This window comes from Moschus berezovskii, chromosome 25, assembly GCF_049115385.1.
Source record: "Moschus berezovskii isolate FMDL1 chromosome 25, NW_MosBer_1.0, whole genome shotgun sequence".
Taxonomy (NCBI): Eukaryota; Metazoa; Chordata; class Mammalia; order Artiodactyla; family Moschidae; genus Moschus; species Moschus berezovskii.
Genome location: NC_142484.1, coordinates 2,656,928 through 2,796,497, shown reverse-complemented (window position 1 = coordinate 2,796,497; position 139,570 = coordinate 2,656,928). Strand labels below are relative to the sequence as shown.

Sequence of the window (139,570 nt, the reverse complement as noted above, 5' to 3'; positions counted from 1 at the left end):
CAAATGACCACAGCAGTCTGGGGAGCACACGGACAGCCAAATGTGCCTGTAGCGTGAGTTACTGATGGAGCCGGACCAGCACCAATTGGACGTGGTCCCCCAGGAAGTACTGCTCACAAAGCCTTATTTTGCTGGAATTCTAAAGACAGAGGGAGAGGACTTTGAGAGAGAACACACATTCCAGAAAGTAGATCCACTTAAAGTCAAGGAAGAAAAAAAACAAAATCACTGTATTCAGACCCCAGAACATGGCAGAAAAATGGGCGGAGGACAAAGGCACATCATCTCCAAGGCCCAGGCTTTACCCAAGAGGAATTTTGCATCCCAGCCTGGAAAGAACTTTCACAAGAAGTCAGATGTTAAATCAACTTTCTGAGGTTGATCAGTGTGACTTCATGAATTTTCTGAAGGATAATTTGACGGGTTTTGAAAGGCTCAACGGGATTCCTCAGAAGCTCAGTGGTAAAGAATCCATCTGCCAGTGCAGGAGACACAAGAGACCTGAGTTTGATCCCTGGGTCAGGAAGGTCCCCTGGAGAAAGGAATGGCAATCCACTCCAGTATGCTTGCCTGGAAAATCCCATGCACAGAGGAGCCTGGTGCGCTACAGTCCATGGGGTTGCAAAGAGTCGGACATGACTGACCTCCTGAGCACAAGCAAAACGCTCAAACGTGTGCATTTGGTTTCATACACACATACACACCTACTCCTGGTGACTTGTTCTCGGTTTTTACACAAAAAGGAGGCTGGGAAGAGAACCCTTTGGGGGTGCTGCCTTGGGGACCTTGCTCCTGCTGGTGGTGAGGCATGCTTACCACCACGAGACTGTCGGGACCGTGCTCCCAGGGACACTGATCCACTGGGAGCCCCCCACCCATCCGAGGCCCACGCTGTCCGTCTTGCCAGTTGGGGTCACTTTCTGGTCCTCAGCATCCTCTGGCTCCTCACCCAGGGCTCTTTGAAGGACCACTTTGAGGGCCTCCGTCGGCCGCTCCCTCTGAAGGCCCTCGATGAAGAAGTAAATGGCAGGGTTGGCCGTGCTGTTGACACAGGACAAGAGGACGCAGATGTCACTGAAGATGTGGATTTTCTTAGTTACAGAGAACCGGATGATACTGAGGGGCAGGCCGAAGAGCAAGCCCAGGAACGAGAGCAGGAGGGCCAGGTAGAACTTTCTGGGCCGATGCTTCTGGGAGCTGGCCTGGACTCGGTGGAGCAACAGCAGACTGGATATGCCCAGGACGGCGAACTGGAGGAAGACTGACGCGGCGGTGGCATCCTTGAATTCATCACAGAACTTTTCCTTTTCGGTGAATAACTGGCCGCAGGCATAACCTCTCAGCGTATTTAACAGAAAGGTCAGAACCCAAAGGGGCGCGCGCACGATGGCCGACAGGTGCCTGGGGCAATGGGCACCGATACCAGATAGGGAAGAGCGCTGGAAGCTAAAATTGTACAGATTTGTTTGTAAGGTTTTTTTTTCCTGAACCCAATAATGTCCTGATACAAAATGAAAGTTTAATTTTCTTTCTGTTTAAGCCAGGACATTTCTTAGGTGATTAGTTTACTCTTAGTAAAACATGATAAAGGATTTTCTTTCCCTTTAATGTCATCTGCCCCGAGAAGAAAGATTCTGTGTGTTAGGAAAATGTTGTAAATACCTTTGCTAGAAATGGGATGGCTCTGAAAACGTATTCTTCAGGAGAAACTGCAGTGTACACAATCTCAGACCTCAGTCTTATACTTGACTTTGAGGTTTTGTCACTTCAGTTCAGTTCAGTCTCTCAGTCATGACCGACTCTCCGCGACCCCATGAATCACAGCGCGCCAGGCCTCCCTGTCCATCACCAACTCCCGGAGTTCACTCAAACTCATGTCCATCGAGTCGGTGATGCCATCCAGCCATCTCATTCTCTGTCGTCCCCTTCTCCTCCCTCCCCTAATCCTTCCCAGCATCAGAGTCTTTTCCAGTGAGTCAACTCTTCGCGTGAGGTGGCCAAAGGATTGGAGTTTCAGCTTTAGCATCAGCCTACCAGGCTCCTCCATCCATGGGGTTTTCCAGGCAAGAGTACTGAGTGGGTTGCCATTGCCTTTTCCAGCTGCAGGTATAAGGGTTCCCCAAAGACTCCAGTCACTCCCATCCCTGACGTTCAGAACCGTCCGCCAAGTGGGAAGCTGTCAGTGTCTCAAGTCGATGCCTCGGTTTTCGTTGTAGATCCTCCAACCCAAGGCTCTAAATTCTTGGAACTGGCAAATCCCTCAGCACTGTCAAGCTGGTGTCACGCTTCCGCTTTATTCCTCAGCCCCTCGGGATTCCCCCAAAGTGGCAGGAAGCACAACCGCATACTTAAGAGGGTGCTTGTGGTTTGTTTGTTTTTTTCAACCAAGAATGTTTGATTGCTCTACCACCAGTTTTTCAACCTACCTGGTCCAGCAGATGGTCATTTCCCAAAGTGAAAGTCTGCCCCAGCGTTTGGGGGAGGCTGGAGCAATCTCAGCATGAAGAGCTGATGGATTTTCTCCTCACATTGGTGACAGTCTCTGCCTCAGGAGCGAGAGGGTGGAGGAGCCCACGGGCGGAAAGCACACACTCCCCAAGGGCACTCCCTCCTCCTAGATGGGATCTCCAGGCCACCCTGGAAGCCATCGAATGTGTGAGCTCCGGCTGGGGATGGACCTCGAAGCTAAGTCCTCCACACTGAATTTCACACCACTGAGTCCAGGGGGAAGTAGGACCCTCCAGGCCCATCAGAGACTTGCTGAACTCCTGGACACAGCCTCAGGAGCAAGTCCCCACCACCTGGCCCAGAAAAGTTACACTTGAGTCGAAGGTGTGTAACCTGGGTCCCTCCAGAAAGTCAATAGGGAAACAAGAATGTGGGTGGAAGTGGTTTCTTTAAGAAATGATTCTAAGGAGCAAAGATGAGTCTGGGAGAGTGAAACAGATGGAAAAAGCATAGCTTTGACTATCCGGACCTTTGTCAGCAAAGTAACGTCTCTGCTTTTTAATATACTGTCCAGGTTGGTTTAACTTTTCTTCCAAGGAGCAATTGTCTTCCAATGTCATAGTTGCAGGCACCATCTGCGGTGATTTTAGAGCCAAGAAAATAATATCTGTCACTGCTTCCGCCTTTTCCCCTTCTATTCGCCATGAAGTGGTGGGGCCGGATGCCACACCTTAGTTCTTTTAATATTGAGTTCTAAGCTGGCTTTTTCACTCTCCTCTTTTACCCTCAAGAGACTCTTCAGTTCCCCTTCCTTTTCTGCCATTAAAGTGGTATCATCTGCATGACTGTATTAAAAAAAACAAACAAAAAAAAGGCTACAGTCGATGCCCCCAAACTCTCCAGAGAGCCTCTGCGCCAAACGCCGGCAGGCAGAGCTTCTGCTGTCCTGAGTCCTCTCTAGTGCTTGAGCTTGGTTTTTCCCTCATTTAAACGTGAAATGACGCCCCCTTGCGACTGTGAATTGCCACATTGCTGGTGAGGCCGTGCCTTTTCATAGTGATGAGTTGTTTGGTTTCCTTTCTTGTGAATACCTGGTACTTCTTGGCCTGTTTTCCTTTGAATTGTCTTTTTCCGTATTGACATGCAGGATTCCTTATCGCCCCCTGTTAGTTATCTCTGTCGTAAATCTCTTCTCCCACTCTGCAGTTTGACTTCATGTGTTGCATTGGTGGTTTTTTATGAATGCAAGTGTGGGGATTTTTTAATCTATCAATCTTTCTCTTCCTGGGCTTCCCTGGTGGCTCAGATGGTAAAGAGTACAGCTGTAGAGTGGGAGATCTGGATTCGATCCCTGGGTTGGGAAGATCCCCTGGAGAAGGGAACGGCTACCCTCTCCAGTATTCTGGCCTGGAGAATCCCATGGACGGTATAGTCCCTGGGGTCGCAGAGAGTCGGACGCAGCCGAGCGACTTTCACTTCACTCGCTCAATCTTTTCCTACGTTCTGCGATTTTTAGTGATTTGCCCAGTTGCTCTCTCCTCTTTATTCTGAGGCGGAAAGGGTCGTCTCCGGTATGTTTTTTTCTAAAAATGTTAAAGTTTTGCTTCTCACCTTTGGGGCTCCAGTGCAGCTAGAGAATGTTTGGAGTAAGAGACAGATCAAGGCTGCTCTTTCCAAACAGATAAGCATGAGTCCCAGCATCTTCACTGAATACTCCGCCTTTGCCCCCTCACCATCCACGCCGCCTCTGTGACATATCATTTCTTTAGTGAGGGGTCTGCCTCTCAGCTGCCCTGGTCCGCTGGTCTTTTGTCTGTTCCTGCTGCAGCCACATTTTTATTAATACAGCCTTAGGGCAAGTCTTGAAGGATCCATGGATTCTAAATCCACCAATGCAACCACTAAGAAGAAGAACCTATCTGCTGGCAGTCAGATATGAACAAGAAAGTGAGTATAACGCTGCCACTGATGGTCAAATATCCCCCACCTGTAACTCCCACTGCCCACAGGGACAGCTGCTGCTGGAGGGGCCATGGACAGGGGTTAGGAGAGAAACCCACCCTCCAGTTCCAGCTTCCTGATGCTGTGTAAGAAACACCCCAAAGCAATGGCAAAGAACAACGGAACCATCTTGTTAAGCTCACGAATCTGTTAAGGAAAACAGCCTACAGAGAGGATAGGCTGTCTCTATAATTCACCAAACTCAAGGGAAAACCCTGGCTCAAAGCTCAGCATTCAAAAACTAAGATCATGGCATCCAGTCCCATCACTTCAGGGCAAATAGACAGGGAAAAATGGAAAGAGTGATAGATTTTAATTTCTTGGGCTCCAAAATTACTGCAGATGGTGACTGCAGCTGTGAAATTAAAAGACGCTTGCTCCTTGGAAGAAAAGCTATGACAAACCTAGACAGTGTATTAAAAAACAGAAACATCACTTTCCCAACAAAGGTCTGTATAGTCAAAGCTATGGTTTTTCCAGTAGTCACGTACAGATGTGAGATTTGGACCATAAAGAAGGCAGAGTGCCCGAAAAGTTGATGCTTTCGAAATGTAGTGCTGGAAAAAACTCTTGAGAGTCCCTTGGACAGCATGGAGATCAAACCAGTCAATCCTGAAGGTGATCAACCCTGAATATTCATCAGAAGGACTGATGCTGAAGCTCCAATACTTTGGCCACCTGATGTGAAGAGTCAACTCATTGGAAAAGACCTTAATGCTGGGAGAGATTGAGGGCAGGAGGAGAAGCGGTTGACAGAGGATGAGATGGTTGGATGGCATCGCTGACTCAATGGACATGAGTTTGAGCAAACTCAGGGAGATGGTGCAGGACAGGGGAGCCTGGCGCGCTGCAATCCATGGGGCCATGGAAAGCAGGACAAGATTTAGCGGCTGAACAACAACAGGTGCTTTCCTGCTGAAGCCGCCATGCCTTGGGGAAGCTTGAGCTACAAAACGAGTGAGGAGGCCCCAGGGGTGGGTTGGGATCCTCTGGAAGCCTCTTCACTTCAAGTCTGGTGCTTGGACTGGGCTCTCTGAAAGGCTTGGCTCAGCCGGAACAGTTGCCCACGTGCCTGCGCCTGGCCTCTCCAAGTGACCTGACCGCCTGACTCGGGCATCCCCCTAGCACAGAGGCCACAGGGATATTGGATTTCTTTTTTAATTAATCAATCTGACCACACAAGGTCTTAGTTGCAGCATGTGGGGTCTAGTTCCCTGGCCAAGGATCAAACCCAGGCTCTCTGTATCGGGAGCCTGAAGTCTTAGCCACTGGAACATCAGGGAAGTCCCTGAACTTCTTACAGGGGCTCGTGGCTCTAAGCCACATGTTGCAGCAAAGAAAGAAGGCCTTTGCCTTCACCTGGCCTTTCATGACCAGCTTTGGGAGCCCCATAGCATCACTTCTGTAGGACTCCATTGCTCAGAGTCACCTAGACTCAAGGGAAGGAGGAACAGACCCTGCTTCTCAGTAGGAGAGGTGTCGAAACATGTGCAGCCTGTTGTAAAGCCGCCACACATCCGCGTGAGGTCTTTGTCTCGGTCAGGGCTTCCCTGATGGCTCAGTTGGTAAAGAATCTGCCTGCGATGCAGGAGACCCTGATTCAATTCCTGGGTTGGGAAGGTCCACTGGAGAAGGGAAAAAGCTACCCACTCCAGTATTCTGGCCTGGAGAACTTCAGGGACTGTACAGTCCATGGGACCTCAAAGAGTCAGACAGGACTGAGTTTCACACAATAACAGAGGAGGTGCTTTTCCATGCAGAAGGAAGAAGCGTAACCATAGAAGCACCCACAGACGCCTTCAGCTGGAGCAGGCCTCACTTTGTGGACTCAAGACAGTGCCCTCAGTTCCCTATGATATGAAAGAGAAAAAGACGACCATTGCCTATTGTCTCTAACCCTTAATCCCCTAAGAAAACGGAGAAGAGGAATCAGACTTTCAAACAAAAAGAACTTCTTTTGCTATAAGTCAGATCTAATCACAACAAGATCCTCCGTCTCTTGAAGGAGTGACCACAAAAAGGGGAAGTCAAAAGCCTCCTGTTTCTTTCCCATGACATCATCTCCTGCAGCCCGGTGACATCCACACAGTGTCACAGGCGGAAGAGAGAACTGGAACGCGTGAGTGGGAGAGGCAGGAACAAGCAGGAAGGAATCTCGTCCTCGACTGTTTCAAAAGTAACATCCAAGCTCCCCTGGGCAGTGAACGGAGTCCGCCCAGGATCCAGAGACCGGACCCCACCCAGGATCCAGAGACCGGATGACGCTGCGGCCCCCACGCCTGGGGAGGGGCTGTTTATTGTGACAAGGGAGTCAGGGCTGGCGACTGCAGATGGACACGGAACTGAGAAGCCACAGCTGGTCCATGCCTGTCAGGGGGAAGGCTCTGAGGATCAGGACGATGATGCAGGACCAAACTGGGAGACTCAGCAGAGAAGGATCATATCGATCCTTGAGCAAGGAGGTGAGGGCACAGCTCATACACCTCCCTTCTAACACGTCACACCTGTGAGAATGGCCATCATTTAAAAGTCCATGAATAATAAATGCTGGAGAGGGTGTGGAGAAAAGGGAACCCTCTTACACTGTTGGTGGGAATGTAAATCGGTGCAGCTGCTATGGAAAACTGCATTGTTTATTCCCTAAGTTGTACCCAACTCTTACCCGACCGCACTGACTGTAACCTGCTAGGCTCCTCTGTCCGTGGGATTTTCCAGGCAAGAATACTGGAGTGGGTTGCCATTTCCTTCTCCAGTGGAAAACCGCATGGAGATTCCTTAAAAAACTAAAAATAGGGCTGTCATATGATCCAGCAATCCCACTCCTGGGCATATATACAGACAAAACTATACATGCACCCCGAGTCCACAGGTTGAAGGCATGGTGTCCCTGAATCAGTTAACTGGCGGAAGGGAAGCTGGAAGAGACACCTGTCCCTGACTACCCTGCTCTGGCGGAGCCACCTGCTGAGCCACCTGGGAAGCCCCACAAAGGAAGAGAACATGGAATGGATGCTGGACAGACCCAAGTTCAAACCCACCCTGTCTCTTGAGTTTGGCAGCTGCAGCATGGTGACCTCTTTGTCCAGCTAGAAGACACAGGCTCCAGCTGAGTGAGAGCCACTGCCCCGCTCCCGCCCTGGCCCCAGAGATCAAGCCCTGAGCCTTTGGAGTGGAAGCACTGACTCCAAGACCCTAGACTAACAGAGAACTAACCCCAGGGAGTATCAGATAGTGAGAACTCACACAAAGGAAACCACCTGAATACAAGACCCGCCATCACCCAGCCACCAGTAGCGCCCTGGGCAGGACGCCTCATCCAAACAACAAACAAAGCAAAAACACAAACGCAGTCATCAGCAGACAGGATTACCACCTCACTCAGCCTTGCCCATTGAGGAAAAACAAACAAAAAGAAAAACCTCAGCACAAATCTCACCCTATAGGAAGCTCACACAAACCACTGGACCAACCTTAGAGGGCAGAAACCAAAAGGAAGAAAGAATTCAACACTGAAGCCTGGGGGAAAGAAGACTTCAAACACAGTAAGTTAAAAGAAAATAATGAAAAGGCAGTGAAATACTACACAGATGAAGGAACAAACTAGAAACACAGACGTCCAAATAAACAAAGAGGGAATAGGCAAACTACCTGAAAGAGAATTCAGAATAATTATAGCAAAGATGATCAAAAACCTTGAAAACAAAATGGAGAAAATGCAAGAATCAATTAACAAAGACCTAGAAGAATTAAAGAATAAACAAACGGAATGGATAGAGAAGCTGTGGCACACACACACAGTGGAATGTTCAGTTCAGTTCAGTTGCTCAGTCGTGTCCGACTCTCCGCGACCCCATGAGTCACAGCACGCCAGGCCTCCCTGTCCATCACCAACTCCCGGAGTTCACTCAGACTCATGTCCATCGAGTCGGTGATGCCATCCAGCCATCTCATTCTCTGTCGTCCCCGTCTCCTCCTGCCCCCAATCCCTCCCAGCATCAGAGTCTCTTCCAGTGAGTCAACTCGTCGCATGAGGTGGCCAAAGTATTGGAGTTTCAGCTTTAGCATCAGTCCTTCCAACGAACACCCAGGATTGATCTCCTGTAGAATGGACTGGTTGGATCTCCTTGCAGTCCAAGGGACTCTCAAGAGTCTTCTCCAACACCACAGTTCAAAAGCATCAATTCTTCAGTGATCAGCTTTCTTCACAGTCCAACTCTCACATCCATACATGACCACGGGAAAAACCATAGCCTTGACTAGACGGACCTTGGTTGGCAAAGTAATGTCTCTGCTTTTTAATATGCTATCAAGGCTGGTCATAACTTTCCTTCCCCTCACCTTATATACTCTGATAATTTGTTCATTAAGTTGATGCCCTATTGTATTTTTGCCTTTATAATTTATTTTTCTAACTTAACATTATGTATTATATTATAAATATTTTACATCATAAATGTTATGTTTATGTCATAATATAGATATTTCCATGATATAGTAAAAGACTAGTTTGAGTATTTAAATGTTCTGTAAAATACCATTTTGATGACTTCCTAATATTCCATCATATGGATAGGCCATAATTTATTGATCTGTTCCTTAGTTTCTTTACTTCTATTACTCGGCCACGAAAAGTAGCGCATCTGAGTCGGTTCTGAGGAAGCGGCTGAGCCGAGACCCTGTCACTCAGAGTGAAGGGAGTCAGAAAGGGAAGAAACACCTACTCTGACACACACGGAGTCTAGAGAGACGGTGCTGAGGGATTTACTTACGGAGCGGCAGTGGACAAACACACATAGAGGACAGGTTTACGGACACGGGGAGCGGGGAGAGGGTGGGATGCATGGAGGCAGCAACAGGGAAGCTTACGTGACCGTACGTAAAATGGACAGCCAACGGGAATGTGCTGTGTGGCTCAGCAAACTCGCACGGGGCTCTGCATCAGCCTAGAGCAGTGGGGTGGGGAGGGAGACGGGAGGGAGGTTCAAAGGGAGGGGGTGTATGTGTACCTATGGCTGATTCATGGTGAGGCTTGACAGAAAACAGCAGAAGTCTGTAAAGCCATTATCCTTCAATAAAAAGATAAATTAATTTTAAAAAACATACATGCACCCCAATGTTCAAGGCAGCTCTATTTACAGTACCAAGACATGGAAACAGCCTAAGCGTCCATCAATATATGCGTGGATAAAGAAGATGTGATACATTTATGCAATGGACTGTTACTCAGCCAGAAAAAAGAACAAAACAATGCCATTGGCAGCAACATGGATAGACCTAGAGATGACGACGCTAAGCGAAGTCAGTCAGGAAGAGAAAGACAAGTGCCATAGGAGCTCACCTGTATGTGGAGTCTAAACTGCGACACAGATGGATTTATCCACGAAACAGAAGCAGATTCACAGACGCAGAGAACAGACTTGTGGTTGCAAAGAGGGAAGTGTGGTTGGGGAGGGATGCGTTAGGATGTTGGGATCAGCAGATGCAAACCATTACATGTAGGGCGGAGAAGCAGCAAAGTCCTACCGTATAGCACAGGGAACTGCACTCAATATCCTGGGATAACCCAAAATGGAAGAGAAGATGAAGAATATATGAATAACTGAGTCACTCAGCTGTAGGCAGAAATTAACACAACATTGTAAATCAACTATGCTTCCATAAAATTAAACACACACACACAGCCTCTCTTTCTTGGATTCCGGTGTGACTGCCAACTTCTCACCATCTAGGGAAGCCTGACCTGGTCAAAGTTCTCGGCAACCGTGAGAGGCTTGCGTTTCTATTCTAGTATGACTGTGACCAATCAGAATTTGTTATCCAGGTCGAGCCACTATTATAATTGGTAAGTTGATACCAGATGCATTTAGCACATGGAACAGAACACAGGTGATCATACTCGTTTGATTTTTGCAAGGCATAACTTCATCACTTCCGCTCAGTGCTTTCAAATTGTGATGCTGGAGAAGACTCTTGGGAGTCCCTTGGATAGCAAGGAGATCAAACCAATCAATCCTAAAAGAAATCAACCCTGAATATTCATTGAAAGGACTGGTGCTGAAACTGAAGCTCCAATATTTTGGTCACTTAATGCAAAGAGCCAACTCACTGGAGAAAACCCTGATTCTGAGAAAGATGGAGGTGCTTTGGAGAAGGGCTCTGTAAATGCTCATTTCTTCCACTGTTACTCTGAGAAGTAACAGAGCAAAACACACTTGTGAAATTCAGATAAATTTTTCCTGGCTTAACTGCCAGCCAATGACCAAATCAGTGGTTTTCAATCAAGGGGCATTAGGACAGCCATTTGCTTTTAAAAAACTTACTCCCAATTATTGATGTATTTTCTCCCAACTAATTATTTTAAAATTTTTCAACTATTTATGCTGAAAATTTTCAAACCCACTGAAACATTAAAAAGTACAAGAGAACGCCTCCTGCACGCGTCTCTAGCTTGACTCGGGGTTCAGCTCTTCCCCTCTCTCTCCTCTGAGAGTGGGTTGCAAACATCCTGTCACTTCACGCGTTTGTAAATAATTCTCCGCGTGTCTCCTAAGAGCTGGGGTGCCCTTCTGTCACCCGCAGTCTGAGCGTCTCATGCAAGCTCTGATCCAGGCACCCTGCTCTCGTCCACGTGACACCCCTGGCCTGGCCCCGAGACGCCCCCTTCACAGTGTCCGCTGTTGTCTGTAGTAACACCCTCATCCTCTTTTTATCTCGTAACAGGGACACTTTTGAGAAGCCAGGCCCGTCACTGGGGAGGAATTTTTAAAATCTCACCGTGAGTTTTTGGTGACACCTAACTCGACCCTGAAGAATCACCTTCCTGCTCAAGTCAGGTTTGCGCGACCCGCTGGCTTGCTGGGTTGCGGAGGACAGTTTTTCATGGTTTTATCGTGTGCCTCTCTTTTCTCACCAATGTTAAAAATATCCGGATTGCCTAAAAAGCTTGAGATGGGCCAGACCCACGGTTCCTCAAAATTAAACTGCATCCTATGGAAGCGGCTGCCCCAAACCCTTGACCTAACAACCCAGACAAGCCAGGCTTTCCTAGAAGGTTTTCAGGTGGACAATATCATTCACTCCAACTCCAACCGGGAAATGGAAGGCCGAAGACCGAACGGACACTTTTCACGCTACTTGAACCAGCACGTCTTCAGAGTGCACTCATCAGGCGGCAGCTGGCAGCCTGGGTGCTCTGGGGCATGTGGGTCACGTGGCCACCTTCAGCGGCTTCCAGTCTGGGTGGAGGAGCATCTCAGATATGTGATCCTTTCTCTTGGCTGAACACTGTTAAAGGAGCGACTGACAAACGTCCGGACGACAGCTCTCCTGTGGTTATTTCCTCTCCCTGGCAGACCTCCATCCTGTGTTTGTGCAGACTGACACTCAACTCAGGCTTGAAGGAGCCTGGAATCCCATGTGCAAGTTCACATGTGTGTGCATGTGTGTGCAGCCCCCGCCTCCCGCACCTGGGCGGCTCACACGCTGAATCAGGGGCAGAGATGGGAGCACGGCAGAGCAGATACTTGCAGTTACAACGCAGGGGCACGCGGGTGCCACACTGCTGGTCTGACGCAGGGCTGGGCCTGGGGTGGTTCATGGAGAAGAGGTACTTTCCGTAGAGCCCTGGACCCTCCAGCCTCAACCTTGTGGCCTCGGACTTGGCCCCTCCGCACCTGCTGCTCGATCCAGGTCACCTTTTGCGCTAAGGGTTCTGCAGGGCCTGGGCCCCCTTGGGACAGCCCAGGGTCAGGCTAGTGGCAGTCCAGACACGACAAGAGCCCACACACCTCCAGCCTGGGTGGGCGCTGTTTCCTCTCCCCACCCCGCCTGGGCCCACAGTTCATCCGTCCTTGATGTGGAGTTCAAGGCCCATCGTTCTGGCCGAGTCCACACTGTCCCCTGCCCTGGGGCACAGACCATTGGGTCCTGGGGGGAGACTGACACTGACCTTTAATTCCAGAGGACTCTGGGGCTGTCCTCCCGGCTGGAGCCCTGAGCCAAGCAGGCAGCCAAGCCTCCAGGCTCCCCCAGAGTTAAGGACACCTTAATTTGTCACCTCCCTGCCCTGCCTGCACCCCTTTGACCTCAGACACGGCCTGACCTCAGCCCAGGTCCTGAGTCAAGCTGGGAGAGGACACAACTCAGGGTCTAAGGAGGCCACAGGGCCAGTGCCCACCTGAGCGCCCATCTCCAGGGCCCTAGGATCCCTGGGACTGTTTTGGCCAGGAACAGGCTTGAGCAACCAGACGTTCCCGGGAAGGGTGGAGACACTGCCCCCTCCTCGGGGACCGGAGGGGAGACTGCTCAGGGTGTGAGGAAGCGTGTCAGCCAGGGGTCAGGGGAGACGCCTGCGGTTCCCCACCATCTCTGGATGAAAGGTTTGAAATATTGTTCTTTTTGTCGGGTGAGACCAGGCTCACTCCTCAGCTATTTAATTATCTCAGACATTGGACAAACACCACGAAAGCATCCAACCAAACCCATGAAACCTGCTCTCTCTTCATGAACTTGCTCCTGGCAGGGGCGGATGCGGGGAGGGAGGCTGGGAGGGGCTGGGGGTGGACTACCTGAGGCTCTGGTTCACGGGCCCACAGGACTCGGCATCACACCGGAATCCCGTCCACACCCCCTGCAGGCCCGAGCCCTGCCTCCCAGGGGCCTCGTGCTGGGGTATGGAGCTCGGGGACAGGGTGAAGAGCCTTTGGCTCCAGCTGGGGCTTTGACCCCTACCCTGGGTGGACCCCCCAGACCAGCGGATCCAGCTTGGACCGTAGTCAGGACTCACCTTCCCAGAAAAGCAGGGTTGGGGCAAGTGGACTGGTCTCCACTGCCCGCTTATTACACCCGCCCAGAGCTGTCATTTCACCCTCTTCAAACAGGAGGCATCGGAGAACTGGCCGTGTGAGCAGAGAGGGAGACAGCAGGGCCCGCAGGGCGGCCAGCTCTGCTGAGCTTGGAGCCCTCGGGGGCCACGCCTTCCCCAGCATCCCGGCCGTTTGCACCTCCCTGGGCCCTTCCTGTCCTGGAAGGGGGCGGAGCAGAGGGCTCTGAGTCCAGCCGTGGGTGGCAGCAAGTCGCCAGCACAGGAGCGGGGTCCCTGCTCAGCAGGCCCCACCGTCCCACTCCGCTCACAGCTTCCAGGCCCCCATGAGACCAGAGAGCCCGCTGCCATCAGGGAGGGAGGGGAACCCAGCCTGAGCCCCAGCGCCCAGCCGGTCTCTGGGTGGAAGCAAGCCGCAGCCCACACCAGGAGGACACTCGGGCTCCAGGTGCCGGTGAGAGTGCGGCCGGGCCAGGTGACTGCAGGGGGCGAGATGCCGGCCTCCATGAGGAAACGTGCTCCTGGCCCGAGCCCACGTTCTGGGAAGGTGGGTTCTCCGTGCTCTCACCCTGCCCAGCCCTGCTCCCCAGGCGGGCCCTGAAGGACTGAGGGGTGCCCTCAGGAGTCAGAGGTGTGCGTTTCCATGCACCTCCACGTCCTCTGTGAATCTCCCCCTCCCCAAAGGACGGGAGCAGAAGGTGGAGGTGCATCAGACCTGCAGGGGGATCACTGGCCTCCCGCCCCGAGTGCTGGGTGCTCCTTGGGGCTGGGTTACTGGGGTGAGGTACAGGACTATGGCTCAGATCCAGTGGATCCGTGGGGCTCCCAGAGGTGGGACCCCATCATGGGCAGACACGCTGAATGCTGGGGTCCCCACCAGCATGCAGAGCTGCCCCAGGGACTCAGGACCCACTGCCGGGGAGGGTGAGGGGTAGGTGAGGACAGGGCACGGGCTGAGCGAGGTTTCCTAGGCCCTGGAAGGTTTCCCTGCCGAGACCCTGTGACCCAAAGTCATGATCTCGGGGTCGTGACGACGTGGAGAGACCCCCAAGGATGAAGAGCGGCTTTGCGAGGATAACAAACGCGGCCCCAGGCCTCACACGGCTGTCCCTCCGAGGCCACGCCACTCGGACACGCGGGGGGCACCCTGCGCTCATTCTGATGACACACAGGGCTTGTCCTGAGGGTCAGAAACACCAAGAAGCGGGGAGCCCTGGGCACCCGCCGGTGCCCACCTGGCCCAGCCGCCCCTCCCCACAAAGGGACCCCGGAGTCTGGGCCTCGTGCTGAAATCCTCTCTGCCCTGGGCCCTGGAGGGGGCAGCAGGCTCAGAGCGAGCAGTCGGGGCAGAAATGGGAGTGGTCTCGCCCTCCGCGGGGGTCTCAGCCCTCCTCCCCGTCACCACCCAGCCCTTGGCTCTCACCCCCTCAGGGGTGGGGAGAAGGGGCCCGGAACCACCAGAGCTCAGGCATCGCAGGGCTTCCTGAGTCCTTGGGCCCTCCTGCCCTGCCTGATGACGGAGCTGGGAACCCAGACGGACAGCGTCCCGACGGCCCAGGAGGAGGCGCTTTCAACCGCACAGTCTGTCCCTCAGCCAGACCCTGGGCCAGACACCAGCAGGGGCCAAAATGGTCCCCCGACGCTCAGCTGCAACCTCCACAGGGTCCCCTCGGCGCCTGCCTCTGGGCGTGGCCTATGCCAGTCCTGTCTGCCTCGGAGCCGCGCTGGCCACGGTCCCTAATGTGCTGTCTGAGCAGCTGACTTCCCGCCCTCCGTCCAGACCAGCCCGGCCACACCGGGATCCTTCTGTGTGTCCTGGGTGAATTCTCCCCCTGGCCACCTGACCACCTGCCTGTGCAGCCTCACCTGGGCCTCTGCCGGCCGCCGCGCCTGCCGCTCAGGAGCACCTCCCAGGCTCCTCAGGGAGCACGACATCAGTGCTATGCTGGGGGGTGCCCTGCCCCAGCCCTGCAGGGGGTGAAGCTAACGGCACCATCCACCCCGGGGCATCCCCCCCACCCCCGGTCCTGCCCGCTTCCCCGCGTCTCCTTCCGCACCTTCTTCTCTGCCAGAAACTGCGGGCACATCGTCCCCCAGCTGCACAGCTGCGGCCCATCTACCTCTGCCCACGCCCCTCACGCGGGTCCCCCCGCAGGTGCTGGGGCTCAAGGCCAAGCTGGGTGCAGGAGAGAGACCTCCCGCACGGGGGCCCCCTCGTGGTGACAGCCGAGGCCCTGGGGGTGGGCACGGGAGACGGCCAGGGTGGTCCTGACCACAGTCACCACACATGTGATTGGGGGGCTGCCCGCCTTGGGGGGTGCCGGGACCAGAGTCCGGGTCAGTGAGACCCAGGGTGGTGGCCTTTGCCGGTGACCAGGTCTCGTGTCCCCGGAGATGTCACGTCTCCCTTTACACATAAGGATCACTGGGAGGCTCCTGGAGACGTGGGTTCCAGCCCCGACTACACTGGGGGTGGGGTTTCTGGGGCGGGGGGTAGCAATATGCATTTGGAGGAAACTGTCCAGATGGTTCTCATGTCCAGGACACACAGGATGCCCCACGGGCTCTGTTCCAGGTGAGGAGAGCCAGGGAAGGCACGGGACCATGGCCAGCCACCAGGCAGACACACAGCCCAGTCCACCCCAAGCCCACCTTCCCTGCTCCCTTCCAGCCTCCACATACCTGCAGCCAGCAGAGAGCATGTCTACCGTGAAAGCTACGATGACCCTGGAATTGAAGCCCCACTTAGGCGTGGAGGAGCATCACTTTGCTGTCCCGCAGAAATTAACAAACATGTCAATCAACTCTACTTCAATAATTTTTTTTTTAAAAGTATCTAAGGAGCATTTTCTCCATATTCTAGACAGCATATTCAAAAGCAGAGACATTACTGTGCCAACAAAGGTCCGTCTAGTCAAAGCTTTAGTTTTTCCAGTAGCCATGTATGGATGTGAGAGTTGAACCATAAAGAAAGCTGAGCACCAAAGAACTGATGCTTTTGAACTGTTGTGTTGGAGAAGATTCTTGAGTGTCCCTTGGACAGCAAGGAGATCCATCCAGTCCATCCTAAAGGAGATCAGTCCTGAATATTCATTGGAAGGACTGATGCTGAAGCTGAAACTCCAATACTTTGGCATCTGATGCCAAGAACTGACTCATTGGAAAAGACCCTGATGCTGGGAAAGATTGAGGGCAGGAAGAGAAGGGGATGTCAGAGGATGAGACGGTTGGATGGCATCACCGACTCAATGGACATGAGTTTGAGCAATCTCTGTGAGTTGGTGATGGACAGGGAGGCCTGGTGTGCTGTAGTCCATGGGGTCGCAAAGAGTCGGACACGACTGAGCAATTGAACTGAACTGGACTGAACTGAAGGAGCATTTTCTTCTAATTCTACACATGCATATAACTCTGACCCCGAGCCCCCAAGCCTCAGGGATGGAAGGACATTGATCTCCACCATGATTGACCCTATCCCTTCCTAGTCGGGGTACGGGTCCAGACTCTTGTCCAGAACCATGGTGTCCTGATCTCACAGGCGCCCTTCCCCTGGTCATCACCCCACGAGGGCTGTGCCGGAGCCCGTATCCTGGCCGGCAGGGTGCCTTCAACCCAGCCTCCCAAATGTCCCAGGCAGTTTGGGTCCAGGGGTCCTGCGAGGTGGGAGCCCCCAAGGCTGGCACCACTGCTCCAGGAGCACAGTGTAACCCCAACTTGGGGCTTTCCCACCTCTCGGGGCCGACGGGCATGGCACGGCATGGCCTTCAGGGTGGCAGAGCTCCTCGCCCCACCTCCAGAACGTGAGTGTCAACCTCAATCACTCCACTTGGGGAAACAAGACGCAGAAGAGGAAGTGGCCTCAAGTACCACTTTCAGCCTCCAGATACAAACCTCCCCCAGAGGCAGGGGAGAACCCAGGGGAAAAAGCAGGAACTGGTCAGCCATCCCCTCCCGTGGACGGCACCCCAGGAAATCCGCTTTCAGCAGTGTCACTGATGTGTTTGGCTGCATCAAGTCTGTTGCGACACTGGCGATCTTCACCGCTTCACGTGGGATCTGTCGTCGCAGCCCGCGGACTCTAGTTGCCGTGCGTGAGCTCAGTGGCTGGGGCCTGCGGGCCGAGCTACCCCACGGCACACGGGGTTTAGTTCCCAGACCAGGGGTAGAACCAGCGTCCCTGCATCTCAGGGCAGATTCCTAACCACCGGACCACCAGAGAAGTCGCCTTGGGGATCCTTTCAATAAGGCGGGAAAGTCCTCCCACCTTACGGACGGGATACCACACTGAGGCTGAGTCGCTGCTGGACCCCCACCAGAGAGGCAGGGCCAAAAGTGATGTCAAGAGGCCCCAGGCCCTCCACCCCCAGCACCCCCTGCCGTGTCTGGGGCAGATGCAGCTCAGCGGCTTTCTGGGGTCTCCCTCCCTCCTGGAGTGCCCAGGGTTTGGGGGGTTCTCAGTTCCTCCTTTTTGGGCTCCATGAAGCAGGGGCACCTTCCCCAAGGAACCCCAGAGGTGCAGCATTCTCTGGAGTCTCTCTGGACCCCTGGTCATGGGTGTGGAAGCAGGTTACAGAGCAGACGTGTGGCCCAATGGCCTGGGTGGCTGGCGAGGCATTCTCTCTGCCAGGATCTCACTGCTTAGCTCCCGTCTTATAATCCGGAGGACCTCAGGACTCTGGACCCAGACTTCTGGAGCCTGGAACCTGGAACCTGCAGGCTCCCCCAGGCAAGGACACCTTAATATCTCATTGTCCCACCCTGCCCACACCACTCTGACCTCAGGAAAAGCCTGACCCCAGCCTGTGTCCTGAGTCAGGCTGGGAGGGGAGATAGCCCCAGGTCCCGGGAGGTCGGGGTCCCAGGGCCAAAGCCAGTGACCACCAAGCTCCCACCCCCAGGTCCCCAGAACTGTTCTGGCCAGGACAGAGTTTCCAGGAACAGGTACGTCACTGCTTGAGCAGGCCGAGAGATGTTCCCGGGAAGGGTGTGGACACTGCCCCCTCCTCAGGGACCCGAGGGGAGGCTGCTCAGGGCACGAGGCAGCCTGTGAGCCAGGAACCGAAGGAGGTAACCCGGCACCCGCCCCCTCTCCCCAGCCTGGATGAGGATTTTAAATCATCATTTGTTTTCATCGTGTGGGGCCACACTCATAGCTCAGCTATTTAATTATCTCAGCAGTTGGAGAACAACAACAAAAATACTCAAACTAAAATATGAAATCCAATCGAGTTTTATCTTTTTTTATGAATTGCACAATTCTTCCAGAACTCCTGGACCCTTTGATGTCTGGAAAACACTCCCCCCGACCCCCGCTGCCCTGGCTGGGGTGTGGGGTCGGGGGCTCAGCTGGATGACAAGGCTTCTGCCGAGTGATCCTGGGCTTAGTGATTTTGTGAACGGGTGCTTTGAGAGAAAAGGCCGCATTCTTTAAAAAACCTTCTGGCCGTCACCAGAGTCACAATAAAGATAAGGAAAGCCAATGAATGCCAAGTCTGTACTATGTTGGTCTCGGGGTCGAACATGGAACATGCGTGACATCATGTGAACGTCCAGAAGGGATGCCCCTTTGGAGGCAGAGAGCGGAGTGCCGGCCGAGGGGGTCTGTTTCCCAGGGAGGGGGCTGAGCTCCCAATCCGGAATTTCTGCCCTCTTTCCCAGGGCAGGAGGAGTTAAGCAGCCCCCTAGAAGCCCCTTGGTCATATGACCTAAGAGGTAAAGAATCCGCCTGCAATTCAGGAGACTGGGGTTCGATCCCTGGGTTGGGAAAATCCCTGGAGGAGGGCATGGCGACCCACTCCAGTATCCTTGCCTGGAGAATCCCATGGACAGAGGAGCCTGGCGGGCTACAGGCCACGGGTTCGGAAAGAGTCGGACACGCCTGAAGTGACTAAGCACACACGCACGGAGCCCCTTGACATGCAAGATCCCAGGTAGGAACGAGTCAGGTGCAGGGGGCAGAAGGCCTGCTAGCTCCATCTGGCAGTTCTCAGCTCCCACCTGCACCCACCCCGTCTGCTGTTCTCTGGGTTTCCCACACTGACTCCTGACCCCATAGGGGCTGCGCCTCCCTCGGTGAACGGCTTCCTAGACAGCGAACCGTTGCCCACAGCTTCGCGAGCGAAACCGACCAGCCACAGCCCACACGCCCCACACAACGTCGGCTGCGGAGGGGGCGGGTCCAGACAGCCAGGGACAGAGCCTGTGCCCCAGAGCCCCCAGGGGTGAGTCAGACCAGCCAGCCCTGAGCCCACTCACCCTGGCTCACCCCTTCCTTCCCACGGAAACCACAGTAAAGCCTCCTGCCCACACGGTCCCCTCCCTCTGCCGCCTGGCCCGACCACGCTTCTGCACGTGGGGGTCCCTGGTGGCCCCCCTCCCCTGGAGGACTGAGAATCACACTGTACCCTCTTGCTGTTGGTTTTCAATCTCTAAGTCATCTCTGACTCTGAGACCCCATGAACGGCAGCAAGCCAGGCGCCCCTGCCTTCACTGTCTGCTGGAGCTTGCTCAAACCCATGTCCATTGAGTCGGTGATGCCATCCAACCACCTCATCCTCTGTCGTCCCCTTCTCCTCCTGCCTTCAGTCTTTCCCGGCGTCAGGCAGCCTGGACACAGGCCGCCAGCTGTGGACAGGCTCAGGAGGCACAAGTCCACAGAAGCACACTGGTGTCTGGGCGACGGCACCGGCCGCTGGCCTCCAGGGGTCCAGGAACAGCCCGCAGCTCTGGGAACTGCTGTGTGCTTCAGGGAGAGCAGGGGAGGGGGCTGGCTCGCACCCCTCCCCACCCACTGAGGTCTGCTGCTCCCGGCTCCGAGCCTCGGTCTCCCCATCTGCAAGCAGGGCTGGCGGCATCTCAGAGGCGCTTGCACCATGAACAAGCTGCTCCGTGGAGAACAAACAGCGTGTGACCCGCATCGCAGGAGTGACCGGGGCCAAGGGCCCCAGACGAGGCAGCTCATGATGACAGACGTGTCTTCTCTCACTGTCCACAGGGCAGAATCTGAAATCGAGGTGGCCCAGGGCTTCAGGGCAAGGCCTTCTTGCCTCTTCCAGCCTCCGGGGGCTCCAGGTGTCCCTGGGCTTGTGGCTGCAGCCCTCCAGCCTCTGCCTCCGTGGGCACATGGCCTTTTTCCATGAGTCTTTACTCTCCTGTCTCCTATAAGGACACTTACTGCGTTCTGGGTCCACCTGGGTGATCCGGAATGACCTCATCTCAAAGCCCTCCCTTCGTCCCAGTGAGGTTCCAGGGACCGAGAGGTCGTATCTCCGGGGGCCCTGTTTGGCCCAGGACACGCCCCGCACAGGGGTTCGCTGCCATTGTCGTCAACACGCCGGGAGCGGACGTGCCTCCCGAGGCTGCGCTGAGAGCTTGGTGCACACCAGGCCCCGCTGGCCGCCGCAGCAGAGACCACGGGGGTGGCGGCGGGACGGGGCCAGTGCTGCGGAGAAGAGGCAGGGGGCGGGAGGACGGGGCGGGCTGCGGTGAGGCCTCGGGTACCAAGGCCGGGTCGGCTCGCGGGAGAAGGCGACCTGAAGAAAGGGGGGCGCAGCTGAAGCGGCCTGAGACCCGGGGGTGCACTGGGCAGGGGGGCCGGGCCCTGCCTCCTGGGTCTCCGGGCCTGGAGGCCACGCAGCGATTCACGCCTTACAGCCCCGTGCAGAAACACGAGGGCTGGGAATCAGGACCCTGCCAGGAGTCACAGGCCGGAGCACTCACTCCACAGGCCTTGCCTCTGCTGCAGAAACGAGTTCAGAGCCAAACCCATGAACTGGGAGACCGGGATCCACACTGTATAAACCAGGTGACTTACGAGGACCTATCGTCCAGCGCAGGGAGCCCTACTCACTGCCCTGTGGCCACCTGAATGGGAGGGGAGCACAAATAAAAGAGGGCACGGGACTCCCCTGGGGGTCCAGGGGCTCAGAACCCACCTGCCAGCGCAGCGGGTACGGGTTTGATCCCCGGTCGGGGAAGAGCCCGCACGCCGCAGAGCAGCTAAGCCCGTGCACCTCAGCTCCTGAAGCCTCAAGTCCTGAAATTCGTGCAGAGGAGGCTCCACAACCAGAGCGCAGCCCCTCTCGCTGAGACTGGGAGGACGCTCTCACAGGAGCAAAACCCAGAGCAGCCACAAATAAATAAACAAATACAGCTATCTTTTAAAACGAGAGGGGATGTGCGTGGAAACACATGCTGGCTCGCTTTGCTGTGCAACAGAAGCCAACACAGCACTGTGAAGCGGCAAAGAGAACGAGTTGGTCCCTCAGTCGGGTTTGACTCTGCGACCCCGTGGACGTAGCCCGCCAGGCTCCTCTGTCCATGGGGTTCTCCAGCCAGCAATGCTAGAGTGTGTAGCCGTTCCCTTCTCCAGGGGGTCATCCCCATCCAGGGATCGAACCTGGGTCTCCCGCGCTGCAGGCAGATCCTTCGCTGTCTGAGCCACCAGAAAGCAACTATACCCCATTAAAAAATTATTTTTAAAAAAAGAAAGAAAAATGTTAGGACCAACAGCATCTCTACACGTGACTTCTGACTTGCTCTCCAAGTCCCCAGGGCCGCAGAGCAGCCCACGGAAAAGGCGAGTCTTCGGCAGGACCAGCTCAGGACATGAAGCTTGGACAAGTGTTTTAACCCCTAAGGGTCAGTGAGCAGCTGGGACCCCCGGATGTGAGGCTGGCCAGTGGACAGTTGGGACGGGTCCTTGGGAAAGGGGCCAACATCTGCAGGCCCAGACCAGAGCAGCACTGCCCAGGGACCACCGTGGGGTCCAGCCCTAGGCCAGGCACGAGCTGTCAGGAAATGGTCAGGCCATGGAGAGGGACGCTGAGGCCTGGAAGGGTTAGGTCCTTCTGCCCAGGCCACACGGCCAGCCTCCTGCTTCACTGCCCCGCTCCCACAAACCAGGGGACCAAGGAGCCAGCTTGGCCTGAGGAGCAACCCCCAGATGTGAGGTCCAGCCCCCACTGGACGGGTGGACCCAGGAGGCCGCTTCCCACCGTCTACACGCCTCATATGCTGAGGAGGAAGGGCAGGGCTGGCCCACACGAGGACATCACTGTCTGAGCTCATCCTGTGGATGGGAGGGAGGGCCCCTCCCTCTTCCAAGAAACTGGCCGGGAACCTGGGTCCAGCCAGTTGGGCCCCGGGGACACGGGAGGATTTAGGGCCCAGGAGGAGCCCCGGGCGGCGGTGAGCAGCTGAGAGGCTCCTGGTCAGCAGGTGAGAAGCCTTGGGGGCCCCTGCACCCAGCCCACATGCTCCCTCCCGCCGGCTCTGGACACCCTGAGGACTTTCAGGCTCCCGTGGGCCTGGGCACTGGGGTGAGGATGGGGAAGCAGATGGTGGGAGCGTCATTTACAAGCCAGGACCCTGCGCCCTCGTCTGTGGGTACCGCGCGGGTGTGCCCATTCTGAGAGCCGGCAGGACACCCGTCCAGGTAGCCCCCGCCACTCCTCCTCACCTCCTGCTGGGGTCAGAGCCCCCTCCCAGTGCTGGCCCTCACCCTCCACCTGACTCAGCCCCTGGGGTCCCTCGGGGAGACCGAGGTCCCGAGGGGGACTCAGTACAGTTCCCCCCATGACCCCAGAGCCCAGCTCAGCTCTCTGGGTCCCCCAACAGCACCTGCCTGTGCCCTTCTCAGGGAGCTCCTGTGGGGGGTAAAAGCTAGAGCCCCTGACCCACCCTGCTAAGCCCTGGTCCCGGGCACAAGGACAGCCACACAGACGGGGCAGGCGAGGACCCTGGGCTGGGAGGCTGGGAGGACCCCGGGCTGGGAGGCTGGGAGGGCCCGAGGGGTGCTGCGGAAGTTTCCAGCATCCTAAAGGAGGCAGACCTGGGTAACGGGGTGTGGGGGGAGGTGAGAATGGTCCAGGCAGAGGCACAGCCCAGCCGGGGCGCCTGGGGAGACCCCGTGGCTGGGAGGCGGGCTGCCCGCACCCGCCGCGCCCCCGCCGCGCCCCTGGGCGTCCCCGGGCCTCTCTCTGCGGGCATGTGTCTGTCTCTGTCTGTCCCCTCATGGCTCCCCGACTCCTCGCCCTGGGGCCCTGACAGCTGCTGTGAGGCTGAGAACAAAGGCCGGTGTGGACTCTGCGGGCAGGGGGCACAGCAGGGGGAAGGGCACCTCTGAGATCCCGCCATCGGGGTCTGCCTCCCCTGTTCCGGGTCGGAGTCTCTCCCCTGGGGCCAGAATAGGACTCGCCCCCTCCTGCCCCTAAGGGGCCTGCAGCAGACACTTGCGCTGGTTTTTCCCAAGGACCAGGCGCGTCACCACGTCCCCAAGCCTGCCGAGGCTTCGGAGCTGCACACGGCTGACCTGCCTGCAGCGGAAGGAGCCGGCTGAACTCCTGCCTGGTCTGGAAAGCAGTGGAGGCTGGGGGTGTCCTCTGCCTTCTCTCATCCTCCCAGCCTCCCATCACCCCCACAGTACAGCTCCCCACCCCCTGCCGCCCACCCTCCATGGCCAGCGCAGGACTGAGTGTGCTCATGGCTACCGCTGGTCTCCACCCGGCTGACCCTCTGGGGCTGGGGTCCAGCAGGAGCGTAGTCCAGCCTCTCCCCACGTGGAGTCCTTGGGTCGTGTCCACACGCGCGCCCCCTTTGCCTCGAGTCCTGTCCAGCCGATGCCAACCTGCAACGATGTTGGTACACGGCCTTCTCAACCACTCTTTGTGCATTTGGTCTAAACTTCCAGCCGGGACCAGGACCACCCACCTGGTCAGCATCCTCGTCTCCCCGGGTTGGGCATGTCTTATGGAATCCTCCTTTTCCCAAGAGGCCGTGGGGCCTGCAGGGCTGGGCGCTGGCCTGGAAGGGGCTATCTGGTGGCCTCGGGATGCGCCTGCATGCTGACAACTCAACGTCTGTCGCTTCCCTCCAGGGTCCTGCCCGCCGGCCGCCCAGCCAGCCAGCATGTTCGGGATCTGGGGGACCTTCAGCAGCGTGGTTTTCTACCTCACACTGGCCGTGGGCCTCGGGGGGCTGCTGGGGAACACGCTGGTTCTCTGGCACCTCGGCTTCCACATCAAGAAGGGCCCCTTCGCCACCTACGTGCTACACCTGACCGCCGCGGACCTCCTGTTCCTGGGCTGCCAGCTGGCCTTCTCGGCCGTGCAGGCGGCCTTGGGCTCTGAGCACAGCCTCTACTTTGCGGTCACCTTCGTGGCCTTCTCCGTGGGCCTCTGGCTTCTAGCAGCCTTCAGCGCCGAGCGCTGCCTCTCCGACCTCTTCCCCACCTGCTACCAGGGCTGCCGCCCCAGACACACGTCAGGTGTCGTCTGCGGCCTCAGCTGGGCCCTAGTCCCGCCCGCCGTGCTGCTGACCGCCAACACCTGCGGCCTACTACACAAGAGCACGCGCCCGCTGGCCTGCCTGCGCTACCACGCGGCCAGCGTCGCCGGGCTGCTGGCCCTGGCCTGCACGGCCTTCATAGCCGGCCTGCTCCTCTTCGTCTGGGTGGCGTGCTGCTCCCAGCGCCAGCGCCCGCGGTTCTACGGTGCCGTGCTGGGCTCTGGGCTCCTGCTGCTCGTCTGCGGCCTCCCCTACCTCCTCTGCTGGGCCCTGCGCCCGTACCTCCCGAGCTTCCTGCTGTCCACCTTCTTCCCGCTGGCCACTCTTCTGGCCTGCATCCACTGCAGTGCCAGGCCCCTCATCTACTTCATGGTGGGCCGGCAGCCGGGCCGGCGGGAGCCTCTGCGGGCGGTCCTCCGGCGCTCCCTGGAGGAGGGTGCCCAGCTCAGGGCCGGTGGGGTCTCCCTGCCCATGGGCCGCGTGTAGGGGCCGCCCTGGCCGCCCCCAACCCCATCCCTTGACAGACCCTCCAGGACTCCACGTCATTCCCCGGCTCACTCACTCTGGGGACCCAAGGGCTGGGGGCCAGGTGAGAGCCATGGTCTTGACTCCCTGCCCCTGGCCTGCAGGGGACAGGGCTGCCCGAGGACCAGGCCAGAGCCATACATAGCAAGGAGGCGGGGAGCTCCCAGGACTGGGGCAAGGACGGGCACCCCAGCTCCCGCTTCCTTCCCACCCTGCCACCAGCTGAGGCAGGAGTGAAGGGGACATGCCCCTCCAATGCCTACCTGGGGATCTGGGCGGGTGGAAGCCGGGGCACTGGCTGGGTGGGGCGCTGCCCTCACTGAGGCCCAACCCCCCAGGGGACCCCTCCCAGGACCTGCCCTGCAGTCCCCCCCACTGGCCACCAGATGGCGGCGCTTCCCCACCAAGTGTGTGCAAAGCGTGTGGGCAAAGCGGGGTCACGGCAGAGCCAGGTGCCCCCTCGGCCCTCCCCTGACCCTCCCAGCCCCAGGGGTCCTGAACACCTGCTGCCTGGAGGGTGCCCTTGCCCCCCACCCCCATCTTCAGCTTCCCCTCCTCCAAGGAATCCTCTGCTCACCCATCACTGCCCGTCCATCCCTGCCCACCTGGCGCAGACCCTGCCCCTGCCCATGCCAGCACCCCACCCCCAGGGCTTCCCTGGTGAAGAAGGGGCGGAAGGGAGGGAGACTGATGGTGGACGGACTGGTGGATGAGTGGACGGACGGATGGACGGATGGTGATGCAGAAGATGGATGGGAGGAAGGAGGAAAACAGCTGACGCCGCTCCTTGCAGCTTCCGAAGTAGAGATCCTTTTACGAATCTCTGATGATATTTTAAAATGATACTTCAGGGTCATTGTCAGGACTTCCAGGTCCTACGGAAAATATTGAAAAGCTAAGTCACCAAAACTTTTGGACTCAGAGGGAGGCACGTGAGGCCTAGAACCCTCCGGCCGTGTTCATTTTTCTGATGGAAACCCACAGAAATTTCAATTTTTACCAAAGATGAAGACATTCTATACCTGCTATGTGAAACCTGTTACAACAGTGCCTCTTACAACACCAGGAGGATTGTTTTTTAAAAGCTGTCCTTTTTCCACTAGAAAAGGTATGTGCTGCTCATCCTTGGGACTTTGGAGAACACTATGGAAAGGGAAGAAGACTTACCTGGACCCCTCCCCGGCCCAGAGACACTCTGTAGGTTGTCCATCCCTCCTGGGGTGGACAGGACTGTGGCCATCCCAGGTCCCCCCACCTGGTCTCTCCAGACTGTGCCCTGAGGACTGGATGATTCCAGCCAAAGGAGGCCAGGGCTCTGACAGCCTAGCAGGCTCAGGAAGGAGGGTCAGCGACCTCAGCCTTGGCTTTGAGGGTACGACAGGGAGGGGCCATCCATTCTTGGGACCACTTCATGCTGGACCCAAGGATGGATGTGGCCTCCTTCCTAGAGTCCCTGGAAATGGGATGAGGGTGGGGCAGTCTCAGAGGTACGCCAGCATCAGCCTCCACTCTCCCAACCCCAGAAAATAGCTGCGGGGCCCCCTGAGGGTCCATCAATCTGCCTGCCACCGGCAGAGACAGACGGGCAATTGGGCAGCTGGCAGTGTCTGGGGTGCGTGATGAGCAGCCCAGTCTGGACAGATGGGCAGGGCCAAACCTCTGTCCCGGAACCTGCTGCTGGGCAAATGGACACCAGCCTGGACCCTATAGAGCCAGCGTGTCCCCAGTCCTGGAGAAGTGACGGCCACCTTGAGGGCCCGGGCTTTCGCAGGACTGGGCTCCCGTCCCTCTGGCGTCTCTCCAGCCGGGTGACCTCCGGCGAGTCACCTGACTGCAGGGAGCCTCGTCTGCAGAAGGAGAAGCAGAGTAGCATCTCCGACCTGGACTCCTTGGAAGGAGGCAGGAGGCCAGGCGGGCAGAGGGTGGACCGTGAACTTCCTGACCTTCAAGGTCAGCCGCATCACCTCTCCCATCTCCAACTCCGTCTCTGGGCAGAGCTGCGCGTGTCCTCAGCCCTCCCTGACTTTAGCACACAAACCACGCTGATGGCTGGCACCCCGCCCAGCCCCCGGGGCCTGTCTTCGTGTCTGTCTGTCCTGTGACACTGGGAGCTTCCTGGAAGCGGGCGCCCTGCCCTCAGCTCCTCTGGTGCCCGCCCGCCCCGGCTGAGCACCCGGAGGGACTCCCTCGTCTGGAGCAGCCTCCCACCCAGCTCGTTCTGCGTTTCCTGGCCTCACATTTGAGCCTCAGTGTCTGCCTGTCTCACCGGAAGGTGAGCTCCTGGGGGTCGGGGTGGGGGCCGTCTCCCTGGGCTGAGAACCCGACAGCTGGGAGGAGCGGCCGACAGGCATTCGTGGGGTGGGCGGACTGGTGGATGCGTGAGCGGACGATGGCGCAGACGTGGAACCCAGTGAACCAAGGACATGGCTGAAATGGCGTGCCACTCGGCGGGATCAGCCCAGGCTGGTTCCGGGAACTTCTGGGTCAGCCGAGGCCTGACCCCTGACCTGATGCCTGAGCAGGAGACGGGAGATGCGAGGGGCCCAGGTGCTCAGAGCTGCCCAGCCCGTCACCAGCTCGCCACCACCCGCTGCGCTTTCAGCCCGCAAACACCAGCGCAGGCAACTCAGGGCCGGGGGCGGGGCGGGAGCTCAGGGGAGGATCACGCCAAGGTGTGGCCGCTTCCGCAAGAGCTCGGTGTCCGGAGAAGTGATGGACACGTCCACGCAATCCAAGGACGGCAAGCGAAGAGGCTTAGAGAGGCCCTGGGTGTCCCAGTTTGACCTTGACAACCATCAGCATGCCCACCCATTTCTAGTTGCGCGTGTCCCGGTGTGGATGACAAGCCATCTGGCCCCCGTAGCGTTCCAGATGCAAGGAAGAGGGTCACACGTCCCCCCCACTCATAAAGCAGAGGGGGCTTCCAGGAGGGGGTGCCAGCACTGACCACGGGACTGCTTGTGTCAGGGAGGGACTGTCATCTGTGGGGGACAGTCTGAAAGGCCCCCAACACAAGCAGAGAAGAAGAGAAAGAAAGAAGGGGGCCCCAGAGGAGGCTGAAGGAGCCGGGCTCTGGGGTGGGACACGAGACGGCAGTCCGCCCAGGGACAGTGGGCAAGAGCGTCCACATGACCTTCCTCCCGGGCCGGTCTTTCTGTGGCTCCGCTCAGAGTCGGTGTGGATGCTGTGGGACAGATCATGTCTCAGCTGGGTTCTGTTTTCTGTTTTCCACGTGGATAACCAGCCATTCTGACAACATTCGTCGCAAAAGCTTCCCTTCTCCCATGGATTACGTGGGCGCCTTTACCGTGAATCAGTGGGTCGTACATGGAGGGCTTATTTCTGGACTCTGTTCTGTGTTGGTCTGTTTTTCCTTATACCAGCATCACACTGTCTTAATTAACAGCATTAAAAACAAGTCACAAAATCAGGTGGTCTACAATTCTATACTTCTTCTTCAAGATTTACATTTTCCCATATGGTTTAGAATAAACTTGACAATGTCTTCAAAAATGTACTGAAAATGTGACTGGCATGGCATTGAATCTATTCAATTATTCTATAAAAATTCATGGAGGGGCTTCCCTGGTGGTCTGGTGGTTAAGACTCCGTGCTTCCACTGCGGGGGTTGAAGTTTCCATCCCTGGTTGGGGGAGTTGCTTCTGCTGTGCAAAGCCACAGCCAAAAAAACAGCATGGGTAACTGACATCTTGACACTATGGGGTTTTTCGATTAACAAGCATGTTTAGCTGCTAAGTTGTGTCCAACTCTTTGTGACCCCGTGGCTTGTAGCTCCCCGCCCCAGGCTCCTCTGTCCATGGGATTCTCCAGGCAAGAATACTGGAGAGGGTTACCATCTCCTTCTCCAGGGGATCTTCCTGACCCAGGGATCGAACCTGTGTCTCTTAAGTGTTCTGATTGGCAGGCAGTTTCTTTACCACTATCGCCGCCCGTCGACTGAGCAAAGCATCCTCCCGTCACTTCAGTCACGTCTGACGCTCTGCGACCCCATGGACCGCAGCCCACCAGGCTCCTCTGCCCATGAGATTCTCCAGGCAAGAATACTGGAGTGGGTTACCCTGCCCTCCTCCAGGGGATCTTCCCCACCCAGGGATTGAACCCACATTTCTTACGTCTCCTAAACAGGCAGGCAGGTGCTTTACCATTAGTCCCACCTGGGAAGCCCGCCTTAAGGTCTACTCTATGTGAAGTAAGTCACAAGCTGCGCTGGCTAGCTTGTCATTATTGTCTGAACGGCATATCTTTTCATTCTCTCCTTGCAGTCTTTCTGCATCAGAGTCTCTTGTAGGCAGCACGCTATTGGGTGGTGTTTTCAATCCAGGGTGAAGCTCTGCTTTTTATTCAGTGTCTAGTCCTCCTGCATGCACGGTAATTACTGATGCGATGAGGGCAAGTCTTCCGTCTTAGGGTTTGTTTTCTGTTTCTTACATATTCACTGTCCTAGTGAGCTTCATTCCTTGCCTTCTTTCTGATTAATCAAATAATTTTTAGTTCTCCATTTTATCCTCTCTATTGGCTTTTTAGCTACAGCTCTTTGTTTTAGATTCTGGCAGGTTTCTCCAGAGATGATAATATGCCCTTTTAACTTATCACAGCGAATAGTAAACCACTTGACATACAACCTAAGGACCCTCCAACGGATGAGGCCCTTTTTCCTCCTCCAGCTCTTTGGATTATTTTTAGACATTTAATTTCTACAAATGTTATAAACCCCAACATATATCTTTACTACTTTTGCTTTGTAGAAATTAAGAAGAAAATATCCTTTTATGATTACCTGCACACGGATCATTTCTAGCTCTCTTCATTTTTACTTTCAAATCTGAATCACTTCTCTTCAGCCTGGAAAACTTCCTGTTTTCAGAAGAATGAACAGGGGCAGGACCCAGGCCTGTGACTTAGGCTGAGTCAGCAGGTCTGAGAACAGACTAAACAAAGCTGTCAAGTCTGTTTCTTCCTCCCCTGGGACGCCTGCAGGGGAGCACACGCCCCTCCCAGAAAATGGGCCTCCCGGGGCTGGCACAGGGCGGGTCCTCGCAGCAGGGAGGAGGCGTCTGCAGCCTTCGGCTCTGAGCCCCCTCCCGGCCTGCAGGAGCTGAGCTTTTGCAGAGTGAATGGACGCTTCCTGGACCTGCTGGAAAACTGCTCTGTGGTCCAAGGAAGCCCTTGACCTGTCTGTCCTCTCTCTCTGCCCTTATGGGGGCCCTGGCATCCCACTTGCTGGCTAATCTTTGCCAGCCAGAGCTTCCGGGGGCCCATCGGTCTGCATTGGGTCACCCCAGGCGTCAAAGCGGGGACTTTGAGGAGAGACCACACTCTGTGTGGAGCCCCTGACAAAGGTGCTTCACGGCCTGGAGACAGCCTGGCATCCCTAATGGGCATCAGGGACCCTGCTTGCCCTCAGAGCTCATCAGAAATCACCCAGGGCAGGCCCTCGGCGGTCACGCTGGGCCAGAGGTCAGCCGCTGGGGGCCTGGGAGCCTGCGGTCAGGTATCTTTGTGGGCATTCACAGTGGTTAAATCTTAATCAGTTAACAGCACTTACAGTTGGGAAATTTCCCTTCAAATTTCATATTTTGGGCCTCTCCTGAGTGTCAGAGGCTGGCAGCCCTCTGCATGCAAAGGAAGGGTGGGGCAGCCTCCTTGTGGGGATTTCTCACTGCCCCCCGAGGGCCCCTCCTCTGCTGTCACCCTGAGCCCTGGCCACTCCACCACACCCACTGTTGTTTCCTAGGTCAAAAAGGAAGGTGAGCGGGTCTTCTTTGCTCCCTTTTTTGGTGAAAAGTAGGGGAAAAAATCCCATGGACGGTGGAGCCTGGTAGGCTGCAGTCCATGGAGTCGCTAGGAGTCGGAGACGACTAAGCGACTTCACTTTCACTTTTCACTGTCACGCACTGGAGAAGGAAATGGCAACCCACTCCAGTGTTCTTGCCTGGAGAATCCCAGGCACACACGCCCTCCAGATAGGCTGCAGGTGGAGGGGAGGTGGCTGCAGAGACGCTGATGAAGGACATTCTGCGGCTTCCAGCGGGGAGTCAGGCACAGCCTCGCCAGAGGGACAGGGAGCAGGGAGCAGACAGACAGAGAGGTCCCTGTGCCTCTCGCATTGAGGAGCAGTGAGCAAGGCCAGTCTGGGGCTTCCTCCTCGTTAGCATCTCAGGAGGAGACCTCTCAGCACCTGTGCTGGGAGAAGGCCAACCCCTCCCAGAGCAGCCTTTCTGGATCGAATTGGAGGACGGGATTCACTCGAGGCTCAAAAACATTGCCTCCACCTTCTCGATGGGGCCTGAAATTGCACCATGAACACTTTGGGGGTGAAGGGACATATACATTGACTGGTCTAATTAGAGAGGGAAATAGCAGAGTGGAGATGGCTCCCACAGCCAGGCTGGGACCAGGGTTGGCCAGAAAACATGGAATGGAGTGAGCAGGTTTTCAGGGTTAAATATGGCCCCTGACACCATGCTAGGAGGAAGTGGGGGAACCAGTAGGCCTCCAGGGTCAGAGGTGCCCCCTCATGCCAGGTGCCTGGCACAGCACTTCTTCCTATTGTCTTAAAATATCATCAGCTCCATCACCACCATCCTCATCCTCCTCCTCCTCAAGACATCCCCAACTCCCTGCCAGAGACAAAGGAAAGCAGGGGGAAGAGAGCCACCCACGCCTCCTCCTCCGTGCCCCGCAGCTCAGCTCACAGAGCCCACACCCAGCTCCGCGCCCCTCGGCTCCGTCCCTCCCTCGTGCACACCCTCAGCCCCCTTCATCAGACAGGTCCCAGGTTCCCCAGACTTGGCCTCAGCAGTCTCTAAATTATATCCTGACTCCAGCCTTCTCTGCAGGTATTCACACCTGTCTGCAGACTCAGGTGAGCATGGGGCTCAGGAGCTCTGTTCCTAACTTGGTGCTGTGCTGGCTGTGTTGGGCACAGGCCTGCTCCGTGAATGGCAGAGATGGAGGAGGGACTGCGAGAGAAGAGAAGGAGGTAGGGGAGGAAGCAGGGAGGGAGCGAGGGAGGGGCTGGCATCTGAAGAACAGATCAAATTCTCACCCGATCCCAGGGGAAGCCTTGGGCCACCTGCAAAATTCCAATGGTCAGCGGGGCTGCTGATCCAGACATGGCGGCTCTGCTCTGGTCCAACCCAGGAGCCGGGGGCCAAACCCGGCCCTCAGACCCGCCTGGGCTGCACCTCCTCCCTGGGAGTCAGTGGTGATGATCCCAAGCCCCTCTTGTGACTGCGACGCCTGAAAACGGGCAGGACAGGCAAGCATCTCTGGGGTGGAGACCCTGCTACCTGGTATCTGCTACCAAATGTTGTGGTCTGGGGGGGGCCTGGCTCCCACCCGTCCTGTGATGCCAGGGGTCCTGCAGACCAGTCTGGAGCCTCCCCACCCCGCCCCCAACCACAGAAGCTTCTGCTGGGGGTCCCAGTGCAGGCCAAGGCCTGGGGGCTGAGGGCCTTCACCAGAGCCTGTCCTGGGTCTTGAGAGGCCACCTGGCAGCCGGAGGCATACAGAGACTAAGGGACCTGCCGGGCGGGTGGCGGGTGTGTCGGCAAAGCCCAGGTCATGAACCAGCAGGGCGGCCTCCCTCCTCTTCTGAGCGGTAAGTTGGGCAAAGGGTCCAAGGGTCATGCATACAAGACCCTGTAGGGCAGAGTTGGAGGGACATTCTGGCTGCCCAGGCCTCCCTTCTGTGCCTACTCCCTTCACTCTCTGACCCCTGCAGCCGTAGCCCGCTTGGGGCCATCAGCAGAGCTTAGTGTGTGAAGGAGAGGCTGGCACCCTAGTGGCAGAGACCAGACAAGGGCTAAAGATGGCCTTGCTGACACATCCCAGTGTCTGTCCCACTGCCCTCCTCCCCGGCCTCCCAGGAGACACCTGTCCTCCCCCCCAGACCCCAGGGGTCACCTGCATCCCACTGCCCTCCCCCCCAGACCCCAGGGGTCACCTGCATCCCACTGCCCTCCCCCCCAGACCCCAGGGGTCACCTGCATCCCACTGCCCTCCCCCCCAGACCCCAGGGGTCACCTGCATCCCACTGCCCTCTTCCCCAGACCCCAGGGGTCACCTGCATCCCACTGCCCTCTTCCCCAGACCCCAGGGGTCACCTGCATCCCACTGCCCTCCTCCCCAGACCTCAGGGGTCACCTGCATCCCACTGTCCTCCTCCCCAGACCTCAGGGGTCACCTGCATCCCACTGCCCTCCTCCCCAGCCCCGACACAGAGTCACCTGTGTGTAGGGAACCTGCAGCTCTCCCAACCCAGCTTCCAAACACAGGCTCGTCAGCACTTGATCCTGCAATGCTGTAGGCAGGGGGCGGGGTGAGCAGGACCTGCAGGGCAGGGTGGGCAAAGCAGGGTGGGCAGGGCTGGGCTGGGAGGGAGCTGGATACTCAGGGGAGTGGAGAATGACGCTGGAACCTCGGGAGCTGGGGCTGAATTCACACTCACACTCGCTGTGTGACCCCAGGCTGTGGTTCAGCCTCGCTGTGCCCAGAGGTCATGGAGGCGATCTTTTGGTGTTGAGTGATGACCCATCTGCCTCCCACCGTCTTCCCTAAGCATACCTGCCAACTGGGAGGCGTGGATGCCTCGGGGTGTTAGGTAACACCCCAGCCTGCTCCTCAGACCGCAGCGGCGCGGCTGGACCCAGATCCGCCTGGCGCTCGAGGCGGCTGCCGCAGCCGGTCCTACTGGTGGCGGCTGGGGGCTGGAGGGGACCGCTGCAGGCTCTGGAGAGGGGCACGCGGGGCGGCCAGTCCTCTCTGCACCCCCGGGGGGCGCCCGTCCTTCAGTGCCCACCGGCCCTCACTGGGCAGCCCGCAGCACCTATCCACGGCCCCACCGGACACCGCTTGGAGACTCCCCTGGAGACTCCGCCAGCTCCGGACCTGCAGGGTCCCTGCCAAGAAGAGCCTGTGCTGAGGGTGGCCAGGGTCCGTGGGGTCAGCTGAACCCTCTGCTGGGCCAGCGCACCACCCCACCCCACTGCCCACCCCACCTCCCCCCAAGGGGGCAGCGGAGCTCAGTGAAAACTCCAGGGGGCCAGCCTGGAGGAAGGAGCCAGCCCGCCGTGCCCGCATGCCCTGCTGCACGGTGAGTGAGAGCCGCCCGCCTTGGAAGGCGGGGCCCCCCCGCTGCTCTGGGGGCTGAAGGAAAGGTCTGGGGCGCTCAGGGAGGGGCCGGGGAGCGGCAGGTGGCAGAGCCCGCTGGTTTTCTGCTGACTTCCCCCAAGTCCCCGGTGGGGGCGGGGCGGGGGGCTGACACACCAGCCGGGTGGGGGCTGGCTCTGCTCGCCCCTCCCCAGCCACGCCCCTCAGTGGGAGCCGGGCGGGTGGGTCGCCGGGCACCCCGGGCAGTACTGCATTGCACCCACGCCTGGGCCTCCATGTCCCTTACCCCACCCCGCCCCTGGGGGCGGCTCCAGCCAGCGCCTCCTGGAGGAGCAGCCAGACAGGGTGGGCGCTTTGGAACTTGCGAGCCCTGCAGGGTCACTTCTGAAGACCGCTGTGTCCCGTCAGAGCCTCAGACTTCTGGCTTCTTTGGCCACCGCGGTTTCTTTCTTAAAAACCAGACTTCAGAGGGGGGGTATCTGAATTTCTGGGGTAACGTCACCCTGGCAGGGAGGAGAATAAAACTGAGAGGTACTCGGTGTGTTGACCGAGGACACGGGCGCAACCTGGGGTGCAGACGCGGTTCCTGCGACAGAAGTGGGGTTGGCAGGGCCCGGCTCCCCGTCCCCAGCCTGTGTGTGCACCCGGCACCTGGGGGCTCCACGCCTTCACCCCAGGGGCTCCGAGGTCAGGGGGGCCTGGCCACCGCTGCATTGTCTCCTCTAGCGTTTACGTAAGGTAAGGAGGCTGCGGCCCGGGGCCTGTGGTCCAGACCCTGGGTGAGGAAGGCTCTGCTGGTGCGCGGGGCAGGAGCAGCCGGCTCAGGACCTTGGGAGAGCCCCGGGGCTGGATGCAGGGTCGCCCTAGAGTGGGCTCGCTGACCAAGCCGGCCAGCGAGGAGGACTCGGGGAGGCAGAGCTGATGGTCCCGGAGCCTGGGTTCAAGTCCCTGCTTCTCCCCAGCTGCGTGTCCCCGGGCAAGGGCTTGCCTTCTGCCTGGGAAGGTTTGCCCATCTGGGAGGTTAATAATCGCGCCCGCCTCGCCACCACTTGCGTGAGAATGAAACGCGCTCCCGGGTGTGGGGTGGCTGGCACAGCCCATAGGTGTGTTGTTGGTGTGTTGTTGTTGTTGTTGTTGGTTGCCACTAAAAATGTAACTGAACGTTCATTAATTTTGATGTTGCATTTTCCTATTCATCTTTGGAGAGCCAACAAATTTATTTTAGTCTCAGGTAAGTAGGTACTCTTGAAAGGCTGTGCCCACAGGTCTGGCAGCAAGAAGTTCCATGGCTCGGGTCGTGGGCGGGAGGGGTGCGGGGAGGGCAGCGAGCTCCATAAACAGAGGGCAGCGGGGCTGGAGGCTGTCCCTGCAGGTGGGGACCACCAGGCCCTGTAGCAGCCAGCCCCGGGGCTGAGCCTCCCACCCCCCAGGTACCCCCACCCCAGGTCAGTAGGGGAGGCACTCAGACCTGCCGCAGACCAGCCCCCCTGCAGGTCTGCTCCGCGGGTGCCCTGCAGGGAGCCCTGGGCTGGTGCCCTCCCAGGAGATGCTGTCTGCCGGTCCTGGAGGCTGGATGTGGCCTCTGTCCCTCGGGGGGCCTTGGCAGCCAGTTCATCAATGTCCCACTGCCTCTGGCTGACTCTCAGACTGACTCCTCCAGGTGGCAGAAGGGGTGAAGATAGGAATACTAATTGGGCCAAAGGAAACATCCAAACATTCGCTCCTCAAGCTCTCCTCCTGCAGCCAAGGAAGGCAGGGAGGGAGACTGAGCCCACAGCCCCTGGGCCCCGCTCCTGGGCAGGGCTGCAGGGGAGCAGGCTCCCCTGGGGTCCCCACATGCTGGGCCTCTCCCTGCGAGGAGGGCCCCCAGGGCCACAAGAGACGTCCCTCCTGAGGTCTGATTGAAGCCATTGGCTGGTGATTTTGGGTGAAAGACCCTCTTTTCCTAAAAGGAAACCCGAGGTGATGGGTTGGGAAAGGGGCGCCTGGGAGCTGGCAGGAGCCAGGAGAGGGTGGTGACTGCAGCTGGACTGGTGTGTCCGGGGCGGAGCAGGGCTGTTAGGGGTTGGGGCCGTGAGGGGGCTGGGCAGCCCCAAGCAAGCCTCTTGGCTGGGCTCCTGCCGTCCTTCTCAAGGAGCCCCCACAGGGCCGCCCAGGCCCACGCGGGTCCCTGGGCCAGACATGCCCCAGAGCCAGCTGGCCAGAGGGGCCCGCTCGGTGCCCCAGGGGCCAGGGTGACCCAGGTGTGTACTGGAGCCCTCCGGGTCTTCATCTCCAGACAGCAGTGTCACACCGCAGCTGGCTGAGTCAGAAGCCAGTGTCCTCTGGCTGGCAGTCCTTGGCCGGCCCACAGTTTATCCTTGTCACATACTGTCCGTTCTCCAGAGCCATGTCCACCCCAGGAACCGATGGCCCCCGTCCAGCCCCTCAGGCCTCCCTGAACCCACGTCCTCTCAGCAACTTCTGCAGGCCTAGGGGGGCTCTGAGGGCTGACTCAGCAGGAGGGCAGCTCCCTTGGCAGAGGAGGAGCCCCCACCTCAGTAACAGAGCCGTCTGAGACCCACCCTGTCCTTACCCGGCTCGGGCCAAGCATTAGTAGACAGGGTACCCCAGACCCCAAGAGAGGCCCAAACCCTTTCTCTGACCAGCAGCTCATCGGTCCAGCCTGAATATGCTTCCCAGACATTTCCAGACATCGTTCTGTGTGAAACCTCCCTGGGGGTTCCTGGAGATACAGAAAGAGCCAGACACCCCACCCCACCCCCACCCCCACCACGGGCCTGGAAGAGACAGACTCAGAGCTGATCATCAACCGAGCGATGAAGTGCCCCAGCTCCAGGGTGCAGCCAGGTGGGCAGGGAAGGTGGTAGGAGCTGACTGCAGGGCTCCGTGGTCCTCAGCACCCACCTGCTAAGTGCGGCTGTCCCGGGGGCCTCCTGTTCTCACTCTTATCCCCACGCCCGCCTGTGAGTAACTGCTGTCCTGAGTAAGGACTGTCCTGTTGCGGGGAAACTGAAGAATGGAGGTTGTCTTGGTCAGCTAATGCTGTGTAACAAACTGCTACGGGCTCAGCAGCTCCAAGTGCCTCTCCCCACCCCCCACCCCCACCGCTATTATTCCCGTGGCCAGCAGTCCAGGCTTCACTGGGGTGTCTGCTCAGAGCCTCACAGACAGAAATCAGGGCAGCTGCCGGCCAGTTCCTTCTTTATCCCCTGGGAGAGAGCTCACGCCCACGATCACGCAGGCCCTTGGCCAAACTCTATTTCTAGCAGCCGTAGGACTGAGGTCCCCGTTTCCTCACTGGTTGTCAGTGGGGCCACTGAGTTCCCTGCTACATGGCCTCTTCCATCTTTGGGCCAGGGAGAGCCTCCCTCCTGTCCCAACCTCCTCAGTCTCTGACCTCCAGATCCAGTAGCCAGACCCACTCCACTCATCTGCTGTTTGATGAACCAAAGTCGACTGAGCAGCCGCCTCAGTGACGTCTGCAAAGACCCCCACTGCCAGGCTGAGTGGAGTCATCACAGGCGCCGCCTCGCTGGTATTCACAGGCGGCCCCCAAGCTCAAGGGCGGGATATCGTAGGGGGGGGCATTGAGCCAGCCTGCAATTCCACCTGCAATTCCTGCCCACCCGCAGGTTCAGCGATGTTCAAGGTCAAACAGCTCGAAAGTGGCAGAGCCGTGGTCAACCCCAGGGGTCTGGCTCCAGGGACGCAGCCCTTCAGAGAGGGGAGGGCTCGTCTCAGGGGAGTGGGAACCTGAGCCAGGGCTGTGGGCGCAGGCCTGACGGAGCCCAGGGGGCCGACAGGAGAGGGGGCCCGAGGGGCCGGCCCTGGGGGCGGGGGGCCTCACCCCTGTGGCAGGAGGGGCACGCAGCGCTTCCCTCCCCCGTCTCAGACCCACCGTGAGGCTGCACAGATGAGGGGCCGGCTGGGCAGCCCCGGGGGCTGGGCCGGGTCCCTGGAGGTCAGGGGGTCAGGAAGACCTCAGCGGCAGTTGCCGAGGTCTGGGGGTGAGCAGGGCGGGGGCTGCAGAGTGAGGGTCTCCGGGTGGGCGTGTGCTCCCACGAGCTGCCTGTCCGTCCGCGGGATTACTGTCTCTCAGCCCGGAGGGCACCTGGACGGTGGGACCCTCTGCTTTGCTCACCGTGGGCTCCCGAAGCTTCACTGGGGCAGGCTGGTGATGACGCGGTCAAAGACACAGCCTGCTGGATGGACCGACTGCCAGGCCCCTGCCCAGCAGCCACCCGCAGAGCAGGCTGGGCTCCTAGGGACCCGTTCACGGCAATGAAAGCCAGCACACGGGCCACTCCCCTGCGGGTCCCACGGCCCCCACGCCCTGAGGCAGCAGAGGCTGCAGCCACAGGATGCAGCGCCTCCTTCCTGGGACCTGGGGAGCCGCCCCCGTCACTGGCAAGGCGCCCGGCCGCCCGCTGCGACCACGGCTGTCCTTGCCAGGTGTGTGAAGGAGAAGGCGGGCCGGGCAGCCTCCTGGCACAGATGGAGCCTGTCAGCTGCCTTAAATTACAGCTCACCCCACCTGGCCGGCGAGACCTGCCGCCTCCTCCTCTTCCTGCAGAGACTCTCCCTCATTCCCCTCCGCCCGGCAGGGGTTCCCTGCCCCGGCCTGAGCGTACAGGACCCAAGGGGTGGGACACCCCCTGCTCCTCCTGAGCACAGGCGGATGAGCGGACACCAACCAGGCGGGGGCCAGCACATCGACACAGACGCCGTGAGTGGGCCAGGCTGCCGTAAGGGCTCCCCGCCACGTGCTGCGCTGACCGTGGGGTTGACCCGCCTTTGCGGCCACATTGCGAGGCGGTGGTCAGAGGCCTGGAGAACAGCACGGGCACCACGCCAGCCCAGAGGGGCTCCCTATCCAGATGGAAACCCAGCAAAACCGCAAAGAGCTGGAGGGGTTGGAAGGCTGGCCACACAGGAGGTTGCCAGGAGGTCTCCCTAGAGGAGGAAGCGGGGGGCGGCCCACAACAGTCCCCTTTGCTCCAAGATGGAGAAAGGCCGCTTCTGTTCAGCCAGTCACAGGCCACGCAGTCAGAAGGCAGAGTCACTCCTGTGGTCCGGGCTGGGGGACACCACCTCTCCCCCTGAGGCCTCCGTCAGAGCCCAGGGGACCCTCGCGCGTCCCGCTTTCGTGGTGGACGTGTGTTCATCTCCTGGGGCTGCTGGTGGCCAAGCCCCACACGGGGACTTCAGTGATAGGCCTCTAGCCTCTCACGCTGGGGGCCGGAAGCTCAGGATGGAGGCATCTGGGGGTTGTTTCCTTTGTGGGCTAGGACGGAGAATGTGGTCCAGGCCCCTCCCCCAGCTCCCCGTGGCTTGCTGGGGGTTCTGCTGCGGGGTCGCCAGTTTGCAGAGGCACCACCTGGTCTCTACCTGGTGTCCCAGGCTCCTGTGTCCTGCAGCTGAGCCAAGCCCGTAGGTGCTAGTAGCTGCCTGGTCTTTCAGTGGGGCTCCCTTCTGCCAGACCCAGACCCACACACCCATGGGGAGCCTTCCGGCCAGTGGTTACAAAACCCGAAGACTGGGGCATTTGGAGAGGACTCTGGGCGAGGTCCAGGCTCGGGTCTCCATGGCCCTGGGGAGCCTGGCTGGACCAGCTTGGCTTGTTCTTGCCCCTCGGGAATGAGCCCCAAGGTCCTCCGGCTTCCCCATCTCTCCCTAGAGAATCTTCCTTTCCTCCCAGCATGGGTCACTCTGGGGCGAGGGTTTTGCTGCACCTCCCCCTTTTGGGGGCCGGCACACAGAGAGGTGGGCTCCCCAGGTGAAGAACCCGTCTGCCGGTGAGGGAGATCTAAGAACCCTGGGTTCAGTCCCTGGGTTGAGAAGATCCCCTGGAGGAGGGCATGGCAGCCCGTTCCAGTATTTTTGCCTGGAGAATCCCCATAGACACAGGAGCCTGGCGGGCTATGGTCCATGGGGTCGCAAAGAGTTGAACATGACTGAAGCGACTCAGCGCGCATGAGGAAGGGACAGATGGATGGACAGGAGATCCGGTAGGGGGAAGCTGAGACCCCAGAAGCGCCAGCTGGAGCGGAGGCTGCCACGCCCACGGTGTGACTGCCCGAGGACGGGGGTGGGGCAACGGGTCGAGTGAGCGAGTTAATGAGGATCGCACTGTAGGACCAGCGCGGATACCTCTCCCCCATCTGACCACGGAGGTTACGGAGCAATAATGGAGCCCCTCCTGCACGCCAGGCATAGGAGCCTGTCTGCCACCAGCATTCCCTCTATCTACCCTCCTGAAGCATCTGATAAGAAGCTGTGATTAAAACCTCTGCAGAAGGGAGAGGCTGAGGCTCAGGAAGGCTGAACGACCCACTGCATTGTCTACCAGACTGGTTCCAGAGAGAGCTTCTGTGACTCAGGCCTGCCTTTCTCCACCCCCGCTCTCAACAGCTACTTTTTGTGAGAAACGAAGATGATCAAACATTCCTTTTGGATCAAAACAATTCAGTTTTTGTTCCCCAGTAAGAATGCAAAACTTCTTAATGAAAGACTTCAGATAAGCCACCAGCAATCGCTCACACCCTAGTACGAATTAGGAGTGCGTGTGTGGGGGTGGAGGGTTCGCTGTGAGGCTCAGTTCTCAGCAGAATAGGATTCAGAGGAGAGGATATCCAGAGGCCATGAAGCCTAAACAGGGAACCCCATCCTGGATTTCAGGGGGTTTTCTAGGTAAGGGGTATACCCTGCAAGACAGCCCCTGAAAGAAGTAAAAGTCCAGGTTGCTGGCCCTGCACAAAGAGGAAAGTCTACCCTCAACCCACCCCACCACAGGACCAGGGGCACCTGGCTGCACTAGGCCCCTGGCTCCACCCTCAGCGTTCCCTATGCTTCTGTCCCCTCAGGGCCTCAAAGACCCACCCGCCCCCCAGGGAAACCCTCTCCCAGCCAGGGCCCGGCACTGGGTCCCCTCCCTGCCGCCACCTCACAGATACTTGACCTGGGGTGGGGGAGGCAGGGCGAACAGACTCCTGCTGGTCAGGAAGGACCTCACCGAGGGCCCCTGCAGGTCACCTCGGCCGGAAAGAACCAGAAAGTGCGGGAAAGAGCACAGGGGCCACGGGAAAGAGCGGAGCTGGCCGCAGGCCTGGGGGCTCCCTCTCCGTCGCCAGGTCTGGGCCCTGCGACGGCCCCTTGTCCATGCAGCCCTGGGACAGTGCGTCCCCAGACGTTCCACGGCCGTGATTTCGGGGACGACAGACCCTCGATGGCTCCCCTGACCCCTCCCAGAATTCCTCCCCCGCTCAGGCCTGAAGCTGAAGTCCCCGGGGCCTCCAGGGTGGGGACGTTACCACTCAAGGGCTTTGCTCCGAGCAACCTATTTATTTACCCAACAGACAGGCAGGCCCTGGGAAGTATGATGGGGGCGGGGACCACGAGCTCTCACCCTCTGGGCTGACTTCTGTGAAAGGATAGACCTCTTCCTTCCATTTCCAGACCTGACTCATCAGGGGGTCGGGGAGACCTTGTCACCCCATAACCTGAGTGTCTGGCGCTGGGATCCCTGGGCCTGCGACCCCAGCTAAGCAAGGGAGCCCACGTGAGGAAGGGGGGCTGCCCACCACGTCTGGGGCATCGGGACGGTAGGGTAAGGGAGTTAGAGAAGGGAGGTTCAGAAAAAGAATGAGACCAGCGCTTTACAGGAACAGATTACCTTTAATGAGGCGAGAAGGGACAGCAGTCAGATTAGCGAACTACTGCACTAACCCAAGGAGAGAGGAAGTATATATAGGCGTGCATGTGGAAATCTACTGTCTGAAGGGGGTCTGTTCTCCAAGGTCGTTCGGAGTAGTTGTCTCTTCAACGGCTGGGGCAAGGCATTCTGGAGATCGGCCAGAGGCTGGACCGTCTGGGAGCCTGGGCGTAATCAACCTTAAGGTCCATTTTTTTTTCCTTCGGGTGAGAGAGTTCTTTGTTTTGCATAGAATGGCGGGGAGGACCTGGAGGGGAGTTTTAACTCCAGGCTATTTTGAGCCATGTAATAACTTTCCTTCAGGGACTGCCCCAAGGGACCCAATTCTTCCTTGAAGTTCTCCACCCCACTGCACAGTGGCTTCACTTGGGATGCTTGTAAAACTCCCCAGGCCTGGACCGGACTTGCCCCACCACCAACTTAACGGGAATCCCTGGGGGTGGGAGGGAGGCCTTCTCCCTCGGCCCCTTGGAGTCTGGGGTGGGCCGGTCTGGGCCCTGCTTCCGGAATGGCTGAGGCTGTTAGGGGAGGCGCTCCATGGAGGGAGGTGGGAGCTCCCAGAGCACAGGAGACAGAAGACCTGGCTTGAGAACAGGCCGAAGACGAGGAGGAGGGGCAGAAGCAGCCATGGGGGTCAGGGGCGCTGCAAGGAGCAGCCGGGTCTGTTCCCATGCCTGCCACCACCCCACCACATCCGGCCTCCTCGCACCCCCTTGCTTAAGGTCCAAAGACCCCACCAGCTGCCAGGCTACAGACTGAGGAGGGGAGACGCCCGGGGAGGCAGGTGCCGGGGGCGGGCGGCCCAGTCAGGCGCGCAGAGGTCCCCCTCCCACGTTATCCTCTGCCCACCCCCACCCACGGAGAGCAGACTGATATTCACACAGCAGGTGTGGACGCACGGAACAAACCCCACCCAGAGAAGGAGGGTAAAAACCCTGGGACTCTGGGGTCCCCTCCACTCTCCCCGAGTCTGCTGGACCCTGATGGACAAACCCAGACAGATAGGCAGCTGCCTCCCTGGGGTTCACAGCCACATGGGCTCAGCTCCAAGGAGGCTAAGGGGAAGTTGGCTGAGCCGGGGGATGTCCAGGAGGAGGCGAGCCTGGAGCTAAAGGGGGATGAAGGGGGATGAAGGAGCAGGCTTTCCTAGTAGCTGTGTGTCCCTGAGGAGGGAGGGTGCCAGGCGCACGCCGGGCTGAGGGCCGTGCCCTTCCGGTGTTTAATTCTTCTTTCCTGGAGGTGCTTAGCTCACGCGCAAACCAGCCCTGGCGTGGAGCTCCACACTCACACCCCTTGACTTCCTTCTAGAAGTCGTTGGTTCCTGAACAGCCCTGCCCGCCTACCAGGCCTGCTCCCTTCCTCTCTCGGAGACACCCCTCTGCAGAGCGCCTTCTTCCAGAGCCTTCCCTTTCTGGTCAGGTGCCCTCTGGTGCCCTGGACCTTAGTTTGAATACCTGTAAGGACGACTTGGAAGCCAAAAGTACTGACACTCTGGTCCCCTCCAAAAGCCGGTGGCTCCCCCCAGGGACCCTGGAATCGGCATTCGGTGGCTCTGTGCTGTTGGGCCCCCAGATCCTTATAACCAAGGTTGCATCTCTACCACCCCGCATGGGTGCCCGTCTGGTTACCAGTGACCATGCCAGTGGATGGACACAGCTGCCCACCAGCCCTCTGCCCATGTGCAAGTATTTACCAAGACGGGTGTGCAAGGACCCCCACTGCAGACCACAGTTGCTTGTAATAAAGCGTCACACCTACCAAGGTGCGGAAACTTTCCAATACTTACAGTGATTAAAACTGGAGCTCGTATAGTTAAAACAAGAGGGCGGACCTCCAACCTGCCCACCTGGCCAGAGCAGCCCTGTCTCTGCTCTTTGATGAATGTGTCCAGCAGTTTTCAACCACTAATGCAGCAGATGAGCTGATTTTCTGTGTGGTTTGCCAGTTACTTTCTTAATATTGATGTATTTGTGTGGCTGTGCTGGGCCTTAGTTGCAGCACGAGGGATCTAGTTCCCTGACCAGGGATCAAACCCCCTGCATTGGGAGCGTGGAGTCCCAGTCACTGACCCACCAGGGAAGTTCCTGCCTGTTATTTTGTAAATCCGTCTTCTACTCCACTCCAAAAATTGCCTTTCACTGCGTGGATGCTCTCAGTAAGAGGCTGGTTCTTCCTGCCCCCCAGGCCTGTGTCAATCCCATAAACTCAACCACACATCAGCTCTGGGCAGCAATGGGAATCCAGGGACAGCCCAGCAGCCCGGGGCATCCATCACCCGCACCTCTGTGGGGATGGGGATGAGAGAGAGAGAGAGAGACCCCAAGAGACAGTCTGGTGTGGATGCTGCCTCTGGGGCCTCCAGGAGCTGAACTCATTGGGGACCTCGGGCTGTGCCATCAGGCTCTCCGGGGCCAGAGGTAGTTAGCGTTTTAATTGAATTTCAAAGCCCACCTCACTTTCACCAGGATGTGTGGCACTGCCTGGGTCAGCAGCCCTTGTCCAGTGACAGGAGAGAACCTCTGACTGCCTGGAGCTAAACGCGATTGGTCGGACAGGGCGAGAGCAGAGGAGGCCACGGCAGCCACGCAGGGTGTCATCAGATCAGCCGTCAGGAGACCAGGGACAGAAGATCAGCCATCAGGAGACCAGGGACAGAAGATCAGCCGTCGGGAGACCAGGGACAGAAGATCAGCCGTCGGGAGACCAGGGACAGAAGATCAGCCGTCGGGAGACCAGGGACAGAAGATCAGCCATCAGGAGACCAGGGACAGAAGATCAGCTGTCGGGAGACCAGGGACAGAAGATCAGCTGTCAGGAGACCAGGGACAGAGCCCGGCCCGGACCCTGGTCTCCTTCACGTGCCCTCAGAGGACCCTGCAGAGGAACGCCCTGCCAGACCCCCAGCCTCACCCAGGCCTGAGAGCCGTGCACGGAGGCCCACGGCTCTGGGTGACCACCTCCCAGGGAGCCGTCCCCCTCGCCCCGCAGGAAGGCCCTGCTGGCTCCCCCGCAGCCTCGCTGTGTTGTGGGCTCCCTGGAGAAACAGAAGCGGCAGAATGGATGGAGGTCCACGCACGAAGAGACGGACTAGGAATCGGCTCACACGGCCGTGGAGGCCAAGTCCATGTCCACTGCAGTGATGCAGTTCAGCCCGAGTCTGAAGGCCAGTGAACCAGCAGGTCCCGTGTCCGAGGGCAGAAGATGACATCCCAGCCCAAGGAGAGAGTGAATCCACCTATCCTCAACCTTTGGATTGAATGACACCCGCCCAAATTGGTGAGGGCCATGCTACTGGGGAAGAGCAGAGAAATAGCTCCAGAAAGAAAGACTCTTGAGAGTCCCTTGGACAGCAAGGAGATCAAACCAGGCAATCCTAAAGGAAATCAACCCTGAATATTCATTGGAAGGACTGATGCTGAAGCTGAAGCTCCAATCCTCTGGCCGCCTGATGCGAACAACTGACTCATTGGACAAGACCCCAATGCTGGGAAAGACTGAAGGCAGGAGGAGAAGGGGGTGACAGAGGATGAGATGGCGGGATGGCATCACCGACTCAATGGACGTGAGTCTGAGCAAAGTCCAGGAGACAGTGAAGGACAGGGAAGCCTGGCTGCAGTCCCTGGGGTCACTGAGCGACTGAACGACAACAAATCTTCACTCAGTGTAGAATCAAAGGCTGGCCTCTTGGATTTCCCTGGACGGGGTGGGGGGGTCCAGTGGCTAAGACTGCGTTTCCAATGCGGGGGGCCTGGGTTCGATCCCTGGTCAGAGAACTAGATCCCAAGTGCCTGCAATTAAAAATCCTGCATGCCGCTATGAAAATCCCTGTGTGCCTCAATGAAGACGGGGAGCAGCCAAATAAATGTCTTAAAATGCCAATGTCTTCCAGAAACACTTTCCAGACACACCCAGAGATCACGACTTGCACCACACAGACGTGTCCACTCATCCAGCTGTCTGAGCAGCCCTCAGCCCAGTCAAAATGACATGTATAATCAGCCGTCTGATTACAGTTGGCTGTTTGACATCTTTTCTTCCCCACCTCCCCCAGCCTAAGAGTGCCTTGAGGATGCAGTTGGGTCTCACTCCTAAGTGTGTATAGAACAAAGAGCCTATGAACAAGAGATGAACACTTGAGTGCGTGAAGGTATGGCCACGAAGGTTATAAGCATCGTGCATTCCAGGGTGTCCTGTGTGGTCTGGATACGCGTTTCCCTAGTGACTAGCGATATGGGGCACCTTTTCATAGGGTCTTTCACGACGTGTATGTCTTCTTTGGATAAACATCTATTTAAATCCTTTGCCTATTTTTTAATCGAGTTGCTCTGGCTGAATTGTAGGAGGTTTTCTTTCTAATCTATTTATTCTAGATATTAATTCCTTGTGAAAAGTGAAAGTGTTAATCACTCAGTTGTGTATGAATCTGCGACTCCATGAACTGCAGCGTGCCAGGCTCCTCTGTCCATGGGATTCTCCTGGCAAGAACACTGGAGTGGGTTGCCATTTTCATCTCCAGAGGATCTTTCTGACCCAAGGATCAAACCCAGCTCCTCTGTATTGCAGGCAGATTCTTTCCTTACCTGATACAATTTGCAAATACTTTCTCCCACCCCTTGGGTTGCCTTTTCAATCTGTTGACAGTGTCCTTAAACGCACAAAATCTTTAATTTTGATGAATTCATTCTGTTTTTTCTTTTCATGCCCATGCCTTTGGTGTCCCACCCAAGAAATCAAGCCCAGAGTCATGAACCTTTTCACGTTTTCCTCCAAGAGTTTTTTTTATTTTTAAGTTTGAAGCTTTTATTCGTGTTGATTTTAATATTCCACTATTTGATTTTAGGTTCAGTACATCACTGACGTTATTTTAACTTTATAGTCATCAGAGACTGCAGGTTATTTCACAGGCACTTACTTTGTGGGTAAAACCTGATGTGAGTAGATCATTTCAAGACATAGTGGATAACATTCAGAAAAATCAAGATTTACACAGTAGATGATCTGTACTGTTTAAGTATCATGAATGATGGAAAACATTTCATTTCCCCTTGAAAACTAAAGAATGGGGATTTTCCTAGTTTGACTATTTTTCTTTTAGTTAATTTATTTTAATTGGAGGCTAATTACTTTACAACATGAATCAGCCATGGGTGTACATGTGTCCCCCATCCTGAACCCCGCTCCCACCTCCCTTCTTCCAAGAGTTTTATAGCTTTAGCAATTACACTTCAGTCTTTAATCCATTTTGCGTTACTTTTGTATATGGTGTTAGGTAAGAGACCAACTTCACTCTTTCCATTGTGGAGATCAGAAAAATTTGTGGAAAAGACTGTCCCTTTGTCTTTTATGTATTTATTTTAAATGTTTTATTGAAATAGGGTTGATCTACAATGTTGTGTTAATTTCTGCTGTACAATAACAAGATTCAGTTACATTTATATGCATATTCTTTTCCATTATGGTTCTATATAGAAAATTGAATATAGTTCCTTGTGCTAGACAGTAGAAACTTGTTGTTCAACATTTCAAAATCAATCTATGTATTGATCATCTTACTGCACTGGCTGGGACTTCAGTATGCTGTTAAATAGGCCTGGAGAGGGTGGATATCTCTATTTTGTCCCCAGTCTGAGCCGGGAAACTTCAAGTCTGCCACCATAAAGTATGCTTTTCCTGCATCCACTGAGATGATCATATGGTCTTGCTTCTTTGGTCTGTTGCTATGGTAAATTACACTGATAGATTTTCAAATGTTGAACCAGCGTAGCATGTCTGTGGTAACTCCTAGTTGACAGTGTTATATATTGCTAGACTGGATTTGCTAATAGTTTGTTGAGGATTATTGCATCTATGTGTTTGAGAGTTCATGGTTTCACTCATCTGTGGAGCATCTACCTTGAATAAGCTAAAGGGAGACCCACTGGGGAGGAAGTCAACTCTGACCTCAGAGAGCTCATGTCTGACCCCAAGGGCCATGCGCGTTGTCTGGCCACACTGCAGAAGGTCCAAAAAGGAAAATGTGTTTCCCTGCTACTTCTCTGGAGTCTCGGTACTCCCTTGAGGGCTAGGAGGTGTGTTATCATGTAAGGATGGGGGCATGCTGAAGCACCTAAAGGTCAACATCATCTAGCCTGGGGGCAGAGTCAGCTGGAACCCTGACTCCTATCCCAGCTCTTGCTGATTAGCTGCCGTTGCTTGGAAACCTCTGTTGTGAACTGAATGTTTGTGTGCGTGCGTGCATGCATGCTCAGTCGTGTCCAACTCTTTGGGACCCCATAGACTGTAGCCTGCAGGGCTTCTCTGTCCATGGAATTTTCCAAGCAAGAATATTGGAGTGGGTTGCCATTTCCTTCTCCAGGGGATGTGAATGTTTATGTCCTCCCAAGTTCCTGTGTTGAAACCTTAATCCCCATGTGGTAGTTTTAGAAGGAGGAGAGGTGATTAAGTCATGAGGGTGGAGCCCATATGAGTGAGATTAGTGTCTTTATAAAAAAGACCTCAGAGAGTTCTCTCTCTCTCTCTCTCTCTCTCTCTCGGCCTTGGGAGGATGCAAAGAAAAGGCAGCAGTCTGGAACCCAGGAAGACAGCTCCCACTTGACCCCCATTACGTTCGTACCCTATTTTCAATCTTCGAACCTCCAGACTGTGATAAGTATATTTGTTTAGAAGCCACATCACCTGTGATATTTTGTTATAGCAGCCTGAGCTGGATAAGACATAGGCTTGGGTGGATATCAGTTTTTCTTATTTTCAAAATATACCTGAATCTGCCCGCTGCCCCCCAACTTCCCCTTCTACCACCCTAAAGTAAATCTGGAAATCTTTCTAAAATGCACCCTGTCTCCACTCTTGAACCTCTGGAGCCAGAGAAATATTTTTTTAAGAAGGTCATAGCGTTCCTTTCTCAGAAACCAGCAGCTCCCCCACTTCGCCCTGTCCAATGTGGTCTCCAGTGAAACCCCACACATGGCACAGAAAGTCACGCATGGGGTGGGAGGGATAGGGTGTCGGTCTCCATGGCCTCACCTGGCACCCCTTCTCCGCTGACCTCTGCCATCATGTGAACACACCAAGCCCATGCCTGGGCACCCGCCGTTCCTCTGCCTGGAAGATGGTCAGCCCAGGGCTCGCCCCTTCACTTCACACAGGTTCCTGCTCAGAGGTCAGCCCTGTGCTCGGAAAGCTCTCCCTAGCCACCGTCTCCAAAGAGCCCCAGCATCCTGTGCCTCCTCCCAGCCCCTCACGCGGTCCACCTGTTCATAGCATGGGTCAGAGCGGGGGCTGCCTTGCTAGGGACTGCCTTCAGGCACTTGTTTTCTGTCTTTGGCAGGAGCCTTGCTTTCCTGTTCTCAACTGACTCCCCTGTGCCTGGAACACTATTACAGCACTTAAGAGAGGCGCCACCGATATTCAGTGAGGGAGAGGACGAACAGAGGGGGCCCCGGGAGCATCCCGAGTCCAGGAGACAGAGCTGAGCGGTGGTGGAGGCCGTGCCCACCTCTGCCATCTCCTGCACAAAGTCCCAGTCCCAGCGGCCTTGGCCCCGCACTGTGAAGGGAGGCCATGCTGCTGGGGGTGAACCTTCACCTGGTACCCCCCTGGGCAGGCACTGGGGCAATGCTTTCACACGCAACTCACCTGCACCAGGGTGGCTGTTACCTCGATGCCGGCTCTGCATGGCAGAGCCCCAGGCCCGCGGCTCAGTCAGTAGTCAGCAGCAGCAGCTCGTGTCATTAGTAGCATTCCCAACTGACAGCTAGCAAATGGGGACGACGCAACCCTGAGCAACTTCCCAGAGGGTCTGTGGAGCCAAGCAGAATGGAGTTCACAGCCCGCTCTGCCAGGCGATTTTGTTTAATTTTTTACAAACATCAATGTTCTCACTTGTAAATATGGACAATAACACCTACTTCATAAAGGTCTCTGGCAAGTAGAGAGGATGACTGTAAACCACTTAATACAGTGTCTGGCACATAGCAGATGCTCAGGGCAGATGGTGGTCAGGGTGATGGTGGTGGTGATGGTGGCGGCGTTCGTGGCCATGGGGACTACAGTGACGATGGTGGTGGACAAAGAGGATGGCAGAGCCTGGATTCGTACCCTGTTCTGACTCCAAAGCCCCAGCTCTTCCTGGAATCTTGACTCCAGCTTCTGTCATCCTCTGCTTCAGTGGTTTTCAAAACTTTTAGTCTCAGGATTCTTTTCATTAAAAAAGAAAGTACTGGGGACCACAGTGATTTGTTTCTGTAGGTTAGTCTATCAATATTTACCCTGAGTTTTAAAAAATATTCATTTACTTATCCCTTTAAAAAGAAAAATGATAAGCCCATTATGTTGATAACACAAATAACACATTATGTATGAAAACCAGCTATCTATTCCAAAATATAAATATTGAGTGAGAAAAGCAGTATTATTTTGCATTTTTTTGGAGAAGCTTTTTAACGTCTGGCTTAACAGAAACAAGTTGGAGTCTCACACCTGCTTCTGTGTTCCTTCTATTGCAATCTCACACAATGTAGCCTCCAGAAAGCTCCACTGTTAAGTTGTGAAAGAATAAAGTGAAAAATGAAAAGAGCATCCTCGTGTCTTGGGAACAGTGGTTTTCATGTCTCAGGCCCTCGCACAGTCTCGGGACCCCACCAGGGCACCAAGTTCACACTTTGAGAAGTGCTGCTCTAGGCCCTCCAAATCTAGCGGAACGTTCTCAGCTTCCGGTGCCCCAGCGTCCCTGCAGGGGCGACAGAAATGCCTGGAGCCCAAGCTCGCTCCAGTGCAGACTCATGTGACCTGGGTGACGACCTTCCCACCTCCAGTCCTCGGTCACCTGTACATAATGTTGCTGGGCTTCTCCGAATTCTGCCTGCTGACCCAACCCAGCCCATAGGAGAGGGACTGGTCGGCAGTGGCCAGTGAGTGGGAGCAGGGCCTGAGACCACTGGCCAGACCCAGCCCTGCAAATCTGCAGGGCATCTCTGCTGGGCAGGTTTCCACGTCTTGAAATGAAAGGTCAGCATGGCTGGCTCCATGCACAACTTCCTGCAGGCAGATCTTTTGTTTCTGTGGCACCAGGCAGCAGCCCCAAGCCCTCCTCCAGACATCAGAAGGGAGAACGTGCCGCAGTCCTTGCGGTCCTCCCAAAGTAGGACTGGAGAATGCCAGCCCTCAGCCCCAGTGTGGGCTTGCCAGAACTCCGCGACTCGGAATGTCGGGATGCTCCAGGCTGGCTGGAGATCACCAGCCCTAGAGGCTGCTCCCCGCCAGGACTCAGGGCTTCTGTGTTGGTGGGCTGGCGGGGGGAGTCTTTGCTGCCCTCCCATCGTTTGTAACTGAGAACAGACAGACTTCCCACTTGGGGCTGAGACGTGAAAGGGCAAAGCCCAGATCGGCTCTAGTCCATGGTTTTCAGGACCCTGAGGCTGTGTCCTCAAATGAAGACTCAGAACAAAAGCATTTAGAACAGGAAAGAAGTTCAGCAAACTTTGACCTGGCTCAGTGAAGCAGAACGCAGGTCTTCAACACGAAAGCAGATACAGGACATCCGGGGTCCCTGCTGCAAGGGGTGAGTCATGTCCCCCAAATCCGCACTGAGGCTGAGGGCCGGCTTTCTCCAGCCCGGCTTTGGGAGGACTGCAAGGACTGCGGCAGGTTCTCCTTTCTGATGTCTGGAGGAGGGCTTGGGGCTGCCGTTTGGTGCCGCGGAAACAAAAGAAAAAGTCCCACCGCAGGATCTGCCCGCAGGAAGCTGTGCGTGGAGCCAGCCATGCTGACCTTTGATTTCGAGACGTGGGAACCTGCCCAGGAGGGATGCTCTGCAGACTTGTGGGTCTGGGGCTGGCCAGTGGTCTCAGTGCGGTCTCATGTCCAAACCCGTGCCTGTGAGTGTGAGCTTACCTGGACAAAGGTTCTTTGCAGATGTAATTGAGGACTTCGTACAAAATCCTGCATTATCCTGGAGAGCCCTAAATCCAACGACTGTATCCTTACAGGAGAAAGGAGAGGAGAATTCGAGACCGGGACACGCAGAAGTAGAGGACTGTGTCAGCGGCTGGAAGGACGTTAGGGTGGGGGGAGTGTGAAAAGGAGCCAGTGAAGACCGAAAAAAAAGAAGAAAGCATGATGTAAAAGCAGAGAATCGGGGTTTTGTTAAAAACATTTTTTGGCTGCGCCGGGTCTTCCCTGCTGCGCGCAAGCTCTCTCTCGTTGCGTGAGTCGGGGGCTATTCTCTCGTCACGGGGCCCAGACTTCTCACTGCGGCCTCTCTTGTTGCAGAGCGTGGGCTCTGGGGTGCAGGCTCAGTAGCTGTGGCACGCGGGCTTAGGTGTTCCGCGGCACGTGGAATCTTTCCGGAGCAGGGATCAAACCCATGTCACCTGTACTGGCAAGCTGATTCTTAACCACTGGACCACCAGGGAAGTCCACGAATTGTGCTTCATTTGGCACTGGGCCTTCACAGATATAATTAAGTTGCCTCTCTAAGAAATCCTGGATTATCCTGTAAGGCCCTAAATCCAATGACTGTATCCTTATAGGTGAAAGTGTCAGTCACTCAGTCAGGTCCGACTCTCTGCAACCTCATGGACTCCTCCGTCCTTGGATTCTCCAGGCAAGAATGCTGGAGTGGGTAGCCATTTCCTTCTCCAAGGGAGTTTTCCAGACCCAGGGATCGAACCCAGGTCTCCTGCATCGCAGGCAGAGTCTTCACCATCTGAGCCACCAGGGAAGCCCAAAGCAGGCGCTGCGCTCGTCGCTCAGTCGTGTCTGACTCTGTGTCACCTGGCCTGTCATCCACCAGCTTCCTCTGTACACGGGATTCTTCAGGCAAGAGTACCGGAGTGGGTTGCCGTTTCTTCTCCAGGGGATCTTCCAGACCCAGGGATTGAACCTGGCTCTCCCACATTGCAGGCAGATCCTTTACCGTCTGAGCCACCAGGGAAGCTTACAGGATAAAGGAGAGGAGAATTCGAGATGGGAACATGCAGACGTGCTAAGGACTTACGCCTAGGGGCCAGCCTCTCAGATTGCTCAGAGAAACTGCTCCGAAGAGTTAAGGGAGCAGCCAGGAAATATAGGAGTTTTGTAACAAAAACCAGGTAATCAGAACATCAAAAGATTGCTGTTAATTTAAAAAAAATTAAATATCTCAAGTTAAGAAATTTAGCAGCTTTCTGTGTATGGGAAGGTGCAAGTCTGGGCTCACTGGAGCTGTTCCTCTGATTAAACGTCGGCTGTCTGGGGCCAGCATCCTGCTTTTCTCCATCCTGTGTCCCCGTGGGGTGACAGTCAGGGCAGCTGCAGCGGTGAGCGGCCTGGTGGCTGCAACATCCTTTGCCGATACAGCAGGTGACATTCTCTGTCCACACCAGGGAGCGTGCGGTGGGCTCTGTCCAGCTCGGGGACCTCAGGCATCCTCCAGGAGTGTGTCTGCCCCCACTCACGGCAGTGCCCACACAGGAGGGCCAGAGGCAGAGTCTGCCGGCCCAGATTTCACCCCTGTGACCACGGGGAGGTCTGAGCGCGGGCACATGGCCGTGTCCAGCGGCATCCAGCATCGCGCACCCCACACGCAGCCTCTAGAGGCCAAGTCAATGCTTCCTCTGGAGTCCCTGAGGGTCTTGGTAAATAACCCTTTCCTGTCCCTCCAGGTAGAACAAGTGCTGGGGTTTGAACGTGTCCTCCTGAAGGACAGGGGTGTGTATGTGAGAGAGAGAGGCCGAGGCTGAGAGGGAACCATCCAGGCCAGGCCAGCTCAGGAAGCCCCGGCCCGGTGCCCACGTGACGCAGAATGCCCAAGGGAGCTTCCCCAGCTGAATTTCACAGGTTTCCCTGAGAAAGAGCAGAGAGCAGCCACTCCCAGCCCCCACACCTGGCTTGGTGACTCAGCCCATGAAGACACCACCTCAGGAAGACAGTGTCTCCCCGGACAGAGCAGGAGGGACAGGCACGGGGATGCAGGGCCTCCCTGCAGGAGTTGAGGCCTAACTTCTCGGCATGCCCGGCCCCAAGGAGGGGGACGAACAGCTGGCCTCCCACACCCCAGCTAGACCTCTGGGCGGTCAGTCCTGCCTAAGCCTCTCCAGGGGCTTCCCTGGTAGTTCAGCTGGTAAAGAATCTGCCTACAATGCAGGAGACCCAGGTTTGATCCCTGGGTTGGGAAGATCCCCTGGAGAATGGAACGGCTACACACTCCAGTCTTCTTATCTGGAAAATCCCATGGGCAGAGGAGCCTGGCGGGCTATACAGTCCATGAGCGACTAATACTTTCCCCTTTAGGCCACTCCCCAGCTGCCTGGCCTGGAGCTGGTCACTTAACCTCGACAGGGTGGGGATGGTAAACCTTGTCTCCGGGCAGAGGAGAGGTTGCAACCCGGGATGCCCATACAGTGAGGACACAGCACCCGGCACATGGCAAGCTGGCGATCAATGCCGCAGGTGTTCTTACGATGGACTGCTGGGCCGTGGAGACCACGCTGGGGCCTCACGGACCCCTCGGGGGGAGTCACCTCAGCCCCGCTGCACAAGCGAGGAAACGGGCTCAGAAGCTGAGGGTCTCCCAGCAAAGACGCTCTGAGCTGCCCCTGAGTGTCCGGCAAAGCCCACAGGCCACATGCTAGGGATGGATCTGCTCTGGGGCCAGCAAAGAGACAGCGCGCCCAGGTTGACCTGTCCTGGCCGATCCCTTGGGCCACTCCACTGCTGCCCCAGGCCCACTGAGGAGGCATGGACCCAGCTGCACCCCTTATACCTGGGCCTTATTTTCCTTACCTGAGAAATGGGGAAATAGTCACTGCTGCCTCTGCCGCTCAGCAGGTGTGAAAGCAACCGGCACCTACCTGGCTCAGGTCCCTTCCGGGGGGCCAGCCCAGCCAGTTCCCCCTACAGCCCACCTGGGAGGCACCCTGTCAGACACCCCTGTTCCTTACTGTCCTGGCTGCTCCACCTGTGAAACAGGTGAAGTCCAGTGAAGGGGCTGGGGCCCCCAAGGGTTTCCCTCTGAGCTGTGGTCTTCATCAGTGGGGCGGGGGGCGTGGAGCTCAGAGGCTCAGGGACAGCGCTGGACAAGGCTGTGGGGAGCGAGAGCCTGGAGACCTTTTGCCGGCTCTGTGCCTCTGTTTCCCCACCTGTAAGCTGGAGCCTGTCAGGACCTGCCTTCTAGAACTGGGGGGAGGATTGGAGTCATCATCTAGAGCCCCTCGGCATGGCACTGGGGACAGGGTGGGGGTCCACCTGCAAGACCCGTGGGGGCTCCCGCAGCACCCATGGGTGTACCACCCAGAACTAAGCAGCGACTCCAAGGGTGACAAGCACACCCCCTGGAGAGCAGGGTGTCTTGGCCTCGGCATGGCTGACATTTGGGGCCGGACCGTTCCCACTGTCGGTCTCTCTCCTGGGTGTGATGCGTGTTTGCTGGCCCCCCTGACCTCCCCCGACTGGAGTCCAGGAGCACCCTCAGCTTTGACAACCAAGGGTGTCTCCGGACACCACCCGAGGTCACCTCGAGGAGGAAGACAAAATGCGCCCAGCTGAAGACTGGATGGAAACTGTCTGAACTTTAAACTGTATTCGCCTGAGAGTGAAGTCCTCTGTACCTGCAAGGGGCCTTTAAAGAAATCTTACCTCTCCCAGGCAGATCATGGGAGTTTACTCAGAACTGGGGCTGCTCTTCAGAGACCCGTCAGCCACTTCCTCCGGGTTCACTCGAGGGGCCTGTTGCTTCCCCGGGGACCCTCGGAGTCCTGGCCCCTGTGACAGGTGAGGAGACTGAGGTGCAGAGCTGCACGGCAGCTCCTGGACGTGAAGCCCACCCAGTGCGGCCCCACACCCACCGCGGCTAGCCCCCCGGCTTCTCTGCCCCACACTCGGCCAGGTGCCCCTTTGACCTCAGCGGTTTCATCTCATAAACGCAAGCTGGCTTCAAGCAGCCAGCATCGCAGTGACTGGAGACTCTCTCTACTTGGGGCCCCTGAGACCTCCACCCCAGGGGACGGCGGCTTTGTTTTCTTCCTCCATTCCCTGTGGGTCAGGCCTGACAACCAGCCATCGGCCAGGCCCCCGGCAGCCACACCCAGCCCCAGGGCAGAAGCTGCGAAGAGCCTCCAGGCCCGTCTCCTCGGCCTGTGCATGTGGAGCAGATCCCACTCCCCACAAGGCGGAGGGGTCCTACCATGGCCCTGAGCATCTTGTCTGAGCAGCTCCGCATCCAGAGGCCTCACAAGGTGACGGTGGGGTGGGACCGGTCCTGGGGGTGAGGCCAGACCCGCCCAGAGAGGCAGCACACCCTACCGTTTCACCCACTGTGCTTTGATGCCCTGGGGGAACCACCCCTGGCCCGACAGGGTGGCCATGATTCCGAGGCTGGAGCCCGTTTGGTCTGAGGCCACCCACCTGGCTGGTCGGGGCAGAGCTCTGGTAGGAAGTCCTGCAGCCGCTTCCCTGCGAGCCTGCTTCAACTCAAGGGGCTGGAAGGGGCTGCCCAGAGAGGGCAGTCAGGCTGCTTCCCTCTGACCACCAGGCTCAGGGAACGCTCCAGCAACACGGGGTGCTGGGACTCAGCCAAGGGTCAGTCCTGCCCCGTGGAAGGGAGAGACTGAGAGTTTGGAAACCCTACCTGGTCCGCCAGGCCTGGAAGTGGGTGGGCCCAGCTCCAGCTGGTCTGCCCCTGGGAGACAGGGCGAGAGGAAGACCCCAGCAGGTCCCGGGGCACCCGGGAAGGGCTGGGGGGACCCCTGACCTCCTCCGCTCCCCCTGGGATTGTTTAGCAGAATTAGAGCCTCTTTCCTGTACAGGAAGGTTTCAGGGTCTAAAAGGGTCTCTGAGGGCAGCAAGGGCTAGAAGGACATGCAGGAGGAAATTCACAAGAAGGCGGGCTCCTGGCAAATATATATATATGTGTATACATATCCTGAGAAAGAGATGCTGTTAGAAGCCTGGGTGCCAAGCAGTGTCCATCTAACCTCACACGGCGGACAGGACAACGGGCTCAGATTCCTGGGGTTCCTCTTGTGCGCTGGTGGCTTCCACCTGGGGGAGAATTGGTAAGAGTCTTGCGCTCAGAAAGAGAGGGGTCTCCCCACACCCTGGCTGGGAGGAGGGGCTGGAGGCCTGCAAGCATCTGTGACCACGGCGGGCCCTCCCACACCCCTCACCCTGGAGGCTGACCCCAGGCAGCCAGCACCCCTTTTCCGGAGGAGGGTCCGCACCCCCCGTGGCGAGCGGGCTGGGGGTAGGGGCAGAGCCCCACAGCGTGCCGGGGGAGCCGGGCGCAGCCCCGCAAGGCCGGGGTCCGAGGCGCGCCGGCTCCGCGCTGCGATCCCGCCCGGGTTTTGCGGCCGCCGCGCCCTCCGTCCCTCCGCCCCGCGCTCCCTCCCTCCGCTCCCGCGGTTGGATCAGTCTTCTGGCATTTCCTGCAGCCGGGCCGCGTCGCCAGCTGAGCCCCCGCGCGCCCGGCCCGGCCCGGCCCGGCCCAGCGCGCCCCGCTTCTCACGGTAGGAGCGCCGCGGGCGGGGAGGCGCGGAGGGGCTGCGGGGTCGGGGGTGCCCGTCCCGGAGTCTGCGGACCCGGGGGACGGGGGCGCAGCCCCGCAGCCCCCTTAGGTGGCCGGCCCTGGGGAGCCCGGGGTGGGGCGGGGACGATCGCTGACGCGGGCGGCTTGGGGGGCAGGTGGTGCCGAACGTGAGGCGCGGCGGGTAACCGGGCTCCCCAGTCTGGGGGGCTTGAAAGAGGCTGCCTGGAGGAGCCGCTTCTGTGCCCCCCTCAGCCCACACCCGGGGAGTCTTGAAGGGGCAGGGGCGTGCGGGGAGGGGCGTGCTGCCTCTGCTTGGGGTCTGGATTGGGGTCTGGGTTGGGGTCTGCATTGGGGTCTGGGTTGGGGTCTGGCCTCCCAGCTCTGGGCTTGGTCTGTATCCTCAGTGAGGCTGCCTGAGCTCGGGGGAGGACGTTTGCTGTCCTCACCCTCCTCCTCTAGACCACTGAGCCCCTGAAGACCTGGAGCCTCGGACATTGTTCCCGGGACACGAGTCTGCGTGAGGGTCCTGCACTTGAGGATGCCTGGGTGTCAGGAGTGGGGGGTGGGTGGGGGTGCCAGCAGCCCTGGGGGCCAGCCACTGCCCCCTGGGACCCCAAGGGACTGCCTGGACCAACCCTCCACCCACCCTGCAGCCCTGCCAAGCTCGGCAGTCTGCTGTGGAAGACCCTGGAATCGGGGTTCCAAGTGGCCCCCGGGGAGTGTGGACAGGCCCTGCCATGGGGAGGTGGGCTTCTGGATCCCACTCATCGTGGGCTGAGCCAGGCCTCCGCCAAGCAGCTGGTTGGGTTTCCGCTCTCTCACCATTTGGAGGTTTTTCCAACTCGCTACTTGGTCTGCACCAGAGATAATTTGTGTGTGTGTCTGCCTGGCTGCCGGAGCCCCTTCAAGGTGTCTTTTACAGGCTGACCTCTGTGGTTCCCCCCGCCCCAGGGACGCCCCCAGGCCAGGTCCAGCCGCAGTCTGGGCACAGCCAGGGTGGGGACCTGTGTGGGCCGGGTCCCAGGCAACAGAGCCCTGCCCTCAACAATGGCAGGCAGAGTGGTCGACCCATGGCTTTTACCCACTTCCCTGGCTGTGTGAGGCCGCGCCACTCCTTGAACTTGACAGGCTTTGTGGGCCACCTGCGGTTGGGGGGCAGTCTGGACAGCTCCCCTCTGGCTCCAGGTCTGCGGTCCCATTGTCTGCCTGCTCACGTGCGGGGCAGGGCCCAGCTGCCAGGGGGGCAGGCACTTGGTGCGTCCGTCTGGTCTGTCTTGCCAGCTGTGTTTAGAGATGGTGATAAAGCAGATGGCCAGGCGGAGGCCCTCCAGCTGCTGGGAGTCCTGGGCCCTGTCCTGGGGAGGCCGCAGTGCTGACGTGGACCTGTGTGGGCGCTGAGTCCTGGACGCCGGAGAAAAGCCCCTCGTTCCTGAGCCCGGGGGTCAGGCTGGCCTGAGTCGGGCTAATGGATCAGCTGAGTCTCCAAAGGTCTGTTCCCAGCTCTTTCCAGAATGCCGGCTGCAGCCCTTCCCCACCCAGGATGGTCATTACGTGGCTCAGAAGGTCCGGGGTCGGTTTCTCCCCTGAAACCTGTCTTCCTGGAAGCTTCCTGAACTGTGACAGTCAGCTGGCATGCTGCACTTGGAGGAGGGGAGAAAACCTGGGTGACAGGCCAGTGGTTTGAAGATTACTGGGTGCTTTCAGCAGCTGTGTTTGGGGGACTCGCGTTTCCTGCTGACGCTGGTTTAAGCCAGAGTGTGCGCGTGCACGCAATTGCGTGTGTGCACACGCGCACACCCACACAATGCACAGGTGGACGAGAGCACACCCAGGGTGATGGAAGCGTGCCCGCCCCGCTTCCCGTTCACTCGAGGGATAGGTGTGCAGCCGTAGCTAGGAAGAGTTACATGGGTGAGGCCTGAACCCTGGGGCTGGGGGCTGTTCAGGGGCACACGGCGCATGTCAAAAGGATCCCCATCTTTTGGGTTTGAAGGGAGGGGTCCGCAGGTCGGGTAGAACCGCCTGGCTGCTCTCAGGAGTGGAGGGGAGCCAGAGGGGTACCGTCAGGGGGTGGGGGCAGGGTTGAGGGGCACAGAGGGGTTGAATGGCCCCTCTGAGGGCCAGGCATGCTACTCGAGGCTGTCACAGAGGAACAGAGGGCTGCTGGACTTGCCCCGTGAGCCTGCAGGTCAAGGGAAAAGCCCCGGGGATGAGCTCTGTGCAGGCTTGCGGATGGCCTTGGTGGCTCGTCACCTTCAGTGGCTGGGGAGCTGTGTGAGCAGGTAGAGCTCGTCCAGGGAATGGTGGTGGTGGTTGAGGACAAAGGACTTGGACTTTGGATTATGTGTCCTCCAGCATCGCAGCTGCTCCGAGCCAGGATTCCTGTGTGCCCGTGGGTGTAGAGTTGGCATATCCTGGTGTCTGCAGTGAGGGGAGTGACCACCCGCTCTGTGGTCAGGATTGAATTCAGGCCCCAGGGAAGGCCAGGGCTTAGATGTGACTTGGGTCTGGGATCCAAGGACTCCGGCTTCGAGTTCTTTGTCCAGTGAGGTAGCTGGGAATCGGCTGTCAATGTAAGAAGCGCTGCAGGCCCAAGATGTGGAGCCGCCTGGAAGTGCCTCTGGGAGTCCCTGAGGAGGGAATCCCTGCGCCCGCATCACAGGCCCTTGGGATTCAGAGAGGGAGCCTCCAGGACCGTTGGGAGGGGCCCTGGAACCACCTGGCCGGGCCCCGGAAAGGCGCAGGGCCATCAGAGAATTGCCAAGTTTATCTGGGTCGTGAAGCCAGTGAGAGACTGTCCCCATGGCACAGGACACGGGCCTGGTTGGTCAACCCAGGGGACCCACGGGGCCCTTGGCAAAAGCCTCAGGGCCTGCACTGTGCGCCCTTCTCAAGTCCACCCTCCACCCACTCCTCTCTCCAGACTGGCCTCTGCTCCTCCCTTCCAAGGTGCCAGGCTTCGTTTTCTCAGCACCGTGATCCATCGTCTCCGAAACCACCTCCATCCTGCACTGGTTCAGTTGAGTGGATGGATACGGAGCGAGCAGCTGGGCCAGGGTAGGCCCACGGCAGGCGGCATGTTGGCACTTGGGTTATTCTTCACTCATTGCCTTGACGTACCCTGGGGCTCTGCCCCCCGGCCTGGCACACAGTAGGTGCTGACGTTCCCTGGGGCTCTGCCCCCCGGCCTGGCACACAGTAGGTGCTGACGTACCCTGGGGCTCTGCCCCCCGGCCTGGCACACAGTAGGTGCTGACGTACCCTGGGGCTCTGTCCCCCGGCCTGGCACACAGTAGGTGCTGATGAACCCTGGGCCTCTGCCCCCCGGCCTGGCACACAGTAGGTGCTGATGTACCCTGGGGCTCTGCCCCCCGGCCTGGCACACAGTAGGTGCTGATGTACCCTGGGGCTCTGTCCCCCGGCCTGGCACACAGTAGGTGCTGATGTACCCTGGGGCTCTGCCCCCCGGCCTGGCACAGAGTAGGTTCTCATATGAAGCTGTAGAATCATCTTTGCCTGGGGACACCCTATCCTGCGTCTCCCTCCTGGTCGGTGGGCCTCACCAGCATTGACCAGCAGGACACCTGACCGGCCTGTGCCCTCTGTTCTAGGATGGACAGACCCAGCCTGCCCCCTTCCGAGGGGTCCTGCCGTTCTTGGATTAGAAGTGTTGTGTGCAGAGTAGCTGACCTGGGGGGAATGTCTGATATTTACTGGGTGAATGGAAGGGGGCCTAGGCTGCCCAGGCCTTCTCTGACCCTGGCTGAAATGGGGGGGGCATCTGCAAGGGTGTCCAGGCCCCACAGCTGGGCAGTGCCACTCATAACCCAGTGAAGGAGTATTTTGCAGGTTAACGAGCACATGGAGGGGGGTTATGGGGAGCCCCCTCCCCACAGGCCGCTGGCCAGCCTGACCGTTGTGACCAGCTGGGGTCACTTTCCCTTGTCCAAGGCCAGGGCGGGATTGGGGACCAGGAGTAGGCAAGTCCCCAGGAAGGCAGAAGGGGTGACGGCCCAGAGGAGATGGAGGGAGGGCGCCTTCCGGTCCTTGACCGACAGTGGGCAGGGGCGGTGCCTTTGTCCCTTCCCTTGCTGGCTGGGTCACAGCCAGCGCGAGCCCATTTTCAGCAGCTTCCACTTGAGTAAAGGCGCATTCGCAGTGGGAGGTTTCAGGCGGCGGTATTGATGTGCCCGCCTATTGGGGTGCATACGGCACAGGGGAGGTGGCTTAAAGGGCCAGGCCTGCGCAGGGCGTGGGGAGGGGTGGGGCGCTGGGGCAGTCTGTGCCCGCCTATTGGAGTGAATACGACAGAGCCCGTTAATGGGCCGGGGTCTCCCGGGGGTCTGTCGCTGGCAGCAGGGGCAGCTCCTCGGGGCTCTCTCCGGCCTGCCCTTTCTGGGAGACCTGCGTCCCCAGGAGGCCAGAGGGAGGGGCCGGAGGGTGAGCTGCGAGAACAAGACCTGCCTGGCCTGTCGGGGAGGGTGCCGCTCACCCAGCCCACTCGGGTCACCCTAGGGGGCGGGGCGGGGATGGGGAGGGACCGGCCTCTGAGGTCTGCAGACTTGAGCGCGGAACCTTCCAGGTCAGAGAGCCCAGCGACAGGCCTCCGTTGTTATTTATTGACAGTTTGCTCAATGCTTTGCTGCTGGACTGGGTGTGGGGCGGGCTTCACAATCAGTCCTCACTCACCCTCGGGGGGACCCCCAGAGGTCCAGGGCCCTTGCTCGTCCTCCCGTGGACCCGGAGCTTGTGGGGCTCATCACCCCAACCCTGAGGACAGGGAGTGGGAGGGGTCCCCCTTCCCCCACCCCGCCCGCCTCCCAGGGGGCACCTAAGGCCAGTGTGGCATCTGGGGCAGGACTCTGAGAGTGTGGCCAGACGTGGCCACGGACGAGCCCCTGCCCGCTCGGGATGCCGCCATGTCTACATCCTCAGTGCCCCGGCCGAGGCCCTCTCTGGGTCAGCGCTCAGCCTCCCAGAGGGACAGGACAGACCCTCCCGCATAACCCTGCCCTGAGGGGAGTTTGGATCCCCACTAGCCGTCTGCCGGCCCGACCTGGGCTGAGCTGGCTGGCCCCCAGGGCCCTGGTGCAGGCCTGGGGTTGGAGGTGGGCCTGGGGAGGATGGCGCCAGGCATCACGGTGGATTTGGGGGCTGAGCCAAGGAAGAGGCTTGGGGATTCCTAGCCCAGGCTCTGGGGCCAGCAGTTTCTTTACTCTCCAAAGCTCCATTTCCCCGTGTGTAACCCGGGTCCTCCGCAGTCCCAAGAAAAGTCAGGAGGTGGGTGACCCATCGGCCACGTGTTGGTGACGCTGGCCAGGCACACAGCAGGGCCTGGGGGTCTGGGGAGGGCAGGGGGAGCTGAGGCTTCACTTTAAAGCCGAAAGGTGAGCGCAGGTGGGGAGATGACCCCGCCCCCAGATAGAGAGCTCCAGCCCCCTGCACCTAGATGGCCTTTAGCGTCTCCTGAGTGCAAACTGACCCACAGAAGTGGCCTTCGTCCTGATGTCCTGAGTGAGTGCAGACACTCACCTGAGGCCTCCGTCTCCCCTCCCCAAGCAAAGCGGGGCCTGAGGGCCTAGGGCTCACAGGGTCCATCCAGCTCCCACTAAAGGGACCAGGAAACTACCACCCCCAAAATGGCGAGATCACCACTTGTCCTCACCAGGCTTCAGTTTACCCATCTGTGAAAGTATCAGTCGCTCAGCCGTGTTTGACCCCCATGGACTGTAACCCGCCAGGCTTCTCTGTCCGTGGCATTTACCAGACAAGAATACTTGAGTGGGTGGCCATTTGCTTCTCCAGGGGATCTTCCTCACCCAGGGACCAAACCCAGGTCTCCCAGCTTGCAGGCAGATTCTCTACTGTCTGAGCCACCAGGGAAGCCCCATCCGTAGGTCTCCCTTAAGGCCCCCAGATCTTTGCCATCCTGTGGCCCACATTCCTGCCCGCCTAGACGGGGAGTCCTGGGGCAGGAACTTGGAGAGAGGGGGCGTCCGGAGGCCCGTCTCTAGAGGGCTTGGGTCCCCAGCACCTGCCCTTCCCACTGCTTTATAGCTGAAGCTTCCAGTAGGTTTTACGTGGAAGAAAGTGTCCACTCATTTTAAAAAGTGTGAATGCCACAAGACTTGGGGTTGGAAATCTCTCCCCGACCCCCTCGGGTTCACCCAGGGCTTGGTGTCACTGAAGCGGATGCCTGCTGCCACCTGCAGTCCTGGGGCAGGACAGGAGGGGGCTTTGCCATTCGCCCGTGAGGGCCGCCCCCTGTGAGCTCTTTGGGGGGCCTGGTGCCCTCCTGCGTCCTTCACCCACTTCTGGAGCAAAGCCAGCAGCCCACTCTGAAGAGCCCCGACCCGCTCCAGCCCACCCACACTGCTTCCATTTGGGGCCCTGCTCTGAGGTCTCCGCGCTGCCTCTGGAACTCAGCCCCCTGCCCGCTTCAGTCCGACTGAAGGGTGACCCGCGTTGTAGGCAGACGCTTTACCATCTGAGCCACCGGAGAAGTCCTGAATGAGTTTTATCTTTCCCCACCCAAATCCAAGTACTGATGCTATTGTAAACAACATATGTATCGTGCCTAAAAACTGTACGAAAATGCTTTTACCATTTTAAGCTAGATGTCTAACGAATCTATTTATTCTAATAAGTATACTATCAAGTTTTTAAAAAAAGAGGGGGATGGGAAGAGGCCCAGCCCTTGGTCCTGAGAGGCTGGGAGAGTTTGGGGTTGCCAGAAGGGGACGCCTTGACCCAGAAACGTCAGAATTCAGCCCCACTGGGTGGCCCGGAGGGTGAGGACATTCAGGAACGGGGCCCAGTTGCTTGTTCATTTCAGTGGCCAGCGTGGGTCATCCTTACTGGTTGGTAGGCGAGCTCTGGAGGCCCCCCGGGGAGAGGGGAAGGCGTTCCCCCGCCACACACACCGCCCTGGACTGGGCGTCTCCCCCACCAGCAGCCGTGGAGGCCTGTCCTGCAGGAGAAACTTCCAGCCGCCTGCACTGGGCTGGTCCCCTCTCAGCCTGGAGCAACCCTCACCCTCAGCCCCGCCCTGCTCTCCCAGGTGGCTGGGCACTCACTCTGATGTGATCGGCACCTCTGTGCCTTAGCAGGTGCTGACCCCCTGCCTGGAGGGCCCTTCCCGCTGGCCTGGCAGCGTCTGCCAGTGCAGGAGTCATGAGACGTGGGTTTGATCCCTGGATCAGGAAGATCCCCTGGAGGAGAGCATGGCAGCCCACTCCAGGATTCTTGCCTGGAGAATCCCATGGACAGAGGAGCCTAGCGGGCTGCAGTCCACGGGGTCACACAGAGTCGGAAATGACTGAAGCGACTTAGCACACACTATGTGACATTTAATAAATATTTTTAAACTGAGGTGACGCTGGTTTGCAACAGGATGTCGGTTTCGTGTGTGTATAGGATGTGTATGTTGCATTTTGAGCTCTGCATACTCCGCGGCCTAATGTCCGGGTATCCGTCTGTGTTGCCTCGAATGGCAGGCGTTCGTCTTCTCTCGTGTCTGAGCCGCGTTCCGTTGTGGACACACCACCTCTTTGTCCAGACCGTCCCTTCTCCTCTGGGGCTGGGGCTGGTCTCCGGGCCAGAACCCTAGGACAGGCCCTCGCCTCCGCCCGCTTGCTGGGAAACTGTCACTTGTTTCCTGACGGGTCAGTGAACGGCTGCTCTTGTTTGTTTGGTTTGGGTGTTTTGTTTTAGGCGGTGGCAGGCAGGACATGGGAGCTCATTAACCCAGATGCCCTGAGTCTACTGTGAGCCCCCTGGAGAGGGGGCTTCCGACTTGCCTTGGGGGCTCTGAAGCCTCCCGTTCGACCACATGGATGCTGAGCTGCGCGGTGGTTGCATCGTGGACTCAGTGGTCCAAGAACCAGGTGAGAGTCCCCCCAGCTCGGACATGCCACTAGCCAGGGGGCCCTGGGCGAGTCCTTTAAGCTCCAGGCCTCAGTTTTCCCATCTGTGAAAAGGGCATGGCAGCACTGGCCTCAGAGACAAGAGAAGGACGTGTCTGAAGCACTCAGCCGGCCCCCCAGATGGCACAGCTGCCCGGCCCGCGCTGCCTGAGGCTCTGCCAGCCGGGAGGAATCGTTCCTTAACATTGACTACAGTTCTGATTAATGATTAATGACTGGGAAAGGTTTAGACACAGAAGCCACATGAAAGAATAAGACCGACCCTGCCTCATCGAGGTCCTGACCTCTGGCTCCGCTTGCTTCAGGCCTGGAGCCCAGAGTTCCAGCGTGGGAACGGACGCCCGCCTCCGTGGTCCCCCCACGGGGTGCCGAGCTGACGAGCCCGCTCCTGCGCCTTTGCCGTGTTTGGGTGAGTGCAGAGACGAGCACAGGCCCCTTGGCTGTGTGACAGCGGTCGCGTGACAGTCACGCTGCCTTCACGCCCTTCTTACTTCCCGTAATTCCGGAGTCATGGAGAAGTTGCAAAAACCGGAAAACACAGCCTTTGCAGCTTCTTTCGGCCGTGGTGGTCTGGAGTGCCTGTGCCCCGTTCACGCTCTTTACTTTCCATCAGTAAGGGAGGACTCAGGCCTCGGGTGGTTCAGACCGGAAAGAACCCATCTGCGATGCAGGAGACCTGGGTTCCATCCCGGGGTCAGGAGGATCCCCTGGAGAAGGGATCAGCAACCCACTCAGTATTCTTGCCTGGGCAGTTCCACGAACGGAGGAGCCTGGCGGGTTACACAGTCCATGGGGTCTTAAAGAGCTGGACAGGACTGAGGGACTAACACTTTTCATAGGCCCACTCCGGGCCTTGGGTCAGTTCCATCTGATCCTGTCTTACGTTGGGTCTCCTGGGGCACGTAGGCAGGCGCTCCTCTGGGGTATCGGCCTGGGGCGAGGTCTCGGGGTCCCAGGGGGGGCACATAACCAGCCCACTGGATGGGGCCACGTGGCTGCCTCGGACACCCCAGCGCACGTAGAGGGGAGCCAGCCTTTCCCCTGGAGAAGGACCCTGCCATGGGTGGCACTGGAAAGTCACAAAGCCCCGTGCACCGGGGTGGGGGCAGGGACCCAGCTCAGGTGGGCGGGCAGGGGCTGTGTCTCCCGGTGGGGTGAGGTCCTCGGCTCACTGTGCTATCTGGGGTCAAGATGAGCTTCCCTAGCGTAGCCCTCAACTTTCCTGAGTGTCTGCCGCCTTGAGTCCCTCTGGAGGGAGGTCTTTCTTCCCCCTCTGCATGAGCTGCAGGCTAAACTTCGGCTCCCAAGTGCACACACAGATGTTGGCCAGGGTTCCCCAAGGGGTCGCTCGGTGACCAGCACATTCTGTTAATTAAAAGCAAGAACTACATGTAAGGTGATGGCTGTAGTTGACAGCACTGCTGTAGAATTGAAATTCACTGGGAGACTGGAACGTAACTGTGCTCACCAAGAAAAAAAATAAATACCAATATGTGAGCCGATGGATGTGCTAATTAACTAGACGGGAGGAATTCTCTCTCCCTGGGACATGTATCGGATCAGCACGACGTACAGGTCTTTAACCATCTCGCTGTTTTATTTGCTGATTACACCTCAGCTAAGCTGAAAAAATAGACTGAACCAGTGACTGCAAGCGTCCCGGGAGGGTGGGGTCTGGCTGAGGGTCTGCAGGCTCTGCCTGGAGCTGGTGAGAGCGGGGAGGGGCCCAGGCTGAGACACACCCCCCACGCCAAACCTGGGACCCAGGTGGCGGCCAAGACCCAGACCACGGTATTTCCACGCGGCTGTTCCATGGAAGCAGGTTGCCCAGTTGTCTGGTCTCCTGGGGCCTGCGTGCAGAGCACCATTGGTGATGCTGGGACCCCAGTCCTCTGGGAGCTGGGGCCACGGCCGCTAGCTGGGAAGTGGCCCAGGCTGGACTCGGGCCCCTGTGCTGGGCGTCTGCCCTGGGAGAGAAACCTCCTCTCCTGCACTCCCCAGGTGTGGCCAGGGTGCTGATCCATCCGTCTCGGGGAAGTCTGCTCGTGTTGGGGTATTAGTCAGCTCTGGCTGCTGTAACGGACACTACAGACGCTCATCGTCTCCAGGCCTGGAGGCTGGGATCCCAGACCCAGCGGCAGGCAGGGCTGGTCCTCCTGAGGCCTCCCCCTGGGTGTGCAGATGGCTGTGTCCTCACAGGGTCGTCCCTCTGAGTGGGTCTGTGTCCCGACCTCCTCTTCCTATAAGGACCCCAGTCCTGGGGGATTAGGACCCCACCTTAGTGACCTCATTTTACCCTAACCACCCTTTTGAAGATCCCGTCTCCAAATACAGCCACATATTCTGAGGTCCTGGGGGTCAGGACCCCAACACAGGGCTTTGGGGGATGCAGTTCAGCCATGACCATGACCCTGGGCCCCCAGCACAGGGGGAGGACTCATCAGTGGGTTCCTGGGGTGGGTTTCTATTTTTATTTCCTGTGAGGCCCAAATGTTTGTAGGGAGTAAGATTTTTTGCAGTTATCAGAGCCTCTGCTACCCATAAATGTCTGGAAGTGTTTTCGGACTTCACTCCCTTGGATCCTGACAGTCTTGATTCCGCCTGGGCGCCCTTGGCCAGCATTTCCAGTGCCTGGGCTGTGCCAGAGGCCCACCTCATACGAGGTTCTCGCATAGATACCCAGTCACGCTTACCTGGGTCTGAGCCCCACCTGTGGGCAGGAGTCCGATGAGGCAAGTCGTGGGCATCTGTGGGGTCAGCATGCCTGCAGCCACCAGGTCCTGCTGCTCCCTGCCTTCCCACCTGCCGGTCAGCAACCCCCGCCAGCCTCAGCATCTGGGCTTCCCCTCCCCACTGCCTGCTGTCCAGTCCAGCAGACACCCTCCGTGTGGAACCAAACGTGGCCTTTCCGGTGGGCTGAATGGTCAAGCGGACGCTGAGCCACCGGGTCGTTTGTCCCGACGCTTGCAGACCTTTCTGTGCCCGTGGCCGTGTGCAGAGTCCTGAGGGACGCGTGCTCCCTACCATGCTGGCAGAGGTCCTCCCCGGGGGTCCCCTGCTCCTCCCTGTTACAAGACCTGATGGGCTCCTGGAGGATGCAAAGGGGGCCCATGGAGACCTCCACCCGGAGCCCAGGAGGGAGCAGACCCTTAGCTGGGAGTAGCAGACGCTGTTTCAGGGAGTGGCCCCGGGTGCACCTAGTAGGTCTGCCCTTATGGGCTTCCTACCGAGAACTCCCAGTGCAGCAGAGGGAAAAGAGGCTTCTTCTGCGCCGAGTGGGTCCTTGAGGGGCTTCTCCCACGTGGGCCGCCTCCGCCCCCCACACCTCGTGTTCCCACCAGCTCGTGTCCCTGCCGTCCAGCAGAGCTGCAGACTGTTTTTTAAACTGCAGTTTAACAAATGCTGGGAGGAAGACACACAGGCAAATGACTGTCCTCCCGCCTGTTCATTATTTTTAAACTGTGTCGTTTTCCAGTTTATTTTTAAATCTTGAAAGCATAAAGAACATGCTGTTTATCTCTGGCGAGCCTGTTCTGCCCGATGTGGCCTTTCATTACTTCCCAGTCCAGTCCGGAGGATCCCACCTCTGGCCGGGCCCCAGTCGGCCTGCCAGGCAGGAATAAGCCTGCAGAAACTGTGCCCCCCAGGGACCTACTCCTTCAGGCCGTGGGGGCCTTTCCCCAGCCAGAGCAGCTCACCCCGCTCAGCACCAGACCTTTAAAAGCCTTCCCAGGTTCAGAGAAAATCTTTCTAAAATGCTTTGCACACAGTGCCTTGCGGCCTTAGGTATAAATGAGAAATAATTGAACCCTTTTCCTGGAGACTTGGATCATTGTTGTTATTTAGTCGCTCAGTCGTGTCTGACTCTTTGCAACCCCACGGACTGCAGCCCGCCAGGCCTCCCTGTCCTCCACCATCTCCCGGAGTTTGCTCAAACTCACGTCCATTGAGTCAGCGATGCCATCCAACCATCCCATCCTCTGTCGCCCCCTTCTCCTCCTGCCTTCAATCTTTCCCAACATCAGGGTCTTTTCCAATGAATCATCTCATCAGGTGGTCAAAGTATTGGAGCTTCAGCATCAGTCCTTCCAATAAATATTCAGAGTTGATTTCCTTTAGGGTTGACTGGTTTCATCTCCTTGCTGTCCTTAGGGCTCTCAAGAGTCTTCTCCAGCCCCACAATTTGAAAACATCAATTCTTTGGCGCCCAGCCTTCCTTACGGTCCAAGTCTCACATGACTACTGAAAAGAACCATAGCCTATACAGACTATACAGACTTTTGTTGGCAAAATGATGTCTTTGATTTTTAATGCTCTGTCTAGGTTTGTCATAGCTTTCCTTCCAAGGAGCAAGCATCTTTTAATTTTGTGGCTGCAGTCACCATCCGCAGTAATTTTGGAGCCCAAGAAAATAGAATCTGTCAACGTTTCCACTTTTCCCCCATCTATTTGCACTGTGTTTTTAGAACATGGTTAAGCCCACTAATTTATTTTTACTTTAGTAAATGTGCATCTATGAGAAACTTTAAATTGTTGCTGGAATTAGAGAATCACCCTCACCCGTAATGAATAGCAGGTAATCTAAAAACACAGTGAGCTCAAAACACCAAATTGTACCTTGGGTCGCACTGCCCCGTTTTGTCTGCTGCAGCTTTGCGCCCGAGGCTGCCCTGCTTCTGTTCAGTGGGGAGATTCGTGGAGACGGATCTGCATAAAGACCCGGACTTCTCTCCCTGGACACCGTCAGGAGGCTGGGAAGTGAACTGGAGAGAGAAGGCTTTCCCACTGAGACCCGTGATGACTCACCTCCCCGCGTCACCGGCTGCATCCAGCGTCTGCCCACGTCTTAGGAAAGTGTGATGTGCTCTTTCAGGTCTGGCTTGTGAGGCAGAGGGGGCTTCAACGGCCGATTCCAGGGGCTTCTGAACACTGGCTCTTCCCTAGGAGTGGGTGGGGTGGGATGGAGAGCCTCCTGCTCAGAGCCTGGGAGGTGACCCCAGCGCAGCATCCCTGTGTCGCCTGGAGACCCTCCCCAGCGACAGCAGCCCGTTCTCCAGGAAGCACTCGGTTTGGGCTAGAGTGGTGTGCTCGCCTTCAGCCCCACTTCTCGTGGGAGCAGACAAGGCAGGGCCGGTGTGGATGTATCCCAGGTGGGGACAGGGGAGAGGCGCCCGGGTCAGCTCCGTCTGAGGTCCCTGCGCTCTGCTGCCTGGAGAGGTCCCGTTCCTGCCATCTCAGCAGAGGGCCTGGGGCATAGGGTGTCTCAGCCACTTCCTGGGGCGTCCACACTCACCTTCGGTTCAGGCCAGCCTTGAGCTCCCAGTGTGAGAGCCTGGGGTGGCCCTGACCAAGGACTGAAAGCTGGTGGCTTACAGCAACCAAAATGGACCCCCAGGCTCAGAGGGCCCAGATCCAGGTCCTGACAGGACAGGCTCCTTCCCAAGGCTCCGAAGGAGGGCTCGTCCTACGTCTCCCCGCCGCTGGGAGCCCCGGGTGTCCCCGGGCTTGTGGCCGTCCCCCTCCAGCCTCTGCCTTTGCGGGCACCTGCCTCCTCCTGGGTCTCTGTGTCCCGTTCTCCTCTTATAAGGACACGGCCGTTGGACCAGGGCCCCAGCTCCAGGAGCGCCTCATCTTTGCTCGGTCACGTCTATAGAAACCCTATTTCCTAAAGAGGTTGCCTCTGCAGCCCCTGAGGTCAGGATGTCCACGTATCTTTTCCGGGGTGCCATCCTCCAGCCCACTGCACCCAGGAGAGGGTGGCCACGGTGGGCAGGGGCTGGGAGCTTGCGGAGACTCCTGGGGAAGCAATGGATAGGAGCCGGGCTCGGGCTGACGCTGGGTGGGAAAGGGGTAGCGTTCTGGGGACACGGGGTGACATCCCAGATGCGGCCATGTTGTCCTCCCAGCAGTCCTGGAGGTGGGGTTAGGGGGCTGCTTTATTATACAGACGAGATCACCGGAGCCTCCAGAGAGGCACAGACCCCTCAGGTGTCCGGATGAGCGCCGGGCCTACCACCGGTGTACATCCCCACCAGGGAGGGGGCGTGTCCGGCTTCCCCAGGCCAACGAGCGTCCCATGAACTCTCACAGCACCCATGCTCGCTGGGCACAGGCTGCTGGCTCCAGTGTCTGCAGGTGGGACACTGTGGTCCATGGCCTCTGGCCGCTGACCTGACGTGCGCCCCTTCAGGCTCTCTGCTGCCTGTGTCCTGCATCCTGCTCAGCTGGGAGACCTGGGCACACCAGGCGTGCCCGCCTCCACACACACCGCTCCGCCCTCGAGGGCCTCTCGTCCCTGCCTGGCCTGCCAGGCTCTCAGTGGGTCCCCGGCCTGGGGAGTGAATCCGGGGAGAACAGCTGCACTTGCATCACCTGTGTTTACCTGGGAACCGAACAGCACTCTTTCAAAAGAGCTGTCTCAGAAAGGGAAAGTGCCAGCCCCTCCCTGGAGCCCCGGGACTTTGGTTCCTGAGGGTGACTTACAGCTGCCCAGAGCGCCCCGCCTCTAGTCCCGCAGGCCTTTCTGCTCAGACCCGGGGCGCTGGCACCCCAAGGCCAGGGTGACACTAACAGGCGAACTGCTTCATCCCTGATTTGCTTGTGTGTGTGTGTGTGTGTGGTGAGCAGTCAGGGTGGGAACGGAGGTAAGGACCTTGCACCATCGTGTGCCAGCCCCTGGCACTCGGGGCACACTCGGCAGTGCCCAGTGTCCAGGCTGGTGGTGCCCCAAGCTGCCCAGTGCTTGGCCAGGGCAGTGACTGCCCGTCACCACGTCACCGAGAGCTGGATTGTTCTGACGACCAAAGAGGAAGGAAGGGAGTAAGGGGTGGCTTTCACCCTGGAGGGGGCGTGTGTGTGCACAGGGGCTGAGGGCTCAGGCCACCGACCCACCGGTGTCACCTCCAGGCAGCGCCTGGCTTCGCGTCTCAGTGGTGTGACCGCCTCCTGGGAGGCCCCAGAGGTTGTAAACCCCGGAGCCCGCGAGAGGCTGCTGTGGGCACCCAGCAAAAGCGGGCACATGTGTGCTGTTCAGCCGTGAAGCGTCCCCGTGGGCTGCCAGGGCTCCGAGCGGGTGACTGGCCATGCAGCAGCCCAGTGGAGTTCTGGGGGTGATCACGGCGGCGGGGGGCTGGCGGCCGGCACCCCCTACCCCAGTTCACGACATGGCCCTCTCCAGGCCACCCGGCCATAGACATGCTGGATCACTGATCTCCTAGGGGTGACCGCCCCCAGCCCAGGCCTCGGGGAGCCGAGGGCAGCACCCGGACCCCGACTCCCAGTCTCTGCCAGCTTCCCAGCTCGGGGCGTCTGGTGCGGTGTGGTTGACCTTGGGGAGCCGTTGCAAATCAGGGGGCACATCTTGGACCCCTGGAAGAGCCAGGTCATCAGGCCAGAGCCTCCCAAAGGTTTGGGATGGGGCTGGAGGCCCCAGGCCGCTCTGCAGTGGGCCAGGCCCCCCCAAGCCCTGGGGGTCCATGCCTTCGGGACGCCACCGAAGGCAGACACTGGGGACCCCAGGCGACGCCCCCGGCTCCTCTTCCCTCTCGTGTCGCCGCTGACGCTGGACCTGCACCTCTTGTGTCTCTGACCATCCTTGTCTCGGGGCGTGTGGCCTCCGATCCACCCGTGTCATCCGTTCGGTGTCCTCAGAGGCACCTGGCTTGTTTTCAGCCTTTTAAACTGTGGGGATGAGCTTGCGGGGGAGGATGGGGCTGTAACGTTGCGTGTATTTCTTCTCTTGCCTCAAGGATTTCATGACTTCTCCCCTGCAGCCTTCCCGCGTGAGCTTTACAGCCGTCCCTTCTGACTCGGCAGCATGGAAAGCAGAGAGGTCGGTGTAACCGCGGCTCCCGCGCCGCCCGCGGTCCCCACCGCCGCCCCCAGCGTGGCTGCCTCTCGTCCCCCTGAGCTTGGGTTTAAAATAGACCTTCGTCCTCACCTCTTGCCTGGCACCCCCCTTCCTCCTGCTTTCATTGCCGGCCTTTGTAGCTGCCCTCAGAGCCCGTGTTTGCGGGGGGAGTCCGGCTCTCTGGGCGGTGCTCCTGGGACAAGGTCCCCTGGCCGTCCACACTCGGCCCTGGAGAGCAGGAGGCAGCGGGGAAGGTTCTGGAAGGTCTCACCCCGGACACCCCCATGACCTTGCGGAGCTCCTGGAGGGGTTGAGTCCACCCTCCCCAGAGACCCCCAGGAGAGACTCCAGTGCTGTTTTCTCCACACCTGCTGGAGCCCCGCATGGGCCTCTGGGCTGTGCATCCCCAGCCTCTGCCTCTGCAGTGTCCCCCCCACTCCCCTGAAGTCTCTTCTTGGCCCCTCGGAGCAGCTCCAATGGTGGAGAAGGGGTCACGGCCTCAGTCAGCCGAGTCAGGTTCCTGGGTGCCTGCTGTATACATATCCCTCTGGGTTAGATGCCCCCTCCCACCCAGTGAACGTCATCGGTAGAACCTGCTATACACCAAATGCTCCCTGGCACTGGGGCTGCAAGGACAAGTCAGGGACCCCACACAGGTGCCCTGCCCCCAGGAACGGAGGAGATTCTGCAGCATAGATTTTAAAGGGAGGTGTGTGAAGGATGGGATGGGGGAGTGACCCCGGGCAGACACCTGCCAGAGGGGGGTACCAGGAGCTGACGGCCTCTCAGTGGGGCTGGTGTAGCCGTGGGCACCTCGAGAACAGGCTCTGGTCCACTCCAGCCTGGAGGTGGGGGGACGTGCATGTGGGGCAGCTTGGGGGACGTTGGCTGCTGAAGAGGGGGTCCGGGTGGACCCTGTGGAGGGGCCCCAGGCCAGTCCATGCTCCTCTAGGACCCTTGGTCACCTGCCCTCGCAAAGACCGTCTCCCCTGAGCCCCGCTCCAGGCCCAGCATCTCTGGCTTCTCATTTATTTTCTGGCAGGAGCCAGCTCTGCTGGGGGCGTGCTCTGCAGTAAACGGGGCGCATGCTCCTCATGGGGATGCAGACGAGACTGAGAAGGTCAAGTGGGCTGTTGATTGCTTATGTCACCCTGCCCTGGAGTCACCGTGTCACAGCCGCCTGCTCCACACCGTGTCCACAGCCTGGTGTCTGTGTCCGCGGTGTGGTCTCCGTGTCAGCAGCGTGTTCTCTGTGTCAGCAGCGTGGTCGCCGTGGCCGTGGCATGGTCTCCGTGGCAGCAGCGTGGTCTCCGTGTCCATGGCGTGGTCTCCGTGGCTGTGTTTAGCATCTCCTGCATCACCCTTGGTTTACATGCCTCCTCCCTGTCGATGGGTGTTTTCACTCCTGAAAACAAGCCTGCAGAGTGAATCTTCCCACATGGCTCCGGGCACAGATGTTGATTGTACGGATCTCACGCCCGTAGTAAATTTCCGGAAGTCACGTCGTGGGCTCGAGGGGGGCATGTGCTTGCCAGTTTTGAGTCACGCTCCCCAACTACCCTCCAGAGAGGCCACATCTTGTCCTCCTTACCTCTGTCCGTCTGTCTCAGGGCTGTGTGCCCACGGGGTGTCCATCGGGCTGACCCATGGGGCACAAAAGGGTGATTCCTGCTGACCGGCAGGCCATGGTCTGTCACCCTGGGCCAGGCCCTGCCTGGATGCTCAAGGTCAAGTCAGGTTGACCAGCAGAGTCAGAGGCTCTGCCAGCCATTTGGGGACACAGTATGTGATCCCAAGGGCTGCAGACAAATGTCTTCTCCCCCCAGACTTCCACCAGGGTCACCCGGGCCCCTGCAGACCCCATCCAGCCCCAGTCCCCAGACAGGGCCTGGCCAGACCAGACAGGCATCTGCCACTAGAGAAGATTTCCTGAGGCCAGACGAAAGGCAGGCGGCCTGGGGCTTAGCTGCAGGACGACACCACCCCAGTGTCCCAGGGACCTGGTGAGCCGTCAGGCTGGTCTTGCACCCACCGTCTGCACTGAAACCACCTTCCCTGTGACCCGCGGTCTGTTCTCGCTCTGGAGCTGGGGGAGGGCTGAGCCCTCGGATCCATCTCCCTGGTCTTGCTTCTGGAAAATAAAGCTTGGGCAGGACCCCAGAGGCAGAGCTGGGGCCTGGACCCACCCCCACCCCCTGATCTCCCCAGCTTGGGTGCCCTGTGCATGCCCTTGCCCCCTGGAGGAGAAGGACCCGTGTTCATGTCTGGGCTTTGAGGGGCCTCCTGAGCACTGGGACCTCTCTGAGCTCAGCCGAGCCGTGTCTCAACTCCCCCCACCCCCCACAGGGCAGGGAGGAGCAGGCAGGGTCACATGAGCGGTAGAGGCACCGGGCCCCCTCGGTAAATAGGCCCTATGCCCCGATCCTCTCAGGGTCCCTGCTGCTCTGGGCCAGGCCCTGCGGAGGCCAACGCCACCCTCTCGCAGGCCCAGGATCACCCCTCTCCCCAGGGGAGACCTACCTGCTTCCCATCGCCACACACCGGCGGCTCAGAGGTTCTATGGAAGACAAGCGACCCAGCCTGAAACAGGCGGGCGGTCGGAACCAGCCAGGCACCCATCCCCGGGTCCAGAGCTGTGCCTGTTGCTGCAGCCTAGTGCCCTCTCGGGCTGGAGTCTCATGTTCATCCTCTCCCCCTCCCTCCCAGTGGCCCCGAGGTCTTTAGAGACCCCCTCTCTGCCCTTCTACAGAGTGCATCGCTCATCCCCCGCCCTCCGCAAGCTCCAGATGACCGTCGTGGGGTCTCCCTGACATGAGCATCAACTAAAAACGACCGTCCGGCGCTCTGGGCGCCTGGGGCCGAGGCTCCTGGGTGGGAGGTCCCCTCCACTGCGCTCCAGCTGGGACGCCCGGACAGCCCTCAGCCCACCTGAATCGTCCAGGGGCACCTCTGGGTGCTGCCACTTTCCCCTCGTCCCAGAAGGCCCACAGGCCCAGGTTCCGTCCAGCCTGGGTTCTGGGTCAGCCTCGGGCCCCCTCCCTGCCTGACCCACCTGTAAATAAGTGAGTGTCAGTCGCTCAGCCGTGCCCAACTCTTTGCAACTCCGTGGACTGCAGCCCACCAGGCTCCTCTGTCCCTGAGATTTTCCAGGCAGGGATACTGGAGTGGGTTGCCATTCCCTTCTCCAGGGGAATCTTCCCAACCCAGGGACCGGACCCAGGTCTCCTGCATTACAAGCAGATTCTTTATCGACTAAGCTACAAGGGAAGCCTGACCCACCTGTAAAATGCCCTTCAGTTCTTGCTGGGTCAGGGTTGGGGAGGAACTCGAGGGTGTGATATCTCCCATGTATCTCATCTGTGAATCTCCGGCCCCCAAGAACACGGCCCTGGGATGTGCAGGCTCCGGGGACACGGCCCCTCCCAGCCTCAGGGTCCCCAGCCAGTGCTGGGCTTGGGGGCAGGGCTGGCTCGCTGAAAGCTTTAGTGAGTGTGTATAGTTGGGGGGATGACACCGAGCTTCATGCTTGGCCAGCGCCAGGTCTGGAGGGGAATGGAAAGAGGGGGCATCCAGTGCCGGCCCGGGATCCGGGAGGCCAGAGGCAGGGACATGTGAGGCTGCCTGACGTTTGGGACCCAGGGCTGGGGCCATTGGCCCAGTGGAAAAGCTGACACCTCCCAGGGGATTGCGAGCTAGAGGTTGGGGGCAATGGCAAGCCACTCCAGTACTCTTGCCTGGAAAATCCCATGGATGGAGGAGCCTGGTGGGCTGCAGTCCATGGGGTTGCTAAGGGTCGGACACGACTGAGCGACTTCACTTTCACTTTTCACTTTCACACATTGGAGAAGGAAATGGCAACCCACTCCAGTGTTCTTGCCTGGAGAATCCCAGGGATGGGGGAGCCTGGTGGGCTTCCGTCTACGGGGTCACACAGAGTCGGACACGACTGAAGTGACTTAGCAGCAGCAGCAGCCATGTGGAGGGGGAGGGTTCTGGGGATGGAGCCCTAGGAGGTTAATCAAAGGGCTGACGGGGTACAGGTGGCCATGCTGAGGTTGATGGGGGACAGGGGGAGGTTCTGGTGGGTGCTGGCCTGACCCGGGTGAGCAGGAAGGGCCTGCCCGGGTGTGAGCAGAGGGAGGAGGCCGCCGGGGCTCCTGCAGGCCAGGCGAGGGGGGCAGTCCTCCTCACCCCACCCTGGGTCTCTGCTGGGCTGGGTCCCCCAGAAACTCCTGCAGTGAGTTGGATGGTGGCCCCGCTTTTGGGGTCTGAGTCCTAAACCCCGAACCTGTGAACGTGAGCTTCCTTGGAATTAGGAATTCACAGGTGTAGTTCACTGCAGGGTCTTGGCCAAGGTCATCCCAGACTATGTGGTGGAGCCTTGAGTCCAGTGATTTAGGAGGAAAGGGGAAGGCAAGGGAGGTGTGAGACACGCAGGGGAGGCAGAGACTGGAGGGAAGTTTCCGAAAGTCCTGGGGCACCTGGGGCCCTGGATGCCAGAAGCTACAGGAAGACGCCTCCGAGGATGTAGCCCTGCCCACACCTTGATTTCAGACCCTGGGAGAGAATCCGTTTCTGTGTTTAAACTGCCCACATGAGGTCCTCTGTTGCAGCTGCCCCAGGATTCTGATACAGGCCCTTTTAGAGGAAACTTGTCAGTTCTCCCCCAAAAGCCTCAGAATCCGGTGCAGCCACCACTGTCACCAGCCACCTCTACAGTCAGCGGGGGACACGGGACCCTGGCTGCTGTGGCCCCCAGCCTGCAGAAGGAGGAAGGCCCTTCTGGGTCAGCTGCTGGGTGAAGCCACCAGGCCTCTGTCTCCTCCCACTGACCTTCACTGCCTGGGGGAGGGGGATTGTCAAACTGCCTGCCCCTGTTGGAAAGGACAGCCTGGAGGGGGTGGCCCTGTGGTCTCAGCATGTCGACCCCCCACACATCAGATAATCCAGGGGTCTGACCCCTCCTGAGACCAGGACGGGCGCTGCCCGTGGGGTCTGGGTTGGGGCTGCCCCTTGAAACCAGAGGGACAGAGTTTTAGGGTGAATGAGCACCCAGAGAACACGAACTGGCAGGCTGGGGACCCTGAAGTGTCCCCAAAAGGCAGGCGTAGACCCCCTGCAGCGGGCTGTCTGGACCCGGCCCAGCAAGCAGGTATCCGTAAAGCTCACCCCCACCCAGAGGGACGTGTCTGGCCCAGAGCCGGCCCCCAGGCAGCCACTGCATCCCCCGCCGCTGTTGCTGTCATTTTCAGCTGCCACTTGCTGCTCACGAGGCACCTGCATGCCTTAGAACTTGTCATTTCATGGTGTGACCGGTGTTTCAGGGACAGACCCAGATTTAGGTCTCGGAACCTGAGGACATGCCCTGTCCTGTCTCCTCCCCTGGGTTCAGTGGGGGGCATTTCTCAGCCCCAGTGGGGTTGTCAGGGGTCTCAGGACCTTTCTCCAAGCCTCACTGGGGGCTCAGATGATAAAGAATCTCCCTGCAATGCAGGAGACCCAGATTTGATCCCTGGGTTGGGAAGATCCCCCGGAGAAGGGAATGGCTACCCACTCCAGTATTCTTGCTTGGAGAATCCCATGGACAGAAGAGCCTGGTGGGCTACAGTCCATGGGGTCGCAAAGAGTCACCCACGGCTGAGCGACTAACACTTTCAGCACCTCCACTGGACAAGACACAGTGGTGGGACTTGACCCGGGCGGCCGCCAGTCGGGTCCGCAGACCACAGGCCTGGTGGGGGGGCTGTGGGTCTATGCCCTGGAGCTTGAGATTGGCCAGAGGCTGGAGGGGCCAGTGGCCCGAGTGATTGTGATTGATAGAAATCTTGAAACGTTGTTTTTTTTTTTTAAAGAAATGGAATCCATCATTGCTTCTGCGTCGGACCTTCTAGGCGGTTCCTCTTAATGGTGTGGCTCGGTGCTCCATTCCTTTCCATGTCCACGACCTCGCCATAGTGTGGGCGGGCCGCAGCTGGGCTGGCCGTGGATCAGCTGGCGGGCGTCTGGGCTGCCTCCATGTTTTGGCTGCTTGGACATGTGTGTTGCACACGTTGCTTGTGGATGTAGGTTTTCATTTTTTACTCGTTTTTCTTTTGGTCTCATTGGGGGCCCTTGGTGTGCCCCCTGCCCTGTCTTGTGGCTCAGGCCAATGTCACACTGATACGTTGGCCCCAGGAAGCTGGGTGCTTTCGAGTGGGGTTTGCTTGGGGCCAGACAGTGGGGTCCATTGGAGGGTCTGGTGAGCGAAGGGGTTGGAGGTGAGACCAGAGGGCCTGTAGCAGTGGGGGCCAGCCCCCCAAGATGTCAGGTCAGCTTCCTGGACCGCCCCTACCACAGCAGGACCTGTGGGGGGGCCCTTCAGCCCAGTGCTGGCCTGGTCCCACCCAACTGGCGGGGCCTCTTTCTCCATGCGGCCGACAGAACCGGTTTCCCCAGAAACCACAGGGATGGACAGGTGGAGCTGTGACTGGGTGGCCTGCAGCCTGACGAGGGGTCTCCAGGGGCTGCCCCCTCGGTTATCCCAAACGGGCCTGGAAGGCAGGGCTCCCGTTCCTGCCCAGGCGGTCAGTGGTGAATAAGGCCCTTGAACCGGAGGCTGGGTAGGGACCATGAGCCATGCAGGAAGGGCCTGTGGGCTCCCCGCCGAAGTGGAGACAGGCCCTCCCTAGGTTAAAACCTGCAGGCTGGGCTGTGGGAGGACCAGGGCCACAGACAGCACACAGTAGGTGTTCACGGATCGGGCTGCCGAGGAGCGGCAGGAGCGGCCACCCCAGCCCAGGACCGGAGGCGAGAAGGGTGGCCGGTCCACCCAGAGGGTCCAGGGCTCTTGCACGCTGGGGGCGAGGAGGCAGTGGGATTCCCTGCCGTACAGACCACAGCCTCGGAAACATTCTCCAGAGGTCCTCTCCTGGCTGTCAGGGCAGCTCCACCATGGTGGGGTGACCCCCAGGGGGGCCCAGCACGCCTGCCCCGGGTGACCTGGGAGTCGGGGTTGGTGCCAACTGGCCGCATGGTCCTGGGCAAGCCAGCTCACCCTCAGGGCCTCAGTTACTGCATCTGTAAAGTGGAGAGAAGGCAGGGAGGCAGAGTACTGGAGCTTGGGGTGTCTCTTGCTTCCAAGAGCTAGCATCCTCCCAGCCCCTGCAGGGGGTGGCAGGCCAACAGGAGGGGGAGGGGCGTGGTGCCTGCTGCCCACCTGCCGGGTCCTCTGGTATGGGGCAGGGGGCGATGCAGGGGTGCGTGCGCCCTGGAAGAGCTGCCTCTGTCGGGGGATTAGGACAGCAAGAGGGAGTTTTCAATTTACACAGGGATTTGCCCAGAGAAGCCAGGTCTCCTCCTGTCCCCTTTTTGCACTCAAGTTGTGGCGAAACCCCCCAAAATCCAACTCCTGGAAGCCTCGGTGAGCCCTGCACCCCAGGGCTAGGTAGACTGGGCTCCAGCCCTACCGGAAACCCCACGGTGAGGGGCCGTGGTGCTGGGTGGGAGGGTGTCAGGGGTCCATACCTGGTGTGGAATGTCCTGAAGGAACCAGGCGCCGGCCGATCCCAGGGGAGCAGGAAACCCAGGGACATCGCCCTCCAGAACTTGGGTCCCCAGAGCAATGTCTGTCCTTGCCGGGAGCAGTCATGACATGGACTGCGCCCTCCTGCTCAGTGAGTCCCTTGAGGCTCCCAGTGATGGGGCGACCGCCCACCTGAAGGCCTCAGAGGATGCTGGTGCCGCCCCTGTAACGACAGGGGTGGGACCAGGGCTCTTCAAGGGGCCAGAAGGTGGTCATTCGAGTGAGGCTGTGTCTCCCCTCCAGCCTCGAGGCGCTGAGGTCACAGCCAGCAGCTGCGTCCAGGGCGGACAGGGGGCTCCAGCCTCGGATGTGGAGCCTCGTCCCCTGAAGAGGAGAGATTCGGGGGGCACAGCTGGGAAAGGAGGCTTCACCCCAACCCGGACAAGGCCAGGGAGGGGTTTTGTGGAGTCCAGAGCCAGCTGGGGGTTACAGAGGAGGCCATGGGATTGGATGTTAAGTGGGCGCCCTTGGACGTGTGGCTTCTACATTGTTAAGTCGCTCAGTCGTGTCCAACTCTGTGTGACCCCATGGACTGCAGCACGCCAGGCTTCCCTGTCCTTCACCATCTCCTGGAGCTTGCTCAAACTCATGTCCATTGAATCGGTGATGCTGTCCAACCATCTCATCCTGTGTCATCCCCTTTTCCTCTTGCCCTCAATCTTTCTCAGCATCAGAGTCTTTTCCAATGGGTCAACTTGTCGCATGAGGTGGCCAAAGTATTGGAGTTTCAGCTTTAGCATCAGTCCTTCCAATGAACACCCAGGATTGATCTCTTTACAATGGACTGGTTGGATCTCCTTGCAGTCCAAGGGACTCTCAAGAGTCTTCTCCAGCACCACAGGTCAAAAGCATCAATTCTTCGGCACTCTCACATTCTTAAAGGCAAAAAGTGGCTTCTGTAGTGTGTTTTTTTAAATTTCAGCTTTTTAAAACTTGAAATACAGTTGATGTACAATGTTGTGTTACTTTCAAAAGTGAAGTGAAAGTGAAAGTCGCTCAGTCGTGTCCGACTCTTTGCAACCCCGTGGACTATACAGTCCCTGGGACTCTCCAGGCCAGATTACTGGAGTGGGTAGCCTTTCCCTTCTCCAGGGGATCTTCCCAACCCAGGGATCGAACGCAGGTCTCCTGCATCACAGGCAGATTCTTTACCAGCTGAGCCACAAGGGAAGCCCAGAGGTACATCAAAATGACTGTTATGCATATACGTATATTCTTCTACAGCTTCTTTTGCATTATAGGTTACTCTGAGATACTGAGCATAGTTCCCTCTGCTACACAGTGACGTGAAGTGAAGTTGCTCAGTCGTGTCCGACTCTTTGCGACCCCGTGGACTGTAGCCTACCAGGCTCCTCCATCCGTGGGATTCTCCAGGCAAGAGCACTGGAGTGGGTTGCCATTTAGTAGGTCCCTGTTATTTGCTTTGTATTTAGTAGTTTGTATCTGTTAACCCCAAACTTCTCACTTCTCCCCCCCACTTCCCCTTTGATAACCACGGCTTTGTTTTCTGTTATACTATGTGTCGTTCGTAGCTGGTTCTTAGCATAGTGAAAGTGAACGTTGCTCAGTTGTGTCCGACTCTTTGCGACCCCATGGACTAACTATACAGTCCAGTCCATGGGATTCTCCAGGCAAGAATACTGGAGTGGGTCGCCTTTCCCTTCTCCAGGGGCTCTTCCCAACCCAAGGATTGAACCCAGGTCTCCCGCGTTGCAGGCGGATTCTTTACCAGCTGAGCCACAAAGGAAGTACATAGCTGGTTCTTGGCATAAGCTAAGTTTTTTTAACCCAGACCTGTGATCACGCTTCTCTGTCCCCGCCCTCCGGGGCCGCAGTGTGGACACCAAATAGAAAGGGGGCAGCTGCATGCCGGGCTGCACGTCCGATGCAGCGTGGGAGGCAGGGAAGGGGGTTCGTCAAGATCCGATGCCCAGTTTTCCAGTTTTCCTGCACGTTGTGCAGAGTGCCTCTGCCTGCAGCGTGGCCGTGGCTGGTTCTGGGAAAAAACTGGAGCATAATTTCCGCACAGCGTCCACCCGCCCGGATCCTCAGACCAGCTGAGGAGCTGAGGAGTCGGCTATGGGCCACGTGTGCGTGTCTGACTCACGTTCCTGTCCCATGGCTGCAGTGGCGTTCAGTCACTCTGGTTTCTCCCGGCTCCATCGGGGTCCCGCCTCCCAGCCCCGCGGGGTGTCCAGCACTTCAGGTCAGCAGCCAGACTTGGGCATGAGGTCACTTGGGGGCCCACGCCCACCTGCTGCTTCCGATGCTGGACTGAGAGCCGGCAGGTCCCGACCTCGGCCCGGTCTCCTGCCCTTGGCTCTCTCCACCCCACGCCAGAGCCCCATCCCTAGGATGCAGTTTGCATCTGAAAATCAAACTCTCGGTGGGACCGGCAGGCAGGGTTGGGGCGGGACGGGCTGGGATCGGGCCTGCAGCGGGGCCCATGTCGGAGCAGGCCACGGTGGCCCCCACTCTCTAGAGCTGGCGGGACAGCTCTGCTGCAGGGGACGTGCATGTGGGTGGCGCTGGCTGTGCCAGTTGGCCTGGTGTCGGTCAGGAGGCCAGGTGGGCGGGTGCCAGGGCCCGGCCCTGCCCATGGCCACGTGACCCGGCTGAGTCAGCCGGGAACACCCAGGCAAGGCCCTGCCGACCCTTCAGCAGGGCGGGCCACTTCCAGCCCCTCTTCCTGGGGCTCAGCCGCTCCAGGGTGGCCTGTCCGGGAAACGTCTCCCTGGGGGAGGCTGGGCTCCCACCCCGTCCCGAGGGATCCTGCCTCCCCCCTGCTTTCTATCCCTGCCCTCAGCCGTCTCCGAGGTACAGGCGGGCGGGGGGCTTGAAGCTGTGCCGCCTTGAGGGGACCTCGGCCCAGTCCGAGCCCTCGGACTTCACACGGCGCTTTCCTCTCCTGGGACCTGTTTCTGTGCCTTTAAAATACAGTCATGAGAACCACTCCCCTCATCCCTCAGGTGCCATGAGAATTGCATCATGTGGGACAGCTCGTGTGAAAGGGGCCCTCAGAGGGCCTGTCCGCAGCACAGGGCCTGCAGGAACCCCGGATCCAGAGTTCTGAACACTGGTCTGCCGCGTCGGGGTGCTCCCCCATGTTCCCATGGGGGCTGCTCAGGCTGCCCAGTTTGAGCCCCAAATGCTGGGACCAGCCGGGGTACAGTAGGCAGGGTGTGTTTCTGGACCTTTGTGAGGCTTCTCTCGGCAGGGACCCCATGGTCGCCAGCCTTGGGGCCCCAGCAAATTTCTGGAACGCAGATGTGTGGTGTGGACACGGCGGCTGGGGTCCTTTCCCTGATGACTGCCGTCCTTCCCTGGCATCTGCTGACCCTCCATTGGGTGTGCAGACAGAGAGCCAAGCAGGCGGGCTGCATCCTCGCTCACCTGTGATTGGGGGCGTTCCGCCCCTCGCCCTTCATAATCACTCGGTTCAGGCAGGAGCGCGCTCATTGAGAGCACGGGCACGGTGGTGCTGTGGGGCCGGGCTGCACGTGCCCGCTTCTCCCGCCTCCACCGATCCATGGGGAGCCCCAGCGGCCCGAGCCGCCTCGCTGCTGCCCAGGAACACCTGCCCTGCTTCTGCCAGCACAGCTGGGCCGGCGTGACCCTGGGCCAGTGGTGGGAACGCTAACCAGGCAGCCGTGGGCACGAGGGAGCAGGCACCTGGGTTGGCCCGTCGGCCTCTGCAGGGGACTTTGTCACCTCCATTCAGAGCAGCCCCCCGTCGCAAACAGGGACCTAAAGGAGGCCACGCAGACATTGCAGGCAAGGCAGGATGCCCCCCACTTCCATGCCACCAAGTGGGATGTGGAGCAAGCCCGGGGTTCTGTGGGATTCCTTCTCAGAGCCTCAGCCCTTCCCACTTCCCCAGTCCACTGTGGCCCAGCGGATTCCAGCCCTGGATAAGCGGGCTGTGCGTCCTGCCGGCGCAGCCGCTAACACCCCAGTGACCTTTCTTCACAAGGATCGCGTTGTTCTGACTCGAAGGTGGGGGTCGGGGGGTGGAGGGAGGGGACAGCGTTTAGAGGCACAGCACTGCTCAGAAGGCAGCTCCCAGCGGGTAGGGGCAGGCAGTGTGTGGGCCCCCAGGTGGGACACCGTGGGCTCTGTGCCCGCTCTCCCAGCCTTGCTGTTGGCCCCTCGGCCTTGGCTGAAGACAGCTTGTCACCTGCCAGGTGCCTGAGCTGGTGCTGGAGCTCAGAGACACGGGGCTGGGCCAGGCAGCTCAGAGCCTGACCAGGCAGCTCAGAGTCCGTCTCTGGGCCGGCACCGTGTGGGACCCGGCTACCCTCAACGTTGGGGAGCTTTCAGGCCCCAGGGGGCACACGAAACTGGGAAGCCTGCTCAGACCACTGCAGGGGAGGGGGCCAAGCTAGGAGTCAGGGCTGCCTCCCCTCCTGGGCTCCCCTACTGTCCCCCACCTGCACCCCCAGGGCTGGGGTCCTGCCTGCTGGGTGGGCCCCCAGCAGCACCCCTGCTGCCGCCACGGAGGTGGGGTGGAAGCCTGCCACACCTGCGCCCTCAGCTCTGCGGCTCGCGCCCTCCCAGGCCGTGGGTCCAAGCGGGGCACCGCAGTGGCTTCCCTGGGGGCTCCCAGTCTGCAGACCCCTCCTCTGTGCTTGGCAGGGATGGGCTGTCCCAGGCCACAGACACACGGGGCCCCCCTCCCCACCGTCGACCCGCCTCCACGGTGAGCCTCCCTTGGGGGCCCCAGGGTCTCTGGACAGTGGCTCCCCTCTTGCAGAAACGCCCGAGGCTCCTCACCAGGGTATCAGGGCCCCACACACGGGCTGTGCTGGGCGCCGCCCCTCCAGGCCCCACAGTGTCTGCTGAGACCCCTGGACTCCGTCAGTGTAAGCGCCAGACGAAGCCGCGGCCGGATGGTGGGATCGGCCTCCTTCACGGCCGCCAGGGAAGGATTTGGGCGCCGTCGACCGAGGGCCAGCTGGGCAGACGAGCGTCGTCCCAGTGACCAGGGGAAACGGGAGGCTGTTACTGTCACAGGGGCTCAGCCCAGTCCTCAAAGGCCAGAGAGACCAATGAGAGGAAGGCACACCGCAGCCTCTGACAGCCCAGGTGGGAGGAATCGAGGCTCCAGGCGCTCGCGGCGGGGCCAGAGAAAGCGTGCCCTGAGCCCTGGGGCAGCTGGCGCCCAGGCCAGGGCAGAGGAGAGGGCTGCCCTCTGCGGCTGCGGTCCTGGCTGCCGCTGGCCCAGCGGGGAAGTCCGTTTCCTCACCCATCCGTTCTTCCTTCTCCATCCTTCCCTCCATCCTCACGGACTGGCTTCCATAGGGGTCTCCCCTCCCAGCGCTGTGAGCCTTCAGCTTTCCCCAGGACGAGGGGACCCGCCGCCCAGGGCTCAGTCAGCCCAGCATCAGGCCGGCAGTCCTCCCGGCTCGGAGCCTCCGAGGGTCGGCAGACCCTCCAGGCGTGGCTGGATTCTTCCTGCCTCCTGCTGGTGCCTGGAGGGCAAGGCCTCATCCTTCAGCTGCACCAGGCGTGGCAGGAGGAATCTCACCAGGGTTCCCGTGGAAATCGGCCCCAGACCGACCCTGACCGCCTTTCTGAGGTCCCCACTCCCCGAACCCGCGGAGGAGGAGGAGGCTCTAAGCCCAGGAGCGACTGGGCTGCCTTCCTTCACCCCGTGCCCCAGGGCCCCCGAGCCCTCATGCCCCCTGCCAGTCCCTGGGCCTGGCTCTGCGGAAACACCGCAGACAGGAGGGACAGCACTGTCCCCTCCCTGGAGCTTGCATCCTGTGGGGGAGGAGAGCTAGCACAGACGAAGGAACGTGGCGTGACACTGCAGCGCCGCGGACTGCGCCGCGGGGACGTGGCGTCGTGTGAGGTGGGGGGTGGCAGCCTTCTGGGAAGTGACATTTGATCCGAGGGTGGAATCCGAGAAGGACCCGGCCACCCGGACAGCCGGAGATGTGGGTGAGGGCGTTTGGGGGGGGCCCGTCCAAGCAGAGGCCCTGGCAGGCACGGGCATGTTTGAGGAGCATAAAGGGGACCAGTGTGGCTGGGGCAGAGTGGGTGACGGAGCCAGGCGGGGAATGAGGTGGGAGGTGGGCCGGGGACCTGACGGCCTGGAAAACAGGGACCAGGAGTCAGAGGCCGGACTGTGCTCCAAAGGCAGGGAGGAGCTGTGGGGAGAGCAGGCCTGGATGTACGTCTGAAGTGAACAGAGCCGCGTCTCCGCCTCCACGGCCTTAATGGAGAGACCGTGGACGGCAGCCAGGGGTGGGCACTGGGCAGCCCCTGAGGCCCTGCTGAGAGGAGCCACCCCCGCTGTCTGAGCAGGTCAGAGGTGGCCCGCGCCTGGTCTGGGGAGTCAGGACACACAGCGGGTGTCCACAGGTGCGTCCCGGCACTGCCCTTGGGTTGGGGCTGTCTGCTCTGGGCCAGCAGTTCAGCCATGGAGATGTCACCTCTGATGTGTCTGATTACTGGGCAAGTAGGAAGGAAGGGAAGAAAGGAAATGAGCCTGCTCACTGACCATCTAGAGAGATTCACCGGGCGGGGGTGGCGGGGGGAGAGAGATTGGAGGATGGGTGGATGGGTGGGTAGCATGAATATGAATGGATGGATGGTGGACGGATGACTGGATAAATGGATGGCTAGGAAGTTGGACAGATAGGCAGGTGGGAAGGTGGCTGGCTGGATGGGTGGAATAATGGGTGGATGTAAGGGAGAGAGGGAAGATGGGAGGGAAGATGCTATGGACGAGCAGATGGGGGCTCCGACACCAATGAGGCCACTGGTCCCTGGTTGTTATCTGTGCCGGGGGAAGACATGCAGTAGGACCTGAGGAGAAAGGCAGCCAGGGGCCTCTGTGCCCACCCCCGCCTGGTGGAGCCAGGGTCCATGAGCAGATCAGGGAGCTGAGGGCAGGAGCCCCTCTGCCCACCCCAAGTTTGCAAGACTCAGCCCCTGAGAGACACGAGGCTCCCAGTGAGGGTGGCCTACCTGTGTCATCCCTTATTGTACACCCTGGGGCCCCCGGGCAGGAGCGCGTCTGACTCACCTTGGCTGCCAGCCCAGTGCTTGCGAGAGCTCAGCTGCAGGAGCGGGAAGGCAGGGCCGCCTCTCAGGTGCTGGCTCCCTGGCCTGAGCCGCACCTGGGCAAGCAGTGAGTGTCCACCGGGACTCCAACCAGCAGGGGCTGGACCTCAGACGCCCACCCCCCCCTCTTCCCCGGCAGTGGGTTTGCTAGAAACCTAGGTGAACCGATAGGGGTGGGGGGTGGGAACTCAGGAGCCAGGTTTGAGATGATTCTCAGAAAAAAAAATACCCAACCTCTCTGAAACCAGTTTCCCCATCTGTAAAACGGCGCAGGTAACCAGCTTGGCCAGGTGACACCACAGTGGTGAGGAAGGGGGGCCACTAGGCCCAGCTGCACCTTGGGGGCGCCTAGGACCCCTGGGCGGGAAGCACAGAGAAGGTCCTGGGGCTGCGGATGGAGTCCTGGGGCTGCGGATGGAGCCCTGGGCCACCCTGCCCCTCCCAAACCCCATCCAGGCACCCACTGTCCCAGCAGGAAAGGCTGCTATCTGCTGCTCCCACCCCAGGAAGGAGCAGGGCCGCGGGAGAAAGTGGGGCCTTTGTCCTGGGCTTGGCATCAGGGAGGCGGCAGGGGGCACCCCCAGGCTTCGAAGAGAGGTTGGTCAGCCAGCCTCTGTGCAGCACAATGAGGAGCGCAGCATCGCGGCCCGGGCCCCCGCTCTGCCAGCACCTGCCCGGCTGCGACCACAGGGCTCTGGGGACCACGATTTTGTCTTCTGTAAAACGGGATGACGTCCACTGTTGACGGCTGGCCCCGGCCCTGCTCAGGGTGGAGCTGCGAGGGGCGCGGGCTGCGGGCAGACCCGGGAGGGCGTGTGGGGAGCGGAGCCCGGATGGCGTCGGGGGGCGGGGCCGGGAGGGCGTTGGGGCGGGGCCGGGAGGGCAAGATGCCGGCAGACCCGGGAGGGCGTGTGCGGGGCGGAGCCGGGAGGGCGTCGGGGGGCGGGGCCGGGAGGGCGTGGGGGCGGGGCCGGGAGGGCGTGGGGGGCGGAGCCGGGAGGGCAAGATGCCGGCAGACCGGGGAGGGCCTGGGGGCGGGGCCGGAGGGGCCTGGGGGCGGGGCCGAGAGGGGCCTGGGGGCGGAGCCGGGAGGGCTTTCCCCGGGCTGCCCCTCCTGCCGGTGCTGGGAGGCGGGTTCGGGCAGTGGTGCGAAGCAGGGAAGTGACTCGGGCCGACCTCGCCCTAAACTCACCTGCGCTTTCTCTCCAGGCTCTTTGGGTGCAGGTGTCGGAAACCCAGCCAAGGAGCTGAAGCAGGGGAGGGCGGGGGTGGTCTCACGCCGTCCTTAGGTGGGCTGGGCAGGCCGCGGTCAGGGCCAGCCCCAGCCCGCGCCCGCCGCCCCTGGCGCTCTGGGCCTCCAGTCTCGACCACCTGCGGCCCCCTCTCGGGCAGCGCTCCGCCCTCCCCGTGTGCAGCAACGCTGACCCCCCGCCCGGAGCTCCATCCCCGGGGAGGGGACGGCGGGTGGCCCACGTCTACTCTGCTTCGCCGTGTCCAGTGTCCGACAGGTCTGCTTTAGCGCCAGCCCTTGGGTGGAGGGCAGAGGGTCCTGCCATCCCTGTGATGGCCAAACTGATTGGTCGGGGCCTGGCTTCCGACTCGGGCCCTGGAAAGCCTGCTCTCGGTCTTGCCGGCCTTCCTGGGTGACCACCCTGCAGGCCCCTGGGGCCCTCTATGGCCCGTTTTGGATCTGACTGTATGATGGGACCCCTGACTCTGGCGTGTCTCTGGTCCCCTTGCCGGACGGGTGGAGGATGCCCACGGCCTCCAGGCCCCAGGCTGTCCCGCTCTCAGTGTGAGGTGTGACCTGTGCCCCCCTCCTTCCTTCCAGAAGCCACCCTGTGCCCACGCCATGAAGGAGGAGGCCTTTCTGCGACGACGCTTCTCGCTGTGTCCGCCCTCGTCCACCCCACAGAAGCTCAGCCGGAACCTGCTTGTGGGCGGAGATCATGAGCTCGATGTGGGTCCAGGTCAGTGCCCGTGGGGGGACCTGGTCACCTGGGGGCCGTGGGGGGGCGGGGGTCCTCCTGGACCATGTGACCTCAGACATATCCTTTGCCCGCTCTGTGCTGTCCTGGTCAGGGAGGGAGGGCATCCACGCGGGGTTATTGAAGGATCCTAGGGCCAGAGAACTCCGTGACCTGGGGGGCCAGGTTTTGCCCACTTGGCCGTGGAGGTCAAGCAGGGGGCTCCCCAGTCCAGTCCTGGAGGCAGATCCTTGTCCCTGCAGAGGCAGTGCGGTGCAGTGGTCCAGCCAGCCTGACCACAGCCCCTGTCCTCAGGCTGGGACCCCAGTCCAGCAGCTGGGCCTCAGTTTCCTCATCTGTAAAGTGGAGGAATATTAGGACTTGCGCTAGCTGCAGCGGAGTCCTGGACCCTGGGTGGGGACGGTTCAGACCCGCTGCTGTCGTGCTCGGAGATAAAGCACGCAGCATGCGGGTCACCTGAGCCTGCTGGTGCTCTCACAGCTCCAGGCGTTAACCCCTGCCCCCACCCCAACGCCCCACGTCCGCCCTGCCCCTGGCAGTCTGAGCTGAACCGTCTCTGCCGTGTCTGTGACCACTGCCCCGAGAGAGCCCAGCACATCCTTCTGGTGGCCCTGAGGTGGTGGGAGAGGGGCCCCCTCCGGTGCCTGGCCTGGGTGCCCACTGTTCCCATCACCTGCTTTGGAGCCAAGGAGGGGACCCCAGTCCCTCCAGCCCCTGGAAGAAGTGCAGGCCCAGGTGGCGGGTGTGGCGGGCAGGTCAAGGAGGCGGGCATGGACAGGCAGAGAGAGGAGCTGACGCCAGCCTCTGACTGTGGGGCGGCCCACACCTCTGCTCCCTCAGTCCGCCCAGCCCAGGTGGTAGCACCCACTCTGGGAGGCTGCCCCTTGATGGCCCCAGGCTGGGCCCACCATGACAGCTCCTAGATCCAGTGAGCCTGGATGGCAGGGCCCCTGGGATGTGGAGGGGGGTCCCATTGGCAACCAGCCTCGGGCTGTGGTCAAGGGAGGGGACACAAGGCCGAGCGCAGGGGCGCGTGCTCCTTGGTGACCTCGCTGCCCCAGCGCGCCTGGCTGCAGGACGGGCTCACCGCCCCTGGTCTCCACGCTGGCTTTTCTGCAGGGTGCAGCTCTCAGGCCAGGCTCCGGGGAAGGGGATCTGCAGACACCACTCTCTGTGGGCCCTCCCTTGCCTCCCGGTCAGCATGGTTCTCCCCTGGTCATTGCCATGTCGCTCCCGCGCAGTGACCTGGCGATCAGCCACCAGCCCCAGGAAGTGGGCAGGAGTAGCCACGCAGAGACCGTCATCCACTTCCTCCACCCCGTGAATCTTTAGAAACGAGCTGAGGGTGGGTTAGCCACTCCCCCAGGATCAAGTCCGGGCACCTCAGGCCCCTCTCCCACCCCTCAGTCAACCCAGAGAGGACACCTGCTGGGAAAGGGCACAGGAACAGTGTCCACGCACCCACCTCTGAGAGTCCGGCACTGGGGGCAGTGGGATTCCAGCTGGAGGACTGGGCTGTGGGAGGAGGTCAGGTGCGTCTGGGTGCCCTGGACCTGCAAACTGGGGGCCTGCCTCACAGAACCCTGGAGGCCAGGCCACCCTGGCCCGGGACTCCCACCCAGCAGTGACCCCCTCCCTGAAGTGACTCCCCTCCCAGCGGTGACACCCCCTCCCTGCAGTGACACCCCCTGTGTGGCTTGCTGGTGGTTATTAGATCTCTGGTTCCGCACCCACCGCCCGGGCTGGCTTCCTGCCCCACCCAGGCCGCTGGTGCCCGAGCCTCGCCTGCCGCCCCCGGCAGCCCTGCCCAGGGCCTCACGCCACCCACTCTCTTGCAGGGAAGGACATGGAGCCCCACAGCCCATCACCGCCCCGGGATGAAGGGCCCCCGACCCCAGGCTCTGCCACGAAGGTGCCACCGGTAAGAGCTTGGCTGTGGGGGGGCCCGGGACAGGGGCTTGCCTGGGGGCGGTAGGAGGTGCCCAAGGCAGGGGCAGCAGGTGCCCAGCCCAGCTCTCTGCTCCAAATAACGGAGGCTTCTAGAGCCAGAGTCATAGCGTGAGAGCTGCCTTTTCCAAGCTGCCTTCCTGGAGTGACGCAGGGTGGGAGACGGGGCCCAGAGAGGGCTCAGGGACAGAGTCACGGCACCAGGGGCCACGGGCCTGCTGTCATAAGGAACCCGCCCAGGGCTCAGCGCCTCCTCCTCGGGCTTTGCCTGCACCATGCCCGCCCCCTGCACTCTCTCAGGGCCATGCCGTGATCTGGAAGAGCACACACATGTGAACACACACAGATACACACACACACAGACACACAGGTATGCCTCCACACACAGATACACACAGATGCACACACAGATGCATATACTGCACACAAATAGACATATGCACACAGACATACACAGAGACACACACACAGGTATGCCTCCACACACAGATACACACACACAGATACACACAGATGCACACACAGATGCATACACTGCACACAAATAGACATATGCACACAGACATACACAGAGACACACACACAGGTATGCCTCCACACACAGATACACACACACAGATACACACAGATGCACACACAGATGCATACACTGCACACAAATAGACATATGCACACAGACATACACAGAGACACACACACAGGTATGCCTCCACACACAGATACACACACACAGATACACACAGATGCACACACAGATGCACATACCTACAGATACATATACTACACACAAGTATATGTATGCACACAGACACACACACACAGATACGTACACTAGGCACAGATAAACATGTACACACAAATATACACAGAGATATGCATACATACACAGATACATACACACACAGACACACACGCATGTAGATGCCTGGATAAACACACACAGACACATGCACTATGCACAGATAAACGTGTACACACAGACACACACGCACACCCCACATGCTCCCCAGCACAGCGCCTCTCAGTGGGGCCCAGCCGTACCCCGCCAGGCAGAAGCTTCAATCCAGGGAGGGTGCGGGGCCTGGGCACAGGTGTGGGGCTTTAGTCATGCCCTTTCTCCCCGCAGAGGGTCTCAGGTCATGGGAGCTGTGGCCCCTGGATTGGAGGCCCCACTTCTGGCTGTGGGATTGGGGGCACACAGAGGCCAGTTCTCCCTGCTCTGGCCCCGCATGGGGCCCAGTGACTACAGCCTGGCTCCTCTGGGACCCCACGCCCTGCTCCGTCAGACAAGTGTTTAGTGGTGGTCTCAGGGTCTCCCTGTGTCCACCTCCAGTGAGGAAGAAGCCAGGCCTTTCGTGGGTCCCCCCCACAGCCAGTGTCCCCCACCTCAGCCTCCAGGGCTTCCAGCTGCTAGGAGCACAGTGGGAATGCCTGCATTAGTGTGGAATTTGTTTAATTTAAAAACCTGTTTTCATTACATTGAAATACACGTAACGAAACATACCATCCTAACCACGTCTAAGTGCGAGGCTTAGGGGCGTTAGGTACACCTGCAGCGGCTCTACTGTCGCCACCGTCCCTCCTGAGAACTTTAGCATCTTAGGAAGCAGACGCCCTGGCACCTGGCCCCCACAACACTTCCCCACCACCCCCACCCACCGTCTCTGTCACTGTGAACGTGACAACTTTAGGGACTTCATGTGGGTGGAATCCCAGCAGGTTTGTGATTGCTTTCTTTGTGTCTGGCTTATTTCCCTGAGCATCGTGTCCTCAAGGTGCATCCAGGTAGCTTGTAGCTGTGTCAGAATTCTCTTCCTTTTAACGGCCGAGTAATGGGGTTGCAAAGAGTCGGACACAACTGAGTGACTGAACTGAACTGAATGTTCCATCATGTGGTTGGACTATGTTTTCTTTCTCCAATCATCTGTCAATGGACACATTTATTATTTTAGATGCAGGTTTATTTCATAAAAACAGTGAAAACATGGTTACTCCTTCTATAACCCAATGAAACAACGAAACCCAGGGAAAGCACTTTAAATGCTGTCAGGAGCACTCGTTTCAGTTTTCAGATCTCACTCCCTCAGTCAAGACGTCCGGGCATCCTGTCTAGGCAAGACCTGCAGGTGCCGGGGACGCAGTTGTGGATAAAATGAGGTCCCATGGGAGCAACCAAATGTCCATCTGCAGACGAATGGATAAGAAAGCTGTGGTACATACACACAATGGAGTATTACTCAGCCATTAAAAAGAATGCATTTGAACCAGTTCTAATGAGGTGGATGAAACTGGAGCCTATTATACAGAGTGAAGTAAGACAGAAAGAAAAACACCAGTGCAGTATACTAACGCATATATATGGAATTTAGAAAGATGGTAACGATGACCCTGTTTGTGAGACAGCAGAAGAGACACAGGTGTATAGAACAGTCTTTGGGACTCTGTGGGAGAGGGTGAGGGTGGGATGATTTGGGAGAATGGCATTGAAACGTGTACATTATCATACGTGAAACGAATCGCCATCCAGGCTCGATGCATGAGACAGGCTGCTCGGGGCCGGTGCACTGGGATGACCCGGAGGGATGGGATGGGGAGGGCGGTGGGAGGGGGATTCAGGATGGGGACACATATATACCTGTGGCTGATTCATGTCAATGTATGGCAAAACCAATACAATATTGTAAAGTAATTAGTCTTCAATTAAAATTAAATAAATACATAAATAAAGTTTTAAAAAAAGAAAATCACCAAAAAAAAAAAAAAGAAACGAAGTCTCCCTCTCCCGGAGCTTACGTTCCAGAGGGGAGACAGGCTCCAGACAAAACAAGTGAGTGGACAGTCCGAGGCCATGAGGAAGGAGAGGACAGCTCTGGGTGCCCCCAGGTCCTTAAGGGAGACTCGGGGCTGCTATAAAGGGCGTGGTTCTGGGAAAGACACAAACTCTAATGTATGATGATAAACAGAACGTTTGTTGTTGTCTAGTTGCTCAGTCCATATTTAATGTGGACACATATTTAATATATCAATGTTAGGTATTATGTTCTATATAAGCTTATATAACATTTAACAGTGTGTTAGATATTTAATGTATAGGTGTGTATGTATATACACATGTGTGTGGGTGTGTGCACAGCTATTCATTCGTGTCCAACTCTGCACCCCGTGGACTGTGGCCCACCAGGCTCCTCTGTCCATGGGATTTCCCAGGCAAGAATCCTGGAGTGGGTTGCCATTTCCTCCTCCAGGGTGGGTCTTCCCAACTCAGAGATCAAACCTACGCCTCCTGCTTTTGCAGGCAGATTCTTTACCACTGCACAACCCGGGCAGCACACACACACACACACACACACACAGTATTTATATAATATGAAACAGGTTGTAGTCTATAGTGTAACATAATAAAGAACCTTGTTCTGTATTGTCCAAGCCTCCTATAAATGTGTTCCCACGCTTTCATAGTGTAGTGTGAGTCGCTCAGATGTATCCGACTCTTTGCCACCCCATGGACCATAGCCCGCCAGGCTCCTCTGTCCATGGGATTAACCAGGCGGGAATACTGGAGTGGGTGGCCATTCCCTTCTCCAGGGGATCTTCCCGACCCAGGGATTGAACCCACCTCTCCTGCATTGCAGGCAGACTCTTTACTGTCTGAGCCACAAGGGAAGCCCTAGATACTTCATAATTTAAAAATTTTTTAAATAAATATGTATTATGTGGGTTTTCCAGAATGTAAATTCAAATAACATGAAGTGAACCATTTTGAGAGAATCATTCAGTGGCATTTCTTGCCACTGTGCAGCCAGCACCTCTGTCGAGCTCAGAAATGGTTCTGTCACCCCAGAGTGACCCTACGAGTGGCCACTCGCGTCCCCTCCGCCACCCATGGCCCCCGCAGCCTCCACTCCGCCTTCCATGTGTACCGATTCGCCTGTGCTGGACACGGCGTGTCTGTGGGGCTTTGTGACAAGCTGCTTCCACCAAGCCCCATGCAGGCTATGGCGGGTGTCAGGGCTGAGCCACGGTCCACGGGCTGGATGGGGCCGGGCAGCTGTCCGCGCATCAGCGGGCACACGTGGGCCATCTCCACTTGTTGGGAGACAAGAGCTCCCGCGACCACACGCATGCAGGTGTCTGAGTCCCTGCTTTCAGTTCTTTGAGTTTGTACCTCAAAGTGGAATTGCTGGGCCAGATGGCAATTCTGTGGCAAGATGGCTTTCCAGAAAATTCTGTATTTGGCCTCTTGGAGAAAGCGCCAAGCCGTCTTCCAAGCGGCCGCCCCACCTTAATCCCGCTGGCGGGGAGGCGGGCGCCCACGTCTCACTCCCGAACCGACGCGGGCGGCTTCGGTTCTGTTTGGAGTCATCCCCGTGGCCGTGCCCGTGGGTGTGAAGCGATGTCTCACCGTGGTTGGATGAGCACTTCGCTGAGGACCCAGGGGACAGCCGTTTTCTCACTGTCTTGTCGACTGTCCACGCACCTCTCTCCAAGTCCTCCGTCCACCTTTGCATCAGGCTTTTGTCTTTCGTCAGCTTCCCAGGTGGCGCTCGGGGTCAAGAACCCGCCTGCCACTGCAGGAGGTCCCAGAGCCTTGGGTTCGATCCCTGGGTGGGGAAGATCCCTGGAGGAGGAACTGGCAACCCACTCCAGGATTCCTGCCTGGAGAATCCCACAGTCAGAGGAGCCTGGCGGACTACAGTCCATGGGGTTGCAAAGAGTCAGACACGAGTGAGCACACACGCGCTTTGTTGAGTTGTTAAGAATTCTTCCTCTATCTGGACTCTAGAGCTTCGTTAGATACATGATGGCAGATGTTTCATCCCATCTGTGGGTCACTCTGGAGCACTTTTTAAAAGGCGTTTTCCGCGGCTGCATGTTTGTGGTCAGACCCCCATGTTCCTGGTTCTGAGCAGCGTCTCTCGCCCCTGAGGGCACCGGTCATCGCCCTGCTGTGCCTACATGTGCTGTGGCCTCAGGAGCCAGCAGGCGGGCCTGGTTGGGTCCCCACCCTGGCCCTTATGACGGAGGAGTGGAGGGCACTGCCCCAGCTCGGGGCTGCCGTGACCCGGCCCAGCGCCTCGCAGGGGCCAGGAGCAGAGGGTGTGGGGCACGGCCACCCCACCCCGTCCACTCCTCCCAGCCCCACGGCCCCCACACTGTCTCCCTCTCTTCCTCTGTTGCCCCGAACAAGCTCCTTCCAGCTGCAGCTGGGGGAAAGCAGGTGGCAGGAAACTGGCAGAGGGTGTGTTCATTCATGCCTGCGTTCACCCGAGGTGCTCCCCAGGCTCCCAGCTCCTGGTACCGGGGATGCTGGGTGGAAGCCGTCTACAGTGGAGCTCCTGGCAGGACACTGAAACGTGCGTGCGGCTGGGATGGCAGGAGATGCTGGCCAGCTGGGGTGGGTGGGGTGTCCGGGGTCTGATGCCAGCAGGGTGGTCCGGGCCGTCTTCCTCCTGGGGAGGCAGCTCAGCGAGGCCTGAGGAAGGAGCAGGGAAGAGCAATCGGGCAGGGGTAACAGCATGTGCTCAGGAAACTGGGGCTCCGGGCATGAGAGCCCCAGCACCCCAGGAGCCAGAGTATCAGCCGAGCCCCCGGAGCTTGCCACCTGGCTCCTTGCCATCACTCCTGCCTCAGCCCAGAGCTTTCTTCTGGGGCAGTGTCCCCCAGGTGCCCTGACCATGTCCCTGGCTTCCCGGGCTCTCGAATGTCCTGACTGGTCTCAGAGAGTGCGCGTGGAGTGACGCTGCCTGGGTCCAGCCCCCTTTGGAGCTGTGTGACCGCGGGCAGGTTCTGAGGCTCTCTGCACCGCAGGGCATGGCTGGGAGTGTGGGCAGAGCTGCCATGATTCACACGCACACCCGCTGTCTGCAGTGCCGTCCTCACCCCTCCTTCGCTCCATCCTAACCCCTCCCTGGAGGTCCCGCCCGGCACTCGGTGCCATGAGCGCATCTGGCCCACTGGACAGCGCCGGTCACAGCCCTGCCACCGGCTCCGCAGCCTCGGTGGGCACTGAGATGCCCAGTGACGGTGGGAGTGGAGGAGGGCATGGCAGCCCGCTCCAGGATTCCTGCCTGGAGAATCCCACGGACAGAGGAGCCCGGTGGGCTACAGGCCGCGGGGTTGCAGAGTCGCACATGACTGAAGCGACTCAGCACACAGCACGACTAGGCCCACCCCCGGGTGGCGGCAAGAACTGGGTGAGCCAGGGCGGCCGCAACCTCAGAGGACGGGGCGGCCAAGGGGTTCACGCCCCTCACCTTGTGCAGGGAGAGAGTCAGGGCCGGCCATCCTCCGGGCCCCTCTCGCTGGCTTGGCGGCTCAGGGTGGGGCATGCAGTCCAGAGGACAGCCCAGGGCAGGCCCGCCTCTCCACCGGAGCAGAGAGGAAGCGTTTCCGGCTCGGCGACCACAGGACTCTGTCCCTGGGGCCTGACACGGCCCCTCGATCGCACACAGCTGGACGGCACGGAAGGAACGGGCACGGTTAGTGCCAGGAGAGCCTCCCTGGTGGATGTGGAAATCTGGACTGTGTGATTTTCATATCTCACCTTGATTGTTTTTTTCTTTCCCCCAATTCCTTAAAAATGTGAAACCCAGGACGTCCCTGGTGGTCGAGTGGTTAGGATTCCATGCTTTCACTGCAGGCATCCCGGGTTCGATCCCTAGTTGGGAAATAAGATCCCGCAAATGCTGCCCCCCCAAAAACGGTAACAGCCATCCTGGGCTTGTGGGCCCTACAGTAGCAGGCAGGAACCCGTAGCCTTTAGTCCTGACATTTTCTCCCCAACTCCGGCCTCAGTTTCCCCATCTGTAAAAGGACTGAGGGCCTGTCACTCCCACATCTATGGATGCACCTCCGCCCTTCCCCCCACCCCACAGCCTTGGAAGTCTGGAGGAGGCCTGGGTGTTGCCCGCCGACCAACAGTTGCTGTCAGAGCACCAGGGACAGATGTCACCCCTGCACACACATGAGCCCTCCTTGCCCAGGGGCTGGGTGCACAACGGTGGCTGAGACGGGCGCCTCCTGGGCACCGTGGGGTCACTGCCGTTTGCCCGGTGTCAGCCCCCGGGGAAGGGGCCACCTCAAACACCCACCACGGTGGCCGCCCCCCAGCTCCTGTTCACGGGTTTGCCTCACTGGCCTGTTCCCTCCATCTCCCCCAGGCCGGGGGTGGGGGCGGGGGGAGCAGTGGGCTCCCACCTTTTGCTTCCTGCACCCCCAGTGCCACCCCCTCCTGGACTGCATGCCCCCCAACCTGAGTCTCTCCTGCAGGCAGAATACAGGCTGTGCAACGGGTCCGACCGGGAGTGTGTGTCCCCAACAGCCAAGGTCAGCAAGAAGGAAGCTCTCAAGGTGGGCCTGGGCCCGGGGAGGGGCCGCGGGCCTCATTTGCTGGATGAAGGGGTGCCCGGGCCAGTGCAGCCAGCCCCCACCCCCAGCCTGCCGAGGGGAGGGGGGCAGACGGCCCCCCGGCCCCCACCATGCCCGCACTTCCTGTCCTCTCCTGGGACCCACCCTTGTCCCCAAGCTCGACGCCCGTGGGTGGGGGCCCCGGGGAAGGGCCAGCCCGGGGCCTTGTCCCCTGACCCCCGTGGTGCCCTGGGCCCAGGCACAGAAGGAGACCTACCGCCAGGAGAAGAAGCGTGCCACCAGGCAGCTGCTCAGCGCCCTGACGGACCCCAGTGTGGTCATCATGGCCGACAGCCTGAAGGTGAGCACGGGTCCCCGCCTCAGCCCCGGCTGCATTGGGGGGCCGCCCCCAGGGACAGCACAGAGTCACCAACCCCTCAGGAGACTGCTGGGCGTGGGGGCTGCTGCAGGCTTAACCACGTCCTGGGGCGGCCCTGACCACGGACCGCAAGCTGGTGGCTTACAGCAACCAAAACGGGCCTCCAGGTCCAGAGGTGGAAGCCCCAGATCCAGGTCCTGGCAGGACAGGCTCTTTCTCAAGGCTCCAAAGGAGGGCTCGTCCTGCGTCTCCCCACCGCTGGGGGCCCTGGGTGTCCCCGGGCTTGTGGCCGCCTGCCTCCAGCCTCTGCCTCTGCGGGCACCTGGCCTCCTCCTGGGTCTCTGTCCTGTTCTCCTCTTATAAGGACACGGTCGTTGGACCAGGGCCCCTGCTCCAGGAGCGCCTCATCTTTGCTTGGTCACGTCTACAGAAACCCTATTTCTGCTTAAGGTGGGGGTGCCCTGACCTGCGGGGGGGCCCAGAGTCTGGTGGGGTCCCCTACTGGGGACGCAGGAAGGAGGCGAAGGGCTGGCTTCTGGGGACAGGACTGGGCTGCGGTCAGAGGCCTGCGTTCAGACCTCACTGAGGCCACGAGCGACTCCTTCAGCCCCAAGCCTCAGTTTCCCCCTCCACAGAGTGGGGATCAAGCTGTGGAATCCCTGGGGCTCCCACGAGGGGCAGAGGAGAAAGCAGCCTCAGGAGCCTGGGCATCTGCAGAGCTCTGGGCCTTTGTGGGCTCTTTTTTCTTTTTGATCCACAAACTTAGGAATAAAAAATTGGGTCCAAAAGTGAATGTTAATTTAGAATGGAAAAAGAAATGATCACAAGTTTCAAAATCACAAGGCTGATAATTACAGCAGTCACCGCTTATCGCCAGTTCCCCCCAGGACCGGAGCAGGGCGTTGAATTTGAGCTTGAACTTGAACTTGAGCTCCATGAACTTCAGTAAATTTGGCTGCAGCATTTTTCATTGGATTCACCATCCTTTAGAGCTCCGATTAAAAACTCAAAGAGAACCCTGCCCAGAGCCCCGTCCGTCTGCCCCTCCCGCAGTTCAGATACCCCCGGGGTCCCCAGCTGGCATTGACGGCAGCACCCTTCCCTCCAGATCCGAGGGACCCTGAAGAGCTGGACCAAACTGTGGTGCGTGCTTAAGCCGGGAGTGCTGCTCATCTACAAGACGCCCAAGGTGGGCCAGTGGGTGGGCACGGTCCTGCTGCACTGCTGCGAGCTCATTGAGAGACCCTCCAAGAAGGACGGCTTCTGCTTCAAGCTCTTCCACCCGCTGGACCAGTCCGTCTGGGCTGTGAAGGTACCGCAGTGCGAGCCCCCGGGCTCGGGGGGGCCAGGCGAGGGGAGAGCCCCACGGGGTGAGCTGGGGGGGTGAGGGTGGGCTTAGGGGGCTGGGCGGGAGGAGAGCATGGCCGGGTAATCAGGAGCCTCATGCTGGGGCCCCAGGAGGGGGGAGTCCAAAACTGGGCTGACAGTTCCAAAGGTTAGTCACTCAGTGGCCGGGGGATCCGATATGGTCAGTGGTCTTCCATGTGGAGCACATTGGGGTGGGGGGTGCCCGGGACCTGGGGACCCAATGGGTTCAGATCACACGTCGAGCCCTGTCCAGAGGCTGGGGAACGGGGCCACGTGAGGGCGGCTGCTCCAGGCCCAGACCTCCCGCTTCGGAACCTGGGGGTAGCCCAGCCCAGGACCAGAGCGGGTCAGGTTGCTGGATGAAACCCAGAATGCCTGGGTGCGTTCGGATTTCAGAGGGAGATCAGAAAGGTTTTTCAGTATGTCGTTGGTGCTCAGTTGCTAAGTTCTGTCCGACTTTGCAACCCCGTGGACGGCAGCCCACCAGGCTCCCCCCCTCACTCCCTCCCCGAGCTCACTCACACTCAGTCTGTCGAGTCAGTGCTGCTGTCTGACCGGCTCATCTTCTGCCACCCTCTTCTCCTTTTGCCTTCAGTCTTTCCCTGCATCAGGGTCTTTCCCAGTGAGTCGGCTCTTTTTTTAGTATAAGTCTGTCCCAAATATTGTATGGGATATATTTAAACTGTGTATCTGCAATTTTTCTGAGGTTCAAATTTAACCGAGTGTCCTGGATTTGCATGTGCTGATTCTGGCCACCTAAATGGGGGCTCAGAGAGGAAAGCCAAGGGTGGGGCCGCCAGCTGAGAAGGGGGTCAGGGAGCGCCCCCTCACTGCTCCTGCTGCCTGCTATGCCTGCATGGCTGGGTGCCTGACCCCGCCTGGGGGTCCCGAGGCCCCGGGAGCATCTGTGGATGTGAGTGTGGGTCCCCATGACAGCCTGACCTGTGCTTCCCTCCCATCCCTGCATGACCCCTCGGGTGACGCCGCCTCTCTGCCTCTCCAGGGCCCCAAAGGCGAGAGCGTGGGCTCCATCACGCAGCCCCTGCCCAGCAGCTACCTGATCTTCAGGGCTGCCTCCGAGTCTGATGGTGAGTCCCACCCACCCTGCTGGTCTCCACGGTGACCCCACGTGAAGCACCCCTGCCCCTTGGTGGAGGGATCGGCCACGTGCAGGGGACCCCGGTTCAGACCCTCCTGATGCCATCCAAGGCAGCAGCCTGGCGTCAGGGGACAAGCCCACCACTCACCTGCCCCATCTCTGAGCCTCGGTCTCCCCCGTGGGCAAAAGAGTGAGCAGTAACACCCTCTCCTTAGCTGCTGTGAGAATCCGATGACCTTATTTAGCAGATAACAATGGTAGAGTGCCAGGCATCACTGAATCGCCAGGTGCTGCTGTTACCAACCACCTGGGGAGACAGGCGGGCTGAGCTGCCCAAGACGGAGGGATGTGCCTTCCTGAACTCGTGCGTGCTTGGGGCGCCCTCTCGTGGCCTCCCCGAGTAAACGCCGCTGTCTCCCGCCCCGGGGAGCCGGCGCAGGGCTCCCTCCAGTGGTCCGGGGCCGGCGAGGCCCTGCCCAAGGCAGCCGGGCCTGACCACGGGACTCTGGGTCTCCCGGCTGCCCCCTGGTGACCAGACGCCGCATCAATGCTCCTGAGTGGCTTGAACGCCACCCTCTGTCCCCAGCCCGCCCCTCGGTGCCTCGCCCCTCCTGGGCCCCAGGATGGACAGGGCTGCCTGGGCTCCCATGGAGCCTGCTATCTGCTGGGGGAGGCAAGCAGAGAACCTTCAGACAAGGCCAGCTGGGCTGAGGCCTGAGCCGAGTCCCTGGCGGGGTTGGGGACCATGGTCAGGGAAGAGGGACATCCACAGGCCCTGGGGGTATCAGGGTGGGCTTTGTGGAAGAGGAGAGTTAGGGAAGGAAACTTACTGTCTCCAGGAGGGTCACATTTTAAAGGCTTGGAGAAATGAAAAAAGGGTAGGCAGCAGGAGGCTGGGGACAAGGGCTGGAATTGGAGGCTGCTGGCTCCATCCACCACCGCTCTGCCCTTCAGGTCAGCCCTTCCCCCATCTCCCATGGCTCTTCCAGCACCAGGAGCTGCCTCCTCGGCGTTGGTTCAGCAGGCCCCTCCTCAGCCTGCCACCGAGGCCAGCCAAAGCCCTCAGCCGCAGAGGCCGGGCCCTTCCCCGACCTGTGGGGGCAGTTTCCATCCGGGAGGGCCCTGGCCCCGACTCCATCGGTGGGAACTTGCGGGGCCTCTGGGTACAGAGGGCTACTCAGGTGGCACTAGTGCTGAAGAACGCACCTGCCAGTGCAGTAGACGCCAGAGACGCAGGTTCCATCCCTGGGTCAGGAAGACCCCCTGGAGGAGGGCATGGCAACTCCAGTATTCTTGCCTGGAGACTCCCATGGACAGAAGAGCCTGGTGGGCTACAGTCCATGGGGTCGCCAAGACTCAGATATGACTGAAGCGACTTAGCACGTGGGGTTCTGCTTAGCATGTGACCTTGAGGCAGTCACTCACCCATCCTGGCCTCAGTCCTTTGTAACACAGGCGAATAACCGTGTGCTAGGAGTGGGCGGTTCTGCGAGGGCTCCTTGTTGAGGAACAGCGGGGTGGGGGTGGGCCAGCTCCTGGGCAGTGGGGCGGGGACTCGCCCCTGTGCCCTGATCTCCTCCTGAGCTGGGGACTGCTCATCCCACCCTCGCCCGCAGGCCGCTGCTGGCTGGACGCCCTGGAGCTGGCGCTGCGGTGCTCCAGTCTCCTGCGACTCAGCGCCTGCAAGCAGGGCCGCGATGGGGAGCCTGGGTCCTCGCCAGACGGGTCGCCCTCCTCGCTCTGCGGGCTGCCTGCCTCGGGCGCCATCCATGACCAGGACCTGTTCCCGTGAGCAGGGACGCGGGGGGCAGGGGCCAGTCCCTCCCAGGAGCCTGGGTCCTCCTGCCTGCTGGGGACTCCTGGCAGCAGCATGTGGGGTCTCCTTGTACATGGGGAGGGGATGGGGAGTAAATGCCGTAGAGGTCTGGCCGCCCACACCATGGACCAAGAGACAGACTTCCTCCACTCCAGGTGGACCCCGGAGCCTCAGCGTGTTCATCTGTGAACTGGGACTAATAGTGTCCAATGCCCATCGCTGAGGCTTTTAAACACAGGGATGGGGTGAGGCGCCCGGCAGGGAGGGGCGCCCCTGGTCGGGGTGCTGAGTGTGTGCTCAGAGGTGGGGTGCCTGACCTCACTGCAACCAGCCACCCACGGGCCCCATCACCTTCCAGACTGAATGGGTCCTCCCTGGAGCACCCCCTGGAGAACGACGCTTTCTCGGACAAGTCGGAAAGGGGGAATGCTGAGGAGTCGGATACCGAGACCCACGACCACAGCCGGAAGTCCGAGAGCGGGAGTGACCAGCCTGAGGCCCCAGCGGGCCCCGGGCGCAGAGGGACCTCCTACGTGGTGCAGGCCCACGAGCAGCTGGGGGAGGTGAGAGCTGTGCCGCGCAGAGCCCCCGCCCTTGGGGCCGCGGAGGCAACACCTAGCCGTCCCCTCAGGGAGGGCTCCCGGCTCTGCTGCACCCGGAGGGCCCGGGACCGGGTGGGCCAGGGTGGCGAGCCTTGGGGAGAGCCCCGGGAGGGATGAGAAGGGCCCACTCGTGGGAAAGGACCCTGATGCCGGGAAGGATTGAGGGCAGGAGGAGGAGGGGGCGGATCCTGATGCAGGGCGGGCTGCTGGCACCCGCATTCTGCTGCCTCCCGGGGAGTCAGGTCCAGCTCCATACACCCCAGGCCCAAGACCTTGGATCCATAGGTCCTGGGGGTCCACAGGGAGGGGAGAGGGGCTTGGCATCACCCAGGGGCTTCGGTTTCCCAAGGGTGAGGGTCCCAGCCCTGCCTGGGGTCTCCCGTCCCGCCAGCCAGCCGTCCCCAGACATCTGCAGGACCCTTTCTGAGATGATACTGCTCACCTGAGGGCCTATGGTGGGCGTGTTCCGGGAGATGGAGCCTGCCACCCGGTCCCCAGCCTCCCTGTCCACGCGCTCCCCACCCCCTGCCCAGACAAAGCCTGAAGCTCCGGGGCTAGGTCTCTCCCTGGCAAGTGGAGGAGCTACGGGGAGGGTGAGACGTTTCAGGCAAGAGAGGGGGCCCCTGTATGGTCCTGAGGGAGTGAAGGCCCCTTCTGAAGGGGGTGCCGGCTCGAAGCACCGGTGTTATGTCCCGGTGGAGAGGAGATGGGCTGGGGGTGGGACAAGGTCTCTGTGAGCGAGTGCCCCCTGCTGCCACGGCGCGGAAGTGTGCGAAGTGCCCAGACAGGTGTCAGGCGGGGCACAGACGGCGAGGGGCAAGGGCGCCCAGGTCGTCCGGGCTGGCCGGGAACCGAGGCGCAGGGGGCTGGCCTGGGCCACAGGCACCCCTCGGGGCTCGGGGGACACATGCCGGAATAGGCAGGGGTCAGGTGGGGCCAGGACAGGCTTGCAGGGTGTGGGGGCCGGGCCGGGGGGACCCCCAGTGGGGTGGCAGTGCGCCCCTCACGGCTCCCCTGGGCACTGAGGCTGCCCACCGCCCGCCCAGCTCCGGCCTGACCCGGCCCGTCTGCCCGCAGCAGGGTGAGGCTTCGCAGGTGGAGACGGTGTCGGATGAGAACAAGAGCCTGATGTGGGTCCTGCTGAAGCAGCTGCGGCCGGGCATGGACCTGTCCCGCGTGGTGCTGCCCACCTTCGTGCTCGAGCCGCGCTCATTCCTCAACAAGCTCTCCGACTACTATTACCACGCCGACCTGCTCTCCAGGTGCGCCACGGGGAGGCCCTGACACCCCCCAAGGGTGCAGAGGATCCCCGGGAGACGGTCCCTGCACACTTTGCCTCCAAGGGGCTGCGACTCCAGGGAGGGGCTGCTGGGCCAGGAGGGTGGGGCCGTCCCTCATCTGTCAGGGCCCCCCGTTGCAGGGGAGCCCGGCACCCTCTGTGCACCTGAGCCCTGGCACTTGCCCTCAGGCTGAACAAGGCTGAGGGTGGAAGGGGGCCTGCAGGGTCAGGATTCCACGCAGAGGGAGCTAGGTAAAGGGGAGAGCATCCCGGCGGCTTCCTGGAGGCGGCATCTTGCCAGCCTTGAGCCAGCCGCACCCTCGCTGCCCCAGCAGTGGAGCCACCCTGATATTTCCTGACCCAATTTCCCAGAGGTGGGAGATTCACCCCCGCCAACACGCAGACACAGACACACACACACACAGACACACACGAGATTCACCCCCCTCAACACACACACAGACACACACACACACAGACACACACACCCCACCCCACCCCCCATCGTCAGCACATAAGGGCAGGGCAGATTGGGAGGGGCCTGGGTTTCCAACAAGCGGATGGAGGTTGAAACGGAAGGACGGAGGGGCCCGGGAAAGGGGGGAGAGCGGCCCAGGTCCCCAGCCTGGAGTGAGGGCTCCCCCGCCTGTGGTCGCAGGGCTGCGCTGGAGGAAGACGCCTACAGCCGCATCAAGCTCGTGCTGCAATGGTACCTGTCTGGCTTCTACAAGAAGCCCAAGGTGAGCGCCTGCTGGGGAGGCCCACCCAGCCCTGCCTGCACTCCCGGGACTGTCCCCCCACATCCTCAGAGATGGGGGCCAGGCCTGGACTTCCCACCCAGGGACCCGCTGGCGGGGCCCAGCCCACAGGGCGGTCCCGATCCCTGAAAGGCCCGAGCTGGGCCCTCCACACCTCAGAGAAACAGCTGCCACACAGCAGTGCCGAGAAGAGGACTTTGGACCCCGAATCTCAAGGAACCCTGGGCACCCATGGGTTTTGGGCATGAAGCCCCTTTTGAGAACCAAATCCCGGGCCCTGATGAGAGCAGGGCTCCTCTGGCTGTAGTGATGGGAGGGGCCTGGGGTTCCATGGGACCCAGGATTCTAGTTCCACATCTCCACTGTGCAGGAGGGAAAACTGAGGCTCAAAGAGGGAAGGGGAAGGCCCAGAGTCACACAGCAGCTTGCGGGTGGGACCAGGTCTCCCCACTCTTCCTGGGGCTTTCTGCATTCTGATGCAGGCCCTGGGCAGAGCCAGGTGTACGCTTGCTTAGAGGCTGTTGGGACAGAGGGTGCACTCTGGAGGACTTCTCAGAGGAGGGGGCTCCGTGTGCCAGGTTACCTACCCAGGACAGCACACTGGCTGCTGCAGAGTCGGCTCAGGGCTGGGTCTAGGAAGGTTGGGTCAGAGAAGGACTGATGGGCAGAGCGTGGGAGCCGTGGACGCGCAGGTACACCTCAGGGTCTCTGCAGACGGTCACGGAGCCCAGGTCTCCGGGGTGAGGCCTGTGAGTACACACAGCTGCAGTTGATGGACATCAGCTGTGGGGGAGAGGGGAGTCTGAGCTGGGCTACAGGAGACCCGGAGGAGGGCTCTCCCCACGGGGAGATTGTTCCCCGATGAACTTGGGCTGTTTGGGGAGCAGAAAGGTGGTGAGTGTGGCTGAAGCGGAGCTGGGGCAGGACGTGCTGGAGGACTTGGGTTCTCACCCGAAAGGTCACTAGAAGCCACCAGGGACTCTGAGTGGGTGGCGCACTGGCTTCCCGGGTGTCCAGGGAGGGTGTGCAGTGGTCAGGGTCTTGAGAGCCCCTCAGAGCCGAGATGTGGACGTGACACCTTGTAGGCTGTCCCCCCCACCCCCGCCCCCGAACGGAAATCACGGGCAGACCATAGTCTCCCTGGAGCAGGAGTGGGGTGTTGTTCCCAGACGCTGGCTGCAAACTGGGCGTTCCTTGTAGAGACCTTCTGCTCACCGGGGCTGTGGGCAGGGGCAGCCCCCTCGGTCTCAGCCTGCCCCAGCCAGTGTCCCTGGCCGCCCCCGCCCCCAGTGTCTCACGCCAGCCTCTTGTACGTTGCCTGCAGGGGATCAAGAAGCCCTACAACCCCATCCTGGGGGAGACCTTCCGCTGTTGCTGGTTCCACCCCCAGACCAACAGCCATACCTTCTACATCGCCGAGCAGGCAAGGGCCACCCCGGGCTGGGCGCCGGGCTCTGCGGTGGGTTGGCGCTGGCGGCGGGTGGGGGGTGCCTCAGCCCAAGCCTGTTTCTGGGTGGCCCCACCTTGGACCATCGGAAGAGCTCTGGCTTCACTGCTGCTGGGGGGATTCTCCCAGGGGGTGCAGACCCTACCGTGGCTGTGACAGCTGTGTATCCTTGGGGAGGGCACAGTACGTCCCGTCTTCCTGGGGGCCCCTGGGCAGGACACGGGGATGGCAGGCAGCTCCTGGGCTGAATCCCAAGATAAAACTGCCCTCATGCCTGTTGCTGGGTCTGGGAGGGATGGGGTGGGCGGGGCCACGTGGGAGGGGGTGGGCAGGACTGTCGCAGGAGCCGCCTCTCCGCCCACAGGTCTCCCACCACCCACCCGTGTCCGCCTTCCACGTCAGCAACCGGAAGGACGGCTTCTGCATCAGTGGCAGCATCACCGCCAAGTCCCGGTTCTACGGTGAGGGGAGCGGCTTCCTGGGGTCTCCCCGGGGCCTCGGGGAAACGAGGTGGATGGGAGGACTGAGCTCCGGATTCAGGGCTCACCAAGACCTCCCACGGGGGCCATATTCATGTCCCTCCCCCACCTCTCCTAGCAGGGACCACGCTGGGTAAAGTGCTCAGAACCTGGGGTCTGCAGAGGCCCCCAGGTGGCTCCTCCCATCCCTCCCTCAGCCGTGGGGTTCACAGGGGTGCTGGGAGGATTGTGAGAAAGGACACGTGCAAAGGTGCCTCCAGGGCTGGCCGGCCCGTCCAGCACCGCTGGCCACACATGGCTGTTTAAAGTGATTCAGGTGAAATGAAACTTACCGGGCAGCCCCTCAGTCACTCTGGCCGCGGTGCAGGTGGCCACAGGTGGCCACCGTGTCGCCCGGCACAGGGTAGAGCAGCTTCGCCACCACAGGATGTTCCATCCAGCAGCCCTCGAGGGCCTGGCACTGTGGGTTTCTCTGCATTTCTCCATCTGGTTGGCCTTGCCGTGGCTCTCACTGGTGGCAGGTGGGCCGAGTGCCTCTGTGAGCCCAGCTGACCACATGGGCTCTGCCCAGTCCCGTCGCTGTCCGTGTACCCTTAAGTGGGCCAGACCCGCTCTCTGGGGGTGTTTAAAATCAGAGCAGAGGCCCTGGTTTGGAAAGGGTCAAAGCCTCCCCCGTAAGAATCCCAGCTTTAGTAACCGAAATAAACGCTAACACACGGCAGCTGAAGTAACTCCTCAGCATGAACACCTTGTGCAGTCTGGATGGGGCTTTCACAGAACCTGAGGCTCAGAGAGGTTAAGTGCACCCACAGCATCACAGCTCAAGGTGCCTGGGGCTCTCCCCACCTGTTGGAAGGGAGCTCGGGTCCTGTGAGTTGCGGGGGGGGCCAGGTCCCCAGGGTCTGGCTCCACACACTGTCCCTACCACCCCATCTCTGTCTGCAGGGAACTCACTGTCAGCGCTGCTGGATGGCAAGGCCACCCTCACCTTCCTGAACCGGGCAGAGGATTACAGCCTCACCATGCCCTACGCCCACTGCAAAGGTCAGAGACTGCAGTGCCCCCGCCCCAGGGGGCAGAGTCCAGGCCGGCTCCCTCAGGGGAACAGCCTGGTTCTTGTCTGCTCGAAGGGATCTGTTTCAAGCTCCCTCTTACGTGACTGTTTAGCGGGGTATGAAATTCTGGGCAGATGCTCTGTCCGCTTCGGAAGTTTGTTTCCACCTTCCAGCTTCCGTTGTGATTGGAAGCCTGCTGGTTACATGATCTGCTTTTCCCTGTAGCTGCCTTTAGGATCTTCTTTCTGGTATTCTGCAGTCTCACTGTAGTAGCTCAAGGTTTAGATTTCCTTTTTTTTTTTTTGCTACAATGTTGTGCCAATTTCTGGTATACAGCAAAGTGATTCAGTTATAGGATTTCTTTTATTTTTTAATTAATGGGCTTTTTTTTTTTTACAGTAGTTTTAGGTTTCCAAAAGTTTCAGCAGAAAATGCCAAGCACTCCATATCCCCATCTGTCCCAACACACACGCATGCATGCACAAGTACACACACACACACACACACACACACGAGTATCCTCACACACACAGGAATTCCCTTCTGTAAACACCTTCCGTTCGTGTGCTACAGTATTACAGTTGATTAGCTGGTATTGGCACATTGTTAGTGAGTGTTAACTGAAGTCTGTGGTGTGCATTTGGGTTCACACTCTATGTGGACTGGGACACATAAGTGTTTCTGTCACGACCAGACCACAGAATAGTCTCACCACCCTCAAGATTCCTCATGATGGTCACACATGAATGGATGAATTCACCTCTTCCCCCCTCCCCCTCCCCCAAGCTCCTGCTGACCACTGGCCTCCTCACTGTCTGCATAGATTTGCTCTTTTCAGAAGGTCACAGAGTTGGAATCATCGAGTATGTAGCATTTTCAAATCAGTGTCTTTAATCAATTCGCATTTAAGTTTCCTCCATCCCTTTCTGTGGCTTGACAGCTCTGGGTTCCTTTCTGCTTTTTAAATGTATTTATTCATTTTTATTTTTGACAGTGCTGGGTCTCTGTTGCTGTGCAAGGGCTTTCCTCTAATTGCGGCAAGCCAGCAGGGGCCACACTCTAGTTGTGGTTCATAGGTGTCTCCCTGTAGCGGCTTCTCTTGTCTCGAAGCGCAGGCTCCAGGGCCCCCAGGCTTCAGTGGTCATGGCTCACAGGCTCCAGGGCCGCCGGGATTCAGGGGTTGTGGCTCACAGGCTCCAGAGCTCGGGCTCAGGGGTTGTGGCTCACAGGCTCCAGGGCCGCCGGGATTCAGGGGTTGTGGCTCACAGGCTCCAGGGCCGCCGGGATTCAGGGGTTGTGGCTCACAGGCTCCAGCGCTCGGGCTCAGGGGTTGTGGCTCACAGGCTCCAGAGCTCGGGCTCAGGGGTTGTGGCTCACAGGCTCCAGAGCTCGGGCTCAGGGGTTGTGGCTCACAGGCTCCAGAGCTCGGGCTCAGGGGTTGTGGCTCACAGGCTCCAGGGCCGCCGGGATTCAGGGGTTGTGGCTCACAGGCTCCAGGGCCGCCGGGATTCAGGGGTTGTGGCTCACAGGCTCCAGGGCCGCCGGGATTCAGGGGTTGTGGCTCACAGGCTCCAGGGCCGCTGGGATTCAGGGGTTGTGGCTCACAGGCTCCAGGGCCGCCGGGATTCAGGGGTTGTGGCTCACAGGCTCCAGAGCTCGGGCTCAGGGGTTGTGGCTCACAGGCTCCAGGGCCGCCGGGATTCAGGGGTTGTGGCTCACAGGCTCCAGGGCCGCCGGGATTCAGGGGTTGTGGCTCACAGGCTCCAGGGCCGCCGGGATTCAGGGGTTGTGGCTCACAGGCTCCAGGGCCGCCGGGATTCAGGGGTTGTGGCTCACAGGCTCCAGGGCTCGGGCTCAGCGGCTGTGATGCCCGGGTTTAGTTGCCCCTCAGTTTGTGGGATCTTCCCAGACCAGGGATCAAACCTGTGTCCGCTGCATCGGGAGGCGGATTCTTAGCCACTGGACCACCAGAGAAGTCGACTCTTTTATTTGTAAGGGTTTTTATTTGCTTAAACTTTTTAGGCAGAGATTTCATGGTTTTGATCAAGTGTGGAAGTTTTTAAGCCATTCTTTTTTAATACTGCCTCTTTCCAATTTCTCAATTTTTTTCTAGAACTTCGATCAGACATTCTGTGCCCCGCATTTCATATCTTTTATCTTTCTGTGTTCTGGATAACTTCTTTAGATCTAAACCTTCAACTCTTACTAGTCTTATACTTAATTCATCCACTGACTTTAATTTCGATGTTAGGGAGTTTTTCCCCCTAAAAATTTCATTTTATTTCATTTCAAGCCTGTTTGTTGGTTTATATTTGTATCCTGTTCCTTGATCAAGTTCAAAATTTCTTCTTAAAGATCTGTAAACATTGCAAACATAATTGTTTTCTATTCTCTATCTAGGAATTTCAGTATTCTAACCAGTTTACTGCCGGGTCCCCTCTGCCCACAGGAGTGAGATGCTGAATAAACATTCCTTCAGTGGATGACTGTATATATTGAGACTTTGGGATTCTAATTCTGTTGGGGGTCTTCCCCTATACTAGGCTGGTGTGTCTAGGAGGTTGTGAACAACGCAGGAAATTTCTCTCTTTTTAAAAAACGTACTGATTTATGCACAGGCTTTCTCTGGTCGCAGGAAGCAGAGGCTAGTCCCCGTTGTGGTTTGCAGGCTTCTCACTGAGGTGACTTTTCTCATTGCAGAGCACTGGCTCGAGGGCACAAGCTTCACCACTGTGACACGTGGCTCAGCAGTTGTGGTTCCCAGGCTCTAGAGCACAGGCTCAGTAGCCGTGGTGCCTGGGCTTAGATGCTCTACGGCATGTGGGATCCTCCCGGACCAGGGATGAGACCTGTGTCCCCTGCATTGGCAGGTGGATTCTCAGCCACTGGACCACCCGGGAAGCCCAGGAAGTTTCTATTTGAGCTGCAGACTAACCTTACAAATTCACGGCCAGGGATGTGAGAGGTGGAGGCATTGTTAACTCAAGTGAAGTGAAGGGTGCTCCGTCTTGTCTGACTCTTTGTGACCCCGTGGGCTATACAGTCAATGGAATTCTCCTCAAACACATGTGAAGGGACAGGGACCCCTCCCCACCACGCACCCACAACACAGCGGGCACCTTGCTTCCTTTGTTCTCAGTCACGCGCCCCCACCTCATCCATCTGAAGTAGATTCTAGATATCACACCACCTCTGTTTGATTTTGTGTCACTACACGGTCGGACTCACTCACAACACGGTAAGCACTCCCCTGCAAGGCCGTAACCACAAGACTGTCATTACACACACAGAAAAAGTGACCGAGGCTCTTGACTACCATCAGATATACAGTCAGTATTCAAAGTCCCTTAATTGTCATAAATACTTGTATGTTTATATACGTCAAAGTGTCAGTCGCTCAGTTGTATGTGACTCTTGGCAACCCCATGGACTGTGGCTTGCCAGGCTCCTCTGTCCATGGGATGCTCCAGGCCAGAATACTGGAGTGGGTAGCCTTTCCCTTCTCCGGGGGATTTTCCTGACCCAGGGATCAAACTGGGGTCTCCTGCATTACAGGCAGATTCTTTACTGACTGAGCCATTGGGGAAGCCCAAGAATACTGGAGTGGATAGCCTATCCCTTCTCCAGGGGATCTTCCCAACCCAGGGATTGTACCTGGGTCTCGCATTGCAGGCGGATTCTTTCCCAGCTGAGCCACAAGGGAAGCCCTTTAAGCCCGAGAACCATGCCCAATACAACTGTGTCCTTGACTCTCCTTTTGCTGAGGGTGTCGGGAGGTAAGAGTCCCAGTTTTATGGAAATGTCTCAGAACACACTTTCCTTGCTCCTCTGGGGCAGCCCCTCTGTCCTGGTCCCCACAGGACACCAAGGGTCAGGCCAGCAAAGGCCCCGCTGCTCAGAGGACAGATTCCCTTCCTCCCCCTCCTCCTCCTCTTATTTTTTCTCCCGGCGGATTACTCGTGCTGATTTACTCGCATGCCTGTCTGTTCCTCAGTGCGTTTAAAAGAACGTGACTTTCATCAACTTTCTGTTGGAAAACATCAGACACAAGTGAAAGGACAGGGACCCCTCCCCACCACGCACCCACAACACAGCGGGCGTCTCGCTTCCTTTGTTCTCAGTCACGCGCCCCCACCTCATCCATCTGAAGTAGATTCTAGAGATCACACCACCTCTGTTTGATTTTGTGTCACTACACGGTCGGACTCACTCACAACACGGTAAGCACTCCCCTGCAAGGCCGTAACCACAAGACTGTCATTACACACAGAAAAAGTGACCGAGGCTCTTTCCTTACTACCATCAGATACACAGTCAAAGTCCCCTAATTGTCATAAATACATGTGTGTTTTTGTACGTCAGAGGGTTAGTTGCTCGGTCATATCTGACCCTTGGCAACCCCGTGGACTGTAGCCAGCCAGCCTCCTCTGTCCATGGGATGCTCCAGCAAGAATACTGGAGTGGGCAGCCATTCCCTCCTCCAGGGGACCTTCCTGACCCAGGGGTCAGACCCCCGTCTCCTGCATCGCAGGCAGATCCTTTACCCTCTGAGCCACCAGGGAGGCCCAGGTGTGTACAGATACGTGCGCACACGTATGCTGCGGTTCGTTTGTTTGAAGAGGGTTCCAGGGGAGGGGCACACTTTGAGCTCGGTGTGACCCTGCACCTTTTTTTCCCTCACAATGTATTTCTTGAAGGAATAAGGTCATTTGCTTATGGGGTTTCCTCCGGTCTGGGTGTACTGGCTGTGTTCGTGGTGTAGCTGAAGGAATCCTCTATAACCTGGAGCTGACCTCATCCCTGGAGGCTTGATCACTTTCAGGCACAGTTTTTCCAGCAAGACAACAGTAGGCCGTTCCTGCCTCCCCGCCACGAGGTTCGCGGTGTCGAGCTGTGTCCATCTCTGCGATGGTAGCGGCACGGGTGGGATGTGGATTCTCAGCTCCTGCTTCCGCTGACCTGGAGGCACCACAAGTGGTGATGGTGCCTTGTTCCTCCCTCCAGCCAGCAGGCAGTCTACTGCAAAGGGAAGCTCCCACTCACTGCCCTGTGCTTAGCCCCTCGGTCTGGCACAGGCAGGAAAAATGCCAGATTTTTCTCTTTTCCAAACGTTGTTGCTGTTCAGTCGCTCAGTCGTGTCCAACTCTGTGTGACCCCATGGATGGCAGCACACCAGGCTCCCCTGTCCTTCACTGTCTCCCAGAGTTTGCTCAGATTCATGTCCACCGAGTCGGTGATGCTATCCAACCACCTCATCCTCTGTCGTCCCCTTTTCCTCCTGCCTTCTATCTTTCCCAACATCGGGGTCTTCTCCAGTGAGTCAGCTCTTCGCATCAGGTGGCCAAAGTATTGGAGCTTCGCTTCAGCATCAGTCCTTCCAATGAACACCCAGGACTGATCTCCTTTAGGGTGGACTGGTTTGATCTCCTTGCAGTCCAAGGGACTCTCAAGGGTCTTTACCACCACCACAATTCGAAAGCATTAATTCTTCAGCACTCAGCCTTCTTTATGGTCCAACTCTCACATCTGTACATGACTGCTGGAAAAACCATAGCTTAGACTATACAGACGTTTGTCAGCAAAGTGATGTCTCTGCTTTTTAATACACTGTCCAGGGTTGTCATAGGCTTCCTTCTAAGGAGCAAGTGTCTTTTAATTTCCTGGCTGCTGTCACTGTGCACTGTCCACAGTGATTTTGGAGCCCAAGATAATAAAATCTGTGACTGCTTCCATTTTTTCCCTATTTGCATTTTTTCCCTATTTACCCTACATTTTCCTCATTTGAACAAAATGCGTGAAATGATGGGACAAGATGCCATGGTCTTAGTTTTTTGTGTTGAGTTTCTTTGAGTCTCCTCTTCACCCTCCTCAAGAGGCTCTTCAGTTCCTCTCCACTTTCTGCCATTAGAGTGGTATCATCTGCATATCTGAGGTTGTTGATATAATGTTTCTCCCAACAATCTTGATTCCAACTTATGATTCATCCAGCCTGGCGTTTTCAAAACAGGCTGAACTCCCCCAAAGGTGGTCCTGGGTGAGATCATGGTCTCCAAAGGTGGTCCTGGGTGAGATCACGTTGCTTTGAGCATGGTTTGATCAGAACACACATGATCATAAAGAGTATTCCAGCTGCAGTCACGCTGGCTGCTCCTTGTGCTGCGTTGGCTGGCGGGAGCCCTCAGATTGGCCCTGGGACCTTAGTGCACCCATCCCGAGCGGCCTGCCTCCTCCTGCCTCGATCCCAGGAGACTCTGGCGTTTTCTGCTCTAGCCCGTGAATCTGCCATTTCTCTAGGGAGTCTCTGGTTCTCTACAGTAGGAAGAGGTATTTTAGACTTAGACACCGTTGTCTGGAGTGAGGTCTGCTTCCTTTGAGGGTCTTATCTGTGTTTCCTTCGGGCTTTCCACTGAGCTGAACGTAGAATGTTTTGTTTTTTAAAGATTAAAACAGATGTGTTCACACTTACATTTCCAGTCACCACATGTGAGATGTCTGCCTCCCATACGAGACAGCCCATTTCCATGAGCCCGCCATGTTCACTTTCCATCTCACTCACACCCCCCCACAGCACTCACCACAACACAGCCCCCCATGCCCGCCACCCCCCGCCCCCGCCAGCAGGAAGATGCCTGGAGACGGCGTGAAGTGAAGGCCGCTCAGTCTTATCTGAGACACTGCAACCCCATGGACTGTAGCCCGCCAGGCTCCTCCGTCCATGGGATTCTCCAGGCAAGAAGACTGCAGTGGGTAGCCATTCCCTTCTCTAGGGGATCTTCCCGACCCAGGGGCTGAACCCGGATCTCCTGCATTGCGGGCAGATTCTTTACCATCTGAGCCCCCAGGGAAGCCCATGAAGGCAGCGTGGGCTGTGATTTTTGCAGTCCTTCCCATCTTTGGTAGGTTCCACTGGGATCTGTAAGGTTACTGAATACTCCCCACTCAGATCATGCCACCAAGGGACACTCATTCTGGTCTTTGGTTTCATTGCACTTTGGATTTTTTGGAATTGCTATTTCATCTTTAAAATAATTTTGTAAATGAAAACAGGTACCTGGTTCCAAAGTCAAAACTACAAAGCCGGGTGTAGACAGTTCTAGGGTCTCTGATGGCCTCACCCCCACCTTGGAGAGCCGGGCCCCGCACACGGGGCCCTGCACCTGCTTCTCTGACCCCACACCACTGTGTCCTGGAGAAGCGCCCGAGCAGCTCGGAGGCCCCCTCCCTTCAGTGTAGCTTTTCCACTGGGTGCCAGGAGGATTCGGGGGTGATTCCCGCCATGTTGCTACTTCAATTAGCTTGTGTTTTTAAGAAGTTTCGAAAGACATACTTTACCCACGTTTCTAAGCATCTCAGGGCGACAGTGATCCTTCCTTTCTTACTTGTCTTCTCCCCTTTTTTCGTCATTTCTTTCTTTCTTTCAGAGTGAGCCTTCCATCTGACCAGAAATAGAAGACTCATGCTTTCCTTCGCTAATTAAAACATTGACGTATTAAGTTAAAACAGACCCACGCGGGGCAGGAACTGCGGAGCCAAGTGACCCACAGTGATGAGGGTCTCCTAGGGGACAGTGGGGCTCCTGGGAGCCTGGAACAGGGACTTCCTGGAGGCGATGACCCAGTTAAGGGTGGGGGTGTCTCTGAGACTTAGCAACTCACATGAGCAAAGGCCCTGGGGCCAGAGACCCCGTCTGCCGGGGGTAGCAGGCCAGTGAGGAGCCAGATCCGATTTTCACCCTCCTGGCAGCGCTGGCCCCTGGGAGCACCTGTGGTCCCTGCTCCGTCCTCACCCTTGGGGCCTGACACACGCATCCCCGTCTCAGCGCTGCTGGGACTCCACCGAGGCCTGGGGGCTCAGCTGGGCCTGGCGGCCCTGACCCCCACTGCGGCTGTGTCGCAGGCATCCTCTACGGCACGATGACCATGGAGCTGGGCGGCAGGGTGACCATCAAGTGTGAGAAGAGCAGCTTGCAGGCCGAGCTGGAGTTCAAGCTCAAGGTAGCATGGGCAGCTCAGCCACCCCCAGGGCCTTGGGGGGCGTGGGGCTCGGGCAGGGGAGAGGTGAGGCCTTGCGGGTGTCCCCCACCACCCTGCATGTGCCCAGGGATGGTTTCCTGAGCAGGGGCACACGGGCAAGCAGCTCCTGGCCTTCTCGGAGCACAGTGATGGGCTGTGAGGGGTGCTGAGGGGAAGGGGCTGCCCGCAGACCACACAGCAGAGCCAGGAGAGGCCCAGGCCCATCCCCACCGCGGGGCACGAAGGCCTGACAGGGACCCTGCACCCTGGAGCTCCAGCTAGGCCGCGGGCAAGTGTGGCCGCCCCCGCTGTGCACCAGTGCTGGGAGCTCGCACCCCCATGAGGAAGGGGCCCCTCCTCCTCCCCAGCTCAGCGCCCTCACTGGTGTCTGTCTCGGGCATGTCCCCACAGCCCTTCTTCGGGGGCAGCACAAGCATCAACCAGATCTCGGGGAAGATCACGTCAGGCGAGGAGGTCCTGGCGCGGCTCACGGGACACTGGGTAAGACACCGCCTCTGGGCAGGTGCGGACGGGCAGGTGGGCCTGGGCTCCGGAGGCCACTGCCGGCACCTCTGACCCGCCTGGTAATCTGGGGCAGGACAGGGAAGTGTTCATCAAGGAGGAGGGCAGAGGAGGCGCCGAGCTCTTCTGGAACCCCAGCGAGGAGGTGCGCGGGCAGCGGCTGAAGCGGTACACAGTGCTGCTGGAGGAGCAGACAGAGCTGGAGTCGGAGAGGTGAGGCCTAGGCACTGCAGGACCCCTGACCCCAGCCAGAGCGGCCAGGCTGGCAGCTGCGATCCCCTGGATGCATGTTCCCTGGATGTCCCTGACACGAGAACAGACCTGAGGGGATCCCTGGCGGCAGAGGACACGTGCGACTGTCAAAGCTGGAGGGAGAGAAAGGGAGGCCTGGGGAAGAGTGAGCTCTGTAGGGAGGGCCCGGCTGGCACCAAGCGTGCGCCCAGCATAGGAAAGAACCATCTCATGGTAAATAGTGCCCAGGAGAGATGGGCACCCTGATAGGTAGTGAGCTCCCTGTTGCTGGAGGCAATCAAGTGGAGGTTGCTCTGAGCTTCCCCTCTAGCGTGAAGGGACAAGGCTGCCCAGGTCCCCTTGGCTCAGAGCTGGCGCTCCGCTTGCAGGCTCTGGCAGCGCGTCACCAGGGCCATCAGCGAGGGTGACCAGCACAAAGCCACCCAGGAGAAGTTTTCCCTGGAGGAGGCACAGCGGCAGCGGGCCCGGGAGCGCCAGCAGAGCCTGGTGCCCTGGACGCCCCAGCTCTTCCACCTGGACCCTGACACCCAGGAGTGGCGCTACCGATACGAGAAGTGAGTGCCGGCAGACTGGGCCTGGGCCCCGCGGCGGGCTGGCCACAGACCCCCTGTCCTGGCCCTGAGTGATGGGGGGGAGGGCCACGTGGGGGCTGCTCATGGGGGGAGGCTGTGGCCACTCCCCTGGGGGCTCCAGCCCTGATGACAGGCTGAGGGCTGGGCCGGGAGGGGGCCCCTCACTGTGGGGGCCAGCGCCCCTGCCAACCCACACTCTCCGGATCCCCCCAGCCACAGCCCCTGGGACCCCCTGAAGGACATCGCCCAGTTTGAGCAAGACGGGGTCCTGCACACCCTGCAGCGGGAGACCATGGCCGGCCAGACTGCCTTCCTGGGCAGCCCGGGGCCCAGGCACCAGGTCAGAACCACCCCGGCCTGGGGTCCTCTGCCCCCACCTCACACCCAGCTAACCTGGTCCTCCTCCTCTGGGTTCCCATCACACTCTGACCCACACACATCCCAGCAGGGTCTCCCTTGGTGTCCCCCAGGGTCCCTGTCCCACCCTTCCCCACCCAGCAAGGGGCCAAGACCCCTGGACTTGCAGGACGCTCAGTTTCCGGGACACCCCGATGTTCAGGGCACTGTGCTGGGGTGCACCGGTCCTGCCCCGTCGCTCCCCAGAGCCGCCCTCCGTGGTGTCAGTGGGTCGGTATCCCATTCTACAGATGAAAACACTGAGCCTCATGGCGGCCCAGGGGCTTGCCCAAGTGGCAGGAGAAGGGGGAGGTGGCATTTGCACAGACTCCTGGGCCTCTGTGAGGGGGTGAGGTGGGCAGGAGGCCCTGGGGAACATGAGGGAGGAGCATTCAGCAGAGGTGCTGTTTCAGGGGAGCCTGGGGTGGCCCCACATGTGGAACAGCGCCCGCTGGGCACCCACTGTGCACACAACTGGGGGACACCGCCCCCCAGGGCACAGAGGGGTGGGCTCCCCCATCTTGCCCAGTGGCCCCAATTTCCCCAGCAAACGGGCCGAGGTGCCTCCCCAGCTGTGTGTGTCCCAGCCCCTTCCCCGACATGCTGCAGCCCCTCAGCCCGGACCGATGGCCCCGGACCCTCCTGCTCGCATCTCCCCCAGCACCCCCTTCACCCTCCTCCCTCTCTGCAGCCTCTCCTGTCAGCGCAGGCCCCACTCCCCAAAACCTGCCTGTGTGGGAAGCCCCCCTGCCCTGGCTCTGACCACACTCACCGGGGCCGAGGGCCCCATGCAGGGTGTCAGGCACCCCCCGGGCCCTCGCGGGGGACAGGCCTGCTGTCACGCGGCCACCCCTGTCCTCGGGAGGCCAGCCCGGGGGTCCCTGAGTCCACGCTGGGGAAGCTCCTGCTGGGGGTCCGGGGGGAGGGGGGCGGCGGTGGGCGCTGCAGTCAGGTCAGGGCCAGGCCTGTCACCCACCCAGAGCCAGCAGCCGCTGCCGGCCGCCTCTTCTGCGGCCGCCCTGCCATAAACCCACTGCCAGGGCCCCATGGCCAGCGGCTGCCCAGCTGGTCCCCCAGGGCACAGGTGGCCCCGCGGGTGCGGTGGGTGTGGGTGGGCTCCCGCTCAGCCGCTCCGTCTCCCCCCAGGGGTCCGCCCCCAACCCGCGGCTCCGCAAGCCCAGCGACCAGCCCTCCGGCCACAGCCAGGTCACCGAGAGCAGCGGCTCCACGCCCGAGTCCTGCCCCGAGCTCTCCGACGAGGACGAGGAGGAGGACGGGGCCTTCGCTCCGGGTGAGGCCTGTGGGCCGCCCCTCGGACCAGAAGCCGGGTGGGGCGGGGCGCCGGGCGCGGGGCGGGGCTGGTCGGTGACTCTGGGCGGGCTCCGCCTCCTGGTCCCCTGTCTTCAGGGAGTGCCTGTCTCCCCGTTTGGCGCCCCCCCCCCCCGCCCCGGCTTATCAGAGGCTGGCTGAGCCTGGGAGTTCCCTCCGGGATAGGCACCACGTCCCTCCTGTGCCAGTGGCTGTAGGGAGGCGGGCCGCGGCCCCAGGCCCCCACCCGCCCATCCTCACCTCTCCGCGCTCCTTCCACGTCTCCCCGACGCCCCTAGGCTGCCAGAGCCCGTGCCCTCGGTGTGGGAAAGAGGCGCGGCGGCTGCAGGCGCTGCACGAGGCGATCCTGTCCATCCGGGAGGCCCAGCAGGAGCTGCACAGGTGGGGCACAGAGGACCAGCTGGGGGGCGGGGGGCGGAGTGCAGACGGCCCTAGCTGGGGGTGGGGACGGGGGCCTTCATCTGGACTGTCCTTCCTGCTGCAGACCCTCAGGACTTCAGGAGGTCTGCTTGCTGGGTGAGGCCAGGGCACCTCCGGGGTTCTACCATGTGCAAGGGGCAGTCAGGGCAGGGAGTGGTGTGTGAACAGCCTGAGATGGCCGGGGGACGCTGGCAGCAGCGGGGGCTTGGTGGACCCAGGAGAACCAGGACAGGGGGCCCCAGCTGGTGATGGGCAGAGCCAGATGGAAATTGGAAGGAGGGGTGCTGGTGGCAGTGGCCCCCCCAAGCCCCAAGACCAGTAGGACCTCAGAAATAGTGGGCCGAGTCATGTCGGAAGGCCTGGGAACACGTTTGGTTTTGCCCCGGCCAGGAGACAGAGCCCTGCTCGCCAGCCCTGCCCCAGAGCCAGGCTCCAGTCAAGGCTGCAAGTCTCTGAGCTGCAAACCTTGGGCTGTCTGGGCCTCAGTCTCCCCACCTGTGAACTGGGGGTGACAGCAGTGCCCCTGGGGCAGGAGGAAGACGGAGCAAAGGGTGGGGCTCTGAGTCTGGCGCCCTGAGAGCCCTTGGCAGCTATGAACACCTGAGCTGCTCTTGGGAGCCTAGAATCTCGTGCCTGTGACGAGGCCGGCCCTACTTCCCCTGCGACTCACCCAAGGGGGCCCAGAGGTGTTTCTCACCATTTGCTACCAGATCCATCGTGATGCTGTGCAGGGCGAAGGGAAACGGAGACTCGACACCTTGTAAGAGTCGGAGAGGAAGGTGGTCTCCATGATCAGGGAGGGCTTCCTGGAGGAGGATGCATTTGGGCAGGGCAGAGCTGGAAATGGGGAACACAGAGGTCAGTCCTGAGCAGCGGGCACCACAGGATGGCCGCTTCCTGGAGGAGGGGGAGTTGAGGTGAGAGGCCGAGATGGAGGAACCGGGCCCGGAGGCCATGGGAACCAGGAGGGGGGCTGGGGCGCCCATCTAGCACCACAGAAGGAGATTTGCTGCGAGGGAGGTGGTGAAAAAACAATCATAAGCTTCCGCTTTTGGTCCAGGCACAGTGATATCAAGAGGCCAGGACAGAGCTGTGGCTTTCCTGGGCTGCCAGCCAAGCCCCAGTCCGGCAGCTTCAGCTATAGGCATTGCCCCTCCCTGGCCTGGAGGCTGGAAATCCCAGATCAGAGCAGGGCTGGTCCTCCCGAGGCTGCTCTCCTGGGCATGCAGATGACAGCCGTCTCCTCCCCGTGTCCTCACAGTGTCGTCCCTCTGTGTGTGTCTGTGTCCTGACCTCCTCTTCTTACAGGGACCCCCAGTTCTGTGGGATGAGGGCCCAGCCTAGTGACCCCATTACTTTGTTTATCTCTGTAAAGTTCACATCTCCAAACAGTTGCATTCTGGCTGCTGGGGGTCAGGACTCCAACACAGCCCACAGCAATGGAGGTGGCAGGGGGGATGTGAGAGCCCCAGCTCTGCTAGCCCTGACCCCTCTCTGGGGCGGGTGTGCCAGGGAGCCCCCGGCAGCCACCGTGCCCTGGGGCCCAACCCCATGCAAGCCCCCTGACCCCGTTTTCACCCAAGGGCCGGACTCCTCACCGTGCTGCTTGGCTGGCCTTGGCTGAACCGCTGCGCCCTCTCGTTCCAGGCACCTCTCGGCCATGCTAAGCTCCACGGCCCACGCCAGGCAGGCCCCGGCCCCAGGCCCCCTGCACAGCCCTCGCTGTTGGTTCCTGCTCTGCGTGTTCCTGGCATGTCAGCTGCTCATTAACTACATCCTCAAATAAGAGCCCGGTGGGGATGGCGTGGGCATCGTCTGCAGGACTGGGGAGCAAGGGAGGCCGAGCCTCCCTCCCAGGCACCTAGCACTTTAAGCCAGCCCCGTGGAGGCAGAGACTCCGTGAGCGCGGCCCCCATGGAGGGACCCACAGCCGCAGGACAGCAGGAGGGACCTGGGGGGCGGGGTGCTGGCCGTTCCCGCAGGGCCCTCCGCCCCGCGCTGGCCTTAATGCTGAAGCCAAATGCCACTTTCACGCTGGGCCGCGCTCCCTGGCAACCTTGTCTCATCACCCCCCCGGGCAGCCTCAGGGGGGCTGATGGCAGAGGGGCAGGAGGGCCTGCCCAGCTCCGGGTGTCACCCCTCAGCAGGGGTGAGTGGGGGGCTCTGAGGAGCAAGCCGGGCTTCCTTCTGCCCCCTGTGCCGTCGACATGGTGGGGCCCAGTTGATGCGCTTCACAGGCCCGGCCCACCTCCCTCAGCCGGGACATGCCAAGCTGGGGTGGGCACAGGTGAGCGTGACGTGCCTGGGGGGCATCCCTGGCCTGGGCCCGAGGGGGGACACTTTATTCAGATGGATGCACGGTCTTCCCTTCCCACACATTTTTAATAAACGCAATTGCAATATTTTAGTCAGGCTGCAAACAGCGTCTGTCGTCTGGCCTCTGTTCCTGTGTCAAATGCCATGCGTGCGTGCATGCGTGTGTGTGTGTGTGTGTGTGTAGCTCTGCACATGCAGACACAGAGCCGTAAATTAAGCTGTGGTGGTGCCATCTGAGCTGACCAGTTTTGTATCCATGTTCTTGCCCCTCCTCCCATTTGGGGACACGTCTTCACGCATGAAATAGACACACATGTTGTGTGCTGCCTTCTTGGGGAAATTCTGGAAACCAGTAGGGTTAGCGTGTCTCAGGGGAGAGATTCAATGCCAGCAGAAGCTGTCTGGGGCTGGAGGGGCCCAGGGAAGGGTCGAGGCCTTGAGAATGGAGGGCAGAGGTCCGGCGTGGAGGGACGTGCAGTTTGCAGGAAGCAGAGAGAAGCGGCACCCCCCCACCTCTGGGGAGCCAGTGCAGGAGGCCGGGGGCCTGTCCAGCAGCCGATGAGCCAGCTCAGAACATGGGGGCGCTGCCCATGGGGCACTCCAGGGGGCGTTTGACCTGGACCCTTCCCCACAATCACGACCCATCCCCCTCTCTGGCTGTCCCGAGGCAGCCCTTCAGTTCCACTATGGCCACTGTTCCCAGTACTCCTGACCCCCAGGTCCAGGGGAATGGGCTGGCCTTTGCTGGGACAGCCCAGGATGCCCCTGAAGGAGCGGGTGGGGGCAGCTGACTGCAGACTACACCCCACAGTACAGGGGAGACCGCAGCCTGGCCCTGATGGACATGAAGGATAAAAACGAGGCAGAGGGCGCGGGACAGGATGGACGCGGGCTGGGGCCGAGGCAGAGGCAGGTGTGCCCTGCCGTCCCCGCCCTCCCGCCTGCACCAGGCACACAGGACTCCCAGCACCCGCTCTGAGAGCAGTGTCCCCAGACTGGCTCTGATCCCAACGTGTTCCACTCCCTGTGTGTGTGGGGGAGATGTGCTCACCAGGTTGAAGTGGTCTGCACCTTGCCACTGAGACAGGCTACTCTGGACCCGACACCCTGGGCCACCTGTCTTGCATCCTGGACTTTTCAGGGCAGACTGGGCCACCAGCCCCTCCACTCCCCACCCCCTGCAGCCTCAGAGTCTCCTCCAGAATTCTCTTCATATCTTTGGTAGATGAGAAGTCATCTAAACAATGAAAAGAAAGCTGGGTGGACACAGTCCCAGGGGACCAGGTCGCCAATGCCCAGATAGATGGTTACGAAGCTCTCCTGTGTCAGGCGGTGAGGACCTGGACTTGGTTTCTGGGTCCATCAGGTCAACTCTTGGGCATCTAGATGCTGGTGGTGAAAAATCTAGAAGGATGTGTGGTTCAGAGCTGTGCTTTGCACCCCCGACCCCACTCAGCACCCCACTCCTGGCCCATCCAGTGGCTGGCCTGCCTTCCAGGGCAGCTGGGCAGGAAGAAGATGGAGTGGCGGTCAGGGAGGGTGGAAGCTCAGGAGGGCCACACCCTGCCCTCTAGGTTCCCCAGAGCAGCAGGAGGAACTTACACGGTGACTGTCCCCTCACCTTGTCACCGCCTTGGGGGAACTGACAGCAACTTCTAGTAGAAAGACTTTCTAGCAGACGCGATCATGTCCGTTCGGGGCTCAGAGACGCAACAGCTGGCCGGCCCCTTCTGGAGCATGGGATTCTAGGCGGGGGTGGGACGCGGGACGCTGGGGGAGGTGCAGGAGGGAAGGGGCCTGACGCCCCCTGTTGATGTGCTGGGCTCTATCCTGCTCTGCACGGGAAGGCTCTCATTCACTGCAGGGGATCCCACCCACGTGGCTCTCACCAGCAGCTCAGAGGATCCGGGGGGTCGCGGGGAGAGGGGAGACAGACGCGAGCTTTGCAGCAGCCTCCGAGCACTGCGGGAGCCCCTGGGGCATCTGGACCCGAGGGCGCGCGCGCCGCGGGACCGCCTGGGCTGGGCTGGGCTGGGGGCTGGGGCCTGGGTCCCCGGGCCTGCAGGCGGGGTTGGTGACGCGGGCAGGGAGGCGCAGGGCCGATTGCGTGACAGCCCCTCACCCGCAGCCGCGTCGCCGCCGCGGGGCTCGGCTGGGCAGCTGCGCCGGGCGGGAAGCAGGAACGGCGGTTCTCAGGGACTCCGCGAACCGGAGCCCTGCTCGCGATTGGGCGGCGGCGGTGCCACTCGGCAGAGGGGGCGGTGCCCAGGCCTGCCTTAAAGGGGCCGCCGCGCCCTGGTCCGGATGCCCGCTCTGTTCTCGCTGCTGCTCCCGAAGCAGGTGAGACGGCAAGGGCGGGACCCGGGGCCTGGGCTGCGGCGCTCGGGGTGGGAGGGCCCGGAGATCCCGGGAGGACGGTGTGCTGGGCGCGCGCCCCAGCGAGGCCGGCACCGGCAGCGGGACCCTAGAAGAAAACCTGGGGTGAAGCGTGAGTTTCATCACGAAGGAAACCGGTAACTCCCGCGCCCAGATGCCCAGCGGGAATCTGCCCCATCCCGAGCCCCATGCGGGTCCAGCCTGCTGCAGCCCGCTGCCTGCCGGGGAGCGCTGCGGGGCCGGCGGAGAAAGCGGGCGCAGGGCGGGGCCGGCGGAGATGGGCGCGCGGGTGCGGGGCCGGCGGAGATGGGAGATGGGCGCGCGGGTGCGGGGCCGGCGGAGATGGGAGATGGGCGCGCGGGTGCGGGGTCGGCGGAGAAAGCGCGCGGGGTGCGGGGCCGGCGGAGATGGGCGCGCGGGTGCGGGGTCGGCAGAGAAAGCGCGGCGCGGGTGCGGGGCCGGCGGAGATGGGCGCGCGGGTGCGGGGCCGGCGGAGATGGGAGATGGGCGCGCGGGTGCGGGGTCGGCGGAGAAAGCGCGCGGGGTGCGGGGCCGGCGGAGATGGGCGCGCGGGTGCGGGGTCGGCAGAGAAAGCGCGGCGCGGGTGCGGGGCCGGCGGAGATGGGCGCGCGGGTGCGGGGCCGGCGGAGAAAGCGCGGGTGCGGGGCCGGCGGAGATGGGCGCGCGGGGTGCGGGGCCGGCGGAGATGGGCGCGCGGGGTGCGGGGCCGGCGGAGATGGGCGCGCGGGTGCGGGGTCGGCGGAGAAAGCGGGCGCAGGGCGGGGCCGGCGGAGAAAGCGCGGGTGCGGGGCCGGCGGAGATGGGAGATGGGCGCTCGGGTGCGGGGCCTGCGGAGAAAGCGCGGGTGCGGGGCCGGCGGAGATGGGCGCGCGGGGTGCGGGGGCCGGCGATGGGCGCGCGGGGTGCGGGGCCGGCGATGGGCGCGCGGGTGCGGGGCGCCGGGGGTGCGGATGGGGAAGCGGAAACCTGACCGCACGGCCTCGGCGCTCGGCGCGGTCAGAGTCCTCTTTGAATTTTAAATGTTCTAGTGTGTGTCTCAGGCTGACTTCCCTGTGCTTTGCCCCCCAGGGAAGGTGCTTTGGTGCCTTTTCATCTGCCTATTGGCCAGTCCCTAAATCTTGGTGAAGTATCTGTTTTAATCTTTTGCTCATTTTCATAAGTTTTTTTTTTTTTATCAGACTTACGCTTTGAAGGTTTTGTCCGAATTTCTGGCTGGTCTCTTCATTCTCCTAACCGTATCTTTTGTAGAAATTTTCTATTTTGATGAAATCCAGTTGATCAATTTGTCCTCTGTGACTGCTTTTAGCTTCCTGTTTTCTCCTACGTTTTCTTCCAGCAGTTTTTATAGTGATATCTTTTTTTATTTTTATTTTATTTTTGGTTGTGCTCCCATGGTGGCTCAGCTGGTAAAGAATCCGCCTGCAATGTGGGAGTCCTGGGTTTGATTCTTGGGTTGGGAAGATCCCCTGGAGAAGGGAAAGACTACCCACCCCAGTATTCTGGCCTGGAGAATTCCATGGCCTGTATAGTCCATGGGGTCGCATCACTGACTCAATGGACAAGAATTTGAGCAAGCTCCAGGAGATGGTGAAGGACAGGTAAGGCTGGCGTGCTGCAGTCCATGGGGTCGCGAAAAGTCGGCCCTGACTGAGCAACTGAACAATAACAACAAGGGTCTGAGTCCATTTTTGTGCTCCTAGATGTCCAGTTTTCTCAACACCGTTTCCTCTAACGACTGCTCTTTCCCCATGAAATGGTCTCGGCACCCTTGTCAAAAATCACTTGACCACGTGCGTGAGGGCTTGTTTCGGCTCTATTCTATTCCAGATATTTGTCTTATGCAAGTACCTAAATGGAAACCCACTCCGAGATTCTTGCCTGGGAAATCCCCTGGACAGAGGAGCCTGGTAGGCTACAGTCCATGGGGTCACAGACTCGGACACAACTTAGCAACCAGACAACTGTTTTGATTATTGTATCTTTGCAGTAAGTTTCAAAATCCAGAAGTGGAAGTTCTCTAACTTTGTTCTTTTTTTTTCAAGACCCTTTTGGCTATTCTGGGTCTCTTGAGACTCCGTAGGAATTTCTGTGTGGATTTTCCTTTGTGCAAAAAAAATTCATTGGGATTTTGAAAGGGATTCTATTGAATCTTTAAATCACTTTGCATAGTACTGACATCTTCACAATGTTAAGTCTTCCAGCCAATGAACATAGGGTGTCCTTACACTTATTTATGTTTTCTTTAAAGACTATTTATACTTTTCTGTTTACATCCTTCACCTTGCTTCCGTTAATTTTTCAGTTTTATTTTGATGCAATAGTAAATGGGTTAAGTTTCTTTATTTCTTTTCTTCATTGTTCACTGTTAGTGTATTGAAATGCATTTAATTTCTTGTGTTGGTTTTGTACCCTGTAATTTTGCTAAACTTATTTTTACTTTCACTTTCACACATTGGAGAAGGAAATGGCAACCCACTCCAGTGTTCTTGCCTGGAGAATCCCAGGGATGGGGGGAGCCTGGTGGGCTTCCGTCTATGGGGTCACACAGAGTCGGACACGACTGAAGTGACTTAGCAGTAGCAACAATTTTTTAATGTCACAAAATGACATATTTATGTTCTGTGCATAAAACATAGATGAATAATTGTTTTATGCATTTGCCTTTAAAATGTGCAGGAAAGTGGGGCTTCGCAGGTGTCTTAGTGGTAAAGAATCTGCCTGCCAGTGCAGAAGATACAGGAGACTTGGGTTCGATCTCTGAGTCAGGGAGAACCCTTGGAGGAGGAAACAGCAACCCACTCCAGTATTCTTGCCTGGGAAATACCAAGGACAGAGGAGCCTGGTGGGCTGCAGTTCATGGGGTTGCAGAGAGTTGGGCATGCACACACACCAATTGTGTGGGAAATAAACGTTGAGTTACATACCAGTATCACAACGCTACCTTTTATAATGTCTACGCGTTTACCCTTTTTCTTTTGGTGTGGCCTTGAGTTACTGTGTCGTGTCATTTTGTTTCAGCCAGACTCGCTTTAGCATTTCTTCCAGGGCAGGCTGCGTATCAACAAATTCCCGGTATTGCCGGGTATAGAATTCTAGGGAACGATGTTTCTGTTTCATGTTTCTGTTTCGTTTTTTTCCCTGTCCTTGCCCCGTGAGTTCTGGCCATGTGGGCTCAGTCTGAAGGGATTGACAGCCCTGTGAGACCTGTCCTTCCAGACATCCCAACACCCGGCCACGTCCCTGCTTGGCGGGGCCTCAGATGGGACTTAGGAGTGTGAGTTGGGTGCATGCCCCCAGCAGAATTGATGCTCCACTGCTAAGTATCTGCGCAAGTCTGTGCAAGACCATTTTCCGTTTCTTTTTTTAAATTGAAGTCTTGTTGATTTACGTTGGTGCAAAGTGATTCAGTTACACACACACACACACACACACACACACATATGTGTGTGTATGCTGAGTCGCCTCAGTCATGTCCGACTCTTTGCGACCCCATGGACTGTAGCTTGTCAGGCTTCTCTGTCCAGGGAATTCTCCCAGGCAAGACTATTGGAGTCGGTTGCCATGCCCTCCTCCAGGGGATCTTCCAAACCGAGGGACTGAACCCACGTCTCTTATGTCTCCCGCACTGTAAAGGACTCAGGCGGGTTCTTTACCACTAGTGCCATCTGCTCCCTCATAGCTCAGTTGGTAAAGAATCTGCCTGCAATGCAGGAGACCTCGGTTCCATTCCTGGGTCAGGAAGATCCACTGGAGAAGGGATAGGCTACCCACTCCAGGATTCTTGGGCTTCCCTTGTGGCTCAACTGGTAAAGAATCCACCTGCAATGTGGGAGACCTGGGTTCGATCGCTGGGTTGGGAAGATTCCGTGGAGAAGGGAAAGGCTCCCGACTCCAGTATCCTGGCCTAGAGAATTCCATGGACTTTATAGTCCATAGCTGGACACAACTGAGCGACTTTCACTCACTCAGCACCACCTGGGAAGCCCCATATAAATATGTTTACACATATCTAGTCAAGGCTATGGTTTTTCCAGCAGTCATGTATGGATGTGAAAGTTGGACCGTAAAGAAGGTTGAGCCGAAGAATTGATGCTTTTATACTGTGGTGTTGGAGAAGACTCTTGAGTGTCCCCTGGTCTGCACGGAGATCAAACCAGTCAAAATCCTAAAGGCAATCAGTCCTGAATATTCATTGGAAGGACTGATGCTGAAGCTGAAGCCCCAATACTTTGGCCAGCTGATGAGAAGAGCTGACTCCTTGGAAAAGACCCTGATGCTGGGAAGGATTGGGGGCAGGAGGAGAAGGGGACGACCGAGAATGAGATGGCTGGATGGCATCACTGACTCGATGGACATGAGTTTGAGTGAAATCTGGGAGTTGGTGATGGTCAGGGAGGCCTGGCGTGCTGTGATTCATGGGGTCGCAAAGAGTCGGACACGCCTGAGCTCCTGAACTGAACTGAACTGAACTGTGCTATACAGGGGACCTTGCCGTCTTTCTGTTTGTATGCGGTGATGCATTTCTGGTCATCTCTAGCTCCTAATGTAGCCTTCTGTCAGCACTAGTTCTTTGGTAACTGTAAGTTTGTTTTTTATGTCTGCGGCTCTGCCTTTGTTTCCCAAGTTCGTTTGTGTCATAGTTTAGATTCATCGGATAAGTGATCTCATGGGGCGTTTGTCTCTCTGACGTCCCTTTGTGTGATCATCTCTGGGTTCATCCAGGTCTCTGTTGAAGTCTTGCCCGTTTTTATATTGGCTGTCTGGGTCTTTATTTTCTCATTTTTGATGCTTATCTAGAAACATTGATAGTTATAAACATGGGACACATGCTCTTTGTGTTGGGTGTCTGGGCGTCTTAGTGGACAAAGGTCCTTCATTTTAACAAGGTCAGGTTTGTGGCTGTTTTCTGCCAGGGCTGGTGTTCTTCCTGTCCTGAGTGAGAAACCTTTGCTCAGCTGGGGAAGGTGTTCTGTCTCATGACCTGCCAGAAGTGTCTCTTTATCACTGTGCAGGACCGCAGTGGGGTCTGGGTGCTGTGAGGTAGGGGTTTTTCCCACCGCACACATGGACGACACCGCATCCTGCTTTGAATCCAGTCTCTTCCCCGCCCTGAGTGTTACTGGCTCGTCAGTGAGCACCCTGTCCCTCTGGGCTTCTCTCTGTTCCAGGGTCCGTGCTGCCTTCCTGCTGGTCTTCTCCTTGGAGCCAGAGTCCCCCTTGTCTCCTTCCCCAAGGTCGTCGGACTGTCCTTGGACTCAGCATATAATTTACATTTTAAAATAAGCTTCTTACTTTCTCTGATTTGAACAACAGAAAAGTGTTTTACTTTTTATTGGAGTATAGTAGAATTACACTGTTGTGTTAAGTTCCAGGTGTACAGCAAAGTGAATCGGTTACACACTTATCTGCTCTTTTTTTAAAAAGATCATTTATTTACTTTAATTTTTTGGTTGTGCTGTGTCTTCTTTGCTGCATGCGGGCTTTCTCTAGTTGCAGAGAGTGGGGCTACTCTCTAGATGTGGTGTGCGGGCTTCTCATTGCAGTAGTGACTCTGGTTGCCGAGCACAGGCTTCAGGGCACACAGGCTTCAGAAGTTGTGATACACGGGCTTAGTTATCCTAGGGCATGTGGAATCTTCCGGGACCAGGGATTGAACCTGTGTCCCGTTCATTAGCAGACTTAATTCTTATCCAGTGTACCACCAGGGGAATCCTATATCCACTCTTATTTAGATTATTTTCCCATGGAGATCATTTCAGAGTACTGGGTAGGGCTCCCTGTGTTACGCGGTAGATCCTTATTAGTCATCTGTCTTATGTACAGTACTGTGTGTGTGTCATTCCCAGTCTCCCACTGTCTCCCTGCCCCCCCATAGACACTGGGAGCTGGCGGCTTGGTTTTGCAGCTGTGCCTTTACTTCTGTCCATTTGTAACCATCGTTTAGATTTCGCATACAGCCGGTGCCATATAGTTGTCTTTCTCTTTCTTACGTCACTCAGTAGGACACTCTCTCTCTCTGTGTTGCTGCAGATGGCTGAGTAATATTCCACAGTATATATGCACACATCTTCGGTATCCAGTCCTCGTTTCTTTGTTTTTATAACTTTTCATTTTATATTGGAGTATGAATGTGTGTCTGCTGTTACTAAGTCATGTCCAGTGCTTTGCGACCCCATGGACTGCAGTCCACCAAGCTCCTCTGTCCATGGGATTTCCCAGGCAAGAATACTGGAGTGGGTTGCCATTTCCTTCTCCCTGGGATCTTCCCGACTGAGGGATCGAACCCAGATCTCTTACTTTGGCAGGCAGATTCCTTACCTCTGTGTCACCTGGGAACCGATGTTGGAGCCGATTATAGTTTTCAGTTCAGTTCAGTTCAGTTGCTCAGTCGTGTCTGACTCTTTGCAACCTCATGGACTGCATCACTTCAGGCTTCCCTGTCCATCACCAACTCCTGGAGCTTGCTCAAACTCATGTCCATTGAGTCGGCGAAGCCATCCAACCATCTCATCCTCTGTCGTCCCCTGCTCTTCCCGCCTTCAATCTTTCCCAGCATCAGGGTCTTTTCTAAGGAGTCAGGTCTTCGCATCGGGTGGCCAAAGTTTTGGAGCTTCAGCGTCAGCATCGGTCCTTCCAGTGAATATTCAGGATTGATCTCCTTTAGGATGGACGGGTTGGATCTCCTTTCAGACCAAGGGACTCTCAAGAGTCTTCTCCAACATCACAGTTCAAAAGCATCAATTCTTCAGTGCTCAGCTTTCTTTATGGTCCAACTCTCCCATCCATACATGACCACTGGAAAAACCACAGCTTTGACTAAGACGGACCTTTTTTGGCATTCTAGTTTCAGGTGGACAGCAAAGGGACTGAGCTATACGTATACATGTATCCATTCTCTCCCAATGAAGAAGTAAATGGCACCCCACTCCATTTACTGGAGAATTCTGTGGACAGAGGAGCCTGATCGGCTACAGTCCATGGGGTCACAAAGAGTTGGACATGACTGAGTGACTAACAGATTCTCTCTCAAAGTCCCCTCCCATCCAGGCTGCCACGTAATATCGAGCATATTTCTCTGTGCTGTTCAGTAGGACCTTGTTGGTTGTCCGTTTTAAATTATAGCAGCATATACATGTTATGGCATCACCGACTTGATGGACATGAGTTTGAGTGAACTCCGGGAGTTGGTGATGGACAGGGAGGCCTGCTGTGCTGTGATTCATGGGGTTGCAAAGAGTCGGACACGACCGAGTGACTGAACTGAACTGAACTGATACATGTTGATCTTAAACTCCCTAACTATCCCTTCTCTTCTGTCTTCCCCCAACCCAGCAACCATAAATTCATTCTGTGAATCTATTTCTGTGTTGTAAATAAGTTCATTTGCATCATTTCTTTTTAGATTCCATATATAAGAGATGTCATGCAATATTTCTGCTTCTCTGTCTGACTCACTTCACTCAGGATGACAGTCTGTAGTTCCATCCAAATTCCTGTAAATAGCATTATTTTATTCTTTTTAGTGGCTGAGTAATATTCCATTTTAAGTATGTACCACATTTTCTTTGTCCATTCACCTGCTGATGGACATTAATGTTGCTTCCATGTCTAGGCTATTGTGAATAGTCATGCTGTGAGCATTGGGGTGCATGTATCTTTTCAAATTAAGAGTTTTCTCTGGATATGTGCCCAGAAATGGGATGACTGGATCATTGGACAGTTCTGTGTATAGCTTTTTAAGGAACCTGTGCACTGTTCTCCACAGTGGCTGTACGGACATGCATCCCCAAGGTGAGTGTAGGGGGATTGTCCATGCCCTCTGCCGCATTCACTGTTGGTAGAGTTTTTGATGATGACCATTCTGAACGGCGTGAAATGATAGTGGACTGCAGCTTTGATTTGTATTTCTCTAGTAAGTAGTGATGTCGAGCATCTTTTCGTGTGCTTTTTAGCCATCTGTATGTCTTCCGCAGGGAAATGTCTATTTCGATTTTCCACCCATTTTTTGATTGGTTTGTTTGTTGTTTTTGGTGCAAACTGCATCAGCTGTTTGTGTATTTTGGAGAGTAATGCCTCGTCTGTTGCTTCCTTCGCAAATATTTTCTCTCATTCTGAAGGCTGTTTTTCCATTTTGCCTATAGTTTCCTTTGCTGTGAAAAGCGTTTAAGTTTAACTAGGTCCCATTTGTTTGTTTTTGTTTTTATTATTCTAGGAGGTGGATCAGAAAAGATCTTACTGCGTTGTATATCAACGCCTCTTCTGCCTATGTTTTGCTATAGGAATTTTATGGTCTTCAGCTTTGCATTTAGGTCTTTAACCCATGTTGAGTTTATTGTTGTGTGCAGTGTTATAGAGTGTTCTCCTTTCATTCTTTGATGTTTAACTGTCCAGTTTTCCCTTCACTACTTTTTAGAGAGATTGTCTTTTCTGCATTGTGTATTTTTGCCTCTTTTGTCAGAGGTTAGGTGGCCATAGGTGCCTGGGTTTTTCCCTGGACTTTCTGTGCTGCTCCATTAGTGTTTGTTTTTGTGTGAGTACCGTACTGTTTTGATGACTGTAGCTTTGTAGTATAGTCTCAGTTGGGGAACCTGATTCCTCCAGCTCCATTTTTCTTTCTCAAGATTGCTTTGGCAATTTGGGGTCTTTCGTGTTTCCATACAAATTGTAGAATTTTTTGTCCTGATTCTGTGAAAATTGCCACTGATAATTTGATAGGGCTTGCACTGAATTGACTGCTCTGAGTAGTACAGCCACGCTCACAATGTTCAGTCTTCCAATCCAAGAACAGGGGATGTCTCTGCATCTGTTTTTGTCATCTCCTATTTCTTTCATCAGTGTATTATAGTTTCCAGAGTATAGATCTTTGGCCTCCTTAGGTAGGCTTATTCCTCGGTATTGTATTCCTTTTAATGTGGTGGTAAGTGGGATTGTTTCCTTGATTTCTTTTTCTAATCTTTCATTGCAGGTGTGTTGGAATGCAAGAGATTTCAGTGTATTAATTTTGTGTCCTGAAACTTTACCAGGTTCATTGATGAGCTGTAGTGGTTTTCTGTAGCCTCTTTAGGGTTTTCTGTGGATAGCGTCACGTCTTCTGCAAACAGTGATAGTTCCAGTTCTTCTCCAGTTCGGATTCCGTTTATTTATGTCTCTTCTCTGTTTGCTGTGGTGAGGGCTTCTAAGACGATGTTGAATATTAGCAGTGAGAGTGGGCATCCTTGTCTGTTCCTGATCTTAGAGGACATGCATTCATCTTTTCACAGTGGGTGCGATGTTTGCTGTGGGCTTGTTGCAATGGCCGTTGTTATCTTGAGGTCGGTTTCCTCTATAACCTGCAAACACTTTTAAAGGCTCTCTTAACACCAGAACTAAGACATAATGAGGAAGGGCTACTCTGAGAATAAAGAAAAGCCTTTAAGCAGAGTGAGGGTGCTGCGGGGACGACTCGCTCCTTCCTGCTTGGCCCTTTTATGACAGACCACATCAGGGTGGCCGAGCGGCCGGCGCTCTGATGGGCCTGCGCTGCACCCAGTGTCTGCGTGACCGCAGCTCCTGTGGGTGCTGGGAGCTCAGCAGGGTGAGGAGGCACCCCAGTGCTCATGCCGTGTGTCTCCCCAGGGCGGACCCTGCCCTGCCCCTTGGGCCAGCGTGGCCCAGCCTGGTTGCTGGGAAGACTGGCCATCCGCCGCCTTCCAGTCTCCTCCAGACTCTGCCGCCAGCTGGCCCAGGGGTGTATCTGCAGCTGCCCCCACTCTCCCCTGAGCTGCATCCCAGGACGCAGGGCCTCTTGCTGCCCTGCTGGCAGATCAGACCTGCTGCTGCTTTGAGGGACCAGAGCGAGATACCCCACAGCCTCTGAGCCCAGGGTTCCGTGTGAGCAGGAAGGATGAGCCTGGCTGCCTCCCCCTGGGGAGGTCATGGCAACCGTCAGCAACAGAGAAGGAGTGCTGCCCCCACTCCTGAGATAGCAGGTCACTCAGATGAGGAAAGGGTGCCTGACCCTGTGACAGCATCTTCTGCTTTGCCTCCTCCCAGGAAACGTGGGGCCACCATGGGCCTGCCTGGGTGTGAACGTGCACGCTTGCACTCCGTCCTTTTAGTCGTTGTCGTCTGCAGCGTCGTCATCAGCTTTGTTGCCATGTGCTTTGTTGTCCACTGGAGAAGAACAGGTTGGTCAGAGTCGTGTTGACCTGGAGGAAGCTAGGTCAGCTAGAGCGTCAGGAGCTCAGAGAAGGGGTCTGGGGTCGGTGTTACCGAGCAGGAGCCTCTGGTATAAAATACAGATCAGTTCACATTCTAACTTGGGGCCTCACGTGTATGTGAGCTCAGAGCCACCTGCTGTGTGCCTCCCGACGCGCAGGGCTTGAGGCCAGAATCCCAGGTCAGCTGCTGGACACCGGGCATCCCGGGCACCCTGGACCTGGAAGCAGGGAGAAACTGGTGCTGCTCCAGCCAAGAGGGTCCTGGGGGAGGCGGCCCTGTGTGCTGGGGAGGCTTATTGAGGAAGTGCCCCTCCTGTTTTCACAGCTGCACAGGTGTTCCAGTCAACTTTTTTTCTTGCTGTAACTGTAAATACACTTCATTGTAAATTTAAAGTACTTCTCACTCACAGATGTCACTATAATAGTTAATATGATTTGTTTTCATTTCTCTCTCCTTTTTGATCTGCAGGAAGTTGGAATAAGCTAAGTGGCTCTGTAAGTATCGCCCCGGGATTTGTCCAGGGGAGCCCCAGGAGACACCCCAGGGTGGGCGGGGCAGCCCCAGGCCTTCCCACCTGTGTCCACACCTGGCCTGTGCAGTGGAGTCTGGGCCCGGGAACATCTGTTCTGGATGACTTGAATTCTGCTGAAGCAAAGGGGACAGGGGGCATCCTGTGGGTGCCTGGGGCTGCAGACAGATCCCGATAAAGGGGGGCTTAAAATGTGCGGCACTTACTGTTCCTACAGTTCTGGAAGCCAGAAATCTGAAATCATGGGTTGGCAGGGTTGCCCCCTGGGTGCTCTGGGGGAGGGTCCTTCCTTGCCGCTCCTAGTGGGGGCTGAACACACTTGGCACTCCTCTCTACATCCGGCCATCTTCCCTCAGCCTTTCCCGCTGTGAGCCTGTCTCTGAGTCTCTCCTTGTAAGGACACTGGTCTCGGAACCTCGTCTGCACAGACGCTATTTCTACATCGGCCCTCTCACAAGTTCTAGGGGTGAGGATGTGAATGTATCTTTGGGAACCACCATCCAGCCCCCCAAGAGGTTGACCTGGGACCCCCAGAAGCTGGTGGCAGAGAGGAACCTGACCCCCAGCGGTGTTCCTTTCTAAAATTGCACACGCTTGCTTACCTGTCAAACAGTTGGCATTTGTTCCCTAAACTGACTTGAGAAGGGCTTGGCCTGCAGGCTCCTGTCACCAGAAGGAATGTCTTTATCCTTTAGTCCCCAGGAACCAGGCAGTCCAGTGACCTTGAGAAGGGCCCATCAACCCCGGATGAGGACATCAGCCTAGAGTCGGTACGGAACTCCGCCCCGCTGGCCCCCGGGGGCCCTGGAGGTGCTGAGCTGCTGCAGGGGGCCAACAGCAGTCTGGCAACGCCAGGGGAGCCAGGAGAGCAGACCCGAATTCTCGAGGCTACCAGGACCACCAGGCCAAGCAGAGCCATCCGCCTCCGCTGATGGCTAGGAACAGGTGTGCCGACTGTCCGGTGAGTGTGAACCAGGGCCCTGCCATGCGGCGGAGTGCTTGCTGAGGCAGGCCTGTGTGCGGGGCTCTTGCTGAGTTCCCGCCTCAGTCTCCTGGGCTGCTGTAACCACCCCACACCCGGGCAGGGAGTGGGTGTTCAAAGACGGATTGTCGTGTCTCATGGTCCCGCATGAGAGTACCAGACTGCCTGACCTGCCTCCTGAGAAACCTGTATGCAGGGCGAGAAGCACCAGTTAGAACTGGACAAGGAGCAACGAACTGTTTCAGAATTGGGAAAGAGGTATGTGAAGGCTCTGTCGTCTCACCCTGCTTGTTTAACTTCTGTGCAGAGTTTAACGCCGTGCGAAATGCTGGACCGGATGAATCACAAACTGGAATCAGGAGTGCAGGGGCAAATAACAGCCTCAGACACGCAGACAGCAGAGAGTGAAGAGGAACTGAAGAGCCTCTTGATGAAAGTGGAAGAGGAGAATGGAAACGTTGGCTTAAAACTCGACATCCATAAAACTAAGATCATGGCATCTGGTCCCAACACTTCGTGGCAAATAGAAGGGGAAACAATGGAAGCAGTGACAGACTTGATTTTCCTGGGCGCCAGTATCACTGTGGACAGTGGCAGCAGCCGTGAAATTAAAAGACGCTTGCTCCTTGGAAGAAAAACAAACCTAGACAAGATACTAAAAAGCAGACACCTCACTTTGCCGACAAAGGTCAGTATAGTAAAAGCTGTGGTTTTTTCCAGTGGTCATGTACAGATGAGCGAGTTGGACCGTGAGAAGAAGACAGAGCGTGGAAGAACTGATGATTTCGAACTGTGATGCTGGAGAAGACTCTTCAGGGTCCCTTGGACAGCAAGGAGATCCGGCCAGTCCATCCTAAAGGAAATCAACCTTGAATACTCATTGCACGGACTGATGCTGAAGCTGAAACTCTAATACTTTGGCCACCTGATGTGAAGAACTGACTCATTGGAAAAGACCCTGATGCTGGGAGAGATTGAGGACAGGAGGAGAAGGGGACAACAGAGGATGAGATGGTTGGATCGGATCACCGACGTGATGGACATGAGTTGAGCAAGCTCTGGGAGTTGGTGAGGGACAGGGAAGCCTGGCATGCTGCAGTCCATGGCCTCAGGTCAAATAACAGGGAGGGAACACAGCCCTGCCCATCAACAGAAAATTGGGTTACAGATTTACTGAGCATGGCCCTGCCCATCAGAGCAAGACCCAGGGTCCCCCTCAGTCAGTCTCTCCCATCAGGAAGCTTCCGTAAGCCTCTTATCCTTCTCCATCAGAGGGTGGACAGAATGAAAACCACAGTCACAGAAACTAACCAGTCTGATCTCATGGACCACAGCGTCGTCTAACTCAATGAAACTATGAGCCACGCCGGGCAGGGCCCCCTAAGACAGACGGGTCACGGTGGAGAGCTCTGACAAAACGTGGTCCACTGGAGAAGGGAGTGGCAACCATTTCAGTGTTCTTGCCTTGAGAACCCCATGAACAGGATGAAAAGGCAAAAAGATAGGACACTGAAAGATGAACTCCCCAGGTTGGTAGGTGCCCAGTATGCTACTGGAGATCAGTGGAGAAATAACTCCAGAAAGAGTGAAGAGACGGAGCCAGGGGAAAAACGATACCCACTTGTGGATGTGCCTGGTGATGGAAGTAAAGTCTGATGCTGTAAAGAGCAGTATTGCACAGGAACCTGGAATGTTAGGTCCATGAATCAAGGCAAATTGGAAGTGGTTAAACAGGAGATGGCAGGAGTGAACATCGACATTTTAGAAATCAGTGAACTAAAATGGACTGGAATGGGTGAATTTAACTCAAACGACCATTATATCTACTACTGTGGGCAGGAATCCCTTAGAAGAAATGGAGTACCCATCATGGTCAATAAAAGAGTCTGAAACGCAGTACTTGGGTGCAATCTCAAAAAAGAATCATCTCTGTTCATTTCCAAGGCAAACCATTTAATATCACAGTAATCCAAGTCTATGCCCCGACCAGTAATGCTGAAGAAGCTGAAGTTGAACAGTTCTATGAAGACCTACAAAACCTTCTAGAACTAAACACCCAAAAAAGATGTCCTTTTCATTATAGGGGACTGGAATGCAAAAGTAGGAAGTCAAGAAACACCTGGAGTAACAGGCAAATTTGGCCTTGGAGCACGGAATGAAGCAGGGCAGAGGCTAACAGAGTTTTGCCAAGAGAGCGCACTGGTCATAGCAAACACTCTCTTCCAACAACACAAGAGAAGA

The 139,570-nt window shown here is 58.4% G+C and overlaps 2 protein-coding genes across 9 annotated transcripts; both read left to right on the top strand.

Annotated features, from left to right (window-relative positions):
* Window positions 1–24,046: 24,046 nt before the first annotated feature.
* Window positions 24,047–28,617, top strand: MRGPRG (MAS related GPR family member G). Its single transcript, XM_055414933.2, has one exon. It carries the CDS (start codon window positions 24,179–24,181, stop codon window positions 25,040–25,042), a length of 864 nt encoding a protein of 287 aa, XP_055270908.2. The 5' UTR covers window positions 24,047–24,178; the 3' UTR covers window positions 25,043–28,617.
* Window positions 28,618–57,301: 28,684 nt separating this feature from the next.
* OSBPL5 (oxysterol binding protein like 5) lies at window positions 57,302–123,307 on the top strand. Of its 8 annotated transcripts, XM_088832387.1 has the most exons (23): window positions 65,663–65,766; window positions 89,670–89,808; window positions 91,665–91,747; window positions 99,043–99,123; window positions 99,380–99,481; window positions 100,608–100,811; window positions 101,871–101,955; window positions 103,583–103,754; window positions 104,141–104,345; window positions 105,462–105,646; window positions 106,322–106,403; window positions 107,746–107,844; window positions 108,233–108,329; window positions 109,293–109,391; window positions 117,299–117,396; window positions 117,826–117,915; window positions 118,013–118,149; window positions 118,557–118,742; window positions 118,974–119,100; window positions 119,320–119,505; window positions 120,303–120,447; window positions 120,764–120,866; window positions 122,553–123,307. In XM_088832387.1, the coding sequence occupies exons 2-23, from the start codon at window positions 89,691–89,693 to the stop codon at window positions 122,689–122,691; spliced, it is 2,823 nt and encodes a 940-aa protein (XP_088688513.1). In that variant the 5' UTR covers window positions 65,663–65,766; window positions 89,670–89,690; the 3' UTR covers window positions 122,692–123,307. The 8 variants fall into 8 exon arrangements, with proteins under 8 accessions (XP_055271241.1, XP_055271243.1, XP_088688510.1 ...); XM_055415266.2 differs by lacking the exons at window positions 65,663–65,766; window positions 119,320–119,505 and adding an exon at window positions 57,302–57,412; XM_055415268.2 differs by lacking the exons at window positions 65,663–65,766; window positions 119,320–119,505 and adding an exon at window positions 58,025–58,920.
* The last annotated feature ends 16,263 nt before the right edge of the window (window positions 123,308–139,570 follow it).

Bases quoted from the DNA above. Each gene is read 5' to 3' on its own strand.
- MRGPRG (XM_055414933.2), top strand. From the start codon at position 24,179: ATGTTCGGGATCTGGGGGACCTTCAGCAGCGTGGTTTTCTACCTCACA.
- OSBPL5 (XM_088832387.1), top strand. From the start codon at position 89,691: ATGAAGGAGGAGGCCTTTCTGCGACGACGCTTCTCGCTGTGTCCGCCC. The intron at 99,124-99,379 runs GTGGGCCTGGGC...CCCTGGGCCCAG, and splicing joins GCAAGAAGGAAGCTCTCAAG to GCACAGAAGGAGACCTACCG. The intron at 99,482-100,607 runs GTGAGCACGGGT...CCTTCCCTCCAG, and splicing joins TCATGGCCGACAGCCTGAAG to ATCCGAGGGACCCTGAAGAG.